This window comes from Podarcis raffonei, chromosome 10 (assembly GCF_027172205.1).
Source record: "Podarcis raffonei isolate rPodRaf1 chromosome 10, rPodRaf1.pri, whole genome shotgun sequence".
In the NCBI taxonomy this organism is placed as follows: Eukaryota; Metazoa; Chordata; class Lepidosauria; order Squamata; family Lacertidae; genus Podarcis; species Podarcis raffonei.
In genome coordinates, this window is record NC_070611.1 from 78,260,230 (window position 1) to 78,400,760 (window position 140,531).

The 140,531-nt window shown below is 51.6% G+C and overlaps 4 protein-coding genes across 7 annotated transcripts; 2 read left to right on the top strand and 2 right to left on the bottom strand.

The window, feature by feature from the left end:
• Nucleotides 1-13,251: 13,251 nt before the first annotated feature.
• Nucleotides 13,252-43,884, top strand: PRRT4 (proline rich transmembrane protein 4). The gene is made up of 4 exons (XM_053406476.1): nucleotides 13,252-13,479; nucleotides 30,242-30,969; nucleotides 33,588-33,686; nucleotides 41,481-43,884. The coding sequence occupies exons 1-4, from the start codon at nucleotides 13,253-13,255 to the stop codon at nucleotides 43,310-43,312; spliced, it is 2,886 nt and encodes a 961-aa protein (XP_053262451.1). The 5' UTR covers nucleotide 13,252; the 3' UTR covers nucleotides 43,313-43,884.
• Nucleotides 35,282-36,905, bottom strand: LOC128422454 (adenylate kinase 8-like). Its single transcript, XM_053406502.1, has one exon. It carries the CDS (start codon nucleotides 36,764-36,766, stop codon nucleotides 35,327-35,329), a length of 1,440 nt encoding a protein of 479 aa, XP_053262477.1. The 5' UTR covers nucleotides 36,767-36,905; the 3' UTR covers nucleotides 35,282-35,326.
• A 7,898-nt stretch (nucleotides 43,885-51,782) lies between the features above and the next one.
• LOC128422460 (uncharacterized) lies at nucleotides 51,783-61,154 on the top strand. Of its 3 annotated transcripts, none has more exons than XM_053406522.1 (4): nucleotides 51,783-52,250; nucleotides 56,237-56,406; nucleotides 59,081-59,677; nucleotides 60,611-61,154. In XM_053406522.1, the coding sequence occupies exons 3-4, from the start codon at nucleotides 59,140-59,142 to the stop codon at nucleotides 60,985-60,987; spliced, it is 915 nt and encodes a 304-aa protein (XP_053262497.1). In that variant the 5' UTR covers nucleotides 51,783-52,250; nucleotides 56,237-56,406; nucleotides 59,081-59,139; the 3' UTR covers nucleotides 60,988-61,154. The 3 variants fall into 3 exon arrangements, with proteins under 3 accessions (XP_053262497.1, XP_053262498.1, XP_053262499.1); XM_053406523.1 differs by lacking the exon at nucleotides 51,783-52,250 and adding an exon at nucleotides 54,750-54,902; XM_053406524.1 differs by lacking the exons at nucleotides 51,783-52,250; nucleotides 56,237-56,406 and adding an exon at nucleotides 57,605-58,103.
• Nucleotides 61,155-62,139: 985 nt separating this feature from the next.
• On the bottom strand, nucleotides 62,140-106,637 carry IMPDH1 (inosine monophosphate dehydrogenase 1). 2 transcript variants are annotated; one of them, XM_053406500.1, is made up of 15 exons: nucleotides 106,527-106,637; nucleotides 106,113-106,211; nucleotides 90,043-90,091; nucleotides 87,126-87,227; nucleotides 86,501-86,575; nucleotides 84,334-84,540; nucleotides 83,042-83,129; nucleotides 82,103-82,302; nucleotides 80,285-80,375; nucleotides 78,734-78,829; nucleotides 76,293-76,436; nucleotides 75,098-75,242; nucleotides 71,083-71,226; nucleotides 68,370-68,453; nucleotides 62,140-62,755 (listed from the first exon to the last, which is right to left on the bottom strand). In XM_053406500.1, the coding sequence occupies exons 1-15, from the start codon at nucleotides 106,547-106,549 to the stop codon at nucleotides 62,734-62,736; spliced, it is 1,569 nt and encodes a 522-aa protein (XP_053262475.1). In that variant the 5' UTR covers nucleotides 106,550-106,637; the 3' UTR covers nucleotides 62,140-62,733. The 2 variants fall into 2 exon arrangements, with proteins under 2 accessions (XP_053262475.1, XP_053262474.1); XM_053406499.1 differs by having other exon boundaries at nucleotides 78,734-78,837; nucleotides 80,284-80,375.
• Between the last annotated feature and the right edge of the window lie 33,894 nt (nucleotides 106,638-140,531).

The following is a 140,531-nucleotide window of genomic DNA, read 5'->3' on the forward strand; positions in this document are numbered from 1 at the left end:
CAGCCTAGCCTACCTTGCAGAGGGCAAAACAGAGACAGGCAATTGCTTTAAGCTTCCTGGAGGAAATGGAATGTGAGTAATAGTAGTAGTAAAAGGTAAAGGTACCCCTGCCCGTACGGGCCAGTCTTGACAGACTCTAGGGTTGTGCGCCCATCTCACTCAAGAGGCCGGGGGCCAGCGCTGTCCGGAGACACTTCCGGGTCACGTGGCCAGCGTGACATCGCTGCTCTGGCGAGCCAGAGCCGCACACGGAAACGCCGTTTACCTTCCCGCTGGTAAGCGGTCCCTATTTATCTACTTGCACCCGGGGGTGCTTTCGAACTGCTAGGTTGGCAGGCGCTGGGACCGAGCAACGGGAGCGCACCCCGCCGCGGGGATTCGAACCGCCGACCATGTGATCGGCAAGTCCTAGGAGCTGAGGTTTTACCCACAGCGCCACCCGCGTCCCAATAGTAGTAGTAGTAATTATTATTTATTTATTTATTTATTTATTTATTTATACCCTGCCCATTTGGTTGGGTTTCCCCAGCCACTCCAGGCAGCTTTCAATAGAACATTAAAAACAGAATAAAACTTCAAACATTAAAAACTTCCCTAGATGTTTGTATTTCTGAACCTCAAATTTTATTGTTATTCTTGTTTTTTATACTGCATTTTATGCTGCTTTTACAATTAAGTGTCTTAAATTTGTTGTTAGCCACACTGAGCCCAGTTTTTGAACCGAGAAGGGCGGGGTAGAAATAAAAAGTTATTTATTTATTTATTTATTTATTTATTTATTTATTATTACTATTACTATTATTATTATTAAACAGGGCTGCCTTCAGATGTCTTCCAAACATCATATAGTTGTTTATTCTTTTGACATCTGCTGGGAGGGCATTCTACAGGGCGGGCGCCACCACCGAGAAGGCCCTCTGCCTGGTTCCCTGTAGCCTCACTTCTCGCAATAAGGGAACCGCCAGAAGGCCCTCGGCGCTGGACCTCCGTGTCTGGGCAGAACGATGGGGGTGGAGACGCTCCTTTAGGTATACAGGACTGAAGCCATTTAGGGCTTTCAAGGTCAGCACCAACACTTTGAATTCTGCTTGGAAATGATTGCTGTATTTTTTGCTCTGTAAGACTCACTTTTTCCCTCCTAAAAAGTAAGGGGAAATGTGTGTGCATCTTATGGAGCGAATGCAGGCTGCGCAGCTATCCCAGAAGCCAGAACAGCAAGAGGCATCCCCCTTGCTGTTCTGGCTTCTGGGATTAAGAATATTTTTTTTTTCTTGTTTGCCTCCTCCAAAAACTAGGTGTGTCTTATGGTCTGGTGCGTCTTATAGAGCGAAAAATACGGTAATTCATGTTTGCACAATACCTGGAGCTGCGGCAGGGTAGAAATCTTGGGGAGGGGTGCATACAAAGGGGCTGGGGGGGAGCCTGGAAGTGGCAAAGGAACACCCATTGTGTTTCTGACAGAAGTAGGGAAGAGAGAAGAGGTGGAAGAGAGAGAACTCTCCCTGCCCTCTTTTCCCCCTTCTTCATCCCCCCCAAGTGTGGCTACTACCCACCATGGCTCTGACCTGGCAGCTGCTGGAAACCACACGAGGGAAGAGTTGCTCTTGTGCTCAGATCCTGACTACATTACCTCCAACATTCCTCTAGTGGAAATAGGGACATTCTGCTCTACATCAGTATCCCTGCTGGTTAGTTGCATTTATTGATTTGGGGTTTGCTTTTTCCCTCGGGCTTCCCTAAGTGCAATAACATCAACTTCATTGGACTGTGAAATATACTCGGAGTCGAAAGTGGATTTCATGCTCTTTGTTCAGCTCATAGTGGTGAGGAGGAATGGAAGTTCCCCCAGAATGTCTGCTTTATATATATTATTTACACAATGGGCCCCACGTGATTGGCTAATTCCGGGATTCTCCTGTAGGCCAATCAGGTTGCGGATTCACTTCCACCTGGAGCTGGATTGGGTGGCTCCAGTGGACCAATCAGACTGCTGCATTCTGGGTCCTATTGTTCTAGGACCAGTCAGACTGCTGCATTCTGGACCCTATTGCTCTAGGACCAATCAGACTGCTGCATTCTGAATCCTATTGTCCTAGGACCAATCAGACTGCTGCATTCTGGACCCTATTGCTCTAGGACCAATCAGACTGCTGCATTCTGAATCCTATTGTTCTAGGACCAATCAGACTGCTGCCTTTTGGATCCTATTCAACTCAGTACATAACAGACTAGCCATGTTGTGCGGATGCCTGATGATCGTCTTCCAAAGAAACTACTCTATTCTGAACTTAAAAATGGAAAGCGAAATATTGGTGGTCAACAAAGGAGGTTCAAAGACTCTCTCAAGGCAAATCTAAAAAAATGTAGTATGAACACTGACAACTGGGAAACAATGGCCTGCAAGCGCTCCAGTTGGAGAACAACCTTGACCAAAGGTGTCATGCACTTTGAAGACACTCAAACTCAGGACGCAAGGGAGAAATGTGCTAAGAGGAAGGCACACTTGGCAAATCCACACCGGAATCAACTCCCGCCCAGAAATCTATGTCCCCACTGTGGAAGGATGTGTGGATCCAGAACTGGCCTCCACAGTCACTTACGGACTCATTGTTAAAACTGTGTTTATGGAAGACAATCTTACTTGACTTCGAGTGATCGCCAAAGAAGAAGAAGACATAAGTTCAAAAATACCTCTGCAGTTCTCTGTGTTTCCTCTAATAACTTTGGCACTTGACCTGGAGAAAATGCTCAAGCCGTGATACTGATGGAGGAGAGAATGTCCCTATTTTCATCCGAGGAATGTTGGCGGGCTTGTGGGTTCGCCCCACGGGGCGCCTGCCTGGCCACTGTGGGAACAGGAGACTGGACTGGATGGGGCATTGGCCTGATTCTGCAGGCTCTCCCTTAGGTTCCAGCTACATCTCTGCTAGGAATGAAAGGAAGGCAGGGCAGGGGGGAGGAGAGGAAAGGAGAGGAGGGGTGAGCAGGCCTTCGCCCTCTGCTCTGGGGGGGCCAGATTTAATTAAAGCAGCAGGCCTTGGAAACTCGTCCCAGAATCTGCCATTATCTCCTCTGCTGGCTCCTTCCCTCCATGCTGGGTGAAATATACTCGGAGTTGAGAGTGGATTTCCTGCTCTTTGTTCAGCTCACAGTGGTGAGGAGGAATGGAAGTTCCCCCAGAATGTCTGCTTTATATACATTATTTACACAACGGTCCCCACGTGATTGGCTAATTCTGGGATTCTCCTGTAGGCCAATCAGGTTGCGGGTTCACTTCCACCTGGAGCTGGATTGGGTGGCTCCTGTGGACCAATCAGACTGCTGCATTCTGGACCCTATTGTTCTAGGACCAATCAGACTGCTGCATTCTGAATCCTATTGTTCTAGGACCAATCAGACTGCTGCATTCTGAATCCTATTGTTCTAGGACCAATCAGACTGCTGCATTCTGAACCCTATTGTTCTAAGACCAATCAGACTGCTGCATTCTGAATCCTATTGTTCTAGGACCAATCAGACTGCTGCATTCTGAATCCTATTGTTCTAGGACCAATCAGACTGCTGCATTCTGGACCCTATTGTTCTAGGACCAATCAGACTGCTGCATTCTGGACCCTATTGTTCTAGGACCAATCAGACTGCTGCATTCTGAATCCTATTGTTCTAGGACCAATCAGACTGCTGCATTCTGGACCCTATTGTTCTAGGACCAATCAGACTGCTGCATTCTGAATCCTATTGTTCTAGGACCAATCAGACTGCTGCATTCTGAATCCTATTGTTCTAGGACCAATCAGACTGCTGCATTCTGAATCCTATTGTTCTAGGACCAATCAGACTGCTGCATTCTGGACCCTATTGTTCTAGGACCAATCAGACTGCTGCATTCTGAATCCTATTGTTCTAGGACCAATCAGACTGCTGCATTCTGAACCCTATTGTTCTAAGACCAATCAGACTGCTGCATTCTGAATCCTATTGTTCTAGGACCAATCAGACTGCTGCATTCTGAATCCTATTGTTCTAGGACCAATCAGACTCCTGCATTCTGGACCCTATTGTTCTAGGACCAATCAGACTGCTGCATTCTGGACCCTATTGTTCTAGGACCAATCAGACTGCTGCATTCTGAATCCTATTGTTCTAGGACCAATCAGACTGCTGCATTCTGGACCCTATTGTTCTAGGACCAATCAGACTGCTGCATTCTGGACCCTATTGTTCTAAGACCAATCAGACTGCTGCATTCTGGACCCTATTGTTCTAGGACCAATCAGACTGCTGCATTCTGGACCCTATTGTTCTAGGACCAATCAGACTGCTGCATTCTGAATCCTATTGTTCTAGGACCAATCAGACTGCTGCATTCTGGACCCTATTGTTCTAGGACCAATCAGACTGCTGCATTCTGAATCCTATTGTTCTAGGACCAATCAGACTGCTGCATTCTGGACCCTATTGTTCTAGGACCAATCAGACTGCTGCATTCTGAATCCTATTGTTCTAGGACCAATCAGACTGCTGCATTCTGGACCCTATTGTTCTAGGACCAATCAGACTGCTGCATTCTGGACCCTATTGTTCTAGGACCAATCAGACTGCTGCATTCTGAATCCTATTGTTCTAGGACCAATCAGACCGCTGCATTCTGAATCCTATTGTTCTAGGACCAATCAGACTGCTGCCTTTTGGATCCTGTTCAACTCAGTACATAACACTGGGGTGGCTGAAGGAATCAGGGCAAGCACCAAATCCCAGGGACTCATCAAGCCATCTCAATTAGCAGGCAGAAGTTTATTGCAGCCCAGAAAGTGAGGGATGGTGGCAGCAGCAGCCCTGCTGAGCTCTTGTGGGTTTTTTTGGTGCCCCGCAAGAGCCAGCCCCGCAGGCAGCTGCTAAAGCCAGCATTGTGCCCTGATTCTGAGGTCTCCCACCTACTTTTCAAGTCTCTCAATTCAATTTTATCCATATGATCCCAAGCAAGCAAAAAAGAACCTCAGAAGGCAAACTCATGAAGACCCAACCCAGGCTGGCACGAGATGTTCCATTCACAAAAAGAAAGGATAAGATTCCAGTTGTTTCCTTATCTGGTCTGGAAACAAGAGCAAATACCAACAGTAGAAGAAAGGCAGCAGAAGGTAATGGAATATGCAGAAATCACCAAATTAACAGGGAAAATTAGACAACAGGACAAGGAAACATTTTAAAAAAAATGGAAAAAATTATGTCGTATATAGGAAAGATAAGAGGAAATAGTGAAACCAGTAGAATTGGAAATAAACCTCATAATGGGAAAGATTAAGAAAAGTGATGGATAATGAAAATAATAAGAAGCAAAATGTATAAGGAGATTAAATGAATACAGACAGACAACAAGAATTGTATAAACAGGAGGATTTATTTGTTTATGGATATACTATAGACAAATATGGAAAATGAATAACAGTATACAAAATGGATGAAAATAATGCGATAAAATTACCGGTATATGTGATATAAAAAAACCAGAAGAAGGAAGGAGGAAAGTCAGCGCTTAGGAGCAAGTATAAATGTAAAATGCAACACATTATGTGTATGTGGAGTATGTAACCGGAAAACTAATAAAGATTATTTGGGGGGGGGGGAGAAGAAGCAGCAAGGATGAGAAGCTGTTTATCTGGAGATTTGTGGTGCAGAGGGGGGAGAAAGGGGGGGAGAGGCGAGGGGCAAACATCTCTCCCGCTCCTGAAGGGAACATCCTGGTGGAGTCCCCCCACCCAAAGGAGCAAGTTGCCACCTGAGGCAAACCAGAAAACAGAAAACAAAAAAATTTACATCAGTATTTCTGTTTTGGTGTTCTTACTGGTGACAATCTCATCCTTTTATATTGCATCTTGCAAACAGTTTTTCCTGGCCTTGTTTACCATCTTTGCCTCCCACTTGCGATAAAGAGTTTTGCGCTGCCTGTGGACTGTTAACAAAAAAATAATAATAATGTTTTGTGTGTGGGAGTCTCGAGGGAAGGAGTAAACAGTTATTTGTCCTATTTTTTCTTCTTCTGGGTGTGCTGCATTCATCAGCCTTTCAAACAACTAACTGCCCCGGACCCAAAATGACATCTCTACTGCCGAAGATGCTTTTGTGATTCTGTTGCTAGATACTATTCTTGAAAGTTGAAATATACAGTGATTTCATGCTCTTTATTGCAGCTTGTAAAACAGTGATTGAGTTGCCCCCCAAACCTCAGGCTTTTATATACCGTACATTATTTCCACAGTGAGTCCCCTCGGATTGGCTGATTCTGCTTCCCTCCTGGAGACTGATTTGTCTTTTCCTGCAGGCCAATCAGTTGTTGCATAATAGGATCCTACCAGCCTATTAGGCTGATTAACTTCCTTCTGGAGTCTGCAAGCCAATCAGTTGTTGCATTCTAGGATCCTACTTGCCTATTGTTCTAGGATCCAAGCTTAGTACATAGCAAAAGTGAATCAAAATAAACCCCCCAAAATGGCACGTGCCCCCCCCCGTCAACGCCTGAGGAGAGTGCGTCAGCGAGGCTAATGGGCAGGGCGGCTTGACTCTGTGGCCAGGGCTGCCTCCTAGCAGTTTCATCTGGTCTTCCACCTTTTTAAATAATCATCATAATAATATTTTTATTAATTTTTCCATTTTAACAATCCAATCAAATCACATTAAATATTCCAAATTATACATATACATATCAAATAATCCAAATATTCTGCCGAATTATAATTTTGTTGTTGTTGTTGGGGCTTCCCATGCTTCGAGTTCAGGGGGGCTGTGATCATCGCATCTCTCGGCTGCTTTTGATAGTCATTTCTAATAGTTCCTTTATATCTTCCTGTTCTTTTCCTTCTTCCGCTGTCTCTAAGTTGTTTCCGCAGGCGAGTTGAAGTAAAATGCTATGTTTCTGTGTGGATTCATCTGGTTCGCCACCTTTGGCTGTTGCTGGACAGGAACAACCTGACCACGGTGGTCCAGCCATGTGGCAGGGAGTTCCATAGTTGAACTGAGCACAGAAGATGCAGCAGGAGGGCATTCTGGGGTGGCAGAGGGGACCTCCACATGGGCTCTTGTGGCAGCCCTCTGCCAGCTGCTCCCCCTTCTGCACAGCCAAAGGCAGTTCCTGCACCGGCCTCATTTGCCGGCTCTGCTAATTCCCCTTGGCAGCCCTGCAGAAGCCGCGCTGCACGCTCCCCGCTCTCTCCCCAGCCGCTCTCTTGGGCTGAGCTCACAGGGTTCTTCTCCAGCTCATCTGCAGCACAGCTAAGCAGCCCTTTCATGCCTGAGCCTCCATTGTCCTGCTGCCTCCAGCCTGTCTGCGGAGCAGGAAGTGATTTCAGGGCCTGGGATTTGCAGGCTGGGGGTGCCTTTGTTTCCTGAAACAGAATGCAAGCCTGCCGCTTGCTTGGCAGCCCTCACCCTCCCAGGAGGGAGCCACAAATGAATGCCCAGCAATGGACTCTGCTTCAGTAGCCACAGGACACAGGGAGGCCTCCGCCCCCCCCCAACTTGAGAATGTCAGAGGGTGCAAGGGGACGTGCGGAATTCCCTGCTGCAGGATCTGGCAGTAGCCGTAACAGTGGTTGTTTTTAATTCATTCATTCCTTCTCTTCTCTTTTTTCTCATTGTGGAACTCTCTCCTGGCAAACACCAGACTCTGCCCTGTTTAGTTTCAACATCCAGGGTTTGCAGACCCCAGAATGATCAAGGGGAAGGAGCGACGCTGCAATGAAGAAAGGTTGCAGAATTTGGGACGTTTTAGTTTCGAGAAAAGGCAAGCAAGAGGTGGAATGATAGATATTTATAAAATTATGAATGGCAAGGGGGAAAGTGGGTGGAGGAAAGGTTTTCCTCCCTCTCTCGCAACACGAGAAGTCAGGAACATCCAGTGACATAGAAGGTCTTAGTTTGAACCAGGCGCAGGGCCTCTACTGAATGCTAGGACTCAGCCACTGGATATAGGAAGACAGTGCCTCTGAGCACGAGCAGAGTGCACAGGCAGTGGCCGAGTCCCTGGAAGAGAACTCCTTCCACCTGGACTCTCTGGAGACTTTTCCAGGCTTGCCAAAAAAGCTCTTCATGCAGCCCCACTTGTCGTGGGGGTTAAAAGAGAACGATGTACACCACCTTGAGCTCTCTGGAGAAAAAGGCAGGATATAAAGGCAATTAAATTAAAATAAAATAAAATGAATGTCTGAGGCACAACGCATCCCGCTCCCGAAGGATGGCTGTGCAGCACCTCTCCATATTTCCCCCCACCTGCCTGGTACCCAGAGATCAGGCAGCCAGACCCAAAGCAGAGAGAGAACCGCCTGTAGCATGAAGCCCTGGCTCAGAGTGAGCCCTGTGCTAACGCAGGACCTCTGAATTTTCCTCCACCTCAGATTGCTCAGGGCTGGGTGGTGCGTTCTGGGGTACAAGCCTCTGCCCCTGCCCCAGGCCCCGCTCCGCACGCGTCTCCCTGGCAACGCTTGGCAGGGGAAAGCGCCTGGCAACAATTACATCACCTTCCTCCTCGTTCTCCTGCCTCCCTCCCGGCTCATTGGCTGCTGCTGCTGCTCCAGCAAGAGGCCGAGAAGGGATGCCTGCAAAGAGACCACTGAGCAGCTGCCTTTTAAGAACTCGAGCTGGCAGGATCAGGCCAGTGGCCATTACAAGCCAGCATCCTGTCCCCAAGGTGGCTGGAGAGGCAGCCCTGAAAAATCTCGGCACTGGGTGCAGCAGCTGCTGCTATTCAGCATGGAATGTGGGATTGTGTGGAGATGGAATAAGAGCAAAAGAATATGGGAAGAGGCCAATGGATCCCATCCAGGCCCCCATCCTGTCCTCACAGTGACAGATCAGATGCCCCACTGGGAAGCCCCAAAGCAGCAACTGGTGTTCAGAAGCATCGCAGCCTCAAATTGTGGAGTCAGGAGCCACGATAGCCCTGCCTTCCTCCTCCATGAGCCTATCCCTCTTTTAAAGCCGTCTGGGTGGGTCACCGTCACTGAGTCATGGGGAAGGGAGTTCCATAGGTTAACTCTGTGCTGTGAATAATTGAATCACAGAATTAATAGTAAAGTTGGAAGGGATCGTGCGCAGGGCCGGATTTAGGTCTGATGACACCCTAAGCTCCTGGACGTAATGGGGACCTTGATATGTCCAGCTGTCCTTTGTCCACAACAAATGGTCGCTTTCTGTGTTGAATACAGTGGTACCTCAGGTTACATACACTTCAGGTTACATACACTTCAGGTTACAGACTTCGCTAACCCAGAAATAGTGCTTCAGGTTAAGAACTTTGCTTCGGGATGAGAACAGAAATCATGCAGTGGCGGCGCGGCGGCAGCAGCAGGAGGCCCCATTAGCTAAAGTGGTGCTTCAGGTTAAGAACAGTTTCAGGTTAAGAATGGACCTCCAGAACGAATTAAGTACTTAACCCGAGGTACCACTGTATATGCTAGATGGTGATTTATGGATCTAATGGGTATCTAAAGCATTTGCAACCAGTCCATGCAGAATGTAGGTACTCTATATATAGAAATGAGCAAACCAGTGATATTTTAGGGAGTAGGCTAGCAGACGGGGGCCATGACTTACATCACAGGAGCCTACACAACACAAAACACGGTTGCTGTATGTAGGTTTTATTTTACCATGGTACCTCAGGTTAAGAACTTAATTTGTTCTGGAGATCCATTCTTAACCTGAAACTGTTCTTAACCTGAAGCACCACTTTAGCCAATGGGGCCTCCTGCTGCCGCCGCCGCACAATTTCTGTTCTCATCCTGAAGCAAAGTTCTTAACCTGAGGTACTATTTCTGGGTTAGCGGAGTCTGTAACCTGAAGCATCTGTAACCCGAGGTACCACTGTATTTGTTTTTTATCTTCTATTTTGGAAATGTACATCCAGTTTTTCCCCCTTTAAATTTTTTTGGGTGCCCCAAGAGAGTGGGGGCCTAAGCTAGAGCTTGTTTAGCTTATACGCAAATCCGGCACTGATGGTCAGGGTCAGCTAGATGGGTGAGGTATAAAATCATCATCACCATCATGTCGAACCCCCTGCAATCCAGGGACCTTTTGCCCAAAGACATGGGGCTCCAACTCCAGGGGTGATATGATAGCCATGTTCAAATATATAAAAGGATGTCACATAGAGGAGGGAGAAAGGTTGTTTTCTGCTGCTCCAGAGAAGCGGACACGGAGCAATGGATTCAAACTGCAGGAAAGAAGATTCCACCTAAACATTAGGAAGAACTTCCTGACAGTAAGAGCTGTTCAACACTGGAATTTGCTGCCAAGGAGTGTGGTGGAGTCTCCTTCTTTGGAGGTCTTTAAGCAGAGGCTTGGCAACCATATGTCAGGAGTGCTCTGATGGTGTTTCCTGCTTGGCAGGGGGTTGGACTCGATGGCCCTTGTGGTCTCTTATAACTCTATGATTCTATGATTCCATGATTCTAACTCACAACCCTGAGATTAAGCATTACACGCTCTGCAGACTGAGCTGTAGACTGACGGAGGATCTGTCCTGAATCTTCAGGCATTTGGCTTCCTTTGCCCAATGGGACTGGGGAGACCTCAGGGTGAGGTGGGTGCAGTGAAGCCACCCCCCCCCAGCCGCAGGAGGCAAGGCAAAAGCCCGGATGCCCAGGGGGTGGCAGGAGACTCCCCAACGCCTTCTGGGCTCTGGTGACATTTGGCTGCTCATTCCAGGGCTGCAGCCCCACTGGGAGATTCCCCGGCGCCAAGGGGCTCTTGCTCACGCTGGCAGCTGCCCTTCCCACCACAGCAGGTGCTGCTGCATGCCAGCCATGGGCGATGCCAGCTTCCCTGGGGGGGCAAACGAGTTTATCCAGGGACAGATTCCTCCCAGGAGAAGGAGGCGGCAGAGCTGGATCTTGAGAGTTCAGAGCGCGGCAGCCTGGCAAGGTCCCAATCTACAGCATCTCCAGGTAGGGCAATGGAAAGACCCCCTTGCGCCCCAGGGAGAGGCTGCCAGTCAGTGTTGGCAATATTGGTTTTTTTTATAAAGATATTTATTAAGTTTCCAATTTTATACAAACAAAAAGCAAAAAGCAAAAAAACACACATACAGTTCTCAATACTTAATTTTCAATGACATATTTCCCTGACCTCCTCAAAACTCCCCTTCTTGTATTCCATTTCAAATTATTTACTCAGCAAATCCTTATCTCAAAACATTACAGCTGAAAACCCCTTAATTTCAATCCAACATCATTCAACATTCTTTAATTTTACAATATTTCTGTAAATAGTCCTTGAATTTCTTCCAATCTTCTTCTGCCGACTCTTCTCCCTGGTCACGGATTCTGCCAGTCATTTCTGCCAATCCCATACAGTCGATCATCTTCATCTGCCATTCTTCCAGAGTGGGTAAATCTTGCGTCTTCCAATACTTTGCGATGAGTATTCTTGCTGCTGTTGTAGCATACATAAAGAAAGTTTTGTCCTTCTTTGGCACCAATTGGCCGACATGCCCAAGAGAAAGGCCTCTGGTTTCTTCAAGAAGGTATATTTAAATATCTTTTTCAATTCATTATATATCATTTCCCAGAAAGCCTTAATCCTAGGGCACGTCCACCAAAGGTGAAAGAATGTACCTTCGTTTTCCTTACATTTCCAACATTTATTATCGGGCAAATGATAGATTTTTGCCAGCTTGACTGGGGTCATGTACCACCTCAGTGTAGGCAATATTGAGCGAGATGGACCAAAGGTCTGGCTGAGTGGAAGGTGGCTGCCTGTGGTGTTTTTTTTTTTGGGGGGGGGCATAATTCAGGGGTGGAGCACCACCCAGTTCACAGGTTCATCTCCAAAGCCACAATGGCTGGGCAGGCCTCCCTGGTCAGAGGCAGACAAAATGCCCCCCCAAGCGTTTTGCACGTGCTCCAGTGTGGATGCCGCCTTGCCCATTCGTAGAACTGTACAGTTCGAAGGGACTCCCAAGGGTCATCTAGTCCTACCCTCTGGAGCAGCAGAATAAAAGATATCTAACAGCCCCTCAGAGCTCTCATAGCACATCTCAGTCTCCTCTTCCACAGGCTAAACATACACAGGTCCTTCAACCATTCTTCATCAGGCTTGGTTTTCAGACCCTTTAGCATCTTGGTTGCCCTCCTCTGCACACCTTCCAGCTTGTCAACATCCTTCTTAAATTGTGGCGCCCAGAACTGGAAACAGTATTCCAAGTGTGGTCTGCCCAAGGCAGAATAGAGTGGGTGGCGCTGTGGGTTAAACCACAGAGCCTAGGACTTGCCGATCAGAAGGTCGGCGGTTCGAATCCCCGCTATGGGGTGAGCTCCCGTTGCTCGGTCCCTGCTCCTGCCAACCTAGCAGTTTGAAAGCACCTCAAAGAGCAAGTAAATAAATAGGTACCGCTCTGGCGGTAAGGTAAACGGCGTTTCCGTGCGCTGCTGTGGTTCGCCAGAAGCGGCTTACTCATGCTGGCCACATGACCCAGAAGCTGCACTCCGGCTCCCTCGACCAATAAAGTGAGATGAGCGCCGCAACCCCAGAGTTGGCCACGACTGAACCTAATGGTCAGGGGTCCTTTTACCTTTTATGACTTCCCTTGATCTGGACACTAGACTTCTGTTGATGCAGCCTAGAATAGGCTTAGCTTTTTTTGCTGCTTCATCACACGGTTGGCTCACATTCAGCTTGTGCTCCACAGAGACCCCCAGATCCTTTTCACATGTACTGCTAGTAATCCAGGTGTCCCCCATCCTAATCTAATTTTTCCTAGAATCATAGACTTGTCCAGGCTTGCGCCCCGGGGAGGTCACTTCAGTGCTGCTAACACAGCGGCTTGACTTCACACCCGAGACAGACAAACGGCAACAAGAATGGTAGAGTTGGAAGGGACCCTGAAGGTCATCCAGCCCAACCCCCTACAATGCAGGAATCTCAACAAAAGCATCCCTGGCAGATGGCCACCCAACCTCTGCTTAAAAACCTCATGTAGAACCTTGGATTTCTTCCTACTGAAATCCATTTTGTGAGTTTTGGTCCAATCATATCCTCTGGAATCCTCACTCTGCCTTCTGCGGTAGCTCAGGTTGGTGGCCGCTGCTGCCATGGGCTGGTGGTCCTCTGTACATGCTCGGGCACCCTTTCTCCTTGAGTCCGAAGCCCTCTCCCCGGTCCTCGGGCCCCCAAACGGCCTCCGCCCTGGGAGGACTGGGCTGCCCGGCGAGCCTGCGGCTGCGGCGAGGGCGGGGATGAGCGTCGGCGCGCGCGCCAGTGGATGCGCACGGAATCCGGAGTGGCTCCGCCAGGGAGGGGGCGGCCCGGGCGCTCGCCTGCCTCCTCGGCGCGCTGCTGCTGCGCGCGTCCCTCCGACGGGCGGCAGAGAGGAGGAGCCGCGGCCGGCGCTGCTGCTGCTGCTGCTGCTCGTCGCCTCCGCCTCGTCGTGCGCGGCGCCAGCCGAGGAGCCCAGCCCGAGCCAGGCGGCTGCGGCAAGAGCGCGTCCAGGTGAGAGGCTCCGGCGCGGGGCGAGGAGCGGCCGGGGCCGGAAAGCCCCCCGACGGGCGGCCGCGGCGGGGCTGCGCGGCGAGCCAGAGGCGCCTTCCGTGGGGCGGGAGGGGGGCAGAGTTGGGTGCAGGCTGTGCCGGGGGCGGGCGGGGGGGGGGGGGAGGAGAGAAAGGCCGGCTCTGCTGCTGAAATGCAGGCTAGAAGGGGGGGGGCGCTGAGTTGCCCGCAGGCGCCCTCGCGGGAGGGGAGCGGGGGGCACCTCCATCCCTCCATCCCTCCTCCTGCTGAAGGGCAGGAGCCCTCCAGGATCGGGGCCCTGGGTTGGGGACAGGGCTCTCCGTCGCCCGCCCCCCTGCTCGCCTGCCCGGGACCGTCCGCGGGGCAAGGAAGCCGACGGGGCGGACTGGCCGGGGCTGATGTGCGCGCGGCTTTTACGCGCCCGCTCTCTCTCTCTCTGGGTCAGCTGCGCTCCGCGGAAGATGCGCGCGGTGTTGTGCTGGGGGGCTATTTTTCCAAGAGGCCCTCTCGCTCTCTCCCCCTCCCGTACCTGTGCCGAACGTTCAGACGAGACGGTGCAAGGGCAGTTTGGATTCTGACTGGGTTCGAGGCGGCCAGAGTAGCCTTACCCTCCCCTCTAATGACTCTGGTTGCGTTCTGAGAAGCGGGCGCTGCTCTTCTCTTGCATGCAGCTTGGCTGGCTGACTAGAGCCCTCCGGCTCACCGAGGTTCCGCAGGCGCCTTGCCCAGTGGTCTGGCCTTCTTTGGGGCACGTGTGGACGCCCTCAGCCCCCCCCCTTTCCCGGCATGTGGGTTGCTTTTAGGCTCTGAGGTCTCCTTCTCACCTCGCCTGGGACTAAAGAGTTACTGCGAGGCATTAAGGATGGCCGGACTCTGCCTCGCCAGTCGGAGGCAGCAACGCTTCTGAATGCCAGTGGCTGGAAACCGCAGGAGGGGAGATTAGCTCCTCTTGGGCCCCGATCCTGCTTGCTGGTTTCCCACAGGCAGGCTGGAGGAGATGAGCCCTTGGCCGGACCGGCAAGTTCTTCCCACGTTCTCCTTCTACACGCTGTGACAGAGAAGAAGGAGAGGAAGGGAGTGGGCTTCAGATCGGCCTTGGGGAGGGGGGCACCAGCTGTCCTCTGGGAGGAGCAGGGCGGCCTTTTCCATGGGGCAATTTGCACACCCACAAGCTCACATAGGGCAGAGGGAGAGGCTGTAGCAGAGCAGCCCAGAGACGGGCATTTAAAACGTGCAAAGATTCACTGGGGCCAAAAAACGCATCTGACAGCCACATGGCAGGGAGGTCTCTCCATTCAGCCTGCAGGTAAGGAAGACAGCTCCCTCCCATCTCTGGGGCAGAGGGACTTGGGGGCTGGTTTCCTTCTTACTTGAGCCACCTGCCACCTTTCTGCCTGGGTGTTCAAAGCTCTTGCAGGCAATTTGGAATCTGCAGCTAGCCCTGAATACAATCAGGGCCATTAACATGGATGGACTTAGTCATGCCCCTTGATTTCAATGGGTATACTCTGAGTAGGGCTTGGGGGCAGGTGCAACCCACAGTATTTGCGCAGACCTGGGGCCTGGGTCTCTTTGTGTGTGGTGGCTCCCAGTTTCTTTCCAGGCTCAACTCGGACCGCTGCTCCTTGTTGACCTTGAAATCCCTCCCCAGCCTAGGAGGGGGAGACCAGAGGGGCCCCCAAAGGGTCCCTGGGGTCCATGTCATGTGCTTGTCCACATTGCACCAGGATCCTGTCTCTGGCACTCCTGCCCTCTCTGAGGACAGAAGGCATTCTGCACATGCCCCGAAGTGCTCTCGGTGCTCTGACTTCTCCTGGCCCCATGTCTTACTCGGGAGAAGAGTTTCACCGCCATTTGCCCAAAACCAAATCTGAAAGGTGGACAGCTTTTCATACTTTCGGGACCCTGGAGCTGAAAGGAAGGTGCTTCTGGGCTCAGGTGGGCCTCTGTCCCCCCCCATCCTCACACGCCCTGCCTGGTGTGTTCGGTGAGAGCCAGCTCCCGCCTTGCCACATAAGATCTTAATGACAATCCTGCTGGATCAGGCCAGTGGCTCACCCAGTCCAGCATCCTGTTCTCACGGGTGCCTGTGGGAAACCAGCAAGCACGAGAACAGCTCTCCCTTCCTGCACATTCCAGCAACTGGGATTCAGAAGCACGGCTGACTCTGACTGTGGAGAGCAAAGCGTAGCCATCACAGAATTGTAGAATGGGAAGGGACTGCAAGGGTCATCTGGTCCAACCCCCCTGCAAAGCAGGACTCTTTTCCCCAATGTGGAACTCGAACCCACAACCCTGAAGAGTTTCATGCCCTAGCAACTGAGCTATGGGCAGGGGCGGAGCAAGGTGGGGGCGGACTGCCCCAGGTGTCATCGAGGGGGCTGACATTCAGCACATCACCCGCCCGCGACTCCTGCCTACCCTGATCCATCTGGCGGGAGCTGCGTCGTCCCCCCCCCCTTCCGCCTTCATTTATACAGCCCCGCGCTCCCGGGCTGGTGGAGGAGGCATGCAGGGAGAAGACGCGAAGGAGGCAGGCGAGCGAACAAGCAGAGGGGGAGGAAACTCTGGAGCAAAAAGCTGAACAACTTTGGCAAACCCTGGAATCCCCCCAAAAAAGCTCAGCGAAAAGATTTCAATGTGGGGGGTGGGTGCCGAGAAATTTTCTGCACCGGGTACCACCTGACCCTGCTACGCCACTGGCTATAAAGGTAAAGGGACCCCTGACCATTAGGTCCAGTCACAGACGACTCTGGGGTTGCGCGCTCATCTCGCTTTATAGGCCGAGGGAGCCAGCGTTTGTCCTCAGACAGCTTCCGGGTCATGTGGCCAGCAGGACTAAGCCGCTTCTGGCGAACCAGAGCAGCGCACGGAAATGCTGTTTACCTTCCCGCCGGAGTGGTACCTATTTATCTACTTGCACTTTGACGTGCTTTCGAACTGCTAGGTTGGCAGGAGCAGGGAACGAGCAACGGGAACTCACCCCATTGCAGGGATTTGAACCGCCGACCTTCTGATTGGCAAGTCCTAGGCTCTGTGGTTTAACCCACAGCGCCACCCGCGTCCTTAGCTATAGATGGCTATAGGTGAGCACAACAGCTAGCAGCTACCCAGAGCTCTCTCCTGCTCCATGAATTTGCTCACTCCTCTTTGAAAACCACCCTCCTTCTCCTCCTCCTGCTCACTTTCTGCCATGGTGACTGTTGTGGGTTGTGGGTGTGCAGAGCTGTCCATGTGCCTCTTGTCGGGGCTGTGTTGTTTGCCACCCACCCAGCCCCGTGACTCAGGCGGCTTGTTGTTGAGGGTTTGGCTGGGGCTGTTTTGCTGCGAGCTGCTTAGGGGGTGGGGAGTGGGGGGTGTCTCTGTGCTTACCCTGGGATTTAGGAGCCTTGCTGTCCCTGGGGCCAAGGCCGGCTCCGAGAGCCAGATGCCTCGGCAGGTCTGCTCCTGTCTCTCATATTTCCGCCCTCTCTCTCTGCAACCCCTCACCTCTTGCCTGGCCCCTCCGAAGAAGCAGAGGGTCCCCCCCCAGACAAGCGCAATGGGGAGTCGGGGCAGCCCACATGTGCTCTCCGTTCCACATGCACACATATGCACCCGGCAGAGGGCATGCATGTCATAAGAACATTAGGAGAGTCTCCTGGATCCGGCCGCATCTAGTCGAGCAAGAGAGGGGCTTTGGGTGCTGGCATTTGACTGCCTTCTGGGTGGCCCATCCTGGGTAAAAGGTAAAAAAGGTTAAGGACCCCTGGACAGTTAAGTCCAGTCAAAGGCAACTATGGGGTTGTGGCACTCATCTTGCTTTCAGGCCGAGGGAGCTGGCGTTTGTCCACAGACAGCTTTCTGGGTCTTGTGGCCAGCAGGACTAAGCTGCTTCTGGTGTAACAGAACACTGTGGCGGAAACCAGAGCGCATGGAAATGCCGTTTACCTTCCCGCTGGAGCGGTACCTATTTATCTACTTGTGCTGGCATGCTTTCAAAGTGCTAGGTTGGCAGGAGCTGGGACAGAGCAACGGGAGCTCACCCCGTCGTGTGGATTCGAACTGATTGGCAAGCCCAAGAGACTCAGTGGTTTAGACCACAGCACCACCCGTGTCCCATGCTGGGTGTACATTGCAGAGCAGTGAGGAACTCCTCTCTCCCGAGCCCCAGGTCAGTTCAATGAAATGGGACCGGAGGAAGCAGCTGCCTCAGACAGAGTCAGACCATCCTTATTTAATTTGTATGCTGCCCTTTGTCCAAAGAACCCAGGGCAGGTTCACAGAACGGAACTGCAACATACCTAATGAAAACCAGAACAAACCAATGCCCTCACCTCCCAAACTGGTCCATTGAGTTCTGGGTGACACTTCCATCAGCTCCTGATGGGGGCTCTCAGACAGGGGGCTTCCCTCAGCCCTGCCTGGTTTTGATAGGGAGTGAACTGGGGTTCTTCTGCGGGCAAACCAGAGGGGCCCTACCAGTCTGTGATTCTGTCCCAGGGCTCGGGGTGCCCCCTCTGAGCAGCACCCCCTCTCCCAGGACTCCTCCAGCCAGGGAAGGGGCTCAGTGGCAGGGTGCTCCAGGTTCAATTCCTGACATCTCCGGGTACGGCTGGAGGGACTCAGTGCAGACCAGCTTCCCACATTCCAAGCCTCACTCCAGGATGGGATTCCCTCGTTTCCTTTGAGAACGGCTCGCATGCAGCCCATCCGGGTGGAAATCGCCAGTTTTCCTGGCAAAACAGGGGGAGGAAGATGCCTCGCACCCAGTGCCGGATTTACGTATAAGCTAAATAAGCTCTAGCTGAGGGCACCGCTCTCTTGGGGGCCCGCAAAAAAATTAAAGGAAAAACAAACGGGATGTACATTTCCAAAATAGAAGATAAAAAACAAATAAAATAAAACCTACATTGTGTTGTGTAGGCTCCTATGATGTAAGTCATGGGCCCTGCCTGCTCACCTGCTCCCTAAAATATCACTGGTTTGCTCCTTTCTAGACATAGCGTGCCTACATTCTGCATGGACTTTGCATTCTGCATGAACTTTTCAACAATTGCTTTGATAAAATACATATTTTGTTATGTGCAAATGACTTTAGATACCTATTAGGTCCATAAATTACCATGTAGCACATATTCAACACAAAAAGAGTGACAATTTGTTGTGGTCAAAGGACAGCTGGACATATCAAGGGCCCCATGACCTTCAGGAGCTGAGGGCCTCATCAAACCTCATTCTGGCCCTGCTCGCACCCTTGCTTATTTCACAGAGTGGGGGACGTTCCCTCAGCCACGCTGGCACCCTTCCCCGTCAATGCTGCCAGGCACGTGAAGTTTGTACTCGAGGCAGCAGACGGGCCCCGACTGGGTGCAAAACGTACAAGTCGCAGCCTATTTATTTATATATCACATTTCACAGAAACGCATCTGTGCTCAAAGCTGTTCAGAAGCAGCCACCAGCTAGAGGCCTTTCTAAGCCTAGTTCGCATATGGATGGACCGAATGCATTTTCATTCCCTGATTTTTTTGCCTCTAAAGAGCTCAACGTGGCTTGCATGGGCCTCCCTTTTTTATCATCACAACAGCCCTGTGAGGTAGGCTGGGTTGAAAGAGGCAGTGACTGGCCCCCCAAGGCCCCCCAGCAAGCTTTGTGGCTGAGTGGGGAATCCTGGCCTCTCCCAGGTCCTAGTCTGACACTCTAACCATTACGCCACACTTCCCTTTCCTCCACTCTTTCCAGGCATGGCCTGCACTTTAAAGCTCCGTGTCCAAGCAACCCCTCTTTTTTTGCTGCAGAGCTTTCCCCATGAAAACACACTCTTTAGTGCTCAGTCGGAGCAAACATCAGTCTGTGGAAACCCTGAATTGCTGTTTGCTCCAGTTGAGCACTAAAGAGTGGAGGGGGGGTTGTGGGAAAAGCTCTGGAGCAAAGACGGAAATGCCTTCAAGTGCAGACTTGTGCCTGGAAAGAGTGGGGCAAAAAGGTATGTGATGATAAGCCCTGGCTGTCTGGTTCCTGACGTCTTTTGATTTCTGTATAGCTGCGACCATCCCTGGGCAGGTATAGCTGGCCTGAATCTCACGGAGTGTGGAGCTGTCCCAGCCCAGCAAAGTCACTGTTGTGGGCTAGGCTCCCATGGGACGCTGCATCCTGCTAGATGCTCGCAGGGTGTCCCAGCCACCCCGACCATCAGCTCCCCAGCTGGTTCCTGAGCCTTTGGAGAGCAGGAGCCATGAAGGAGGGGGCTTTCCTGCCCTGGCCGCTGGGCCACTGCAATGCCAACCTGGTGATGCATTGCGCTGGAGGCAAACCTGCTGTCCTGTTCTACAATAGCTTTGTAAAGAAGCATTTTGGTTTCCCTGCGAATGTCCAGGTCCTCAAACACTCTGCACTTCATTCGGGAGAAAGCCATACTCACAGAGCTCAGGACCCTTGTGGGAAGACAGGCGAACGAATGCCAGTGTACTGGAAGAAGCAAAGATCACCAGTGTTGAAGCAATGATTCTTCAACATCAACTTCGTTGGACTGGTCATGTTGGGCGGATGCCTGATGATCGTCTTCCAAAGCAACTACTCTCTTCCGAACTTAAAAATGGAAAGCGTAATGTTGGTGGTCAACAAGAGGTTTAAAGACTCTCTCACGGCAAATCTAAAAAAAGGTAGTATAAGCACTGACAACTGGGAAACACTGGCCTGCAAGTGCTCCAGTTGGAGAACAGCCTTGACCAAAGGTGTCATGGGCTTTGAAGACACTCGAACTCAGGACGCAAGGGAGAAATGTGCTAAGAGGAAGGCACGCTTGGCAAACCCTCACCGTGATCAACTCCCGCCAGGAAACCAATGTCCCCACTGTGGAAGGACGTGTGGATCCAGAACTGGCCTCCACAGTCACTTACGGACTCATTGTTAAAACCGTGTTTATGGAAGACACTCTTACTCAGCTACGAGGGATCGCAGAAGAAGAAGAAGAAGAAGAAGAAGAAGAAGAAGAAGAAGAAGAAGAAGAAGAAGAAGAAGAAGAAGAAGAAGAAGAAGAAGAAGAAGAAGAAGACGTCCCATTTTGGCAGCCCCCTGTGCCTCAAAGGTGTGGCTGGCGGGGGACTTGGGGTGCTCCAGGGAGAAGCCTTTCTGCCCTCCCCCTGGGTCAGCCATAGGTCATGGGCTCAGGCAAAGAATCCTGATTTCCCGGCTTCTCTGCATGCCAGAGATAAGAGGAGCCCTGCAAAGATCTACAAAGATCTGAAAGGGGCGTTGGCTCCCCCCGGGGGGCGGGCTCTTTGCCTCTCAGCGCCTCACAGCTTCTAATGGTCCCTGTTGATGTGTCAATCCTAGAAGCAGAGAATCCTCAAGCTGGGAGAAAACCCAAATGCCATCTAGTCCACCCCCACCCCCCGCAATACGAGTTTTCTAAGCATGGAGAAGAAATGTGCAAATGTTTAGTGAGCCTTTAGAGGGCTATTGGATCATTTCTTCATTGTTTAAAACACTTTATGGCCCGCCTGTCATCCATTTGGGTACCCAACTACCCACCCACGGATGGGGTGCAATGCGTAATCCTGCTAGCAAGAGCCCCCCTCGCTTTCGGCCGTAAGAACATGAGACGAGCCTCCTGGATCAGGCCCATGGCCCCTCCTTGGGAAGTCACTGCCCCTGATCAGGGCCGGATTTGATGCGGCCCTCAGCTACTGACGGTAATGGGGCCCTTGATATGTCCAGCTGTCCTTTGTCCACAACAAATTGTCACTGGTTTTTGTGTTGAATAGATGCTATATGGTCATTGATGGACCTAATACAGTGGTACCTCGGGTTAAGAACTTAATTCGTTCTGGAGGTCTGTTCTTAACCCGAAACTGCTCTTAACCTGAAGCACCACTTTAGCTAATGGGGCCTCCTGCTGCCGCCGCGCTGCCGCCGCGCGATTTCTGTTCTCATCCTGAAGCAAAGTTCTTAACCTGAAGCACTATTTCTGGGTTAGCGGAGTCTGTAACCTGAAGCGTCTGTAACCTGAAGCGTCTGTAACCCAAGATACCACTGTACATATCTCAAGCCATTTGCACATGTTGTCATGCAACCAGTCCATTTAGAATGTAGGCACCCTATATATAGAAAGGATCAAACCAGGGATATTTGAGGGAGCAGGCTAGCAGGCGGGGCCCATGACTTACATCAGAGGAGCCAACACAACACAAAACACGGTTGCTGTATGTAGGTTTTATTTTATTTGTTTTTTATCTTATATTTTGGAAATGTACATCCAGTTTTTTCCCTTTAAATCTTTTGGGGGCCCCCAAGAGAGAGGGGCCCTAAGCTAGAGCTTGTTTAGCTTATACGTAAATCTAGCACTTAAATCAGCATCTTAAAAAGCAGAGACAAAGCTTTGCCAACAAAGGTCCGTATAGTTAAAGCTCTGGTTTTCCCAGTAGTGATGTATGAAAGTGAGAGCTGGACCATAAAAAAGGCTGAACGCCGAAGAATTGATGCTTTTGAATTCTGGTGCTGGAGGAGACTCTTGAGAGTCCCATGGACTGCAAGAAGATCAAACCTCTCCATTCTGAAGGAAATCAGCCCTGAGTGCTCACTGGAAGGACAGATCCTGAAGCTGAGGCTCCAAGACTTTGGCCACCTCATGAGAAGAGAAGACTCCCTGGAAAAGACCCTGATGTTGGGAAAGATGGAGGGCGCAAGGAGAAGGGGACGACAGAGGACGAGATGGTGGGACAGTGTTCTCGAAGCTACCAGCATGAGTTTGACCAAACTGCGGGAGGCAGTGGAAGACAGGAGGGCCTGGCGTGCTCTGGTCCAGGGGGTCATGAAGAGGCGGACACGACTAAACGACTCAACAACAACAACTAATCCAGCACTGGCCCCCAATGATTCTGGGCCCCTTCTTGCACCTATGTGTGCCCCCGTACCCATAGCTTTGGGCTCATTCAGGCACCTGAGCAAAAAGCGCTGGGTTGCTATCTGGATGCCGGCTGACGGTGCGTCAAACAGGGGTTGCAGAATGGGTGCCATGGATTGGGAAGGGCGGGTCCTTGCAGTGCTTGCCAGACCCAGCACCGCAGCAGCCGTGTGTGTCCCCCTCCTCCCCAGCCCCCACCACGGCACGTCCAGACTGTGTCGTCCGCGTGAGGCCTCCACCCGCTCCACAAGGAACTGCTGCGCTCGGCAGAGGACTGTCAGCCCGATTGATGTCCTGCTTCTACACCTGTCGGCCGACCGGCCCCCTCGGGGAAGGGTGCCGTCGAGGTGCCAGCCTGCATTCGGCCCTGTCTCTTCACATCCCTGCCGAGCCGGTTTCAGGAAGGGCGTCGCGGCTGCGCTGATGCGACACTGCGGAAAGAGAGCTTGTCAGGGCACAAGTGCCCAGGGCTGAACTCTGCCGTGCTTCTTCAAAGAGGCAAGGATGGGCAGGTCAGCTGGCAGCAGAATACCCCATAGAGCCTCAGAAGAGACTGCTGGATCAGGCCATTAGTCCATCTAGTCCAGTATACCTAAAGGAGCGTCTCCATCCCTGTCGTTCAGCCTGGACACTGAGGTCCAGCTCCGAGGGCCTTCTGGAGGTTCCCTCACTGTGAGAAGAGCAGCTACAGGGAAACAGGCAGAGGGTCTTCTTGGTGGTGGCACCCACCCTGTGGAACACCCTCCCTTCTGATGCCATGGAGATAAAAAAAATCTACAGTCATACCTCTAGTTGCATTAGGTTCATGCTGCAGATTTTTGGGTTGCAAACCCGCCAAACCCAGAAATGTATACTTATGGGTTTCGCCATGTGTGCATGCACATAAGCATTCTGTGCACTTCACGCATGCTCAGGAGCGCTCTATTGCGTCATGCGCATGCACAGAAGCGACACTCTATTTACGGACTTTTCGGGGTGCAAATGGCACCCCGGAACAGTTCACGTCCATAGGTAGAGGTAGAGGTAAAGGTAAAGGTAAAGGGACCCCTGACCATTAGGTCCAGTTGTGGCCGACTCTGGGGTTGCGGCGCTCATCTTGCTTTACTGGCCGAGGGAGCTGGCGTACAGCTTCCGGGTCATGTGGCCAGCAGGACTAAGCCGCTTCTGGCGAACCAGAGCAGCGCACGGAAACGTCGTCTACCTTCCCGCTGGAGCGGTACCTATTTATCTACTTGCACTTTGACGTGCTTTCAAACTGCTAGGTTGGCAGGAGCAGGGACTGAGCAACGGGAGCTCACCCTGTTATGGGGATTCGAACCGCCGACCTTCCGATCGGCAAGTCCTAGGCTCTGTGGTTTAACCCACAGCGCCACTTGCGTCCCTATAAGTAGAGGTACCACTGTATATAACTTTTAAAAGACATCTGAAGGCAGCCCTGTGTTGGGAAGTGTTTAATGTTTGATGTTTTATTATAGAATCATAGAATCATAGAGTTGGAAGAGACCACAAGGGCCATCGAGTCCAACCCCCTGCCAAGCAGGAAACACCATCAGAGCACTCCTGACATATGGTTGTCAAGCCTCTGCTTAAAGACCTCCAAAGAAGGAGACTCCACCACACTCCTTGGCAGCAAATTCCACTGTCAAACAGCTCTTACTGTCAGGAAGTTCTTCCTAATGTTGAGGTGGAATCTTCTTTCTTGTAGTTTGGATCCATTGCTCCATGTCCGCTTCTCTGGAGCAGCAGAAAACAACCTTTCTCCCTCCTCTATGTGACATCCTTTTATATATTTGAAGATGGCTATCATATCACCCCTTAACCTCCTCTTCTCCAGGCTAAACATGCCCAGCTCCCTTAGCCGTTCCTCATAAGGCATCGTTTCCAGGCCTTTGACCATTTTGGTTGCCCTCCTCTGGACACGTTCCAGTTTGTCAGTGTCCTTCTTGAACTGTGGTGCCCAGAACTGGACACAGTACTCCAGGTGAAGTCTGACCAGAGCAGAATACAGTGGCACTATTACTTCCCTTGATCTAGATGCTATACTCCTATTGATGCAGCCCAGAATTGCATTGGCTTTTTTAGCTGCCGCGTCACACTGTTGGCTCATGTCAAGTTTGTGGTCAACCAAGACTCCTAGATCCTTTTCACATGTAGTGCTCTCAAGCCAGGTGTCACCCATCTTGTATTTGTGCCTCTCAGTGGGGTAGAAGTGGAAGGATCATTAAGCGCGAGTGATCATGCTCTTCTGAAGTTTACTATACAGCGGAAAGGAGCAGCCAATTATGTTTAGATATATGCTGTAAGCCACCCAGGGTGGCTAGGGAAACCCAGCCAGATGGGCAGGGTGTTGCTGCTGCTGCTGCTGCTGCTGTCGTTGTTGTTGAAAATCTGCAAACAGGATTCCAGCCCAAGAACCCTGTCCCCTCCTGTGGCAGTGGCAGACCTTGGGGTTTCAAACTGGTTGCTCTCCCTTAAGTCCACCTCTTTGTGGCTTCCAGCAACTGGCACTCAGAAGCCTCACTGCCTCTGAACACAGAGGCAGAGCCGAGCCATGGTGCCTGGGAGCCATCGATCGCCCTCTCCTCCTCCTCCTCCTCTTGCCCCCTTTGGGAGCAAGTTCCCTAGTTTCTTCCAAAGGCATGGCTTCTTCAATGAGAGGTTTAAAACTCTGTATCCACTTCCTCCTTCTTTTTTGGCAAAAACCCAGCTCTTTAAAGCAGAAGCGCAAAAATAAATAAATGGCAATTTGGTTTGCCCATGGATTGCCATTTGTTCCGATTCTGCTTTAAAGAGCAGGTTTCTGCAGGGAAGGCTCCAGAGAAAAGAAAGAGCACAGCGTTTTAAAGCTCTGGCTGTGCAGAAGGAAGGTAAGTGGGGATAAGTCCATAGTTGAGGAGCGTTCAGGACCATTGCTCAGGCTTTCAGGATTTTTAAACACCAGGTTCCCCTGGGGAAGAGAAAGAGCCCCTCTTTGGACGCAGGCGGCTCACTCTTCCTCCTTCAGTTAAGGCAGGGGTTGTGTGTCTGCCTGAAACCCAGGAGAGTCGCTGCCAGTCTGAGCAGGCAATACTGAACTAGATGGACCACTGGTCTGGGTTTTCCGGAGAGAAGCGAGGCAGTTTGGCCGGCCTCAGAGGAGCAGCCTGTGCAAGATGGGGCGAGACTTGGTGACTTTGCCTTGTCTTCCTGCTTCCCTCCCAGCGCACTCCAACCGCCAGCTCAGCTCAGTCTGGGTGACAGTGACGACCCGCCACACTCCCGCTCTCACCGGAGAGTGGCAGGAGGGCAGTTTCTTCTTGGCTGCGTGTGCTGTGCGCTCGTGCATGATCCCGTCTCGCTGGAGCGACCGCTCCTCACGTCCCTGCTCCAACTGGGACGCTGGAGCGGAAACCGTCACCTCCCGCGTCTCCTCGTCCTCTTGTCACATCGATTGCACGGGACGCTTCTCCCCGACTGAGCTCGGAGGGAGCTGGGCGCCTGGCGGGATCCGCTTTCTAACTTGGTCACCACGCTGTGTGGTGATGGGGGGCGGGGGTGCCGTGCGACCTGCCCCAGAAGCAAATGACACCACTCTGGCTTGTTGGAAACAGAAAGCTGCTTTACTCTGAGTTAGACTAAGGGAGCTCACCGTTCCCTAGCTCAGGGGTTCCCAGAGAGATAGGATTCCCTGGGAGGGGTTGGCAAGGGGTGGGGATGGGTGGGTGGGTGTCGAGGACCACCCGGCTTCATAAAGAGAGCGTCACAGGACCTGCAACCTTTGTTATTGGCACCACACTCCGACCAACCGAGATAACCGGGAAGTTCCGACCACTTTGCCTTTTGAATTAGGGCGAGATGTTTCAGGGCCAACTCTCTGGGGAGCATCACAACAGCAACAACCACAACAATTATTTATTATTTATACCCCGCCCATCTGGCTGGGCTTCCCCAGCCACTCTGGGCGGCTTTCAGCGGAATATTAAAATACAGTAATGCATCAAAGCTGAGGCTCCAATACTTTCGCCTCCTCAGGAGAAGAGAAGACTCCCTGGAAAAGACCCTGATGTTGGGAAAGATGGAGGGCACAAGGAGAAGGGGGCGACAGAGGACGAGATGGTGGGACAGTGTTCTCGAAGCTACCGGCATGAGTTTGACCAAACTGCGGGAGGCAGTGGAAGACAGGAGTGCCTGGTGTGCTCTGGTCCAGGGGGTCACGGAGAGACAGACAAGACTAAACGACTATACAACAACAACAGCAATGCCTCAAACATTAAAAGCTTCCCTAAACAGGGCTGCCTTCAGACCTCTTCTAAAAGTCTGGTAGTTGTTCTCTTTGACATCTGGTGGGAGGGCGTTCCACAGGGTGGGCGCCACCACCAAGAAGGCCCTCTACCTGGTTCTCTGTAACTTGGCTTCTCACAGTGAGGGAACCACCAGAAGGCCCTCGGAGCTGGACCTCAGTGTCCGGGCTGAATGATGGGGGTGGAGACGCTCCTTCAGGTCTACTGGGCTGAGGCCATTTAGGGCTTTAAAGGTCAGCACCAACACTTTGAATTGTGCTCGGAAACGTACTGGGAGCCAGTGTAGGTCTTTTGAAAAGGAGATGACCTCTTGACTCTCCATCTGGGATTTGTGAGCTGTGATCTCTGCATCGCAGGGGGGTTTGACTAGATAACACCCAGGGGTCCCTTCCATGATTCTATGGCCCGTGAGGAATGAATGCACAGGGAGGGGGGTCTGATATCATGTGTCCCTCTAGGACAGGGTTTGCCAAACCCAAGCCTCCTGCTGTTTTTCGGACTACAACTCCCCCCATCTCTAGCTAGCAGGGCCAGGAGCCGGGGTGATGGGAATTGCAGTCCAAAAGCAGCTGGAGACCCAATTTTCGGAAACACGGATCTGGGAGAAAAGCCCAGAAAGTGGGGGATTTTTACTCCTGCCCTCATGTGCATATCTGTGACAAGTGATGGCAGAGCTGCAGTTCCCAAAAGGGAAGCCATAGGGAATTCTGCCCAAAATTTTCCATAAGTTTACTGAGGGTCAAGGAGTCCTTTTCTGCAATAGCTGGGGGCGCCTAATGACCCTGTTTGTTTATTGCTTGCTCTTATCTCCCCACAACCCTTCCCTTAATTGCAGGCAAGTCTAGTCTGACCTCCTTCCAGATTTTGCTGGACTCGCTTTGCTTGCTAGGGATTATCTGGCCCAAGGACTGGGGGCGAAGGGGGATGGAGGGGGGGTTTGCTTTTCTCTCTGCTGTGGCCTCCAAGGGTGGCCAGGAGGGCAAATGGGGGAGCTGGCCAGGCATGGGCATGGAGAACCCCCAGATCATGCCGTAGAAACAGCCAAAGAGAGCGCAGGTAGAAGTGGAGAGGTGATAAGGATCAGACCGGACACCAGGGTCAGGGAGAGGGAGTTGTGGTGCTCTAGAGCAGGGGTCAGAAAACTTTTTCAGCAGGGGGCTGGTCCACTGTCCCTCAGACCTTGTCGGATTTTTTTTTGGGGGGGGGGGAGAGAACGAATTCCTATGCCCCACAAATAACACAGAGATGGATTTTAAATAAAAGGACACATTCTACTCATGTTAAAACACGCTGATTCCTGGACTGTCTGTGGGCTGGACTGAGAAGGCGATTGGGCAGGATCTGGCCCCCAGGCCTTAGTTTCCCCACCCCTGCTCTAGAGAGATTCCCCCTCCCGACTCTCCCCAGGAAGGATCACCTGGCACCTTCCTCAAACACCTTTAGGCACCTGGTGAAAACCTTCATCTCCAACGAGGCTGCTGGCTGATGGACATCTGGTGCCCTTTTAAATGTGCTGGGGGTGTAGGGGGGACTCTTGGTTTGCTTTTGTTTTTATTTCTATTATGAATTTTGCGGTTCATAGAATCATAGAATCATAGAGTTGGAAGAGACCACAAGGGCCATCGAGTCCAACCCCCTGCCAAGCAGGAAACACCATCAGAGCACTCCTGACATATGGTTGTCAAGCCTCTGCTTAAAGACCTCCAAAGAAGGAGACTCCACCACACTCCTTGGCAGCAAATTCCACTGTCAAACAGCTCTTACTGTCAGGAAGTTCTTCCTAATGTTTAGGTGGAATCTTCTTTCCTGCAGTTTGGCTCCATTGCTCCGTGTCCGCTTCTCTGGAGCAGCAGAAAACAACCTTTCTCCCTCCTCTATGTGACATCCTTTTATATATTTGAACATGGCTATCATATCACCCCTTAACCTCCTCTTCTCCAGGCTAAACATGCCCAGCTCCCTTAGCCGTTCCTCATAAGGCATCGTTTCCAGGCCTTTGACCATTTTGGTTGCCCTCCTCTGGACACGTTCCAGTTTGTCAGTGTCCTTCTTGAACTGTGGTGCCCAGAACTGGACACAGTACTCCAGGTGAGGTCTGACCAGAGCAGAATACAGTGGCACTATTACTTCCCTTGAAGTTTAGGGAAGTTTTTAATGTTTGACGTTTTATCGTGTTTTTAATACAGTGGTACCTTGGTTTAAGAACAGTCCTGTTTATGTACAATTCTGTTTACGAGCTCCGCAAAACTGGAAGTAGTGTCCCAGTTTGCAAACTTTACCTCGGTCTACAAACGGAATCCGAATGGTGGAAGGGCACTGGTGGCGGAAGGCATCATTAGGGAAAGTGCACCTCGGTTTAAGAACAGTTTTGGTTTAAGAATGGACTTCTGGAATGGATTGAGTTCATAAACCCAGGTACCAATGTACAGTGGCACCTTGGGTTACATACGCTTCAGGTTACAGACTTCACTAACCCAGAAATAGTACTTCAGGTTAAGAACTTTGCTTCAGGATGAGAACAGAAATCGTGCGGCAGCGGTGCAGCAGCGGGAGGCCCCATTAGCTAAAGTGGTGTTTCAGGTTAAGAACAGTTTCAGGTTAAGAACGGACCTCCAGAACAAATTAAGTACTTAACCCGAGGTACTACTGTATTCTGTTGGGAGCTACCCAGAGTGGCTGGGGAAACCCAGCCAGGTGGGCGGGGTATAAATACTATTATTATTATAATTATTATTATTAATAATAATAATAAATGATTTTATGTTGCAAACCACCCTGGAGCCTATGGATGGAGGGTAGTATTCAAAGTTAATTAATTAATCAATCATCATTGCGGAGCCCTGCAGCACCTCCCCCCCCGTCCCCCGCTCGCCTTGGCACCCGGGGCAAGCGAACTGGTTGTCAATGGTGGACTTTGGGGTTTCAGATTTCAGCAGCACGCTGCACAATGCCTCCAGCAACCCTTGCTTCGCCCTCTTAACTTGGTGCCTAGAGTGGGCAAAGCGGTTGCTGTCCCCTAACCATAGCTGTCAACGTTTTCCTTTTTTAAAGGGAAATTCCCTTATTCCGAATAAGATTCCTTGCAAGAAAAGGGAAAAGTTGACAGCTATGCCCCTAACCCCACCTCTGTGGCCAGTGGCGTAGCAAGGTCAGGTGGTACCCGGTGTGGAAAATTTCTTGTCTCCCCCATACACATTGAAATTTTTGTTTTATTTTTGCCTGCAAAAATGGTTTGATTTCATTTCATATTTTTGGGAGGGGAACCGGAGTTGTTGAGCTTTTTTTGCAGGGATCATGCACCTTGAGACGAGGAGTCTGCCGGCCACCCTACAAAGCCTTTTGCGCACACCAAAGCAGCCACAGTGTCTCTCCCAGACGTTAAATGCCACACAGCATTTCTTCACACACCTCAGAGGTGACACCCAGGGCAAACTGCACCCACCTTCCTCCACCCCGTCTGTGGCGGCCTGCTGTGATGCCAGCCTCGTTGGCCCATCGGCCAGATCCAGCCCCCTCTTTCGACGTCTTCCCTCCCTCTCCCCGTCCTGCTGACCCTCTTTCTCTCCTCTCTGTTCTCCAGGTTCCACCTGCAAGAGGCCGGCAGACAGAGCCTGCGACGGAGGCCAATGTGGAGGTTCCTGCTCCTCCTCTGCCTGCCCCCTCTGGGCTCCGGGACGCCTCCTGGCCCCCGCCAGCTGGCGGGGCTCAGCGACAACAACTCCAGCCATGGGCTCCGGGCCCCCGGCACGTCCCCCACCCCCCCACCGGTGACCCCCACCCTGCTGCCCACCCACAGCGAAGCCCCCGGCCTGTCCCTGAACCTGGGGCTCAACTTCAAGATCAAGGTGCGGGGCAAGGGCCGGGCAGGCGAGGGGCCGGCCAGCACGAAGCCCCCCGCCCAGCCAGCTGCCCCCACCCACTCCCAGGCGCCGGGCGCCAGTCGCTTCTGGGCAGAGGCCCTGGGGGGCTCCGGGTGGCAGGCTAGCATCCCTGCTGAGGAGCTCCCCCCTGGGCCGGGGGGGTGGGCCTGGGGTGGCCCCCTGGCACCTGCTGACCCCAACCTCCCGGGCCCCGGACCCACCCCTCATCACCCGCTGACGCTCTGGCCCAGGCTGACGGAGAAGGCTGCCCCCATAGGGGAAGACAGCAAGGAGCTGGAGTTCAAGATCGACATTGACCTGACGGCCGGGCTGGGCAAGGAGGGCGGCCTGGCGCCCAACAGCAGCAGCGGCGCTGCCAGGCGGTACCCGCTGCTCCCTGGGCTCCATGTCGGGATTTCGGAGATTGCCAGCAAACTGGGGGGGACGGGTGAGTATCTGTTGCACGGGGGGGGGAGGGAGACCAACAGTAGGGGGCACTGGAGCCCATGACTAGGAAGAGGTGCCTCCTCCTAGCTTCGCCCCATCTTCCTCCTCCCCGCTGAGTTCCTCCAGAGTTGAACTGTGGAACTCCCCGCTGCAGTGACGGCCAACCCATTTGGAAGGCTTTAAGAGAGGGTTGGAGAAATTCATGGGGCAAAAGAGGCTTGCAAGAGCTCTGCTCTGCCTCTCGGTCGCTCAGAGCTGGAGAGAGTTGCTGCTCTCCATTGGGAAATCTGGCCAGCCACTGGGAGAGCAGGTCTCTGGACTAGATGGGCCCTTGGCCTGATCCTGCAGGCTCTTCTTATGGGTGGCTGGTGCCCCTTGGGAGGGGTAGTAAGAATACTAGTAACAAGTATATTTCACAATTTTTAAACAGGAAATCTATGATTAATAATAATAATAATAATAATAATAATAATAATAATAATTGTATTTATACCCCGCCCTTCCCGGTTCAGAAAACCGGGCTCAGGGCGGCTAACAACAAATTTAAAACACTTAATTGATGCAACAAAAAACAGCATAAAATACAGTATAAGACCTGGATAACAATAAATTCAGAATTCAAAAATCAATTTAGGGGGGGAATCCATCCAATTAACATAAGATGATCACCAGGGCTAGCTGGCTAAATTAGTCCTCTTTGGGCCAGCGAGGAGACCAGGGGAGAATTAGCTGTGGGATCCCAGAGCGGGGGATCTTCATAAAAAGGGGAGGGGGAGGGAAGGAAGGGGAATAAAAGATCAGGCTAAATTCAAATTGAAAGCCAGGCGGAATAGCTCTGTCGTACAGGCCCTGCGGAAGGAAGTGAAATCCTGCAGGGCTCTGGTCTCATGGGACAGAGCATTCCACCAGGTTGGAGCCATCACTAAGAAGGTCCTGGTGGAGGATAATCTAACTTCCTTAGGGCCCAGGACCTCTAAACTATGATGGAGTCACAAATAGTACAATTCAAGCAATTGCATGCACCAAATTAAAACAAGTAGTCAAATGATATCACAGAAGCAAACAAGCCTTTCAATTGAAATTTCTGTTTAAAAATTGTGAAATATACTTGTTACTAATATTCTTATTAGCCGCGTATTAGCCCTGTGATTGTTTAGAGTTTGTCTGTTTTTGCAAGCCAGGGGATTTCCTTTGTTACACCTGGGGAGGGGGAGGGTGGGAGGCTGGGAGGCCAACAGTAGGGGGCACCAGAGCAGAGCCAAGCCATTATATCTTCCTCCTCCTCAGGCCATGCCACCCTCTGGACTGGCTGCCAAGGGGGCAGGGCAGGTGGGGGCTGGCTGGGTTCCAAGAGGGAGGTTGGCAGGACGGCTCCCCGGTTACTCTAATGGAGCAGCCTCCATTGAGTTGGCACAGAATGACGCTGAACCCTGGAAGATCCCAGGGAAACAAAAGCAGGGCAGATATCGACTGGCACCTTCCAGTGGTTTGCAGCAGCTGGTCTGCAGAAGCATCAAAGCCTCCAATTGAGGAGGGCACAGCTTGGCCATCCCGCCTAGGAGCCTTCGACAGCCGTTGGCCATGCCAGGCTCTATCTGAAGCCGCTGCTCCCTCTCCAGCTCGGCTGTGTGGCACAGCCATCTTTGCCCAGGCCTGCCGTGGCGCAGCGGGCAAGAAGCAAGACCTCTCTCGCAATGGAGCCAGGCAGAGTAGGGAAGCATCTCCTCCGTGGCCAGACAAAGGGGATTCCTTAGGGATTCTTCAGCCATGATTCCTGCATTGTAGCGGGTTGGACTAGATGAGTCTTGGGGGTCCCTTCCAACACCACACTTCTGTAATAAACAAAAATCTGGCCTTATGCCCTTATGGGGAACACAAGAGCCCGTATAGAGTCCTTTGTAGGTTCTCCATCGGTCAGAGAAAAGAACAGAGGCCAAGCAGAGAATATTGAGAAGCAAAGCAGCTCATAAGCCTGATCTTTATTGAACTGTTGCAACAGGGGGCTCCTCTTACACGCAGGAAAGGAGGAGAACCCAGAACAAAGGTGTGCCCCCCCTTATATAGCCATTTTAAATTGCCCACCCTGGATCCAAGACCACCCCCAGGAACATCATACCTACATCACAGAAAAGGTGGTCTACAACAGGAATCTGAGTGCATTGTTTACCTCCTGTCTGGCAGGTTACCTGTTCATGCTCACTTGATTGGATACCCTGGGGAGCCTGGCCAGTCTTTCGTAATGACAAATACTTAGTTTCTGAGCCAGGTCACAGGCTCACCCTATTCATACACAGACATACCCTTAAGACAGGATTTGTGAAGGAAAAGACAATGGGGAGGCTTTTCCATTTTCCTTCGACCTTGCAGAGAAATATTTGAGGTCAATTTGGGAGGGACAAAATGGTTTCAGGACTTTTTCTGTGGGGTTTCAGACATGTGGTTTATATATGCAGTTGTGAACATTTATCTTTTATATATAAGACCTTAAATTTTTTATTTCAGTTCTAATCTGCCTGGGAGGGTCTGGCATTGGTCTAGGTGCCTGATGGCCTCGTGGCGGGATGGAGAGAGGGGAGCAGTGCCCCCGAGCCCCTCTCAATTCTCCACTTCTCTCCTCAGGCCTATTTGGATCCACGCTGCCGCCTGAGCCTCCCGAGTGGAATGTCACAGGCAGCGCCGGGGAACAACCTGGGGGCTCCTACCCAACCCCAGAGCAAGGTGAGAGCGTCAGAGAGGCAGGCGAGGGAAGATGGGAGGGAGGGAGAGGTGGTCCCAAAATGCTCACCTGAGCTCCAGGCTCCAAAGGATGGAGGGGCTCGCAGGAGCTTGGCGATCCGTGGCCAGGATTGCTGCAGGACGAGGGCTGGCCCAGGGGTTAAGAACCTACGTAGAGCCTGCTGCTGCTGTTGTTGTTGTTTAGTCATTTAGTCGTGTCCGACTCTTCGTGACCCCCTGGACCAGAGCAAGCCAGGCCCTCCTGTCTTCCACTGCCTCCCGCAGTTTGGTCAAACTCATGCTGGTAGCTTCGAGAACACCATCCAACCATCTCGTCCTCTGCCGTCCCCTTCTCCCTGTGCCCTCCATCTTTCCCAACATCAGGGTCTTCTCCAGGGAGTCTTCTCTTCTCATGAGGTGGCCAAAGTACTGGAGCCTCAGCTTCACAATCTGTCCTTCCAGTGAGCACTCAGGGCTGATTTCACGTAGAGCCTGCTGGATGAGGCCAATGGCCCACCTAGTCCAGCATCCTTTTCCCATAGTGGATGAATTGTTGACTGTGGGAAACCCACCAGCAGGATCCGAGCATGAGAGCAACTCTCCCCTCCTGAAATGGTTTTCAGAAGCACTGCCCCCTCCGGCTGTGGAGAGCAGAGCAGAGCCAAAATCTGACTTACAGCCAGAATCTTTCTAATCCCCCTTTCAAGCCATCCAGTTTGGTGGCCATCGCTGCCTCCTGCTGGAGGGAGTTCCATAGTTTAACAGATGTGAACTTTTAGAGCAGATCACTACAAGACATGTCTCTGAAAAAATTTACACATCACTTGGGAGGATAGGCGAACTAATGCCAGTGAAGACAGGCAAACTAATACCAGTGTAGTGGAAGAAGCAAAGATCACCAGTGTTGAAGCAATGATTCTTCAACATCAACTTCACTGGACTAGTCAAGTTGTGCGGATGCCTGATGACTGTCTTCCAAAGCAACTGCTCTATTCCAGACTTAAAAATGGAAAGCGTAATGCTGGTGGTCAACAAAAGAGGTTTAAAGACTCAAGGCACATTTTAAAAAATGTGGTATACACACTGACAACTGGGAAACACTGGCCTGTGAGCGCTCCAGTTGGAGAACAGCCTTGGCCAAAGGTGTCGTTGGCTTTGAAGACACTCGAACTCAGGATGCAAGGGAGAAACGTGCTAAGAGGAAGGCACACTTGGCAAATCCACACCGTGATCAACTCCTGTCCAGAAACCAAGGTCCCCACTGTGGAAGGACGTGTGGGTCCAGAATTGGCCTCCACAGTCACTTAGGGACTCACTGTTAAAACTGTGTTTTTGGAAGACAATCTTACTTGGCTACGAGGGATTGCCAAAGAAGAAGAAGAAGAAGAACAGCAACAGCAACAGCAACAGCAACAGCAACAACAGCAACAGCAACAGCAACAGCAACAGCAACAGCAACAACACACTGGAGCCCAGGAAGCCACAGACGCATGTTTAAATGAAACATAAACACTTTCCAACTTGAAGCCAAAATACTTTTATTCTCTTAACTCTACCAATATCTATCTCTCCCCTTCTCCTCCACTGCCCTGCTGAGCCTCCCCAGCTGCTCTCTCCCATGGCGCAAGACTTGCTGGCATCGCTCACCTCCTCTGGACAGGCAGTGGCTTGACCAGGAAGCTCTCAATGTGCTCGAAAATGGTGTAGGGGTCCTGATCCGCGTTCAGGAAGATGGCTTCCTCGTAGTAGTCCTCCAGCTCGGTCACCTGCCGGTTGTAGATGTCTGCCTTCTTCTCCACCAGGCTGGGAGCGTCCCTGGGGTTCCGCCGCAGGCGCTGGTGCACGTCCTCGTCGGCCGGAGGCTTGAAGATGGTGTGGTACCTCTCCCCCGAGACGGGGTCGGTGGCCCGCTGGCAGATGCGCTGCAAGGCCACCTCGGTGGGCAGGTTGAGGAAGAAGACCCGGTTGGGCTCAAAACCCGTGTGCTTGAAGAGGTCCGCCTGGTCCACGTCGTGGGGGAAGCCGTGCAGCACCCAGCCCTTGGTCAGGCAGTCCTGCTCCGACAGCCGGTCCTTGAGGACGCTCAGAGCGATGCTGTCTCTGACGGGGTAGCCGCTCTCAAAGAAGGGCTTGATGAGCTCGCCCACCGCCGTCTTGGCCGCCACCTTCTCCCGCAGCAAGTCGCCAAAGAAGATGTTGACCAGCCCGTACTTCTGGGCCAGCAGAGCGGCCTGCAGGCTCTTGCCGCAGCCGGGTGGACCTAGGAGCAGCACTCGGGGGCTGAAGGGGGCGTCCGAGTGCGGGCGGCTCTGCACAAAATTCAGGACCTGGGCAAAGACGTCCACGCAGGGCTGGTCGGCGTTGATGGCCTTGTGGCACCCCTCGTACGCCTGGATGATGCCGGGCAGGTTGCGGTGGCTCTCCAGGAGGCGCCTGGCCGTGGCTGGTGCCGAAACGCCCTCCGGCCTCACCAGGCGCTTCTGGACGGCAAAGTCGACCGGCCAGTCAAAGGTGGTGTGGTAGACCTCCTGGGTGAGCGGGTCCAGCAGCTTGCCCAGGTTCCTCTCCATCAGAACGGTGTCCGGAGCGGAGAGGACCACCACGTGTCGGGGGGCGATGCCCGTGGACTGCAGCACCAGAGCCTGGCTCCTCGTCTCGGGGAAGCCGTCCAGCACCCAGCCCAGCTTGATGCAGTCCACGTCGTTCAAGCGCTCCTCCAGGAGGGCAGCCCACAGATCATTGGGGATCTGCTTCTTTTGATCCTGTAAGGCCATGGCCTCGCTGGATCTCTTGAGAAGCTTGCTGCGCATGAGGTCCTGGGGACAGAGGTAGGTGGCGCTCAGGTGCTTGCAGATCCAGCGGGAGATGGTCGTCTTCCCAGAGGCAGGAGGCCCCACGACGAAGATCTTGGGCACCTCGTCGTTGTCCCTCTTCAGGTGGGCGATCATGAAGTCGATGGGGTTCTCGGGCTGATACACCAGGAGGTCCTCCATTAGGTTCTGCATGAGCTGGAAGATGTTGTGTTTCTCGGCGTAGACGGCCATCGCCGGAGGGACTTGGTGGGGCTTGGTCGTGACGTCCATCTCTCCCTGTTGACGCCACTGGAGCAGAAAGCCAGGTTCTCAAGCAGGTGTTGTGTTCTGAGGTCGCCCAGCAGCGACTGGTGACATCACCATCCATAATAGCGGAACACGGAATGACGTACAGCCCTCGGAGGGCAAAGCCATCCTGAGCGCAGCCTGGCCACTGTTTTTATTGATTTGGACGAGTAGCAATTAAAGCTATGGTTTTCCCAGTAGTGATGTATGGAAGTGAGAGCTGGACCATAAGGAAGGCTGGTCGCCGAAAAATTGGTGCTTTTGAATTCTGGTGCTGGAGGAGACTCTTGAGAGTCCCATGGACTGCAAGAAGATCAAACCTCTCCATTCTTAAGGAAATCAGCCCTGAGTGCTCACTGGAAGGACTGATCCTGAAGCTGAGGCTCCAAGACTTTGGCCACCTCATGAGAAGAGAAGACTCCCTGGAAAAGACCCTGATGTTGGGAAAGATGGAGGGCACAAGGAGAAGGGGACGGCAGAGGACGAGATGGTGGGACAGTATTCTCGAAGCTACCAGCATGAGTTTGACCCAACTGCGGGAGGCAGTGGAAGACAGGAGGGCCTGGCATGCTCTGGTCCAGGGGGTCACGAAGAGTCGGACACGACTAAACGACTAAACAACAACAGAGTAGCAATTTATCATACTTGCTGAGCACAGATGCCTGTTTAGTTTTTAGTTGCTGATATTCCCTGAGTTGTTATCATTAAAAAGATTTTGTTAAAGTCTTTTCATAACACAGTAAGAGAAATTCCTCTAAGTAAAAACAAAAGGAAGGAGAGAAAGCGAAAACACCAAAGGAAAACCCCCAAAATAGCAGAAGACAAAAGAGAAGAGAAGAAAAATAAAAATGATTTTTCGTCTGTCAGTTACACAACAGAAATTGTTCAAGATATTCACTCTAGAATGGCACCCAACTGATCTACTTTCTAGTAGGCAATATTTACCCAAATGGATTGATTCATTTCCCTTTTTACACAAAAAGTCCAAAAGGGGTTCTGTTGTTGTTGTTGTTGTTGAATGCCAGCAATACAGTCATACCTCGGGTTACAGACGCTTCAGGTTACACGTTTTTGGGATACGGACGTGTCAAATCCCGGAAGAACGGGTTACTTCCAGGTTTCAGCACTCATGCATGCGCAGAAACACTAAATTGCACTTTGCGCATGTGCAGAAGCGGCGAATTGCAACCCGCGCGTGTGCAGACGCACCACTGCGGGTTATGGACACTGCAGGTTGCGAACATGCATTCCACACGGATCACTCCACTCTAGTTTTTCTCTCCAGTAACTTCACCAACCATTCCTCCATATTAAACAGTAATAAATATTTCCATCTTTGTCCACACAAGACTCTCTGCATTTCCATTTCCTGTTGTATTTGCCACAGTTTTCCATCTTGATTTTGGGAGGGAAAGGCTCTTCCGTTAATGCTTCTCCCATTCTGTTTCCAAGAAAAGCTCCAGAGCCTTGACAGCTTCCCTCACTAAATTCACTCCAAATTTTACACAGTCCTTTCTTTCCCAACTTTCTCTCTCTCTCTGCTGGCTCAGGGTGTCTTTTCATATAGCCATCCATGGAACACCTGTGTGAAGGACTTCTAAAAAAATAAGAAACCCGGGAGCTGTAGTTTGCTAAGGTTGCTGGGAGCTGGAAGTCCTGCAAGGGATGGACTACAGTTCCCAAGATTCTTGTGGGGAGGGGGGATGTGCTTTAAAGAGATGATATTTGTTGTTGGTCCAGGAAGAGCAGGAGCTCCGTGAGCATGACTGAGAACGGGCTGTTTGCTCTGGCTTCCTGTGTGCTTAGGAGAGGCCCGGGGCCTCTGCAAACAGCACCCGGCGGGGCCTCTGTTGCTCCAGGCGAGGCGTCCCACCTCCTGGCTGACCTCCCATCTCAGCTCCCTTGAAAAGGGCTGCATTGCAGGAGACTTTGTGCAAATATCAGAAGTATCCCAGGACCACTGATTCAGGGGGTCGACCCTGCCCTCTTCTGCCAGGTCGGTTGGGGTGGATTTACTCAGTCCGCAGAGGGGCTGGTTCTCCAGTCGTCCTTGCCCACCTGCAATAGGTTCCCCCCCCCCATGCTCTCCCCCCATGTTTCAGGCCAAATGGGAATCCTTTCTTCCTGTCTGAATTCCTTCTCAATAATCCTTCCCTTTGAGCCCTTAAAGGGTCTCTTCAAATGCAAATCTTCAAAACAAGGCATCAGTATGGAAGAAGCAAAGATCACCCGTGTCGAAGCGATGATTCTTCAACATCAACTTCGTTGGATTGGTCATTTTGTGCAGATGCCTGATGATCGTCTCCCAAAGCAACTGCTCTCTTCCGAACTTAAAAATTAAAAGCGTAATGCTGGTCAACAAAAGAGGTTTAAAGACTCTCTCAAGGCAAATCTAAAAAAATATATGTATAAACACTGACTGGCCTGCGAGCGCTCCAGTTGGAGAGCGGCCTTGACCAAAGGTGTCATGGGCTTTGAAGACACTCGAACTCAGGACGCGAGGGAGAAAGGTGCTAAGAGGAAGGCATGCTTGGCAAACCCTCACCATGATCAACTCCCACCCGGAAACCAATGTCCCCACTGTGGAAGGACATGAACTGGCCCCCATAGTCACTTAAGGACTCACTGTTAAGATAGGGTTACCAGACGTTCCCAGTTCCCGGGGACAATCGCCAGATTTGCAAATCTGTCCCCGGACAAATTCCATCCCCGGAATGTCCCCAGATTTGCAAATCTGTCCCCGGGAAACGTGGCAATGGCAGCCTCAGCAGCCTGGAACCAGCCTGGTAGCGCAGTTGGCACTGGCTGGCTCCAGGAGCTGCCCGCTGCCATGGTGCCCGCCATTTTTCCTCACCGAAAGTCCCCATATGATGTGTCTTGTGCGCAACACATCATATGGGGACTTCTGGCAAGGAAAAATGGTGGCCGCCACGGCAGTGAGCAGTGAGCAGCTCTTGAAGCCAGCCAGAGCTAACTGTGCTCCCAGTGAGAGCCAGTGTGGTGTAGTCGTTAAGAGCAGTAGTCACGTAATCTGGGGAACCGGGTTCGCGTCTCCGCTCCTCCACATGCAGCTGCTGGGTGACCTTGGGCCAGTCACACTTCTTTGAAGTCTCTCAGCCTCACTCACCTCACAGAGTGTTTGTTGTGGGGGAGGAAGGGAAAGGAGAATGTTAGCCGCTTTGAGACTCCTGAAGGGGAGTGAAAGGCGGGATATCAAATCCAAACTCTTCTTCTTCTTCTTCTACCGCCGCCGCTGCCGAAGGGGAACTGGGCACGTCCGGTGGTACAGATCTCCTGCCCCCTTCCCCTTTTGTTTTGACTGATCATAGGAGGCGCAGGAGGTGCAGCCAGCCGCCCGTTGCCCAGTTTTTTAAAAAAACTGCACATTTATGTTTCACAGGGGTGCGAAAGAAGGGCTTTGCACCTTGCCTGGCAGAGAGACCGCATGCCTTGCGCCCTTCCTGGGCAACGGGCGCCCGCCCACGCCTCCTGAGTCTCTCCCGATCTGTCAAAACAAAGGGGGCAGGGGGCAGATCATTGGGGAAAGCTTGGAATATGCCTGTGTGCTTGGGCCCAGGGTCTTTTGCCTCTCCATCCCCACTACTGACTCCCTGTTTCTACTCAGCTTCAAAAAAAAAAAAGTGTCCCCAGATTCATCATAACCATATGTTAAGAGCATGTTCATGGAAGACCATCTTCCTCGGCTACAAGGGATCACAGAAGAAGGAGAAGGAGAAGAAGAAGAGGAAGAAGAAGAGGAAGAGGAGGAAGAAGAAGAAGAAGAGGAAGAAGAAGAAGAGGCTGCCAACTGCCTCTGTGCCCTTGGAAAGAGAGGCATGAAAAGCAAGGAGGGGCAATATTTTTCAGAGGTGCGCAGGGAGGGAGTCCCAGAGAGCACAATCTTCCTCTTGGGCTTGGGCAGGCAGTTTTACACCTTCAGCACTTACCTGATTCTGTCTTATACATCTTAACAAGTCTACTTGGAGTTAGATACCATCTATGAATCATTTTCAGGTAGTTCTCCTTCAAAGAATAACATGCTGTAAATTTCAAGTCACTTTTCCAGAGTTTTCCCCAGATTGTACATTGTAGACAAAAGTTTTTATTTGTTTTGCAGAAGCTCTTTTTCAAATTGTAAGCTTTGGTCCAAAAAACCATTTTTCCTATCTATTTTAAACATTTCATGTAACTGGTGAGATTGTAACAAATCCATAACATGGCTCCTTACATTTTCCATTGATTTCAGTTTGGCTCCCACCCCCCCATAAAATGCAGCAATTACTTGTAAGTCGCCCACGGTCTATCCATATTAACTCTCTTAATAGTAATGGCCTCGATAGGAGATAGCCATAAAGGTCTTTTCCTTTCCAGCAGATCTTTATATTTCTCCCAAACTTTATACAGATTCTTCCTAATAATATGGATCATAAAACTTTTTATAAATTTTTGGCTTCCCATAACAAAGACATTCATGCCAGCCGAATTTAAAATCATTACCTTCTAAGTCCAGGATGTCTGCATTATCCAATATAATCCACTCTTTTAACTAACACAAACAGGCTGTCTCATAATACATTTGCAGGTCTGGCAGTTTCCTTCCATCCTTTGGGTGGGATCCACGATGGGGCTTTCAGGGACTCGCTCCCGGCGAACAAACCAACCTCTCAGTCCGCCTCCTTTTCTCCTTCTCCCCCCATAGGTTCCGAATCCAGCAGCCTCTCCGCATCTCCGGGCAGCGAAGGGGCTTTCGTGGCTCTGCCAGGCTGCCCACCTGACCTCCTGAATGACTGCGGTTCACCGCTGCCTGACCCTGGCTCACCCCCGGCCTCCTCGCTGCTCTCGCCGGCCCTGCCCCTCTTCGTGCCGCTGCATGCCGACTGGGACGTGGCCCTGGCAGAGTGGGGCCTGGCCTGGGAGGCTCATGTCTATGGGGCAGGCTCCCTCTTTGCCCTCCTGGCCCTCCTCTCCCTGCTGGGCCTGCTGGGCCTCCCTTGCCGCTGTCCTGCCGGCTGCAAGACCCTGGCGCTGCTGCAGCTGCTCCTGCTGGTGGCGGGCGGCGGGCGAGCCACCCTCCTCCTGGGCGATGCCTGTGGGCACCTCGAGCTGCTGCCCGCCTTTGCCCTGCGGCTGCTCCATGACCTGGCACTGCCCTGCCTGACCTCGGCCCTGGCCGCCACCCTGCTGCTGCTTTCGCGCCGCGCCCGCCTGGAGCACTCCTCGCCCTCCGGCCTGCGCCACCCCTGCCTGCTGGCCGCCCTGATCCTGCTGCACTTCTCAGTGGCCACGGGGGCCGTTCTGGCCACCGACCTCCTCCACCAGCTGCCCTTCCTGCTCCTGGCTTCGCGGGGCGCCTTCGCCCTCCTGGCTGCCCTGCTCTCCGTCTCCTTCCTCATCTTCCACTGCAGGGCGCGAGCCGACGCCGCACAGATCTACGACCTCAAGAGCGCCACGCAGCCAGCCTGCCGCTGCCCCTTCGCCGACACCCGCCAGTGGAGGCAGGCTGCCCACACCGCCCTCCCAGCCGCCTTCTTTGGGCTGCTGAGCGCCAGCCTGCACACCTACGCCATCCTGCATGCCCTGGGCTACGGCCTGCGCCCCCAGCTCTTTGGGCCCTGGCCCTGGTGGGGGCTGCAACTGGCCTGTCGCATCTGCGAGGCGGGCATGGGGCTGCCCTTGGCCTTCCTTGGGCTGTACGCCACCTTCTGCTCCTCTCCGGCCGGCGGGCTGCCCTGCTGCGCCCGCTGCTGCTGCCTCTCTGCGGACCCCACTGCTGCCAAGGCCCAGCTCCTGCCCAACAACTTCCAGTGGGCATTGTCGCAGCACGAGAAGCTGGTGGTCTGTGACACCATCGCCCGCAGCGAGTCCGACTACCTCCCGCTCTATGCCCTGCAGGCCGGGGAGGCCGATGACACCAAAGCCGTCTCCGTGCTCAGTGTGGCTGTGGAGGCTGGCGACCCCACGGCCGATTTCCAGCCCCCCTCGCCCATCGACCTCCGGCGCAGCATCGACGAAGCTCTGTGCAGCGAGGGGCTCTTCCTCCAGGACCGGGGCTCTCCCTACGCCCCCTCCAGCACCCTGTCGCTCAGTCTGGCCCGGGAGCGGTCTGCAGAGAGCGAGCTCTACCGCACAGCCTCCTGCCTGGAGCTGGTGCCTGCCCGGTCCTGGGGGGCCGGCGGGGAGGGGGCCAGCGGAGCCACCACCGCCGCCTCCTCGTCCCCGGAGCCTTGGGGGGGCGGCGAGGGCGGCAGCAGCACCTGCTCCACCTGCCCCTACAGACACTCCACGGACGACACCTCTCTCGTGCTCAGCTCCAGCCCCGGGAAAAGCCCCCCGCGGGTCTCGCCGGCCTGCGGGAGCCCCCCGCCTCCGGGCCGCCAGAGCTGGCCCCAGGCTCCTGTCTCCCAAGAATCCCTGGTGTCGTCGTCTTCGGGGCCCCGGGGGCCACACGCAGCCCTCCTGCAGGAGGAGTTCATGGACGTGTGCCGCCAAATCGATGCCCTCAGCGTCAGCAGCGACACCATAGACTTGTAGGTGTGCTGGGCGGAGGGAGGGGAGGCTGACCTTTGACCCCCCCAAAAAAGGCACGTGCAATTCTCAGCGGGAGCTGCAGTGGGGCAGGCGCCTTGCCACTCCCCCCCCCCAGTCGCCGATTTTGCATGGGTCAGGAATCGTGGTGCGGCTGAGCATGGGGGGGGGCTGCTCTTGTCTGCTCTGCTCCCCCCACCCCCAAGGGGAAGGAAAGACAAACGGACATCCCTGCTGGGGCACAGCCATATGCAATGCCCCCCCTGCCCCCAACCTGTGCCCTCCTCTGGTCTGCTGAGGCCTCAGTGTTAGAAAAGAGCCTGCCCCACACTCCCCCCTCTCCGGACTTCCTTTCCCATCCCCTAAGGGTGGGGGCTGCCCTCCAGCAAGAGTTTGTTCCCTTTAGTAGCGATGAAAGAGGATGTCTTGCCTTGTTCCGTGGTGTCGTCGTCGACTAAGAAGAAAAGGACGCAGGTGAGGACCACCCCCCCCCTCCTCACCAGGGCTGGGGGAGGGAGCAGGGGAAGCGAGAGAGAGAGTTTTAACCTTTATTTATCAATAAAAGAGTTTTATGGAGACACGTGTCTGGGTTTCCTCTTTGGGAAGCGCAATGGAGATTCACCTGCGAGTTCTGCGTTGCAAAGGGTTGGGATGGATGACCCTGTGGACTGTGGTTCTGTGCCGCCTGGTCCCCCACTGCTACCCCTCTTACAGCAAACAGAGGGAGCTGCCTTCTGCTGAGCCAGACCCATGGGCCTACCTAGGTTGGTTCTTCCCGCACTGACGGGCAGAGGCTGCCCTGCCTGGAGCCAGAGTCATACCTAGGCTCCCTTGCACCCTTGGGAAGCAGCTGTGTCATCACCTCCAGAGGCAGGAGAGACCATGGACCAGAAACCCCAAAAAGTTGGCTTTCTGTCCCCTTTGTTATGACTGCCCACACACTTCCGCCGCGCTTTCCTGCTTGTGTGGTGGCACCTCGACAAAACCACTTCTTACTGTTTGTAGCAGAGTTTTCCCCAGAGGCAGAGGACCAGACAGGAGTCATACTCAAATTCACAGTCAAGAGCTTCTTCATTGCTTGACTGGTTACACAAGCATTTCTCTACCTATTATATACAAGCTATTTACATTCCTTCTCTATCTCTCCAGCACGGTATACTCTCAGTCCAGTAATTAACAATCCTGACAAAACTCACAGTATCAGCAGCACACGTTGTCTTACTTCCAACCTTGTTGTCAGCATGCGTGCTGACTGTGTGTGTGTGTGTGTGTGTGTGTGTGTGTGTGTGTGCTTTCCTCTTGTGGAAATTGCAGCCTGCAACTTCCTTTATTTGCACCTCCGGTTGACACCAATCAAATCTCAAGTGCCACTACTACACACTAAAGAAAACTCTGGAACCCTCTTTAAAGCTTCCAGGAACTTCTATCTGTTTCTTAAAGAATGTTTTCACCACATATGTGACTTCTGCCATGGACATCAAGATGGGTTCTGCTCCTTCTCTTCTTCCTCCTCCTCCTCTGGTCCCTTGCTCTGCCAGCCGCTTTCCGTTCTGTCTCCCTTCCTGTTCCCTCCTCTTGCAAGTCCCTCCCCTCCCAACAACCTCTCCATTTTTCGTCTAATAATAATAATAATAATAATAATAATAATAATAATAATAATTTATTTCCCCCCCTCCATCTGGCTGGGTTTCTGCAGCCACTCTGGGCGGCTTCCAACAAAGACTAAAAATACATTAAAATGTCACACATTAAAAACTTCCCTAAACAGGGCTGCCTTCAGATGTCTTCTAAAAGTCTGGTAGTTGTTTTTCTCTTTGACATCTGGTGGGAGGGCATTAGACAGGGAAGGCGCCACCACCGAGAAGGCCCTCTGCCTGGTTCCCTGTGACTTGGCTTCTCACAGGGAGGGAACCGACAGAAGGCCCTCGGAGCTGGACCTCAGTGTCCAGCAGAACGATGAGGGTGGAGACGCTCCTTCAGGTATACAGGACTGAGGTTATTTAGGCCCCTACTGAGCACCACTGGGGAGGGGGCCCTGCAAGGCTGTTGTGACGGCCCACAGCAGTGACTGGATTACTCCTCAGAGGTGCCCAGAGGATCCTGCACACCTCTCCCGGCTGCCCAGGACAGCAGAGGAGCCGTCCAAGGAGCGCACAGATAGGCGGTCAGGCTCCTAGCCCCACCACAAAATATGCCACAGAGGAAAATAGGATGTGCATCTTTCAGGGATACGCTCCCGTGTGAGTCACATGACTTGCACAAGAGGGCGGTCCCCCGGATAGGGGCCACACTCTTATCACAGGAGCCAGGTGACTCGTGTAAGAGCACACTCCCCCCCAAAAATAACTGTCTTCTTTTGGGGTCGTGCTCTTGTGGGAGCATCCTGGGATTCAGCCGGAAGCCGGAATGGCTTCTGTAATTCTGGGATGTCCCGCTTGAAGCAGAACAGTTGAAGGGTACAGCCACCACGAGCCTGACTAGAGAGGTGCGGATTTCGCACATGCACCCTGCAGCTGTCCATGGAGACACAGGTCAATTGTTTGTCCAGGGCAGCTGTCTACCAGCTCCACCTGGTACGCAGGCGGAGACCCTCCCTGCCCGCGGACTGTCTCGCCAGAGTGGTGCATGCTCTGGTTATCTCCTGCTTGGACTACTGCAATGCGCTCTACATGGGGCTTTGAAGGTGACCCAGAAACTACAACTAATCCAGAATGCGGCAGCTAGAAAGGTGACTGGGAGCGGCCGCCGAGACCATATAACACTGGTTTTGAAAGACCTACATTGGCTCCCAGTACGTTTCCAGGCCAACACAATTCAAAGTGTTGGTGCTGACCTTGAAAGCCCTAAACTGCCTCGGTCCAGTAGCATCTGAAGGAGCGTCTCCACCCACATCGTTCTGCCCGGACACTGAGGTCCAGATCCGAGGGCCTTTTGGCGGTTCCCTCCCTGCGAGAAGTGAGGTTACAGGGAACCAGGCAGAGGGCCTTCTCAGTGGTGGAGTCCGCCCTGTGGAAAACCCTCCCATCGGATGTCAAAGAGAAAAACAATTACCAGACTTTTAAAAGACATCTGAAGGCAGCCCTGTTTAGGGAAACTTTTAATGTTTAATAGGTTATTGTATTTTAGTGTTTTGTTGGAAGCCACCCGGAGTGGCTGGGGAAACCCAGCCAGGTGGGTGGGGTATAAATAATATTATATTATTATTATTATTATTATTATTATTATTATTATTATTAGGGGACAACCTGATCAACCCCTAGTTATGCCTCTGCCAGGAGCCAACGAGAATTGAACCCACGACGTTTAGCACAGAACGCAGCCTCTCTGACGCCGTCTCTCTGCCACTGCTGCCTCCTCTGTGTGGAACCCGGAGGCATTGCAGAGGGAGGGTCTAGATGACCCCCCAGGTCCCTTCCAAGGCTGCTGCTCTCTGATTCTAAGGAAAGTGGTCCCCTCTGAGCTGTGGCTTCCCAGCTTGCCCTCCCCTTCCTGCAGTTCAGCTGTGCCAAACCCTGCTGGGGGTCCCTGCAAACAGACCCCCCTTCACTCCCCCTTGCCTGCCTCTCCTCCCTCCAGGGCACACATGGCTCCAGACAGTATGACTGACACCCATCGATCTCTCTCTGCACACCCAGCTTTTCTCTCTCTCTCCCTTTTCACAACATAAATTTTTATTAATTCTTCCAAGCCTTTTCACAGTAGTCTTCATCCCAAATAACTACATTGCTTCATAAACTGACCTCTGCAGTGCATTCTACCCAGTGGCGTAGCGTGGGGGGGTGCAGGGGGGGCCGGCCGCACCGGGCGCAACATCTGGGGGTTAGGGTTAGGGGGCACAAATTACTTGCCTTGCCCCGGGTGCTGACAACCCACGCTACGCCACTGATTCTACCCAAACCCTTTCTACCGCATTTTATCTTTATCCAGTGCAAAAGGTGTCTCCATTTACCGTTATCTTAACATTTTTCTTCCCCTGCCTTCATCATGAATCCTGTTCATGAAATTTCATTTGACTAGAGTGTTTTTTTCAAGCACTCCACAAAAGGCTTTCTTCTATCAAAGCGGCTCATTCTGATCTCTCCGTTTTGCTGCCAGCCTGCCATTTCTGCACAGTCCAGGGCACACACACGGCTCCAACTGGTGTGACTGGCGCCCATCGATCTCTCGCTGCTCACCCGGCTTTTCCACCCTGGGTCAGTCAGGCGCAGGAAAGGCCTCTTTTCTCCAGGCTGCAGAGAACTGGGTTGCTCCGCCTGCCTGCATCGCATGGCGAGTGAAATTGGGGCCGAGCCCTGTGGCCGCACCCTGACCCTGTGCCTGGATGGTTGGATAAGCTCAGTGCAGAGCTGAGCTCCTGCTGAAGAAGGGAGGGAGCGTGTGCAGAGGGCCTTTTGCAAGAAGAACGGAAGTTGCCTTTGTTGTTGTCTAGTTGTTTAGTCGTGTCCGACTCTTTGTGACCCCCTGGACCAGAGCACGCCAGGCACTCCTGTCTTCCACTGCCTCCCGCAGTTTGGTCAAACTCATGCTGGTAGCCTTGAGAACACTGTCCCACCATCTCGTCCTCTGTCGTCCCCTTCTCCTTGTGCCCTCCATCTTTCCCAACATCAGGGTCTTTCCCAGGGAGTCTTCTCTTCTCATGAGGAGGCCAAAGTATTGGAGCCTCAGCTTCAGGATCTGTCCCTCCAGTGAGCACTCAGGGCTGATTTCCTTCAGAATGGAGAGGTTGGATCTTCTTGCAGTCCATGGGACCCTCAAGAGTCTCCTCCAAAAGCATCAATTCTTTGCCAATGAGCCTTCTTTATGGTCCAGCTCTCACTTCCATACATCACTACTGGGAAAACCATAGCTTTTACTATACGGACCTTCGTTGGCAAGGTGATGTCTCTGCTTTTTAAGATGCTGTCTAGGTTTGTCATTGCTTTTCTCCCAAGAAGCAGGCGTCTTTTAATTTTGTGACTACTCATACTGGCTCAAATCACCTAGTTCAAGACTGCCTGCACTGACTGGCAGCAGCTCGCTTGGGTTTAACGAAGGGGAAACTCCTGGCCATGCCTGGAGGTGCTGGGAATTGAACCCAGGATCTTCTGCATGCAATGCTCTACCCACTGAGTGATGGATTCCCTGGCCTGCCAGTCAGAGCCATCTTTCCCATTGGGCTTATTGGCGCTTTGCGCTAGGGCACTGGCCTCTCAGGGGCGCCCCAGCCAGTGGGGGAGCTGCGCGGCTTTGCCGGCGGCCTCCCCTTTCCCTGCACGCCCGCCAGCTGTGCCCCGTCAACCATATGCGGATGATACGGATGATACCCAGCTCTACCTCTCTTTCAAATCAGAACCAGTGAAGGTGGTGCAGGACTTGCCCTCCCCGGAGCCCTTGGGCAGCCACGGAAGCGCTCCTGTCACACCACACTCACTGCTTGGTGCAAATGTTTTGGTTTTGGAGACAAGAGAGGACCATAAATCCCAGCTCCAAAGCCAGAGATGGCTTAAAGGAGGATTAGACACATTTCTGAAGGATAAAAGCTATTGAAGGCTTCTTCTTCTTCTTTGGCGATCCCTCGTAGCCGAGTAAGATTGTCTTCCATAAACACGGTCTTAACAATGAGTCCGTAAGTGATTGTGGAGGCCAGTTCTGGACCCACATGTCCTTCCACAGTGGGGACATTGGTTTCTGGGTGGGGAGTTGATCCTGGTGTGGATTTGCCAAACATGCCTTCCTCTTAGCACGAAACAAATTAAAAACATTCCTTCCAGTAGCACCTTAGAGACCAACTAAGTTTGCTACTGGTATGAGCTTTTGTGTGCATGCACACTTCTTCAGATACTGTGATACCTCAGGTTACAGACGCTTCAGGTTACAGACTCTTCAGGCTACAGACTCTGCTAACCCAGAAATAGTACTTCGGGTTAAGAACTTTGCTTCAGGATGAGAACATAAATCGTCCTCTGGGGGCGCGGCGACAGAGGGAGGACCCATTAGCTAAAGTGGTACCTCAGGTTAAGAACAGTTTCAGGTTAAGAATGGACCTCCAGAACAAATTAAGTTCTTAACCTGAGGTATCACTGTACTATGAAAGCTCATACCAATAACAAACTTAGTTGATCTCTAAAGTGTTACTGGAAGGATTTTTTTAATTTTGTTTTGACTAGGGCAGACCAACACAGCTACCCACCTGTAACTTCCTCTTAGCACATTTCTCCCTTTCATCCTGAGTTCGAGTGTCTTCAAAGCCCATGACACCTTTGGTCAAGGCTGTTCTCCAACTGGAGCACTTGCAGGCCAGTTCTTCCCAGTTGTCAGTGTTCATGCTACATTTTTAAAAATTTGCCTTGAGAGAGTCTTTAAACCTCGTTTGTTGACCACCAGCATTACGCTTTCCATTTTTAAGTCCAGAATAGAGTGGTTGCTTTGGCAGACAATCATCAGGCATCCGCACAAAATGGCCACAACATGAAGGCTCCAAGGCAGGATGATGAAGAAGAGGAGTTTGGATTTGATATCCCGCTTTATCGCTACCCTGAGGAGTCTCAAAGCGGCTCACATTCTCCTTTCCCTTCCTCCCCCACAACAAACACTCTGTGAGGTGAGTGGGGCTGAGAGACTTCAGAGAACTGTGACTGGCCCAAGGTCACCCAGCAGCTGCAGGTGGAGGAGCGGAGACGCGAACCCAGTTCCCCAGATTACGAGTCTATCGCTCTTAACCACCACACCACACTGGCTCGGCTCTGCCCTCCACAGTCAGAGGCAGTGATGCTTCTGAATGCCAGCAGCTGGACACTGCAGCAGGAGGGGAAATGCTATCGTGCTCAGATCCTGCTTGGAGGTTTCCCTTAGCTGGCATCTGCTTGGCCCCTGTGAGGAGGCTGGACAGGACAGGCCATGGGCATGATCCTGCAGGCTCTTTTGGGGTTCTTATTGTTTCCACACTACTGCCACCTATGGGCTTGTTAACGGAAAAATCTGAGGGCTCCCTTGGACAAAAAACAAGGACACCAGCCAGGAAGAGGAGAGCAAAAGAGCAGCCAGTCGGCTTGGTCTTGATTGAAGACTGTCGCCACAGGACTCCCACCTGCCACCAGGTGGAACAAGATGGAAGCCCAGAACAAGAGAGAACCCAAACTTTTATTAGCTGCTAATCCCCATGTTATTGGGGCGCGGGTGGTGCTGTGGGTTAAACCACAGAGCCTAGGACTTGCCAATCAGAAGGTCGACGGTTCGAATCCCCACGACAGGGTGAGCTCTCATTGCTCGGTCCCTGCTCCTTCCAACCTAGCAGTTCGAAAGCATGTCAAGTGCAAGTAGATAAATAAGTACCGCTCCATCGGAAAGGTAAACGGAGTTTCCGTGCTCTGCTCTGGTTCGCCAGAAGCGGCTTAGTCATGCTGGCCACATGACCTGGAAGCTGTATGCCGGCTCCCTCGGCCAGTAAAGTGAGATGAGCACTGCAACCCCAGAGTCGGCCACGACAGGACATAATGGTCAGGGGTCCTTTTACCTTTAACCCCCCCAAAAAAACTACATCACTCATACATCATGGTTACATCATGAAAGGGGAGGTCTGGTGGCAGTAATCTGAGCATCCTGGATCCTGCCCCATGGTTCTCCTTGCCCTCCACCAAACACCCATCAAGTGTCACAAAAGAGATCTTTACATTTCCTTGTTTCCTAGCCAAGTTAATCACACCCTTTTGTCTTCATCTGGGTTTGTTATTTCTGGCATGGCTACCTGTCTGGCACTCAGGTATCAGGATGCCAGGAATTATCCCTCAGGCAGAGGGGCTGCTGAGTAGCTGAGCTCACATGTCTATATGAATTTCTGAAGTTTTTCCAGTGAGCCAGTACAGAGATACATTTATCAGTGAATTCTTACATTTGGTATCGTGCAGCAGAGGCCCTTTGAATAGAGAGGAAGAAACTGTGCCCAAGTGTTTTGTGGGGACAAATCACAAAAATGATTGTGCTGGTTTTGGTAGAGGGCTGCATGTGCGTGATATCTGCTGGAGGGGCAACCCCCCCCCCAACAGGCTCGTTGGCTTTCTTGCCTCCTCCAGCTCCTCGCTCTTTAGGAAGATCCACATGAGGGGCGAAGGGGAAAAGATCTGCACCGGGATTTGCTGCCCCAGTGGATCCTGCCGCCTGTGGCCCGCACATTGCTTCATGGGTGGGCTACCCTAGGGCAGTGTTTGTTTTTGTCTGTTTGTTTATTAAATTTGCATACAGCCCTTCACCCATACATCTCAGGGCGGTTCATTGCATAACATTGCAATATATTTAAAAACAAAATACATAGTAAAAAATAAGAACAAAAGGAGCATTCCTGCCCGAATTCCTGACCTAAGCTGGCTCAGCTGGCTGCCTGCCCGCTAGCAGCTCCCGCGCCAAGAAAAAGGGGAAGAGGCGGCCGCTGCACCGGTTGAATTTCGGTCTGTGGCCGAACCGAGGTCGGAGGGGGGGGCCGCCCCGCGGCGAGGCGGAAGCTGCCCAGGCTGCTGCCCGAGCCTATTTCGGAGGCGCACGGAGCCCAGCCGGACCGAGGCGGGGAGGCGGCCGCTCGGCAGGGCGAGGCGAGCGGAGCTCCGGGCCGGAGGCGGCGGTGAGTCCGAGGCGGCCGGGGAAGGCGAGGGGTCGGCGGCGGAATCCCTGCGCGGCGCTCCGCTTCTCCTCTCCGCGCATTGCGCCCCTCTCCAAAGACGCGCGGCCCGTCCGAAGATTCCCTCCTTCCCCAGGGACAGGGGGGTTGTCTTCCCTCTTCCGAGTCTCGCTCCCCGTTGGCTCGAGACCCGCTGCTCCTTGCAGGGCACTCTGCACGCGCTCAGGGGCCCTCTGGAGCCGGGCGAAGAAAGGTGCGCGCCGAGGAGACGGCGCTGAGCCGGGCACCTCGCTCAGCCCTCCCCAGGCAGGACCAGCGGGACAGCCGCACCCCCGGGAGGCATGCGGATGTGAGGTGGTGAGAATTGTCGAGTTGGACATCTAGGGGTCATCTAGTCCAACCCGCTGCGATGGCCGCTCAGGCATCCCTGGCAGAGAAGCCCCGCAAGCTCTGCTCCGAGTTCCCCTCCCGGAGCCAGAGAACAGATGCGCTCGGCCGGTTGCAGCGCCATCCCCGGCAGGGGTGGAGGGGCTCGTACTTGGGGCGGGGTGGGGGGCAGGAGCCCGGCCAGCGCTGCAGGGCCACGCGGAAAGGGGGTCACCGGTGCTCAGGTGGCTCCGCGGAGGTGGCCGGCCGCTCTCCGCCAGGGCGCGCCTTGCGTAAAAGCAGGCGAGCGCGGCTCCTTCCACCCAGGGCTGCTTCTACCTGGGGGGAAGACGGCCCCACTTGGGGGACCTCAAATACCCTCCTCTCCCCAGTACCCCCAGAATGACTTCACTGACCCATAGCCGCCTCTTGGGTGCACCCAATTTCCCTAGAGCTGCTCGGAGGGGGGAGCTTAAGGGAGATTTTTTGGCGGGGGGGGGACGCGGTGCAGAGGCTCCTGGAGGAATGCTTAAGCGGCCCAGAGAGAGGGAAAGGAAGGCCCAGCTGTCTGGAGAGGGGCGCGATGGGGGCAGGGGGCTGGCTCCGTGTCACTGCAACAGTCTGCCCCCTCCCGCTCCCCCACTGTTTTTGCAGAGAGGAAGCTCAGAGCTCAAGCCCCCCCCCCCAGAGGAGCCCTACCTGCGGATCTCAGGTGTGTGTTGGGGTGGAGGAAGTGGGGCTGGCTGTGCTTACCTAGCGGTGCAAATTGGTTGTACTTAATTGGGGACAGACGGGGGGGGGGGTTTGCTGGCCTGGCATGCGCTATCTGGGGACCACAGAACTGCAGTTGGAAGGGAACCTCAAGAGTCATCTAGTCCAACCCTATGCAGTGCAGGAAGCACAGCTAAAGGATCCTGGACAGGTGGCCACCTGACCTTTGCTTAAAAACCTCCAGGGAGAGCCCACCACCTTCTGAGGGAGAGACTGCGCCACTGCAAGCCGCTCTCGCCATCAGGAGATTCTTGAGGCAGAATCTCCTTTCTTGTACTGTAATTTGAAGAACTGAAGGACGGTCTCAGAGCAAAGCATCTGCAGGAACTATCCTACTTAAAAATAACAGAGGTCACCTTTGGGACCTGAGCTGGGCTTATGCATTGATACGAGGCGTGTAGACATTGGAGAGAGGAGGAGGAGGAGGAGAATGGTTCTGCTCCTCCGGAATTGATAAACAGGGGAAAGGTCTCTAGGATGTCCTGATAGCTTCAGGAGCTTCATTTAGGGGAGAGAAAATACGGGTTATCTGAAGGCCTTTGTAGCACACATTCCACCAGCAAATCCACAGCAAACCCCCTTCTTAGAAGGACAGGCGACAGTCAAAACGGCAAGGCACTTGATCTGAAAGCTGAAGTCCTCACAGAATGCTGCAGCGCGATTGCTGACAAGAGCAAGGCCTTGTCAGCGTAGAATAATGGACTTGTAGAGTTGGAAGGGAGCAGGCTTCCTCAACCTCAGCCCTCCAGATGTTTTGAGACTACAGTTCCCGGCATCCCTGACCACTGGTCCTGCTAGCTAGGGATCATGGGAGTTGTAGGCCCCAAACATCTGGAGGCCCGAGGCTGAGGAAGTCTGATCTAGGCCAACCCTGCAGAGCAGGAATCTTTTGCCCAACGTGGGGATTGAACTCACGAAAGTCAGAGTCTCAAGCACAGGCGCTCAGAGATCTGCAGTGCGGTTTACTTACGAGATCACCTTGCCCCAGCTGTGCCCACTTGGCTGCTCTGATTGGAGGAATTGGCACTACTACAGGGGCCAAATGAGACCCGTTCCTTTGGAACTCCCTGCCTATTGATAGCAGGCAGGATCTTTCACTGTACAGTAGTACCTCGGTTTAAGAACAGTCCGGTTTAAGAATGATTCGGTTTACAAACTCCGCAAAACCGGATATAGTGTCTTGGTTTGAGAACTTTACCTTGGAATCCGAACAGTGGAAGGGCACTGGCAGCGGGAGGCCTCATTAGGGAAAGCACGCCTCGGTTGAAGAACGATTTTGGTTTAAGAATGGATTTCCGGAATGGATTAAGTTCATAAACCAGAGTACCCCTGTATTCTTTTAAGCACCTGCTAAAAACGTTCCTGTTTCAGCAAGCCTGACCCAGAAACTTAAAAGGCGATACCAATTTTAAGCTGTGTAAGTAGTTTAACCATGTGCTTTTCTCCTCGTTATCTTTTTGCATCCTGCCTAGAGGTTCTTACACAATCCAGTGAGGTATAAATCTCATGAAAGGAAAAGAAATGGAATGTGTCAAAGGGTGCCAACTGATGCCAGGCCTGGGTGATCCTGGGCTCGTCTGTGGCCAGTAGCTCCCCCCTCCCCATTCTCACTTCCTTCCCCCCTTGAGCAGGGCTTTGGCTCGGACAGGCGTCAGCTCCTGGCACCTCCAGGTCTGGCCTGACTCTGGAGAGGGAGGGGGGCACAGTGCCAGGGGGGTCTCCATAGCGACTGGGAGATTCCTCTGTGACCCAGACTCCGTGTGCCTTGATCCAGTCTGCTTCGCTCTTGCCAGCCCGGGGAGCGGCTGCGGCTGCTTCTTGGGGTACAAAGTGCTCTGTTGTGATGGATTGCCCTTGTGACAACCATGTGAGGTAGGCGGGGGGGGGGCAGGGGTGGTCACCAACTTGGATGGCTTTTAAAGAGGATCAGACAAATTCACGGAGGAGGAGGGGGCTATGGAGGGCTACCAGCCACAACGGCTTCCCGGTTGGAGGCAGCAATCGCAGGAAAGGAGAGGGGTCTTGTGTTCCGATCCTGCTAGCTGGTTTTGCACAGGTCAACCGTTGTGAGTACAGGATTCTGGGCTAGATTTGGCCTGATCCGGAAGGCTGCTCTGCCCTCCTGCTGGGGATTTCTGGCTCGTTGGACTCTCTGTATACAGCGGCCGCCCCTCAGATCTTCCCTTCCTCATTCTTGCCGTGGACTTTGCGCCCAGAGAGATAAACGTGTCCCACAGGTGCTTAACCCAATTTGAAACTGGCTGCTTCTTAGCACGTCAATCATGACTTTGTGTGTCATGACTCATAATGTTCTTCCTGATGTTTATAGAAACCCTATACGGCCTAGGACCCTCGTACCTATGGGACCCCTTCTCCTGGTATGTCCCACGGAGGACCTTATGGTCTCCAAACAAAAACATATTGAAGGTCCCAGGCCACAGGGAGGTTAGGCTGGCCTCAACTAGAGCCAGGGCCTTTTCGGCCGTGGCCCCGACCTGGTGGAACACTCTGTCACAAGAGACTAGGGCCCTGCGGGACTTGACATCTTTCCGCAGGGCCTGCAAGACGGAGCTGTTCCACCAGGCCTTTGGCCAAGGCACAGCCTGAACCCCTCCTTTGGCAATCCTCATAGAACTCTGGCCCAGTGGTTGCCATGAATTTGATTCTGATTTGATTTTAGAATGAATTGATTTTAGAATGCTGTGTTACTTTTATTGTTGGTAGCCGCTCTGAGCCCGGCTTCAGCTGGGATATAAATAAAATTATTATTATTATTATTATTATTATTATTATCAGGAAGAACATTATTTTCTTTTTTTCCTCTTTATGTTTTATTTATTCCAGATTTTAAAAATAAAAACCAGCTTAAAAACCATCCATACAAATTGGATTTCATAACAATCATTTTAAGTAATAGAAAATAATATGAAAATATTTACTGTAAATGTAAAGGCTGCTTTTAAAGTCAGAATACAAAACTACTTATCAGGAAGAACATTCTGAGTGGAAGAGGCTCCCTGAGAAGGTGACCAACTCTCCTTCCTCAGAGCTTTTTCAGCAGAGGCCAGATCTACCAGCGCTTATTCAGTTGAGATCCCTGCATCGCAGGGGAAAGACTAGATGGCCCTTGGGGTTCCCTTTGACTCCCTTCGACAATTCTGTGAGTGCCTTGCCTGGATGATCAATGTTTTTTCTCCTTTTTCCAGTTCACAATGCCTTATTTTTTGGGAGAAATGTGCAAGGACGACCGGACATACGAAGTGATCTTGGCCGGAATGCGCTTCCACCCAAACGGGGCGGCGAGATCCTTTCCTAGGGAGCGATAAAGAGGGCAGCCCTTCAAGGAGGAGTGAGCAATTAGAGCTTGCGAATGCCGGTAGGGGAGGAAAAAGCACAACGTTTCTATTTAGGGCTGCATGCTTCAATCAATCGGTTAATTAGTCTAATTAATCAACCGAACTTTGCTTGCAGATTAAAGCTCCCTGCCCGCTCCCTCTCCTGTGTGTGCATGGGGGGTAAGCAGAATTTGGGGTGCCCCATGATGCAGAGAAGGGGGGGAGAAAGTGGGGCCCAGGGAGACAGGGGGTGCTATTCTCTGCCTCTCTGCTCCTGTTGGCTCCCTGCCACCTCCTGCTTTCTGGAGAGATTTAGAGCATTAAGGTCAGGCAGGGGGCAGGGAGGGGGGTTAGTCCCAGTCCCTGTTCCCATGGAAACGCAGCGGATCAGGATGGGGGGTGGAGTGTCCTGTCCCCCCAGGAAGTTCCCCTAGGGGGCCTCTCTTCCCCATCCCTCCCCCTGCAATTGCGCACTTCCTGCAGTTCCAGAGAACCACCCGGGTGATCTTTGAGCTGAGCCCTTTTCCAATCCTCTTCTCGCCTCTGGAGTTTCCTTCGCTAGCTCTCTTGCTTCTTCTAGGAAAGGATTTCTTGTTTGTTGCCTTTCGGAATTGTGTTCCTCATAAAACAGCCTGAAGCATCTCTCTCTCTCTCTCTCTCTCTATATATATATATCTATCATCTATCTATCTATCTATCTATCATCTATCTATCTATCTATCTATCTGTCTATCTAGCTATCTATCATCTATCTATCTATATCATGTATATCTCTATCATCTATCTATATCACTATCATCTATCTATATCTATCTATCTTATCTATATCTATCGCTATCATCTATCTTTCTATCACTGTCATCTATAACCTATTTATCTATCTATCTATCTATCTATCTATCTATCTATCTATCTATCTATCTATATCACTATCACTATCTATCTATCTATCATCTATCTATCTATCTATCTATCTATCTATCTATCTATCTATCTATCTCTATCTATCTATCTATCTATCTATCTATCTATCTATCTCACTATCACTATCTATATCTATCTATCTATCTATCTATCTATCTATCTATCTATCTATCTATCTATCATCTGGTCAAATACAGACAGGATCATATATTATTGCATTGCATTTATATCCATGATTCTGCAACCTCCTCATTTAATCTCCACAACCCCCCTGTGTGGCAGGCCAGGCTGAGAGGCAGGGACTGGCTTGAGTGGGCATTTGAACCCTGGTCTCTCCCGGGTCCTAGACTGGCACTTGGAGACATCGGATGAAGCTGAAGGTTGGAAGATGCAGGACAGATCAAATGAAGGACCTGGTTAAACCGTGGAACTCCCTGCCACAGTAGGCAGTGATGGCCACCAACTTGGATGGCTTTAAAAGAGGTTTAGACAAGTTCATGGAGGAGGAGAGGACCGTGGATGACTTTGAGCCAGGATCTGTGCTCTGCCTCCACCGTCAGAGGCAGCAGGAGACCCCTGGAGGGAGAGGTATCTTGAGTTCGAATCCTGACTGCAGGTTTCCCACAGGCAACCATTGAGCGCCTATGAGAAGGGGAAGCTTGACTAGGTGGGACAAGGGCCTGATCCAGCACAGGCTCTCCTTGGGCTCTTCTATTCTTACAGATAATTACAATAAAAACATGGAGGCCCGTCCAAGATGTTGCCCCCAGTGGCGGGCGACGATGGTATAATCCTTGTCCAAAAATCTTCTCATGTGCTCCTTTGACATTTTCCTTTTTTAAATAAAAAATCTTTTTTATTCAGTTTTACACTGCACATTTAAATTCAAAATTAGACATCAGCAGCAGTATTTAGGATTCCCTGGTTTCCATTTTCAATCTTTTTCAACTGCCTCACATATTTTCTCTATTTTTCTTAAATAATCCATTTTTACCTTCGTTTTTAGTACATTACAAGCATCACTCAAATCCTGCCAAAGTTCCTCTCTTCCTGGTTTCTTATTTTCCAGGTCATTTTCGCCATTTTGGCGTAGTCCATCATGTTCGTGATTGTTTCTGGTTTATCTTCTTTCCATCTCTGGGCCAGTAGTATCCGCGCTGCTGTCGTCACATACATAAATAATAGCAATAATTAAACATACTTTTACATCTTATTCAAATTTTTGACTTCCATCAATCCTGTCTGAAAATTTTCCAGTCTAATCTCTCAGTATGCATTTCTTATCTTCCCTATTACATTTAAAACTCATAACCAATATCACTATCTTTTTCTACTTTGTAACACTTTGTATATTTCTCCTTACAAAACTTCTTGTAGTCCTACTAGCGTAATTTGTTGATTACAGTTGCTCTTCAAATAATTCATATACTTCTTCCAGTCTTCTGTAAATCTCTGGTCCCGCAGGTTTCGAATCCTTCCTCTCATTTTGTCTAATTCTGCATAGTCCATCATTTTCGTCTGCCATTCTTCTTTCATCGGAATTTCTTCTTGTTTCCATTTCTGGGCTAACAATACTCTTGCCGCAGTTGTTGCATAGAAAAACAATTTAACATCTTGCCTATTAATGTCCTGACCTATAATACCAAGTAAAAATGCTTCTGGTTTTTTTAAAAATGTGTATTTCAACATCTTTTTCATCTCATTATATATCATTTCCCAGAAGTTCTTTACTTTTTTACATTCCCACCACATATTATGAAATGTTCCTTCTGGCCCTTTGACATTTTCCAGGGCTGCCTGGCCTCCCGGGCGAAGTGCAGGCGGCAGACCTTGCAGGAGCGGCACCTGCGATGCCTCCCAAGGAAACCAAGGCCCCTCCTGGCATCAGACCCGAAGGCGCCGTGGCGGAGGACCCACCTGCGGGCAGCCCAGAAGCGAGCCAGGCCTCCCTGCCGCCTGGCACGGCCATGACGCCCATCTCGCGCACTGTCTGCCTATACCGGCCTGCGGGCACCTTTGCTGACTCGCAGCCCCTAGTCCTGCTGCTGCCCTGGTTTGGCGCCCGGCCCGGTGCCCTGGCCAAGTACCTCTCCCTCTACCTGGGCCGCGGCTGGGCTGTGCTGGTGGCCGAGAGCAGCCTGGGACATTTCCTGTGGCCACGGTGGGGCCTGGCGTACGCGGAGCAGCTCCTGGGGCTCCTGGGGGAGGGCAAGGCCCTGGGCACCCAGCCCCTCCTCATCCACGCCTTCTCCATCGGAGGGTACACCTTTGCCCAGATGATGGTGCACCTCGCCAGACACCCCGAGCGGCACGCCGGCATCGGAGAGCGCATCTGCGGCTGCGTCTACGACAGCCTGGTCGCAGGGAGCCTGGAGAATATGGCTCAGGGTGAGCAGCGGGCCTCCTGGGGTGGGGAGGAAGGGGCTGGCGGGACGGGTTGGCTCACCACGGGTCGTGCCCAAGGCGGCTCACAGCCGACATTCGAAACATCAAAGCGCAGAATTCGGAATACAGTGGCACCTTGGTCCTCAAACTTAATCTGTTCCGGAAGTCCGTTCTCCACCCCCATCGTTCTAAATGGACGCTGAGGTCCACCGCCGAGGCCTTCTGGCGGTTCCCTCCCTGCGAGAAGTGAGGTTACAGGGAACCAGGCAGAGGGCCTTCTTGGTGGTGGCGCCCGCCCTGTGGAACACCTTCCCTTCAGATGACAAGGCAATAAACAACTATTTCACTTTTAAAAGACACCTGAAGGCTGCCCTGTTTAGGGAAGTTTTTAACGTCTGACGCTGTATTGTTTTTGATATTTGGTTGGAAGCCGCCCGACAAGGGATGCGGGTGGTGCTGTGGTTAAACTACAGAGCCTAGGACTTGCCGATCAGAAGGTCGGCGGTTTGAATCCCCGCGACAGGGTGAGCTCCCGTTGCTCAGTCCCTGCTCCTGCCAACCTAGCAGTTTAAAAGCACGTCAAAGTGCAAGTAGATCAATAGGTACCACTCCGGCGGGAAGGTAAGTGGCGTTTCCGTGCGCTGCTCTGGTTCACCAGAAGCGGCTTAGTCATGCTGGCCATGTGACCCGGAAGCTGTACTGGTCGGCTGGTAAAGCGAGATGAGCGCCGCAACCCCAGAGTCGGCCACGACTGGACCTAAGGGTCAGGGGTCCCTTTACCTTTACCTGGAAGCCACCCAGAGCGGCCAGGGAGACCTGGTCAGATGGGCGGGGTATAAATAATAAATTAGTAGTAGTAGTATTCCTTCCTGCATCTCTGTCTCCTGTCCCCCCAAAAACCTAGGGTGCTTGAGCTGCCTTCTCTCCCCTCCCCAGGTGTGGCCAGGATGACCAGCTCCTCGGCGGCCGTCCGGCCTCTCCTCCGCGGAGGCGCCCTGCTGTACTTCCGCCTCTTCCGCCCGTGCACCGTGGCACACTACGAGGCTGCCCTGGGCGCCTTCCACCACCCGCCCCTCCGCTGCCCCGTGCTGGTCTTCTTCTGCCACAACGACCCGCTGAGCGACGCCCGCACCATGCAGCAGCTGCTGGGTGCCTGGCGGGCGCTGGGCCTCCGCGTCCAAGTGCAGGAGTGGCCAGTTTCTCGTCACGCACAACACCTCCGCCTCTACCCCCAGGAATACGCCTGGGCCCTGGGCACTTTCCTGCAACAGCTGGGCCTCCTGCCCGCCTCCGGACTCCAGGCGAAACTTTAGCGGGCAAGAAGGAACCAGAAATGAACGCTCAACAGAGGAGGAAGACATCGCCGCTGCCATCCCTGCGGCGGTCATGGAGGCGGAAGGCCCGTTTGCCAGAGCCGCTCCAGGAGGTTGAAACCGGGAGGGTGGCTGGACTTGGGGGTCCCAATGGAGCAACCCTCCCCCCCCAAAAAACTCACTTTGAGCGCTGCAGCCTGTTGCAACGGAAGGGCCCAGGAAATAGGTGCCATGGATGGGTGGCATAGAGCTGAATTGCTGTTCCCCCCGCCCTGTTAAGGTTGTGGGGTCTTCTAAACACGTCAGCAGCGGGGGCTGGGAAGCCCGGATTGCAATGGGGGGGAAGTGGGCAACGCAAAGTCTCTCCCCCCCCCAAAAATAAATCTGCCCTGCATCTTGAGTCATTGCGAGGGGCAAGCAGAGGGCACACCGCACACACTGGTTAGACCGAGGGACCCCCATCCTGGATGGCTTCTGAAAAGGGGGCTTGGACCGATCCATGGAGGAGAAGGATCTGCGGAACTTGCCGCTGCAGGAAGCCAGGACGGCTGCCAACCTGGATGGCTTCTGAATGCTGTAAATTATGGGAAGGGGGCGTTGCTCTTGTGCTCGGATCCGATGGTGGGCTCCGCCACCCCCAGGCTGACCACTGTGTGGACAGAAGGCAGGGCTACTCAGAAGCTCCTTGGGCCGGATCCAGCGAGGTTTTCCTTGCGTTCCTCACGCCAGACCATTAAACGACGCTCCGTAGCTTTATTATTCTTTAATAATACACAGTGACACAAGAGGAGACCTTGAGCATGCGCAAGAGTTACAGCCTTGAGGTGGGGGGGTGGAGGGAGGGAGGGGGCAACTCTGAAGGAGCCCCCAAGACCCAGCCGGGCTCTGGCCAGCAGCAGCAGCTGCCCCCCCCACCCCCAGCGGCCAAGAGGAGGGCGAGGGTCTGCTGCCCCTGTGGCTTGGCAGGAACGAGACCCAAACGGGGCAGGATGCGGCCCCATCGGCTTTAAGGGGGAGGCTGTGACCCCACCCCAACTGCCTCAGTCCCCCCCCAGTGCAGCTGCCCCCCCACTGCACAGACCTCCCGAGGGTCCTGAGATGAGATGGGGTGCAGAGTCCCCTGGGGACGTTTCCCTGGCTCTCCCCCTTCTGCCCCCCCCAAATTAGCATCAGTCGGGAAAGCGGGGGCCCCAGCAAGCCTGGCTGGGGAGGGGGCTGCAGCACCCTGCAGAGAGAGGAAGGGGGGCAGCCCCTCGGCCCCAACAGCCTCTGGGAATTTGGGGAGCCCCGTTTGGGGTGGGGCTTGGGGGAGGCGCCTGGTCCCAGAATCCTGGCTCCCACAGCAGGGGGCCTGGCCACTAGCCCCCCCTCCCCTCAACTGTGCCCTAGCGAGGGGGAGCGGGCATGGAGGGGGTGTCATGCCCCCCCCAAGACTTCCAGCAGAGATCTGTGAGGCTGCCAGCAGGTCCTGCCCCTGGGCGGGAAAGTCAGTCCCCCCCCCCTCCAGCGCTGGGGCAGAAAGAGAGAGATGGACAGAACGAGACAGAGAGAGAGAGGAGGAGGGTGGCACACGGCTCTGGCGCCAGCCAGGTGGTTCGTAGTGCAAGTCTTTGCCTGTCAGCGCGGCCCGAGAGGCCGGGGGGGGGTGGCCAGGTGAGCCCGCCCCTTCAGGTGCGGCGGCAGCGGGCGACGGGGGCCGGGACGGTGGGGGCCGCTCGCTGGGCGCCGCTGCTCCGGAATCCGTCCTCAGTACAGCCGCTTCTCGTAACTGCGGAGGGAGGGGAAAGGAGGAATCAGTAGCGTCGGAAGGGGGCCCTGCGGTCATCTAGCCCAACCCGCTGCGAGGCAGGTCCCGTTCTCTCTGACGCCCCCTGCAGGACAGGGCGGCAGCGCTTGGGCATCCAGATTCTGCCTGACTCCAAACTGGAGTTGGGGGTCGCTTGGAGAGCATGGCTTCTGAGCCAGAGTCGCCCCACATCCCACGCCCCTCCAGGCCCCTCGAGGTGGGGCAGGGGAGAAGGACCCCCAAGAGGGAACATGGAGACCGGCAGAGTCTGCTTATTCTCCTGAAGACCCCTCCCTCCCCCAAAAGCCCCTCCACCCCACTGGAAGTGGACCCCCCCCAAGCGGCCAAACGGAGGACCACTCATAGACTGAGGAGGCAGCAAGGCATGAAAGGAGCGTGAGAGGAGGAGGGAGGAGGAAGCCAGGCCATGCGGTGAGGGGAGGGGGGCGTGGGGGGGGAAGCTTGGGACCCAGGCAGGCAAGGGGGCCGGAAACCTCGGAGCCCCAGATGCCTCGGGGCCACAGAGCTGGAAGGGACCCAAGGGTCACCCAGTCCAACCCCCCGCAAGGCAGCTGTGGGGAGTGTGGAAGGGAACCCCCAGCTGAAGACGGGTGCCAACGGCCGGGCGCTGGGACTCCCCCCTTTCCCCACCCCGACGTCCCACCCCCATGGGCTCAGCTGCGCCCCTCTTTGCCACCAAGCGGCGCCAGGGGGCAGCCGAGGCCTCCGTGCGGCGCATGTGACCAGGACAGCACCTGCGCCCCCCACAGACCTTTGGGGAGCCAGCAGCGCACCCTCCTCTGGGTCGTCAAAGCACACCTGGGGCAGAGGGCAGGGCTGGCGGGCAGAGGGTGCCCATCCTAAAAGCAGACCCCACTCCCAGGTCTTGCTTTGCACATTCATGCTCACTGCAAAGTGGGGAATTTAGTCGTTCTTGCCATAGAGATGTAGCATTGCAGGGTTGGCAGGGACCCCCAGAGGCCATCTAGTCCAACCCCCTGCGACACAGGAGTCTCAGCTGAAGCGTCCGTGGCAGGGGGCCCCCCAGCTCTGCTCGGGGTTGCCTGAGGCTGACCGTGGGGTCTGGCCAGGGCAGGACCCTCGGACCACGTTGTTGGCCGAAGGTGGGACTCGGGTCAGGGCAAGAGAAGCCCAAAGGAATCCTCCTTCCTGCCCCACGGACTCTGCCCAAGGGCCCTGATTCCCTACAGCCCAGGGAGGTCAAGGGGGTGAGGGGCTCTGAGAGAGAAGGAAGATTTTCTGGGCCTGGGGTTGGTGTGGGGAGAGCAGGGAGGGAAGCTTGCAAAAGCGGTGGGGGAGGTGGGGGTGTTGAGAGGTCGTCCCCCCCCTCCCGGCCCACGGCTGTAACTATCCCCCCAGAAGTGCCCGGGGGAGAGCGGAGGGGGAGAATGCAGCAGCTGACCCACATCCAAGACAGGCGGGGTGGGGACGGACCTGCGGAACTCCCCGCCCCAGTTACTTACATGGCAGAAACGTAAAACTACAGGAAGGCGGCCATGGGCGTGGGCAGGAGAGAGAGAGAAGGTCACAAGGTCAACGTGTTCCTGCCCAGGACACACACAGGCGCACAGCCCCCTCCCCAAAAACACCAGCAGAGCTGCCGCCACCAAGCCTGGAGACCCACAGCTGCCCGCCACCGCCCCCCAGCACCTGCCAGGGGGGTCCCGCTCCCAAGCCAGCACTAGGCAAGAGCCCCCAGGCCCCTCTATGGCCCTAGCGAAGCTTTGGGCCCTCGCCTTCTGACCCACACGCAAAGGGGCCGCGGCCGAGAACAGGGGGGCAGGGGCCCAGGAGGCCACCCCCTGCCGACCGACACCCCCTAAGAGGGAGACGTGGTCTCGGCTGGAATCCCAGAATTCCCCTCTCGCCTCTCCAAAGCTGGAACAGTGCAAAGGTGAACTGCGGAACTCACTGCCACAGTGGTGACAAGCCACTTAAAAAGAGGATAAGACAAAATCAATGGCCCCCGGCCGCAATGACCAGGCTCTTGTCTCCCGTGTCAGAGTCAGCGATGTTCCTGAATGCCAACTGCTGGGAGAAACGAGGAGAGGAGACCATGGCTCTTGTGTTCGAATTCTGCTCGCTGGCTACCCACAAGGGGCACCTGGCTGGCCCCTGTGAGGGCAGGAGGCTGGACTAGATGGGCCCCCTTGGGCCTGATCCAGCCTCGTCTTTCAGAAGCCTTTGATTTCAGATCAAAATGGAAAGCCGAATTTTTTAGGGGGTGTGTGTTGAGGTGGAAGGGAAGGCGAGGGAAGCCTGGGGGTTTCTAACACTTTGCTACGTCCCCAGGGCCCCCCTGCCCAAGCAGGCACCCAATTTTGCGAGAGTAAAGGGGCCACGGGCATGATCCTGCGGGCTCTTCTGATCTTCTGAGTCCGGAGTCCAAACCATCCAGGTCACAGGAATCTGCTGCAAAGGCTGAAGTGCTGGACATTGTCCCCCCTTTCCCTGACACCCCCCCCACATGCCCCCCCAAAACCCTGCAGGGGAAGAGGCACCCCAGGAATACATAGAGCTGCACCCCGGGAAACGAGGGGCCAAAGCTCTGCCATCCCATCCCATGTGCATTTAACACGCACTGCACACGGTTCAAGGCAGGCAGGCTGAAATTGCGCATGTGAAATCCAAGCAAAGCAGAGCTCTTTTTTGGGGGGCCACTAGGTTCACTCGGGGTTTTCCCCCACCTGAAGCGTTTTTAAGCTCTCTGCCTTGTTTGGGGGGTGAGGGCATGGCCTGCTCAATGCGCCGGCCCTGGGGCGCTCGCAGGAACTCGAACCCAGAGCCACAGAAATCCCGCAGAGACTCGCACGAGCGCCCCTGGCCTCCCAGAACTGGCGCCCAAACACGGCAGAGCGTGCAAAAGCTCGTTCTGACTTAGGGTACCCGCCCTGCTTACCTGGCAAAGACCCCTTGGCGTGTGGGCTCTGGGAGGGCGGGGGTTTCTCTCTCTCTCGCCCCCACCCTGAAATTTTGGGGTACACATGGAACCCTAGAAGCTGAACCTCTCACATGAGATGTGGCCGTGCCGCACTTTAGAGAGCATGGAGCGTGGGGTGCCCGGCCTGGGATGCGCCAGGAGTGGGGCTGCTAACCATGAGGCTGCCCCACTCCAAGTCGGGTTCAGACCTTTGCCTCTCTCTGGCGAGGGGGCCACCAGCGGCAGGGCCCAGCAAAATGACCCCCAGCCCACCCTCGAAAAAAAGAGGGGTCTGCCGGCCAGACTCATGAAAAAGGGATGATTCGTTGCATGACTCTCTTTGTTCTGTCTTACGCAGGAAGGAAATGTGCTCTCCCACAGGGTTGCCGGCAAGGTCCGTGGGACTGGAAGAAGAGAGGGATGGGGGGGCTGGGGAACTGGGGGGGGGGTCCAAGGGGCAGGGGGAAGGTCGGCCACCACTTCCCCCATGATTCTGGCCTCGGTTGGCCCCCAAACTTCCCACCAGGACTAGAAACCTGAGAAGTCCCAAACCCAAAAGCCAATGCGTCCAGGGCTCTGCGAATTTCACCCCATTTAAAAAACAAGACTTGGGAGGTGCCCCCCCCAAAAAATTCCCAGCTCAGTCACTGTCCATATTAAACTGGTCCAGCCTTCTTGGGTTTGGGGGGCAAATAGCACAGCAGCAAGAGAACTCTTGCAGACACAGACAAAGACACAGATCAGGTCTTTTGGGGGGGTCCGGGGGTCCTTCCGCGATTGAGGGACCCAGCTATGCAGCTGGTTCCAGGAACCAGCACGAAAAAGGCTACTTTGGGGGTCTATGAGCAGGTGCCACCCTTATGCTACACCCCATGAAGCAAGCGGGTGCCTCACTTTCCTAGCCAGAGACCCCCCCCCAAAAGATGCCTCCTGTCCTCATCTCTGCAGTGGGAGTGGGGGGGGGGTGGAAAATGGGTTTGGCCTTGGCCCCAGATTTGCTCCTGTGCGGGCAGAGTTTGATCCCGGGGGACCCCCACACCTCCAAGGAACCAACCTGTCCCCAATCTTGTCGGAAGGTTCAGGGCAGATCGCAGAAAACCCTTCGCACACTGCAGAGCCGACCTGCGGAACTCCCTGCCACAGGAGACGGCGATGGCATTAAACTATTGGACAAACCCATATACGGATGAGAGGCAGCCCTGCTCCTGCGTCCCAGTTGCTGGAAACTGAAGGGGAAAGGGCTCTTGGGCTTGGATCCTGCTTGCCCAGGGAGAAAAGGATGCCCTCCTTGGGTTCTCTGGGCCGGCCTAGATGGGTGGTGGCGCCTGGCTCAGAGAAACGGCCGCAGGATGGCCCCCTGCGATTCTTGGGCAGAAGACCCTGTGGATCCATTCCAGCTCTACAATACAGTGGTCCCTTGGTTCTCAAACTTAATCTGTTCCAGAAGTCTGTTCCAAAAGCAAAGCGTTCCAAAAGCGAGGCATGCTTTCTCATAGAAAGTCATGCAAAACAGATTAATCCGTTCCAGACTTTTAAAAACAACCCCCCAAACAGCCATTCAACATGAATTTTACTATCTCCACCCGCATCGTTCTGCCTGGACACTGAGGTCCAGCTCTAAGGGCCGTCTGGCGGTTCCCTCCCTGCGCGAAGCCAAGTTACAGGGAACCAGGCAGAGGGCCTTCTCGGTGGTGGCACCCATCCTGTGGAACGCCCTCCCACCAGATGTCAAGGAAATAAACAACTATCTGACTTTTATAAGACATCTGAAGGCAGCCCTGTTGAGGGAAGTTTTTAATGTCTAATGTTTTATTGTGTTTTTAACACTCTGTTGGGAGTCGCCCAGAGTGGCTGGGGAGACCCAGCCAGATGGGCAGGGTATAAATAATAAATTATAATTATAATTATTATATCTAATGAGACCATTGATCAATAAAATGAAAGCAATAAACAATGTACTGCAGTCACACAATCAATCTGAACTGGGTTCCACGGAGTCGCAAAAACAAAACACAAAAGCCGCTGAAACAAAAACGCAAAATAAATAGCAAAAACAGACCTCAGCGTGGCACTCAAAACGGAGCACGTTTGGCTTCTGAAAAAGGTTCACAAACAGGAACACTGACTTCTGGGTTTGCAGCGTTTGGGTTCCAAGTTGTTTGACTACTAAGCCGTTTGAGAACCAAGGGACCACTGTATAGTTTGGAGCACATAAAGGATCTCCATTGGCTCCCAGTATGTTTCCAAGCACGATTCAAAGTGTGGGGGCTGACCTTGAAAGCCCTAGATGGTTTTGGCCCTGGACACCTGAAGGGCATCTAGTCCAATCCGCTGCAACGCAGGAAGAGGTTGGAGGGAGGAAATGACCCCCCCCAAAAGAACACCCACCTTCCGAGAAGCTGGGGGAGCAGCTGGCCTTTCTCCCTGAGGCCGCCCTCCAGGAAGCCAGGGCAGGCAGTGGGGTGGCCCCCTTCTCTCCCTACACAAGCCCTTGTAATGGGGTGGGGGGGCAGGAGAGTCCTTGGGGGGGTCTGTGCTCAGGCAGGAAGGAGGTTCAAGAGCAGGAATGGAGGCGAGGGCAGCACTGGGAAAGCAGAAAGGGGGGGCCCAGATGGTGATGGATTTTCAGGGGGGCGGAAGTGGGGGGTTACTCACGAGTGCAGGCCGTGGACGCCCCCCTCAATCTGGGCCGACATCGTCCGCTTCTCAAACTTCAGTTCACCGGAGTACATCATGGACCTGCGGAGGAGATGCAAGGCTAAGTGTCTGAGGCAGAAGGGGGGTCTCCAGGGGGCATCTAGTCCACCCCACCCCTGCTCAGGATTTGACTAGTGTCCCCGGCCAGACCCAGTGAAGAGGAGGCTGCCGCGCACCCCCCCAACCACTCCAGCTCAGTCCCTCTTCTACTGTCCAACAGCTCTAACCATTGGGCGGCACTTCCCCCACCAACAGGAAGCCACAGTCACTCCCTGGACCCACTGTGGCTAAACCACCCCGTCTTTAACCACGGAGGCAGAGCAGAGCCAGCTTGGCTAGAAGCCATCGATCACCCTTTCCTCCAGTGGCAGGGAGTTCCGCAGTTCCGCCACGCTTTGCGCGGAGAAGGGCCTTTTTTAGAAGCAGCTGTCATGCTCGCCTCTTGCTCGCTTTCCCTTCAAGCCAGGGTACCCGAAACTCGGATCTCCAGCGGTTGCTGGACTACGGCTCCCATCATCTCTAGGACCAGGGGCCAGGAATGCTGGGAACGGTGATCCCAAGACAATCTGGGAAACTCAAAAGAGAGAGCCTGGTCCATCTGTGACAGAGCGGCCGCCAGCCCTGGAGACTTTTGCAGAGCCCTCTCGCGTTCTGGCCCTTCTCCGAATGCATACTCAGAGGCTTTGTGTTCGAATCCTGCTGGCGGGTTTCCCCAGCATGCTGGACAAGACGGGCCTGACCCTGCAAAATCTCCAGCACCCAGGGGGCTCACTGGTGCAATTCTTAACAGAATCATAGAATCGCAGACAAAAGGGACCCGAGGGTCATCTGGTCGAACCCCCTTCAATGCGCGAATCTCAGCTAAAGTCTCCAGGACGGTTGTTCTCTTTTGGGCAGAGTTGGCTTAAGGCAGCCATAGGCAAACTCTGCCCCCCCCCCCGATGTTTTGGAACTACAACTCCCATCAGCTAACAGGACCAGTGGTCAGGGATGATGGGAATTGTAGTCTCAAAACATCTGGAGGGCCGGAGTTTGCCTAGGCCTGGCTTAAGGGATATTTTGTGGGATTTTTCGTCTCTTGGAAATCCGGTTGGAAGGAAGGAAGGAAGGGTAACCATCTATAAATAACCAAACCGAAATAGCTAGGAGTCGGGTGCGATTTTAAAAGGGAGAAAAACACAGAAGCGGCTCGTAAGCTGCCTCTCCAACGGATCACCATTTGACGTAGTTTCCTCTGACAGCTGGGTTGGCGTTGGCAGCTGAGAAAAAGCTGCCGTTTATTTCCCACCTTCCGCCCACCTTCTGCGCGGAAAGTAAAACAACGTTGCCAAAACGTTGTGAGATTTCAAGGGAAGGCTGCCAGCAGGCAGAAGGAGCTCTCCCTACGGCGCTTGAGCAGCCACCCCACAGCGAGGGGCCTGGCATCCCCCAGTCACCCTCCTGGTCAACCCTCCTGCAAGTTTCCCGTGCCAGAGTCAGGGAGAGGGGCCATCTCTCCCCTTACAGCGCAGAGCTAGACTGCGGAACTCCCTGCTGAAGAAGGCAGCGGCGGCAACCAACCTGGGTGGCTTTAAAAGAAGACTGGACTAATTTATGGGGTATGAAGGCGATCAGTGGCCGCTAGCGCATCCCCCCACTTCTGAAGGAGCGGCAACTGCAACGCAGGGGCCTGTGGGGAGACGCATCGGCGCCAGCCCCCCCAAAAGTCTGCGTCCCGCACAGTTGCGGATTTACGTATGAGCTAAACAAGCTCTAGCTTAGAGCCCCTCTCTCTTGGGGCCCCCCAAAAAAATCAAAGGAAAAACCCCCTGGATGTACATTTCCAAAATACAAGATAAAAAAGCTAATAAAATAAAATCTACATACAGCGACAGTGTTTTGTGTTGTGTAGGCTCCTATGATGTAAGTAATGGGCCTCGCCTGCTCCCTAAAATATCACTGGTTTGCTATTATTATTTCCCGTTATAGCAAGTTTCTAGGGACTAGATTATGAGTCTTTGCAAATTGTGCTTCTAAAGGATCTTTTGTCATTGCCAATGCCAATGCGTTTGCATTGTTAAGTTCGTTATGAATAAAAAATCATTTTAAGTTTGAGCTTAATAATCATTTCATGATTAATATACTTCTTCTTAATTGTCTTTCACTATTAATATACAATGGTGCCTCGGGATGCGAACGGGATCCTTTCTGGAGCCCCGTTTGCATCCTGAAGAGAACGTAAGATGCGACGGTGCGTCTGTGCGTGCGCAGATTTTGTTTTGCCGCTTCCGTGCCTGTGCGTAATGTCATTTTGAGCGTCTGCGCATGCGCGAGCGGCGAAACCCAGAAGTAACGCACTCTGTTACTTCCGGGTTGCCACAGAGCGCAACCCGAAAGTGCTCAACCTGAAGCACATTCAACCCGAGGTATGACTGTACTTCTTCTTAATTGTATTTCAGTTCAACAATTACTTTGATAAAATACCTATTTTGCGATGTGCCAGTGGCTTTGGATACCTACGAGGTCCATCAATGAACATACTGTATAGCATCTATTCGACACAGAAAACAGGGGCCATTTGGTGTGGACAAAGGACAGCTGGACATAGAAAGGGCCCCGTTGCCTTCAGGAGCTGAATCCGGCCCTTGTCCCACACCCCCCTGCGAGGAGAAAGGGCACCCCAGGGACTCACCGCAGGATCGAGAGGCTCTTTGCGCCAATGTCTTGGCAGCCGTGCTGGATGCCAGCGATCAGGTAGGGCACAAACTTCTGGATGGAACCCTTGTCCTGGATGGAGCCAGAGACGCCTTGCGCCACCTTGACCTTGTCTCCCTCGCTGAAAAGGCAGGAGGAGACGCTGTGTGGGTCACCTGTCCCCTTCTCCGGAGCCCCCAGTCACCCCTGGCCTCCGCCAAACTACATTTTCTCTTCCTATCCATCAAAACTTCTGATGGCTAATCTGAAAACCTGCTAACATACCAAACTCCTTTTTTATTTTAATTTTCAAAATTTCTGTACATACAAGGGGTGGAGCAGGAATCAAAAGGGAAAAAATGAGCTTGTCTGACATGCGATAGTCTTAGATTGGAATAATGATTACAATGCACATAATAAAAGTGTTGTAAGATCTAAGCTAAGTATATAAATATGAACATAAATATGGTAACATTACAGGGAATAAATGAAGAGAGAGAGAGAAAAGGAGAGGGGGAAGAAAGAGAAAGAAAAAAGAAAAAGAGAGAAAAGAGAGAAAAAGAAAAGAAGAAAAGAAAACAGCAAAACTGAAAAACTATTAAAGAATAAAAATACCTATCAATTGCTAAGTACAGTGGACACTATTGTTGTGAACATGCTCCGTGTGGGAGGCACGTTCACAACCCGCAGCACCGCGTCTGCGCATGTGCGGGCTGCAATTTGACACCTCTGTGCATGCAAAAAGCATGATTTAGCACTTCTGCGCATGCGCCGAAACCCGGAAGTGACCCGTTTCGGTACTTCCGGGTTCGGCACGGTGTGCAACCCGAAAACGCGCAACCTGAAGCGTCTGTAACCCGAGGTATAACTGTACAGTAGAGCCTCTACTTGGGCCTGATCCAAGTTGCGACCGCGGCAAACCCAGAAGTAAATACTGGGTTTGCTGCGATTTGTGCATGCACAGAAGTGCGCTGCTGCCGAATGCGCCTGCACACAACGGTGCTTCTGCCTTGACACAGATCGACTTACGGACAGAGCTCTGGAACGGATTATGTCCGTTAAGTAGAGGTTCCACTGTAGTGTTTAATTTATCCATAAGGACTTCTACTCCCGGCGGTGGGTTTTCCAAAGTTGACAACGCCCTTAGTTTGTACGTCTCTGATTAAATCCTTATTTCCGCCGTTGTCTCCTAAGATCTCTGAGCAGCCCTTCCAGGGCCAAAGTCGGGGGGGGGCACACTTGCCTTGTCCCCTTCTGTGTATCCCAGGGTTTAGCCAAATCCAAGCGTTGCGCAGGACGGAAACCCCAAAAACATCACAACGCCACGCTGGCGGCCATTATAGCTGCCCTGAGACCTCTGGGTATGGAGCAGTATTATTATTAATAATAATAATAATAAATAAATAACAACTTTTATTTGTACCCCGCCCTCCCTGGCCGAGATCAGGCTCAAGGCGGCTAACATCCAGTATTAACATTGATATAAAATCAAACAACAATTACCGTATTTTTCTCTCTATAACACGCAGATTTTTTTCTCCTAAAAAGTAAGGGGAAATGTCTGTGCGTGTTATTGAGCAAATGTGTGGTCCCTGGAGCCGACCCTCCCGAGCGCAGGGGCAAAAATCCAATCGCGCGCGTCAGGGAGGAGGGAGCTCCGTGAGAGAGGAAGCTCTTGCTTTCCTGCATTCTGCCTCAGGGTCTTACTGCCCACCCTCTTCTGTTTCGTTGCTGTTTGCCCAAACGGAACAAAGAGCAGGCAAATCCCCTGCCCTCCAGGCAAGCAGAGGGGAAAGGAAAGGATCGCGTCCTTCCTTCTAATTCCTCTCCGTGCTCCGGTGCTGCTGCTGCTGCGTCCAGGGAAGCATTCTAGGGACTCGCTGGCAGCCGGAAAACATGCAGGTGGAGAGAGAGAGAGAGAGAGAGAGAGAGAGAGAGAGAGAGAGAGAGCTGGCTTGGGTGTGGGTGTGGGTGTGGGGGGGAATCTTTTGCCTTCCTTTCCTCCCTCTCCTCCCTCCCGTTAAACCCCTCTCCTGCATTCTTAGCCAGCTGCTTCTCTGCACACCCCTCTCGTGCTCCTTGTCCCTTCTATGTTTTTCCTTCCCTCCCCACTTAAAACGTGGTTACAAAGCATGGATCCACATGGATCCTCAGGATCTTTGCATTGGGTCACCCCAAATTCACCATCAGATCACATAGCATGTCCATGGCTACAGCCTGCACCAAAAAAATCACGCACCCACTGTTGCCTGGGGCCACAATGGTGCAAAAACGTGGTTAAAAAGCACAGATCCACGTGGATCCTCAGGATCTTTGCATTGGGTCACCCCAAACTCGCCATCAGATCACATGTCTGTGGCCACAGCATGAAGCACAAAAATGATACATCCACTGTTTCATTTAGAATTCCCCCCCCCTTGTTTTCCTCCTCTAAAAACGATGTGCGTGTTATGGTCAGGTGCGTGTTATCGAGCGAAAAATACGGTAAATCACCTCTTAGAAATGAATCAGGACAGAATTAAAATCTGAATTCGATGGCTTTCCGCAGGATTTGGGTTGGGGAAAGTAACTGCTCATCAGGCCCAACTGTGTACGCTGATCTTATATGGGCCTGTGAGAACACTGGGAGGCCTCTTTTGTACTAATTCTTATACTAAAATTTGGGGACATAATTTATAATGAACTCAAAAATATCTTTAAATTCTCGTTTTAAAAAAACAAAACCTGAAGCCTTTGCGTTAGGCATGATGACCACTGATATACAAAAAAAGCTACAGAACCCTTTTTATGTGTGCACCCGCAGCGGCGAGGATTTTAATAGCAAAAGAACTGGGAAGGCGACTTAATCCTCACAAAAACGGACTGGCAAGCGAAGATGATAGAATATTTAGAACTTGCGAAGAGGACTGGGAGAATAAGAGGAAACTCTAACCAGAAAGCCAGTAAAAATTGGACAATATTCAAAGAATATCTTTAAAAGCACTGTGATAAGACAGATTTTGATAAGACAGAATCTTGAAGTTTAAGGAAATTATAAAAGCAAAAAAATATATATTGGTAAGTAACAGAAAAGAATAATAAATAATGAAGTGCGTATAGATTAGTAAGGTATAAAAAGTACGATGAGCTGAATTGGAATTCAAAGAGTATGTAATGTCAAATGATGTGATGTTAGTCAGTGTCTATGGTTTGTTTGTGTTCCTTTTGGTTTCGTTTACATTTTAAGTAAATTGTTTTGTAGTAAAGAATCTTTTCAAAAATTAAAAAATACAAATTTAAGGAATCATAACAAGCTTTGATTATCAATCTCTACATTAGTATAACTTTCTAAAGTCACTTGTAATAAGATGAAGAAGGTTTTAAAATGGGTTTTGTTAAGAAAAAAAGGACCTCATACGTTTCGGGCTTTATGGGAGCTGCAGTAAAAAAAATTAATCTGGAGGGACCCATTTTGGGGGAGGTTTCTCTGCTGCGACTCCCCTCGTCTGTAAAATTTTATTTTCAGTTTACGAAGCACTTCTATATCCTCCCACCAGGCTGACGAAGAATTTTACGAAACAGCAGTCAATATCCGGAATCACTGTTCAGCGTTGGACATCATATTTGCTGAATACACAAAGCTTCACAGCTTGTCTGTCATCGTAAAAAGTCTGGGACCTCGCTTCATTTAAAGATTTCCAGAGACTTTGAGACTAAAGATTTCATTTTAGACTTGTTATGGTTTGAAGGAACTCTATAAAAGATTGTTTATCGCATAGGGACATGGTCGTTGTGTTGCCTAGACATTGCTAGGCAATGAGGATGATATGCCTTTGATCAATTGTTATGTTGAAATTTTCAATCAAAATTATTCAAAAGAAAAAAGGATGTCAGTCCCCACCACACGCACCCCTTGCTCCGCCCCTGCCTGGAAGCCGTTGCCCCTTTGCATGCGCCCGCGTCTGGCCTGGGCAAAGCCAAGGAAGGAGTGCCCCCCCCGCCCGCCCCTTGTCCCAGGTGCCCCCGCTCCGTACCTGAAGTAGCGCTTCTGGCTGCTGCTGTTCTTCTCCATGGCGTCGAGGGAGCCCATCCCCCGGTACTTCTTCAGCCGGACCCCGTCCGAAAAGAAGTATTCGCCAGGGGCCTCCGTGGTGGCGGCCAGCAGGGAGCCCATCATCACTGAGGGGAGAGGGAGAAAGGGGGATCAGGGCCAGAGCGCATGGGGGGAGCCCAAGCGCAGGGCAGAGCTGGGGGACTCCAACCCGGACGGCTGGGAAAGAGGACTGGACAAACTGGTGGGCAGTGCTGTCCTAGGGCTGGAAGGTACCCCCGAGGGTCATCCAGTCTGACCCCCTTCGATGCAGGACTCCCAGCTAGTGCATCCAGGACAGATGGCCGCCCAACCTCTGCTCAAAAGCCTCCAGGGGAGATGGGAATGCAACAGGGACCAGGACTGGAATTGACGGAGCTGGGCACAGATCATAGCTGTCAACTTTTCCCTTTCCTTGAGAGGAATCCTATTCGGAATAAGGGAATTTCCCTTAAAAAATGGGGAAACGTTGACAACTATCGCACAGATTCAATGATATAGAACAAGGAAAGAACGACGGAATATTATGGGGATACGCAGTGGAGAGACTTTAACACGGACAGGAGAATTTACGAATTCCCAATCTGGAGGCCTGGGGGTAGGAATTGCTGGAGGCCAAGGAGACATTAAAGAAAAAACATGCCTGACATTTGCCAAGAATAAACCTAACTTGGGAACCCCTCTTGGATTTTCCGTGGGAAAAGGAAATGAATGCCTTTGAGACACCTGGATGTAAAAGAAAAATCAATTAACAGAAAGCAGAGAAGATGAATGTTGTCATAGACTGAATGTCTTAAACAACCAGCAGATGGAAAACCAGAAGTCCTCTTTTTAACGACTTCTTTTTCCTTTCCTTCTCTCCCTTTCCTGCTTCCTTCTCTTTCCCTTTCTTTTCTGTAGCTGTTTTTGCCTCTTTTTTCCATTTACATTAAGTTTTCTATTATGAATTGTTAAAAATAAAAAATCAACAGGCGTCAGCGACGGAGACAGAGCGAGGCGTCAACTCCTTCCCTGCTTAGCTGCTCAGCCAGAGGAGGAGGAGGCCGCCAGCATGCATTTTATTATTATTATTATTAATAATAATAATAATAATAATGTTATTAATGATGATGGTGATGGCAACAGGATTCCCAGCTCACCTGTCGAGGCTCCTAAAGAAAGAGCTTTGACCACGTGGCCCACGGTTTGGATCCCGCCGTCGGCAATGACCGGTACGCCGAACCTGCGGGCGTACTCGGCTACCTTATAGACCGCTGTCCCCTGGGGCCGGCCGCACGCCATCACTGGCCAGGAGAGAGAAAAGGAAGAGGGGCCGTCACTGCCAGGGGGCCAGCCTCCCAGAGAACCCCAAAATTCTGAGCTGCCAGGGTGCGTGGTTTAAATAGCAATTTCGTTTCTGAGACATGACACAAAAGGGAACAGGGCGTGGAGGGAGAAGGAAAGAAGCAAGCTCAGGTTACGCGGCAGAGATCGCGAAGGGAGAATTAGGAAGGGAAACATCTGAGACTCCCCAAATCCCAGGAGATTACTTGGCCTTACAAAGAGATACTTATATCACCATATTTTTCGCTCCATAAGGCGCACCGGACCATAGGGAGCACCTAGTTTTTAGAGGGGGAAATCAAGAAAAAAAAATCTTACTTCCGCCCCAGCACCAAAGAGCAGCGTACAAGCTGCGCGCAGCCTGTCCGCTTCTCCCAGAGCTGCTGGGGGAAGCCCGGGTTCCCCCCCCCCAGCCCCAAAGACCAAAGCCAGCAGGATCCCGCTCGCTGTCCTGGCTTCCTCTTTAGCTGTGCGCAACCTCTCCAGCCGGGAGAGGCTGTGTGGGGCTAAAGAAGCCATAGCCGCGTGCAGCCTCTCCTGCCAGAGGGGCTGCGTGCGGCTATCCCTGAAGCCTTCGGAGCGCAGCGCGAGTTCCCACTGCGCTCCGCAGGCTTCGGGTTCCTTTTGCTGAAGCCGGGAGAGTCTTGCTCTCCCGGTTCCAGCAAAAGGAACCTGAAGCCTGTGGAGCGCAGCCGGAACTCGCGCTGCGCTCCGAAGGCTTCAGGCGGCTATCCCTGAAGCCTGGAGAGCGAGAGGGGTCGGTGCGCACCGACCCCTCTCGCTCTCCAGGCTTCAGCGAAAGCAACGCGAAGCCTCCGGAGCGCGGAGGGAGCGCTCCCTCTGCGCTTTGGAGGCTTTGCGTTGCTATCGCTGAAGCCAAGGAGCCTGCATTCGCTCCATAGGACGCACACACATTTCCCCTCAATTTTTGGAGGGGAAAAAGTGTGTCCTATAGAGTGAAAAATACGGTATATATTGTATAACTTGGAAGGTATGGTAAAGAATGAAAAAATATGATTGGTCTAAGTATTACTTGAACCAAAAAGGTCAGGAGTTATTTTCTTTGAATAGAGGGCAGTACTGTGTTTTCCCCCCATGTTACCTGTATTCTCAATTTAGGGTTTTTCTTCTCTGGGAGATGCATTCTCTTTGACCTCTGAATGTGCTCAGAGGCAGCCTCTTTTCATTGCCTTACTCCTGGGAACAGAAATAGGTTCTGGGGCTTACGGGATGTAACGATGAAGAAAGGGGGCAGCTGGAGAAAAAACTGCTCATGTATGCTGCAACTGTGGCCAGGATCTTGCCAGCGCAAAGATGGAAGAGCGCTGAAATACCAACCAAAGAGGAACGGCAGGGGAAAGCGAAGGAATAATACGTGGAAATGGCAAAACGAATGGAAAGGCTTTGAGACAAAGACAACAGAGAGTTTAAGAAAGACTGGGAACCGTTTATGTCCTATCTGCAGAATCAACGTAAAGAAATGGACTCGCTTGCGGGGCTTGATTAAACACTTGCAATTAACAAAACAAATGCAGAAATAGAAACACCACGTTAAAATGATAGGAGAATAATAATTATTTCTTAAAAAATTAAAGAATAAGAAATAACCAATAAGGAGGGAGAGATAATATGCCCCAAAACCAGAAAAGGAAATCATGGTGGGGGTGTTTGGGGATCTATATTCTATTTTGGTTTTTTTGAAGCAATACTAAATAATAATAATAATAATAATAATAATAATAATAATAATAATAATAATAAAATTTATACCCCACCCATCTGGCTGAGTTTCCCTAGCCACTCTGGTCAGCTCCTAATTGAGTGTTAAAACAATACAGCATTAAATATTAATATTAAATATTAAAATGGTTGTGGTGATGACAAAATTGTAAGTATAGATAGATAGATAGATAGATAGATAGATAAGGAGATAGGTAGTATTTTTCGCTCTATAAGACGCACCAGCCCATAAGATGCACCTAGTTTCTGGAGGTGGAAAACCAGGGAAAAAATATTCTTAAACCCAGAAGCCAGAACAGCAACAGGGATGGCTGCGCAGCTGTTCTGGCTTCTGATATAGCTGGCAGCCTGCATTCGCTCCGTAAGACGCACACACATTTCCCCTTACTTTTTAGGAGGGAAAAAGTGCGTCTTATAGAGCGAAAAATACAGTATATATATTTTCAAAGGGCGCAGCGTTTGGGAGCTTCCCTCCCTCTCTCGGTAACCTTCGAACCCGCTCCCAGCCGGGGCTCACCTTCCTGTGTGATGCAGATGGAGCCACAGCCCATGCCCACCCGGAGGGCGTCCACGCCAGCGTCGATGAGGTTCTTGGCCTGCGCTGCTGTCACCACTGTGCATCCAATAGGGGAGAAAGCAAAGGCACCTGTGAAATACCTGGCCAGCCGGCCGGGGGGGGGGGAATTGGGCTAGATGGCCTTTGGGGGGTCCCTGTCCGGCTCTGCACTTGCATGTCTACTCAGAAGCGGCTGGGGCGTGGGAATTATCAACTTTTGGCCAACTCTATAAATTCACAAGGCTTGTTTTGCTCCTCTACTATTGAGGGGACGCGGGTGGCGCTGTGGGTTAAAGCCTCAGCGCCTAGGACTTGCCGATCGAAAGGTCGGCGGTTCGAATCCCCGCTGCGGGGTGCGCTCCTGTCGCTCGGTCCCAGCGCCTCCCAACCTAGCAGTTCGAAAGTACCCCCGGGTGCAAGTAGATAAATAGGGACCGCTTACCAGCGGGAAGGTAAACAGCGTTTCTGTGTGCTGCGCTGGCTCGCCAGAAGTGGCTTAGTCATGCTGGCCACGTGACCCGGAAGTGTCTCCGGACAGCGCTGGCCCCTGGCCTCTTGAGTGAGATGAGCGCACAACCCTAGAGTCTGGCAAGACTGGCTCGTATGGGCAGGGGTACCTTTACCTTTACCTTTATTGAGGGGACAATGCCCCCGTTCCCATTTTTAGCTATTGGTATTCTAGTGGCTCTCAGATTCCAATCGAACCAGAAACTGAAGAAAGAATGGGACTGTTTGGAAGAATATATGACGAAATGTCGTCCAGAAACCATAGTAACAATATGTGTTGACTGAAGTTTGTAAAGTTAAGGATAAAATATGGAAAGATGGTTAAGGGGGGATATGCAAACAATATTTATAATACCTTAGCTGAGCTAAGGTGGAGGGAAATCATAGGGGTAGGAATTAAGGTAAAAATATGTAATTAAAAAGAGATGCTTCTATTATATATTGTATAACTTGGAAGGTATGGCAAAGAATGAAAAAAATATAATGATTGGTCTAAGTAACCAAAAAGATCAGGAGTTATTTTCTTTGAATAGAGAGCAGCACTGTGGTTTCCCCCTCCATTTTACCTCTATTCTCAATTTTGGGTTTTTCTTCTCTGGGAGATGCATTGTCTTTTAAAACAAACACTGCTTTCTCCCATTTTTCTGTTAACGGCGAAGATTGGAAATAGAATAAAGTCTTACTGATTTTGAAAAAGAAAGAAAAAATATGTATAACCATAAAAAAATAAAAATAAAATTATTGTCCTTATTTTCAGAAGCAAACCCCACTGAAGTCCTTGGGGCTTACTCATGAGTAAACAGGGTCGCAGCTGAACCTCTCTGTTTTGTACCGATTTCCGCCTTACTTCCCCCGCCCCTCCAGAAATTTGACCAACAAGCAAAACAAAACAGGCTTCATGACCTCGGCTGAAGCTCCCCACCCAACCACCCCGGAGAGGGGGGAAGAACAATGTTCTTGGAGGGGGGGGTCGTGTCTCCCTGCCAAGGCCATCCAGATACTCACCATTGCCCCCAATGACCTGGAGATCCGGGTATTTGTGTTTGATGTAGTGGATCATGCCGATCTGATAGACGGAGTTTCCCTGAGATGAGTCCTTTTTTCGAGAAGAGAGGAGCCTGTTAACATTCCCGCATTGCAGGGGAGGTTGGTCTAGATGGCCTTTGGGGGTCCCTCCAAACTCCACCGTTCTAGGAGTCTACGAGGGTTCGAATCCCCACTGGGCCTCGGAGGCCAGGCACTGCCTTCCTCCGCCCAGGCTACCTGGCAGGGTTGTGGTGGGGGGTTGAAAGGGAGAAGGGCAGAACCAGGCCCACCCCCTCAAGCTCCGGGGAGGTGCATATAATTAACATTTCATAGGCTGCCACCAATTTGCAAAGGCAGCTACAGAAGTACCTTGATTCTCAAAATTACTGTATATACTTGAGTTACAGATTGGTAGCCGTGTTGGTCTGCCATAGTCAAAACAAAAAAATTTTTCTTTCCAGTAGCACCTTAAAGACCAACTAAGTTAGTTCTTGGTATGAGCTTTCGTGTGCATGCACACTTCTTCAGATACACTGAAACAGAAGTTGCCAGATCCTTCTATATAGTGAGAAGGTGGGGAGGGGTATTACTCAGAAGGGTGGTGGGAATGGGTGATTGGCAGATAGCTGTGATGAGCCTGTTGACGACTCTTAACGACTGCAATAGGTCTTACAGGAAAAAGCAAGGGGTGAGAAGGTGAAAAATGGCTTTGTCATGTATAATGAGATAAGAATCCAATGTCTTTGTTCAGACCAGGTCTCTCCATGGTTTTAAGTTTGGTAATGAGTTGTATATACTCGAGTATAAGCCAACTTTTTCAGCATTTTTTATGCTGAACCCCCCCCCTCGGCTTATACTTGAGTGAGGCGGGGGGCGGCGGAGGGACGAGTGGCGAGAAAGGAGCCCTTTCAAGCCGCTTCTTCCTCCTCCGCCACCTTTGCCGCCACCACCAGGTTTGTGGTGTGGTGAACTGGCTTATACTCGAGTCAATAATTTCCCCAGGTTTTTTGTGCTAAAATTAGGTGCCTCGGCTTATATTCGGGTCGGCTTATACTTGAGTATATACAGTAATACGTTCCGGAAGTCCGTTCCAAAACCAAGGCGTGCTTCCCTATAGGAAGCAATGCAAAACGGATTAATCTGTTCCAGACTTCTAGAAACAACCCCCAAAACAGCAGTTGAACATGAATTTTACTATGAAACGAGACCATCGATCCATAAAATGAAAGCAATAAACAATGTATTGCAGTCACACAATCAATCCGTCAGTAGCTGAACCGGGTTCCACACAGTCACAAAAACAAAACAAAAAGAGCCGCAAAGACAAAAACGCAAAATAAACAGCAAAAAGAGACAGACCTCAGCGTAACACTGAAAATGGAAATTATCTGAAGAAGTGTGCATGCACACGAAAGCTCATACCAATAACTAACTTAGTTGGTCTCTAAGGTGCTACTGGAAGGACTTTTCTAATTTTATTTTTTTAATTTTATTTTGTTTTGACTCAAAACGGAAATGCGGCACTCAAAACAGAGCACGTTTGGCTTCCAAATAAAGTTCGCAAACCGGAACACTGACGTCCGGGTTTGCAGCGTTTGGGTTCCAAGTTGTTTGAGTGCCAAGGCGTTTGAGAACCAAGGCGCCACTGTACCCGTTTTATTTTCCAGGTGCAAAACCGGGGTGCTGGCGGAGGGGGGAGCCGGCCCTTCCGAAAAAGCGCCTCTGCGAATTCAGCACAGAGGACCATCCTTGCCCCCGGAGCCACAGCCCCCCCGGCCAGACGAGGCGGGCACCCACCAGCACGACCACGTCGACGCCGGCCTGCATGAGGAGGTCCAGGCGGTACTTGTCGTCTTCCCGGGTGCCAATGGCCGCCCCGCACAGCAGCTGCTTCCGGGAGTCCTTGGAGGCCAGAGGGTAGTCGCGGTTCTTCTTCAGGTCCGTGCGGGCGATGATGGCCACCAGCTCGTCCACGTCGTTCACGATGGGCAACTTCCCTGCGCGGAGGAGGGCAGAGGGAGGCAGGGCGGCTGAGAGCCTGGCGGCCGGATCGGGCCCAAGGGGGCCCAAAACCGCCCGGCACCCAGAAAAAGAGGGAACATTTTATCACATGTGGTGGGAATGTAAAAAAGTGAAATGCTTCTGGGAGATGATATATAATGAGTTGAAAAAAATGTTGAAATATACATTTATAAAGAAGCATTTTTATTGGGCGTTGTGGGGAGTGACATAAATAGAAATGAATGTAAGCTCTTTTTATATGCAGCAAGAATATTATTGGCCCAAAAATGGAAGCAAGAAGAGTTACCGACGATAGAAGAATGGAGGATGAAGTTCATGGACTATGCAGAATTAGATAAACTAACAGGAAGGTTAAAACGGTGGATCATCAGAGGTGCTGATGGAAGTCCAAAAAGATTGTATAAGTGATAAGTTTCGTGGTACATTTAAAATTTATATGTTAAAATCGATAAAAAATATTATATAAAAAAAACTGCCCAGCACCCTGCTCTGGCAGTGGCCAACCAGGGGGGAGAACCGCAAGTGGGGCCTGACTCTGGCTCCCCACCGCCTGGTACCCAGAGGTAGACTGCCCCAGGGGGTGGAGGTTCTGCTCTAGTTCCTGCAGCGGAACCGGCCCAGATTACCGGCTCCGACTGAGGAGGGCAGAGCAAAGCCAGCCTTAGAGGTCCAAGGGGGAGAAAGGGTTACCCCACCCTCGCACCCCCCGCGTACCTTTTTTGCTCCTCTGAAGGATCTCGTTGGCTTCTTTCAGCGTGACTCCGGCGGGGGCCACCACCAAGTCATTGCGCTTCGTCATGACCTTTGTGGGGGGCAGGAAAGGGGGCAGACTGGGGTGAACTGGCCCCAGGCACACACACACACAGCCAGTTTGGCCACCCCAGGAAAACTGGGACCAGGCATTTTGGGGCCGCCTCTAGACCTCCTGGACGTGGGTGGCGCTGTGGTCTAAACCACTGAGCCACTTGCCGATCAGAAGGTTGGCGGTTCAAATCCCCGCGACGGGATGAGCTCCCATTGCCTGGTCCCTGCTCCTACCAACCTAGCAGTTCGAAAGCATGTCAAAGTGATCATGCCTGACCTTCCTCTCAAGGCCTCTTGGCTGGTGGCCCTCACGGCCTCAAGTGGGAGAGAATTCCACAGTTGGACTATGTGCCGTGCCTCCATTCCAGGAGAAACTTCCCTATGCATCTCCCAACACACTGCAACTAATCCAGAATGTGGCAGCCAGACTGGGGACTGGGAGCGTTCGCCGGGACCACATAACACCCGTCCTGAAAGACCTACATTGGCTCCCAGTACGTTTCCGAGCTCAATTCAAAGTGTTGGTGCTGACCTTTCAAGAGCTAAACTTGGCCCAGTATCCCTGAAGGAGCATCTCCACCCCCATCATTCAGCCCGGACACTGAGGTCCAGCTCCGAGGGCCTTCTGGTGGTTCCCTCACTGTGAGACATGAAACTACAGGGAACCAGGCAGAGGGCCTTCTCGGTGGTGGCGCCCGCCCTGTGGAACGCCCTCCCACCAGATGTCAAGGAAATAAACAGCTATCTGACTATTAGAAGACATCTGAAGGCATTCCTGTTTAGGGAAGTTTTTAATGCCTGATGTTTTATTGTGTTTTAATATTTTGCTGGAAGCCGCCCAGAGTGGCGAGTCAGATAGGTGAGGTATAAATAATAAATTATTATTCTAATATTATTCTTATGATGAAGAAGGACTTTCTTTGTCTGTCCTGAATCTTCTCAGAGGATGGAGGAAGGCACAAGGGGTGGCATTTGAATTGGGCAGGAGACGGGAGACCATCCCACGAATTCGAGGCGGACGTGAACGGCAGTGGCAGAAATTCAAGAGAGAGCCTTTTTTCGGCAGCTGTGCCCTCTTTCCCCCAGACCCACATTGCAGAGGGTTGGACTGGATGACCCCTGGGGTTCCCTCCCAGCTCCATGCCCGTTCCTTCCCTTTCGTCTTGGCTGCTGCCAAGGGAGGCGGGCACCCCGGGTCCTACCTCGCTGAGCGCGATGCCGTAATCCTTCTCGGAAAGGAAGTCGATGTCCCGGGAGGTGACGATGCCCACCAGTTTGCTGCCCATCTTCCCCGTCTCGGTGACTGGGATGCCCGAGAAGCCGTGCCGGATCTTGGCCTCAAAGACGTCGCCCACCGTGTGCGCAGGGCTCAGCACCACCGGGTCCGTGATGAAGCCCTGCTCAAATTTCTGCAGAGAGAGGAGAGAATAATTGGGTGCCCTCTTCCCACCTTGGATCCAATCTATGCTTCCAGGTGCCCTAAGAAAGCTGCAGAGATAGCGCAGGATAGTGCGCACCCCGGAAATGATCTCTTTCAGCTTCTGACTTCTGGAAGAAGGTCCAGGGTTATAAAGACTAGGACTGGCGCCTGAGAAACAGTTTCTATCCAAATGCGGTTTTGGTTTTAAACGCAGTGTAAGGTAGTCTTTAGACGCGGGTGGTGCTGTGGGTTAAGTGTGGTGTAGTGGTTAAGAGCGGTAGTCACATAATCTGGGGAACCGGGTTCGTGTCTCCGCTCCTCCACATGCAGCTGCTGGGTGACCTTGGGCCAGTCACACTTCTTTGAAGTCTCTCAGCCCCACTCACCTCACAGAGAGCTTGTTGTGGGGGAGGAAGGGAAAGGAGATTGTTAGCCGCTTTGAGACTCCTGAAGGGGAGTGAAAGGCGGGATATCAAATCCAAACTCTTCTCTTCTTCTTCTTCTTAAACCACAGAGCCTAGGACTTGCCAATTGGAATGCAATGATGGGGTGAGCTCCCGTTGTTCGGTCCCTGCTCCTGCCAACCTAGCAGTTTGAAAGCACGTCAAAGTGCAAGTAGATCAATAGGTACCACTCCGGCAGGAAGGTAAACAGCGTTTCCGTGTGCTGCTCTGGTTCGCCAGAAGCGGCTTAGTCATGCTGGCCACATGACCCGGAAACTGTCTGCAGACAAACGCTGGCTCCCTCAGCCTATAGAGCGAGATGAGTGCACAACCCCAGAGTCGGTCACGACTGGACCTAATGGTCAGGGGTCCCTTTACCTTTACCTATCAGAGTTTTTAGGGGGCTAATCAGGCTGGGATAGCAGGCTTGTTGGTTTTGAATGTCTTATGTAGATTTTGTTGTTCTGTATGGGACAATGACAATAAAGATTATCGCATCGTATCGTAAACCTTGCCAATCCCTGCGCCAGGAGAATCCAAGGCCAGGGGCACACACACACCAGGATAAACTGGGGTGGCACCAGGAAACACCTGCAAGCCCAGCCTGCCTTCCTCCAGGCTGCGTGTCTCACACACAGTTCACACCCTCCATAAATGTGTCCAACCCTCTTTTAAAGCCATCCTTCAGCGGGGAGTTCCGCAGTTCAACTCTGCTCCGCAAAAAAGGGTTTTATTTTACCTGCCCTGAACCTTCCAGCATTCAGTTCCATTGGAGGCCCACGAATTCTGGTATTTTAAGAGAGTGACTAGGATTTTACTAGCCCAGAAATGGGAGGATGGCAAGATGCCAGCAAAAGAAGAATGGCAAGCGGAACTTATGTACTGCGCCGAAATGGCCAAGCTGACGGGAAAACTCAAAGACAAGGACAATAAAGACTTTTTAGAAGACTGGGAACCGTTTGCGATGTTCTTACAGGAATACTGTAAAGAAACGGACTCACTAGCGGGGTTTGAGTAAACACTTACAATTAAGGGGGGAAGTGTGTAAGTCAAGGAGCAACGATTGGGAAAGCAACAAAACGTAAGATGTAATTTGGAAAGATATAGTATAAAAATGGTAAGAATAGAAGAATATTTAGTTGGAAGATTTTTAAAATCAAGGTAAACAAAATAAGCAGAAGGGGCAAATATTTAAGAGAAGGTTGCTGGAAGTCAAGGGGGGGGAAAGGGATTTGGATTTATGAATTTTTAAATTGTGTTTATGATGATTGTGTTGCATATAAAATTATAAAACCTAATTTTGAAAAAGGAGAGCGAGAAAAACTTCCCCCTGCTGTCCACTTCCTCCCTGCCAGCCATCATCTTACAAACCCTTCCTTCCTTTTTCGGCCAGCCAGGGGGGAGGAGTGGTCCTTCTCCCCCCCCCGACTACCCTGGGGTCGGCCTCGCGGCTCTGCCCCCACCCCAATACGGAGCCCTTCGCCAACCCCAAATCCGGGCGCTCACCTTGACTTTCCGGACCTCGTTGGCCTGGAATTCCGGGGTGCAGTTGTGATGGATAATCCCTATGCCGCCCATGAGCTGCGGGGGGAGACAAGGGGGGCGGGGGGGGGCAAAGTCACAGGGGCTGCATCCTCCCTGGTCCCAGCTCCCCAGATTCCCCACCCCACTACTAAACTCTGGGTGCTGTTTTCTCCCCACACTGAGCCCCCTTTTAACCATGGAAAGGGCGTCATACCAGTAAATCTGTGCGTCTGTGCAAATGCCCCCAGGCAAAGTCTGTTTCGGGGGGCCTAATCCAGGCCACCGGTTGGTCTAATCCAGCCCCCCCCCCCCGTGGCAGTTTATTTCCTGGGGTAAAATCCTAAAATAAACCTCACCAACTTAAAAAAAAGCTCAACAACCAACTGTGGGGTAAAATCCTTCAAAGGTCACCAATTTCAATCCTTTGTTTGGCCCTTCACTTCATCAAATCTGGCCCTCTTTGGAAAAAGTTTGGACCCCACTGCCCCAGACCCACGGGCAAAACTGCCTCCCCGGGGCTCTTGCTGGGGGGAAGACGTGGAAACAGAGTGGGGGGACCACCCCCACCCCCTGGGAGGCCCTGCCCCCTCTCGGGGCGGCCACTCACCGCCATCGCAATGGCCATGTCTGACTCGGTCACCGTGTCCATCGGGGAAGAGATGAGAGGCGTCTTGAGGGTGATCTTGCGGGTCAAGGCTGACGTCAGGTCCTGCGGAGGAGGGAGGGGGGTGGAGGGATGGAAGAGACCGCAAGGCTCCTCCGGCCCAACCCCCAGGGCGCCCCCAAACCCCCAAGAGACATAAGAGGGCCAGGTGACACTCGGCACCAGAGGTTCTCCAAGTGGGCACTCTCGCCCCCCGGAAGGCAGCGCAAGAACCTTGGCGGGGGGTGACAAGAGGCATGGGGGCGGCAGGGAGGTGCAGGGGGTGTTAACGATGATGATGATGATGATGATGATAATAATAATAATAATAATAATAATAATAATAATAATAATAATAATTATTATTTGTACCCCGCCCATCTGGCTGGGTTTCCCCAGCCACCCTGGACGGCTTCCAACAAAGATTAAAAATACATCAAAATGTCACACATTAAAAACTTCCCTGAAGTTTTCGATGACTCTCTTGACTTTGAAAAACCGATATCCCTGGATAAAGTTCATTCATTCTGTCAAATTCATTGCGCTAAATAGTTTCCATTGGGCTTTGAATAAAGGGGAAACTCATTTTTTATTTTCTTTTTATTGTGTGGCTACTCTCCTTAGTAGGTCGTGCAAACCGCTGTTCTGAATAATGCTTTTTGCATGCGCAGGGGATGAGTTTATGGGCAGGCATGGCCAAACTTGGCCCTCCAGATGTTTGAGGACTACAACTCCCATCATCCCTAGCGAACAGAACCAGTGGTCAGGGATGATGGGAATTGTAGTCCCAAAACATCTGGAGGGCCGAGTTTGGCCATGCGGGGGGGCAGGCACAAAAAAACCTATGGCGATCACTGATCTACCTTAATAGGGACATTTATAACCATCCCTGGAAATCGAGTATGCACTCTAAAGGAAACATTGTGGTGAAATTTGACTCACTAGCCGGTCTTGATCAAACCCTTAACAACTAGCAAAATGAGTATAGAAAATATAACAATGATGTTAAAATAAGAAGACAATAATAATTATTAAAGATTTTAAAAGTCGGAATAATAAAACAAGCTGGACAAATCAACATGCAAAAACCCAGAAGAGGAAGTTGAGGGAAGTCGTGGGCGGGAGGGAATGGGGACGGGACATGGGAATTGTGTTTTTCTGTTACGTGATATGATACAGTGATGATAAAATTATGTAAAACTTAATAAAAATTATTTTAAAAAATAATAATAAAGGAAAGAGGGAGACATGGCCACAGGCCATCCATGCTGGATGTATGTCTCACTGTGTTTTTACGTTTTGTTGGAAGCCCCCCAGTCAGTTTTTGAAGCAGAGCTGGGATGGCTTGAGGCTGTGATTTCTGTACTGCGGGGGGCTGGACTGGATGGCCCTGGGGGGGTCCCTATGGCTCCATGAACCCCCCACCGCAAAGAATCCTTCCCCCCCCTTTTAAATGCTTTATTGTTCACAATTACGCCTTTACGTTATTCATTGTGATCAACATGTTCCTATTCATGTTCCCGTCCCGTCCAATTTCCCCCCCATATTAAAAACTTCCCTGTTCAGTAAGACTATTCCTATTTATTTTCCTTAACGTCGTATAGTATCTTCCAAAGTTATTCCAAGGCGGCAGCCGTCTTGAGATTGCTGCTTTTGAAATATTCCTGGAAGAATTCCCAGCTGGAGACGTCTCTCGTTTCGTCCCTTGCAAAGAATCCTAGTTTCCCCGGGGCCATTGGGAACTGTAGCACCGCAAGGGGCAGGCTCCGCCCCCAGTGTTTCTTGCCTCGGCCGGCCGCCTGACCTTCACCGTCCCGGCCGGCCGATTAGGCGCCGACTCCATTTGGCCTAACTAGCCTTGACGAGCTTATCTCCGCAGGGCCGGCAGGCTCCCCCCGCCCCACATGGTCTGTGCCACGCCAGCGCTCCCCAAACCAGTGCCCCCTCCCAGATGTTTTAAGGGCCCAGCCCTGGGCAGCACAGCAGGAGGTCAGGTGGGGAGAGGCTGGTGGGGTCCCCAAGAGACAAGGCAAACCCTGCAGGGGCCAGGTGAGCCCCCCCCCTTTTAGGGTGTATTTGAAGCCTGTTGCTGCTTTTTTTAAGAAAAAGAAAGTTTGCCTATTTATATAAAAAAACCATATACCGTTGTATCACAGAATGTACAACAATACCATGTTTTTATTATTTTTATCGTGTTTTTAATTTTTTTATTGTCTTTTAAATATTTTTATCAAGTTTTTAATATTTTTATCGTGTTTTTAATATTCTGTTGGGAGCCGCCCAGAGTGGCTGGGGAAACCCAGCCAGATGGGCAGGGTATAAATAATAAATTATTATTATTATTATATATATATATATATATATATATAAAACCACAAAAGAGCCATTTGACTCTCCTTCCTTGGAGGTTTTCCAGCAGAGCTTGGATGGGCATCTTTTGTCAGGGATGCTTTAGTGAAGATTCCTGCACTGGAGGGGGTTGGGCTGGATGACCCCTGGAGGGCCCTGTCCAACTCTATGATTCCATGAAAACCATATAGTAAAATCACAAAACTATTGCAAACGAGTGAAGAACAAAATAATTCCCAACACCTACACCAGGGGCTCATTTCTTTGGGAAGGAAGGGAAAGGTTAGGGGGTGCCATGACCCACATGGGAAGAGGGGTGGCTGGGGACTTTAGAGGGGGGAGTAAATGGCTTGTATATTGGTGCTGCTCTGCAGCTCAAAAGGGGGTGGTCTTGGGTGGCGGGCTGGGGAAACCCTGCCCCCCCCAGCACCCACCAAGGGGAGAGGGGAGCAGCCGAAAGACTCAGCCCCCGGGAACCCTCAGGCAGCCCCACCCGACAAACGGCGCTGGCCCGTGGGGAACTCGCACTCACCACCTCGTCCGCCGTGAAGTCGATGAAGCCTGGGAGGATCAGGAAGTCACTGAGGAGAAAGGAACGGACTGTGGTTAGCGGCAATTCGTGCATGACGGCGGGTTGGAATGCATGACCTCCGGGGGCCCCATCCAGCTCTACCAATCTTTCCCCTTTTTTGCTAAATGATTTTGATTTATTTTCAATTCCAGTGGACGCTCGGGCTGCAAACGTGATCCGTGCGGGCGGCACATTCACAACCCGCAGCGTTCAGAACCCGTGACCCACGCGTCTGTGCATGCGTGGGTTGCGATCGGCGCTTCTGCACATGTGCAAAGCGTGATTTAGCGCTTCTGTGCATGCGCAGAAACCCGGAAGTGACCATTCCAGTGCTTCCAGGTTCGGCGCGGTGTGCAACCTGAAATTGCGCAACCCGAAGCGTCTGTAACCCGAGGTATGACTGTACAAAAATCCAATATGCGCCATATTATATTAATAGCAAATAGAAATACCAATTCAAACACAAATCAATTACATAGCCAATTATAAATTTTGTGTGGCTTCCTATGTGCGGGCCTTCAAGGTCTGATTCTCTTTAATTCTGCCTCCAGACTGTTGCTCAAACCAAATACAAATGCAAGATGAATGTACTCCCATAAATGCTATCTCTATTCAATCCTGGTAATAAGTAATATGGCATGTTTTAGGTAAAGGTAAAGGGACCCCTGACCATTAGGTCCAGTCGTGGCCGTCTCTGGGGTTGCGGCGCTCATCTCGCTTTATTGGCCGAGGGAGCCGGCGTACAGCTTCCGGGTCATGTGGCCAGCATGACTAAGCCGCTTCTGGCGAACCAGAGCAGCGCACGGAAACGCCGTTCACCTTCCTGCCGGAGTGGTACCTATTTATCTACTTGCACTTTGACGTGCTTTCGAACTGCTAGGTTGGCAAGAGCAGGGACCGAGCAGCGGGAGCTCACCCCGTTGTGGGAATTCGAACCGCCGACCTTCTGATCGGCAAGTCCTAGGCTCTGTGGTTTAACCCACAGCACTACCCGTGTCCCAATTATGGTACATCATAATTGGGACGCAGTGGTACCTCAGGTTACAGACGCTTCAGGTTACAGACTCCACTAACCCAGAAATAGTGCTTCAGGTTTGCTTCAGGATGAGGACAGAAATCGTGCTCCGGGGGCGCGGCAGCAGCAGGAGGCCCCATTAGCTAAAGTGGTGCTTCAGGTTAAGAACAGTTTCAGGTTAAGAACGGACCTCCGAAACGAATTAAGTACGTAACCCGAGGTACCACTGTATTATGGTATAAAAGCTAAAAACAGAAAGAAAAACAGAAAGAAAATGGGGTAATAATGAACTAAGAAGGAAACAGTTTACCAAAAGCGAAAAGAGAACCGTGCTGAGGATGAAGGAAGTCAATTGGCAGAAAAGAAGAATTGAAATTATTTATCTACCTATATACACATACATTGTTGACTATTTGATCTGTCTAAGTTTCCGTATGTCATTATGTTTTATTTGTATTCATTTGTTTTTTTATTGTTTTTGATTATGTATTGCTACTTTTATGTTTAGTTTTATGACGCTGTGTTTATGTGTTGTAAAATAAACTTAATAATAATAATAAAAGTCATAAGAACATGGGGAGCACCCTTTTCTCATAGTGACCCACCAGAGGCCGGTCATGAGAACCCCGCAAGCGGGATCCGAGTGCGAGAGCCTTCGAGAGCCTCCTCTGCTGTTGAATGCTTCTTTTTGATGTAGGTTGCCTCTTTTAAAGTTATGTTTTATTATCACATTTTCGTATTGCATTAGATTGTTATAAGATGTACATTTTTTGCTTCTTCAGCTTGTAAACCGCCTTGAGTATTGTTAAGACAGAAAGACGGTATACAAATTAAAAACGGTGACGATGATGTTGAGCCTCTGCCCCCACCCCCCCAAAAAACAAAAGGGTCTGGAGGCGCCCCACAGCAACCGCTGCAAAGCCATTCATGGGCAGCCGGCGTGAGTAATGGGGCTTAGAGAGGGAGGCCCAGGGCAGCCAGCCCTATTTTGGCTGGGGGAGGGAGGGTCAGAGGAACAGGAGGCTGAAAGCTGGAGCACAGGAGCTCCACGCCCCCCCCCCAGCACTGTCCACGTTTTCTGCCCCCCGACGGACAGAATTCAACCAAGGCCAGACCAGGGTTGCGGTGTTAGAAACTCAGATGATAGCAGTAGTAGTAGTATTAATAATAATAAATTATTTTTATACCCCACCCATCTGGCCGGGTTTCCCCAGCTTCCAGCAGAATATTAAAATACAATGATTCATCAAACATTAAAAGCTTCCCTAAACAGAGCTGCCTTCAGATGTCTTCTGAAAGTCCGATGGTAGTTTATTTCCTTGACATCTGACAGGAGGGTGTTCCACAGGGAGGGCGCCACCACCGAGAAGGCCCTCTGCCTGGTTCCCTGTAACTTGGCTTCTCGCAGGGAGGGAACCGCCAGAAGGCCCTCAGAGCTGGACTTCAGTGTCCAGGCAGAGCAATGGGGGTGGAGATGCTCCTTCAGGTCTACTGGGCCTTTGACGCCGTTTAGGGCTTTCAAGGTCAGCACCAACACTTTGAATTGTGCTCGGAAACGTCCTGGGAGCCAATGGAGGTCTTTCAAGATGTTGGTGAATCATTGCTTCAACTCTGGTGATCTTTGCTTCTTCCAGTACACTGGCATTAGTTCACCTGTCTACCCAAGTGATGTGCTAAAATTTTCGGAGACCTCGTTGACGGAATCTTTCGAGGAGTTGGATGTTGACAAGCTGGAAGGTGTGCAGAGGAGGGCGACCAAGATGGTCAAGGGTCTGGACCCAAAGCCTGATGAGGAACGGTTGAAGGAGCTGGGTAGGTTTAGCCTGGAGAAGAGGAGACTGAGAGGAGATAGGAGAGCCATCTTCAAATATCTCAAGGGCTGCCCCATGGCAGAGGGAACAAGCTTGTTTTCTCCTGCTCTGGAGGGCAAGACTCAAACCTATGGTTTCAAGAACTTTCTGACGGTAAGAGCCGTTTGAAGGGACTTCCTCGGGAGGTGGAGAGCTCTCCTTCCTTGGAGGCTGGGTGGTGATTTGTCAGGGAATCTTTAGCTGCGATTCCTGCATTGGAGGGGGTGGGACTAGATGGCCCCTGGAGGTCCCTTCCAGCCCTTCACTTCTATGAATGATATCAAAAACAAGCACATTTTGAAGCACGAGGAGCACATTATGCCGCCCACTCGCTTGAGGGGAAGCAGAGCAAAGGCCAAAGACCCCCCTGGACTGGGAAGGGAATTTGGTGGCAATGGAGAGATCAGAGATCCCTTACGCAGCAGCTCCGCTCTCGGCCTCCGCGCAGAGAAGCCCAGACGGCTCCCTTTGCGATTCCCATCCGGAAATGTCTGCCCACATGCATAATTGATATTTGCAACCGCAAGACCCATCAAAAAAACCCTCGGTCAGCCATCCAGAGGGAGCTCAGCCACTCCCAGGCAGGAGCAAAAAAGGAAATTAATTGCATTCGGAAAGCATCCAAACTGCCACACGCCTTTGCGTAAAAATTAAAGGGGGGTGGGAGATGAGGCTTCTCCAAAAACTGAGAAAAATGCTTCACAGGAATAAAAAAAAATTAAAAGGGGTGGGCTGCTAAAATACTTGCTGTAGTCAGACCTTCACATGAGACCAACTCTCTTGCCAGGAGGCAGAAAGGGACCTAACCCAGCAAACACTTACACACCCCTCTGTACCCTGAAAGGTCCACAAAGTGTCTGTTGCTCTTTGCCACTTGCCCTGCCCAGCTCCCCGTTAAAATTGGGGTGTCCTGCATATTTTATGTCCCATAAACAGTAGGCCTCTTGCAGCGACCCCACTCTAAGGAAGGCATACAATGGCACAGTCCCGTGATTTGACCCCGGAGCTAACATCGAACAGCTGCCAATCGGTACAATCTGGGCCAAACCCGGACAAGACCGTCTCCGAATGCAGCAGAACGGAGCCTCCTGGGGTCCCTCAGCCATGCGCTGGGTGGTCTTGGGGACCCTGCAACCAGTGCCACAACTAATCACCTCCAGAATTCACGGCTCTTTGGCACCGACAGCTGCGGTGGCCCTGAACAGGACCCAGACCCAAAAGGGACAGGATTCTGTGTACATCCTTCCTCTGATCAATACGGATCAATTGACAGCGGCTTCATGCGCAATCGTTTGTGGAGGGCAGAGAGAAGATTCAGAAGCACGGCTTCCTCTGACCGTGGAGGAAGAGCGAGCCATTGAGAGGCCTCTCCTCTGCCGTGAATTTGTCCAATCCTCTTTTAAATCGCACTTTGCGCATGCGCAGAAGCACTAAATCGCAACCTGCGCGTTCGCAGATGCGGCACTGCGGGTGGCAAACGTGCCTCCCACACGGATCACATTTGCAACCTGAGCGTCCACTGTATTATTCATAATAATGTATTTCCTACACCCCGCCCATCTGACTGCAATGCCCCAGCCACTCTGGGCAGCTTCCGACCAAAATACAGAGGGAAGGGGGGTGGGGAACCATCAAGCATTAAAGGAATGATGGTTTGAGGGGGACAGGGGGCAGGCAGGGGTGGGGGACTCCCTGGTCCTGAATGGGGTAACTGTGGCCCTGAAGGAACAGGTGCGCAGCCTGGGAGTCATTTTGGACTCACAGCTGTCCATGGAGGCGCAGGTCCATTCTGTGTCCAGGGCAGCTGTCTAACAGCTCCATCTGGTACGCAGGATGAGACCCTCCCTGCCCGCAGACTGTCTCGCCAGAGTGGTGCGTGCTCTGGTTATCTCTCGCTTGGACTACTGCAATGCGCTCTATGTGGGGCTACCTTTGAAGGTGACCCGAAAACCACAACTAATCCAGAATGCGGCAGCCAGACTGGTGACTGGGAGCGGCTGCCAAGACCACATAACACCGGTCTTGAAAGACCTACATTGGCTCCCAGTACGTTTCCGAGCACAATTCAAAGTGTTGGTGCCTTTAAAGCCCTAAACAGCCTCAGCCCAGTAGACCTGAAGGAGCATCTCCACCCCATCATTCTACTCGGACACTGAGGTCCAGCACCGAGGGCCTTCTGGCGGTTCCCTCCCTGCGAGAAGCAAAGCTACAGGGAACCAGGCAGAGGGCCTTCTCGGTGGTGGCACCTGCCCTGTGAAACACCCCCTCCTCAGATGTCAAGGAAATAAACAACTATCTGACTTTTAGAAGACATCTGAAGGCGGCCCTCTTTAGTGAAGTTTTAAATGTCTAATGTTTTCTTGTGTTTTTAATATTTCGTTGGAAGCTGCCCAAAGTGGCTGAGGAAACCTAGTCAGATGGGTCAGGTATAAATAAGAAATTATTATTATTATTTTATGATAAGGATGAGGATGATGATGATGATGTACTTTCTTTCTTTGTCCTGAATCTTCTCAGAGGATGGAGGAAGGCACAAGGGGTGGCATTTGAATTGGGTGTAGAACCGGAGGCGGGAGACCACCCCACGAATTCAAGGCGGACGTGAATGGCAGTGGCAGAAATCCAAGAGAGATCCTTTTTTTGGCAGCGGCGGTATCTGCCAAGATGAAAAGCCGTTTCTTCAATTATTAGCGTCAAAGGATGACAACGTTTTCTTAAACCACGCGCTTACTCATTCACTGCTCCTCGTTCCACGCCCACCAGATTTGCACAGTTTGGGGGGAAACAAGAGAGATGAGAGTGACTAGTGGGGTGCCACAGGGTTCTGTCTTGGGCCCGGTCTTATTCAACATCTTTATCAACGACTTGGATGATGGACTCAAGGGCATCCTGATCAAATTTGCAGATGACACCAAACTGGGAGGGGTGGCTAACACCCCAGAGGACAGGATCACACTTCAAAACGACCTTGACAGATTAGAGAACTGGGCCAAAACAAACAAGATGAATTTTAACAGGGAGAAATGTAAAGTATTGCACTTGGGCAAAAAAAATGAGAGGCACAAATACAAGATGGGTGACACCTGGCTTGAGAGCACTACATGTGAAAAGGATCTAGGAGTCTTGGTTGACCACAAACTTGACATGAGCCAACAGTGTGACGCGGCAGCTAAAAAAGCCAATGCAATTCTGGGCTGCATCAATAGGAGTATAGCATCTAGATCAAGGGAAGTAATAGTGCCACTGTATTCTGCTCTGGTCAGACCTCACCTGGAGTACTGTGTCCAGTTCTGGGCACCACAGTTCAAGAAGGACACTGACAAACTGGAACGTGTCCAGAGGAGGGCAACCAAAATGGTCAAAGGCCTGGAAACGATGCCTTATGAGGAACGGCTAAGGGAGCTGGGCATGTTTAGCCTGGAGAAGAGGAGGTTAAGGGGTGATATGATAGCCATGTTCAAATATATAAAAGGATGTCACATAGAGGAGGGAGAAAGGTTGTTTTCTGCTGCTCCAGAGAAGCGGACACGGAGCAATGGATCCAAACTACAAGAAAGAAGATTCCACCTAAACATTAGGAAGAACTTCCTGACAGTAAGAGCTGTTCGACAGTGGAATTTGCTGCCAAGGAGTGTGGTGGAGTCTCCTTCTTTGGAGGTCTTTAAGCAGAGGCTTGACAACCATATGTCAGGAGTGCTCTGATGGTGTTTCCTGCTTGGCAGGGGGTTGGACTCGATGGCCCTTGTGGGCTCTTCCAACTCTATGATTCTATGATTCTATGAGAGATGCTCTCTGCGAAGCCCCAGGCTGCATCCCTCGTCCTATCCTTGGCTTCAAGGAAAAGGCAGCGCTATTCTCTGCAAGGATAACCAGAAGGATCTTCCCATTCTTCCTTCCCTTCCTCTGATCTCCTTAAATTTCTGTGGTTTTGCTTCCCTTGCACCCAGAGCTGAGGGCAGGAAGAAAGATCTCCACTACAAGGACCCGGAACAATCTGACACCCTGTCAAATTCAGATAATAATAATAATAATAATAATAATAATAATAATAATAATATAAAACTAAAATTTATTTATACCCCGCCTTCCCCAGCCAAGGCCAGGCTCAGGGCGGCTAACAACCAAGAATAAAAACAAGTTGAATGAATACAACTTAAAAACAAAGCACAACCTTCCCAAGCCACAGTGCGCCCGCAAAATGGGGAAAGGGTGCTGTTCAGAAATAAAGGGCCGGACAGCTGGGAAACCTCTCCATGGACGGGAATCTCCAAAGCGCCTCTCTGCCAGGGCGAGAAACTCAAGATATATGCTAGCATTCGATTGACATTGGAGAGAGACTGAGTTGAGAAATAAGACCAAGGGTACATATTGATATAGGAATGTATTAGATAAAATGTAAAGAAATACACAATAAGAAGAGTACATTCATTTGTAAAAAAGGAATATACAAAGGGATAGACAGGAAGTCCAAAGTGTTGGTACAGATATGAGTTTGGAATAGTTTTTTGTCCTTGTTTCTTTTCTTTAGGTATATAAACTTTGTATATAAACTTTGTATATATGCTGAAAATTATATTATAATAAGCCTTGTGATGTAATATGATCATGATTACCGATGTAACATTAGAACGTTAATGAATAAATAAAACTCAAAAAAAGGAAAGGGGAAAAAAGAAACTCAGATGTATAAACTAATTGCCAAATGGCAGCTTAAACCAAGGTTACGGTCACCACAATGGAACGTCTGGGCACCATTTTCCCCCCGTAGTGAGAGTTACAATTTTTACTACTACTACTACTATTATTTTCATTTCTAGAGCACTTTCTCTTTTAAAGAAAAAAACCTCAAAGCTGCTTATGAACACATTAAGACGTCAAATAAAACTACCCCGTACAAAACAAATTCAAGCCTCAGGGGAAATATTTCAGAGCCTTCTCTAAGTGACTACAAATGAGTTTACAGTGGTACCTCGGGTTAAGTACTTAATTAGTTCCGGAGGTCCGTTCTTAACCTGAAACTGTTCTTAACCTGTAGCACCACTTTAGCTAATGGGGCCACAGGATTTCTGTCCTCATCCTGAAGCAAAGTTCTTAACCTGAGGTACTATTTCTGGGTTAGCGGAGTCTGTAACCTGAAGCGAATGTAACCCGAGGTACCACTGTATAGAACCTGGATGGGGAATGGTCTGAAAAAGTTCGGGCACCAATGATTGAAACAATGGAAGTCCTCCCGAAATGAGGAGAGAACGAAGGAACACAAACTCCGGCAAAACAAATTCAAATTAATAGGGCAGATTGGGGGAGGAGAAACGATGCCTTATGAGGAACGGCTAAGGGAGCTGGGCATGTTTAGCCTGGAGAAGAGGAGGTCAAGGGGTGATATGATAGCCATGTTCCAATATATAAAAGGATGTCATATAAAGGAGGAAGAAAGGTTGTTTTCTGCTGCTCCAGAGAAGCGGACACGGAGCAATGGATCCAAACTACAAGAAAGAAGATTCCACCTAAACATTAGGAAGAACTTCCTGACAGTAAGAGCTGTTTGACAGTGGAATTTGCTGCCAAGGAGTGTGGTGGAGTCTCCTTCTTTGGAGGTCTTTAAGCAGAGGCTTGACAACCATATGTCAGGAGTGCTCTGATGGTGTTTCCTGCTTGGCAGGGGGTTGGACTCGATGGCCCTTGTGGTCTCTTCCAACTCTATGATTCTATGAGTTACGAGAAGCATGAAAACCAACATTAATACATTATTTTTAAATACAGAAGTGTGGCAAGGGGGGGGGCAAAGGAAGCAGGGGGAGACGGCAGAAAAGGGGAATGAATTCTTTGCGTTGTTCTTCACTGCAGAAGATTCTGGACAGGCGTCTGTGCCCAAAGCAGTTTTGAGGTGTGTCGTGGTGGTTATTTTTCATTTTTATTTTTTAAAGAGGGGCATCTGAAGAATTAAGTCAAGCAGGAATGACAAGAGACGAAGGTCTAGGGCCAAGTGACGAGCGAAGGACAAGTTGTCGGGTCCAGATGGAAGACGTCCAGTTCTAACAGAAATGTGAAAATGCTGATCTTCTAATAAAAAGGGGCAGCTTGTTGCTAAAAATCAATTTCCCTCCTGAAGGGCTGGAAGGCGGCCCGTTTTTAAATGGAGGAATTAGGAGGGAATTACAGACCCACGAGCCCACCAGCTCTCTCTGGCAACTTTGCAGGCAGCATTGTTAAAATCCGAATAACGGGACATACGGAAGAACAAGCCTGGGCAAAAAAACCAGCAGGGCTTTTGCAGCAGGAAATCTTCCTTCGCCGTGTCCTGAGCATCGGCAACCAGGGAGAGATGGGAGATAATCTGGTATAAACATTGCATGCAAGTAGCCGGTCCTCCTGAGCCCGATTACTTGGACATTAAGCCCCGCTGTGCTTCCAGCTAAGTGTGCACAGGATCATGACCTTGCAGCACAATCCAAAGTGTGTTTACTCGGAAGGAAGCTGCGTCCAGTTAAGCAGCACTTACTCCTCAGGAATCATCCTGGGGATTAGAGCCTCCTGTTTTCCAAAAACCTCTAAATTATCCCAGGGGATGAGGAGGGGCCCTCCGTATAGGGAAGCCTCTGGCTATAGGAAAGAAAAACCAGGAACTCAAAGATACTCGGCCCATTCTTGCAGCAGAGGGGAGCCAGGGCTGGGGTCTTCCAGGGCCCGGTACTTTTAAACTACCGTGTTTTCGCTCTATAAGACACACCAGACCACAAGACGCACCTAGTTTTTGGAGGAGGAAAACAAGGGAAAAAATATTCTGAGTCTCAGAAGCCAGAACAGCAAGAGGGATCGGTGTGCAGTGAAAGCAGCAATCCCTCTTGCTGTTCTGGCTTCTGGGATAGCTGCGCAGCCTGCATTCGCTCTATAAGATGCACACACACATTTCCCCTTACATTTTAGGAGGGGAAAAGTGAGTCTTATAGATCAAAAAATACGGTACTCAAGCTATCTTGGGTGAACAGTGAGGTAGGTAAGCTTGCGTCAGGTGATTCAAGAGTTCCAGAAGAATCGCTTCAAACTGGCTGAACAAGCAACAATACATCAAACAAAGATCAGTATCTGCAAGATGATGAAGGGCCTGATGAGGAGCGGTTGATGGAGGTGGGGATGCATAACCAGGAAAAGAGGAGACTGAGAGGAGATATTTATTTATTTATTTATTTATTTATTTATTTATTTATTTATTTATTTATTTATTCCCCGCCCATCTGGCTGGGTTTCCCCAGCCACTCTGGGCGGCTTCCAACAGAACACTAAAATACAATAACCTATTAAACATTAAAAGCTTCCCTGAACATGGCTGCCTTCAGATGTCTTCTAAAAGTTTGGTAGTTATTTTTCTCTTTGACACCCGATGGGAGGGCGTTCCACTGGGCGGGTGCCACCACCGAGAAGGCCCTCTGCCTGGTTCCCTGTAACTTGGCTTCTCGTAGCGAGGGAACCTCCAGAAGGCCCTCGGAGCTGGACCTCAGTGTCCGGGCAGAACGATGGGAGTGGAGATGCTCCTTCAGGTCTACTGGGCCGAGGCCGTTTAGGGCTTTAAAGGTCAACACCAACACTTTGAATTGTGCTCGGAAACGTACTGGGAGCCAATGCAGATCTCTCAGGTCCAGTGTTATATGGTCTCGGCAGCTGCTCCCAGTCACCAGTCTGGCTGCCGCGTTCTGGATTATTTGCAGTTTCCGGGTCACCTTCAAAGGTAGCCCCACATACAGTGCATTGCAGTAGTCCAAGCAGGAGATAACTAGAGCATGCACCACTCTGGAGAGACAGTCCGCGGGCAGGGAGGGTCTCATCCTGCGTACCAGATGGAGCTGATAAATACATCAATACATCAAACAGAGATCAGTGTCTGCAAGATGATGAAGGGCCTGATGAGGAGCGGTCGAAGGATCTGGGGATGCATAGCCAGCAAAACAGGAGATTTGAGAGCCATCTTCAAATATCTAAAGGGCTGTCACATGGAAGGTGGGGCAAGAGTGTTTTCTCCCGCTCTGGAGGGTAGGACTCAAAGCAATGGATTCGAGTTGCAAGAAAGGAGATTCCAACTGAATATTTTTCGGGCAGTTCTGAGCTGTCCGACAGGATTTCTCAGAAGTACGGCCGTGATTCTGTACAAGGGGAGAACAGAACCAGGGTGCAGAACACGAACCCAGAGCCTCGCCTTCCCTTTTGACTCAGGAAGCTTCCTCCTTGACCTCCGGCCCATGAACCTCGTCCGGCGGAAGGAGCACAGGCAATCTCAAGGCATTTCTTGCCGCATAGCGCGGTGATGGCCATGGGACATAGATTGTTTTTAAAAGGGGGTGAAGATGAAATTCAAAGGGTTGGAGAAGAGGTCTATCCACGGCAGCTGGCCATGAAAGCGAAACGGAGCCTCCACAGTCAGCTGCAGTCTACCTCTGAATACCAGGGTAGCAATATCGGGAGACGGTTGCTGAACGCTCCTGCTCTGATCCTGGCTAACAACCTGTGCAAGGAGAATATTTGCTGCAAGTTTTGCTTACATGCATTCTCTGTGTGTGGCCTTTTCACTGCGAATTCAAAAGAAGGGAGGGGGGGGACCAGAAAGCGAGCAGAATACTTTCGAGCCTCAACAAAAATATTTAAAAAAATTAAAATGTGGAGGCAACGCGGGGTGGGGGAGGATGACCGTGGTAATCTGATTAATGGATCATCTTCCATCATATGAGGAGAAGCTTAAACTGTTGGGCTTTTATGTATTGGTGGGCGGGGTAAGCAGAGGAACTCTCAACTGTGCCAGAGCAAGAATGCAATTTATAGGAGTGCACAGAGCAGAGCTAAACTACGAGATTCGGTCCCAGCTTGGATCAGACAATTCCAAAAGCTTCTGGTCATGAAGGCTGAGCTCTCCCCTCCCTCTCTGGTCCCTCAGGATCGAGAAGATGCACAGCAAAGCATGGAGGCAGCAGGATTTTATGCAACGGCTCACTAAGAAGTCACACCATCCATCATGGCCTGCTTGTGGGTTTTCTATGCGGGGGTTCGGTTTGGCTGCTGCTTCTGCCCTGTAGACCTGAAGGAGCGTCTCCACCCCCATTGCTCTGCCTGGACACTGAAGTCCAGCTCTGAGGGCTTTCTGGCGGTTCCCTCTCTGTGAGAAGCAAGCTTACAGGGAAGCAGGCAGAGGGCCTTCTCGGTGGTGGCGCCCGCCATGTGAAACACCCTCCCATCAGATGTCAAGGAAATGAACACCTACACAACTTATACATCCGAAGACAGCCCTGTATTGGGAAGTTTTTAATGGCTGATGTTTTATTGTGTTTTTATATATATTAATAACCGCCCAGAGTGGCTGGGGCAACGCAGTCAGATGGGCAGGGTATTATTATTATTACAATTACAATTATTATTATTATTATTATTATTATTATTATTATTATTATTATTATTATTAGATGCTAGACTACGTGGGCCCCTAATTGGCCTCATCCAGCTAAGGGGCTTCTTATGTTCTCAAGGAAAAGGAGAACCAACAGGGTTCTAGGATAGTTCTGTAGGTTAGAGCGTGGCGCTGATAACTGCCTAGAGACATTGCCTTGCTGACAAAGGTCTGTATAGTTGAAGCTCTGGTTTTCCCAGTAGTGATGTGTGGAGGTGAGAGCTGGACCATCAAGAAGGCTGATCACCAAAGAAGGGATGCTTTTGAATTCTGGTGCTGGAGGAGAGCAGAGTTCTATTCCAAACTTTAAAATGGAAAGCGTAATGCTTGTGGTCAACAAAAGAGTGTCTCAAGGCAAATCTAAAAAAATGTAGTATAAACACTGGCAACTGGCCTGCGAGCACTCCAGTTGGAGAACAACGTTTACCAAAGGTGTCATGGGCTTTGAAGACACTCGAACTCAGGACATAAGGGAGAAACGTGCCAAGAGGAAGGCACGCTTGGCAAATCCACACCGTGATCAACTCCCGCCCGGAAACCAATGTCCCCCACCATGGAAGGACGTGTGGATCCAGAATTGGCCTCCACAGTCACCTACAGACTCATTTTTAAAACCGTGTTTATGGAAGACAATCTTACTCGGCTACGAGGGATTGCCGAAGAAGACGCTGGAAGAGACTCCTGAGAGTCCCATGGACTGCAAGAAGATCAAACGGATCCATTCTTAAGGAAATCAGCCCTGAGTGCTCACTGGAAGGACAGATCCTGAAGCTGAGGCTCCAAGACTTTGGCCACCTCATGAGAAGATAAGACTCCCTGGAAAAGACCCTGATGTTGGGAAAGATGGAGGGCACAAGGAGAAGGGGACGACAGAGGGCGAGATGGTTGGGCAGTGTTCTCGAAGCTACCAGCATGAGTTTGACCAAACTGCGGGAGGCAGTGGAAGACAGGAGTGCCTGGCATGCTCTGGTCCAGAGGGTCATGAAGAGGCGGACACGACTAAATGACTAAACAACAACGAGACCATTGATCCCTAAAACGAAAGCAATAAACAATGTACTGCAGTCACACAATCAATCTGAACTGGGTTCCACAGAGTCGCAAAAACAAAATGAAAAAGCAGCTTAAACAAAAACGCAAAATAAAGAGCAAAAACAGACAGACCTCAGCGTGGCACTCAAAACGGAGGACATTCGGCTTCCAAAAAAGGTTTGCAAACCGGAACACTGACTTTCGGGTTTGCAGCGTTCAGGTTCCAAGTTGTTTGACTACCAAGCCGTTCAAGAACCAAGGGACCACTGTATAGCTGGGACCACATAAAGGATCTTCATTGGCTAGATCAGGTTTCCCGAACTTGGGTCGCCAGGTGCTTTTAGACTACAATTCCTGGGTTCTGTTAGCTGGGAATGCTGGGAGCTGTAGACCAACAACTGCTGGAAAAGACGCAAGTTTAGGACTCAATGATCTTTGGGGTCCCTTCTGACTCTTCAATTCTATTAATCTACATAAATGCAACATTTGGGAGATATCTGCTAAAGCTCCTACTCTTCAGATAAGAAGGACAAGAACTTAGAGAGAAGCTGCTGGATCAGGCCAGAGGCCCACTAAGTCCAGCATCCTGTTCTCACAGTGGCTAACCAGATGCAAGCAGGATCGCAGCGCCAGAGCATCGCTCCAGGCCTGAGATTTTCAGCAACTGGGACGCAGAGTCGTCCGGGCTGGGGGCGTCTGAGAGCCACCCCCTTGAGAATTACTTCCCTGGACCAGAAATGGCCTGCTTGGAACTCACAGCCGCAGGATGTGGTCATGAACACTGGCACAACTTGCTCTTCTTAAAATAAAATGAAATGAGTACCCTAGGGGAAAGGGAAAGTCCATTCTTGGTTGTGAGCCCATCGCTGGCAGAAATGCAGCCTCCGCTATCTGAGTGACGGAAAACGCCAGGCAGCAATGGAGCGTTCGGGGCCTGGGAGGCGGCTGGATTGCAGCAAAACCGAGGCTCCCAAAAGCCAGGCTGGATACAGTATTAAGGGCACAGGAATCTTTCTTTCCCTGCCATTGAACCCAAAATGCAGACTCAAACCTGAAAGCTGAAATTCTTATTAATAGATCGCCTTTCCCCACCCAGGCCGGGACTCAAAGCAGCTACTACAACTTAAAACGGCACAGGTAAAACCCAAAAAGCTAAAGGCGCGTCAAAGGTGAACGATTTAAAATGCAATGAAATGTAGAATTAAAACCACAGATCTGTTTTAAATGCAGGTGATGAAAACAGTGCCGGACTATCAGAAACCCTTTTCTTTCCAAACAAAACAAAACGCAGTCAGTTCCCAAAGGCCAGTTGGAAAATCTTCACCGGCCAGCGGAAGGACAGAAAGGAGGGAGCCAGTCTGGCTTCCCTCAGCAGGGAGTTCCAAAGTTTCCTGGGAGAAGCCACCACCGAGAAGGCCCTCTCCTGCGTCCCCACCCAGCGGGATTATGAGTGGGGTGGGACCGAGAGAAGGGCCCCCCTGAAGCTCTCGGAGCCTGGCAGGTTCGCCTGGGAGAAGACGGTGGTTCAGACAGCCCAGGCCTGACAGTATCGGGCTCTGGAGGTTGTAACCCGAAATTTGGATAGGAGAACCCCTTTCCACTCAAATTCACTCCAAGACGCATGGGTGAAGATGCACCCAGCCAGAACCAGGAAGAGGAGGCTGCCCATTTGGGAATACTTTTGCCCTCTACCCGTCTCCCCGCCAACCCCAAAGGCTCAGCAAATTCCTCCTCCCAGGTTCCTCAATTAAGAGTTGACGAGGAGGTTTTGCGCAACAAACCTGCTTCCCCCGAAGATTCGCTCTTTTTGCAAAAAAGGAAAGCGATAAGAAAAAAAACTTTGGAAAGGCAGGGAGGGATAACGCTTGCGTTGTCGCAACACCGAGTAATCTCCCCACAAACGGACTGGAACGAAAATGCATTGAACGGGCAACACTGCCTAATTTCCCTGCACCCAAATCAGAACAAACAGCGGCGTCCCCTGGAAGAGCAGAGAGTGACCAGCAGCCCATTTCACAGATTCTCGTGCAGGAAAAGCAAGGCAGGCCCTGTTGGCAATTGCAGAGGTCCACAGGCCGGACTGTTCAGCAGAGCCAACCAAGGGGTCCCCCAGGTCGCTGCCACGTTTCAAAGAGGTAATAAATGAGAAGGACATTTCTGCCATGTGCCACCTGCTCTTTGCAGGGCCTGGCCAGAGATTCTGACCCAGAGATTCAGGTTGGGCACTAGGTTGGGGTTGACTGCTGGGGGGCGGGTAGAGGGACTCATCAGATGGCATGGGGCAGGGTCTCCTTGGGGACAAGAGGACGACCCCCGCCATCAATGCAGGGGCCAGCCAGGCATTCTGTGGGAGGGGGCTCCTTGCCATGGGGCGATGCCAGCCGTCTCCATCTTCCCCTGGCGCTTGGGCAGGTGGCACGGAGACGCCCTTCCTAGCCGGGGACCCTTTTCCTGGGGGTGCCATCTCCTGGGGGGCCCCAGGCAGGGTGCGTGCGGGCAGTGGCATAGCGTGGGTTGTCAGCACCCGGGGCAAGGCAAGTAATTTGCGCCCCCTAACCCAGTAGGGGCAGAGAGCTGTGAGTGCGAGCGCGCCCCCCCCCCGATGTTGCGCCCGGCCCCCCCTGCACCCCCAAGCTACGTCACTGCGTGCGGGGGACCCAGCTGGGAGCCACGTGGGGAGGAGGCCCGCCCCCTGGCCCCCCCTTACTTGTAGGTGAGTCCGTCGGCGATGGCGAAGAGCTGCTGCGCCGTCAGGCCGTCCTCGGGGACGTAGCCGGTGCCGCCGCTGATCAGGTAGTCGGCCATGCTGCGGAGGCAAGGGAGAGAGGAGAGAGACCGTCAGCGCTCTGCACATGCTCGGGGGCCGCCTGTCCAGCCAAGCGGGCGCGGGCCGGAGCAGGAGCCGCGGGGGCCAGGCGGCGGGGCTGGCCCTGCCTGGCGCACGGACTAGGGCGCACGGCCCCTGCCCGGGGAGTTGGGTGGTGCTCGGGCACCCGGGGCGCCCAGGGGCCGCCGATGCCACCAGCAGCAGCAGCAGCCGCCGCCGCCCCGGCCCGGCCCGCTTCCTGCCTCGCCTCCTCCCCGGCCGTGCGCTCCCCCTGGCGCGGCCCGGCGCGCCTACCTGAGCGGCTCGCCTTCGCCCATGGCGCCGCCGCCGCCGCAGCCGCCGGGCCGGGCTCGCCTCCGCCGCCGCTTCCTCGTCGTCGCCGTCCGGCGGGCGAGCAGGCAGGCGGGCGGGCGGGCGGGCGGCTTCCTCGGTCCGCCGTTGGCTGCGCTCGGCGCCCGCCCCGCGCTCTCTGCGCCACCGCGCAGCGGAGCCACCAAGCGGCGCCCAAGAGGAAGAGGAGGGCGGAGCGCGGGGCCAGGACGGCCTGGGAGGGCGGCTCCTGCCTCCGGCGAAGGAGGGAGGGAAGGAGAAGGAAAAGGAAGGAGGATGGGGAGGAAGGGAGGAAGGAAGGAGGATGGGGAGGAGAGAAAGAGGAAAAGGAAGAAGGATGGATGGAAAAGGAAGGAAGGAAGGAGAAAGGAAAGGGAAAGGGAGGGAGGAAAGAAGGAAGTAAGGAAGGAGGAGATGCAAGGAGGGTGGGAAGGAAAGAAAAGGGGGGAGGAAAAAGAAGGGAGGAAGAAGTAAGGAGGATGGGGAGGGAGGAAAAGTAAAGAAGGAGAAGGGAGGGAGGGGGAGAAGGAATGAAGATGGGAAGGAAGGAAGGAAAAGGAAGGAGAGAAAGAGGAAAAGGAGAAGGATGGAAGGAAAAGGAAGGAAGGAACGAAGGAAGGAGAAGGAGGAAGGAAGGAAGGAAGGAAGGAAGGAAGGAGGAAGGAGAAGGAAGGAGAAGGCAGGGGGTTCCTGCTTCCTGGTGCCCAAGGAGGCCTCAGAAGGAACCCCCACCCATCCTCCGGCCACAATTGTGCTCCCCCTCCCCCAAAGAGGAAGCGCAGGTTTTGGGTCAGGCAGGCGCCGCTCTTTGGGCAAAAGCAGACAGGCTGACAAGCAAAGGAAAGCTCTTTGGCATCCAAATGTGGGGAGCCAGCAAAGGGCTCAAGGGTCTGAGAACCCAGGTCGGAACGTCGGAGCGACGCTGGTTTTAACTGGAGTCAATGGGCAGGCAGCTGCCCAGTGAATCCTAGGATTGGGGAGCTGGAAGGGACCGTGCGGATCATCTAGTCCAGGGATCAGCAGACTTTTTCAGCAGGGGGCCAGTCCACTGTCCCTCAGACCTTGTGGGGGGCCGGACTATATTTTTTGGGGGGGAAGAGAGAACGAATTCCTATACCCCACAAATAACCCAGAGAGGCATTTTAAATATAAGGACACATTCTACTCATGTAAAAACACGCTGATTCCTGGACCATCCGCGGGCCGGATTGAGAAGGCGATTGGGCTGGATCCGGCCCTGGGCCTTAGGTTGCCTATCCCTGATCTAGTCCAAGGCAGGAGTCTTTTGTCCAACGCGGGACTCAAACCCAGGAGCCATCTTACAGAATCCTAGGATAGGGTTACCAGACGTCCCCGGTTTCTGGGGACAGTTCCCAGATTCACCAATCTGTCCCCGGACAAAATCTGTCCCCGGATTTATGCCTGGGGACTTCCGGTGGGCAACATGGTGGGCGCAATGGCAGTGAGTAGCACTGGAGGTCCCGGCCACATCAAAGTTCCAGCCAGCCAATCCGCTGGCTGGGGGGGGCTATTTAAACTGAGGCGCAAGCCAGAGAGCTTCGTTCTGGCTCACTTCCTTGATCAACGCTCACCCCGAACTTGCGCAGAGCCTGTGGCGCTCCAACGGGCTCTGAGCCACTCGGCTGCCTTGTTATGTACTGAAGTTCTCACCCTGGGCCAGCGGGGGATACTGTAGACAGTTCAGGTCCACATATGCAAATAAGGGATCGAAAGTGCCGTTCAGTGATTGGATAGTTACAGAAATTTGTTACAGTTACGTTGTAGTGGAGCTCTATGTAAGCAGGCTGGCTGAACCCTTCAGTTCAGTTCTGTTCTGGCCTGTGAATGAACAAGAGCTGTTTGAAGAATCGCTGTGTCGTCTGATATGTTCACCCTCAACTTAACATGCCTTGTGTGTGTGTTTTAATGCGTGTTTTCCCAAGACCAGCGAGCGCCTCTATTCAATCTCTCTCCACACACAACCTGCCACCTTTTTTTTTATATTTGCATTTGTGTGTTTGTAGATGGGCTTCTCCGCCTGCCTTGTGTTGAGGTGTGCGCTCCACAACTTTGGGGATTCCCCCCCCCCTAAAAAAAATAGGTCAAGAACTTTGGACAACCCTTTTCTAAAACAATAAAGCATGGAATTCAGAGGGAAAAAGGAAAGAGAAAAAGAAAGTGTCCCCGGATTCCTTGAAAAAAATCTGGTAACCATATCCTAGGACTCAGCCTTGCATATTTTAATCTTTGGAATGTTTTAAATAGTTGGGTTTTTATATTAAAAAAAACCCCCTTCTGCTGATAATTTTATTGCTTTATTCATTTGGAAAAGCGCTTTGAGGTTGTTGGGCCTTTTTAAAAACAAGTGGGATGTAAATCTTAAGGATCAAATAAATCAATAATCAAGTTTAGAAATGCTTTTTAAATTTAAAAAAAAAAACACACTGTTGTTAGGCAGTGCTACAATTTGCATTTTGGGGCAATTGATCACTCCTCCCCGCTTTGTGGACAGCTTGATGAAGTGAGCTGTATCTTCAGCCGTGATAAAAGGGTTTCAGCTGCTGGAAATACTCTTTGTTGTTTTGCTGCAATGGATTTGCATGGCTCCCCCCCCCCCCCGCCCAATCTGATAATAGGGTTGACCTTCATTCCCCAGAAGCCATGACAACTGCCAGGAGAGTCTCTTTAATATTATTGAGAAGCGACATGGTAAAGGTAAAGGGACCCCTGACCATTAGGTCCAGTAGTGGCCGATTCTGGGGTTGCGGCGCTCATCTCGCTTTATTGGCCAAGGCAGCCGGCGTACAGCTTCCGGGTCATGTGGCCAGCAGGACTAAGCCGCTTCTGGTGAACCAGAGCAGCGCACGGAAACGCCATTTACCTTCCCACCAGAGCGGTACCTATTGATCTACTTGCACTGGTGTGCTTTCGAACTGCTAGGTGGGCAGGAGCTGGGACTGAGCAATGGGAGCTACCCCGTCGGGGGGATTTGAACCGCCGACCTTCCGATCGGCAAGCCCTTGGCTCTGTGGTTTAACCCACAGTGCCACCCGCGTCCCAAGCGACATGGTAGCCATCACCTAATATCGGGTGGAGGCCGGTGCAAACTTGTTCTCTCCTGCTGCGGAGGGGAGGACTCGAACCCATGGCTCAAGTTACAAGAAAGGAGATTCCCACTAAATCCAGGATTGGGCTGGATGACCCTTGGGTGTCCCTTCCAACTCTACAATTTTATGGTTCCATGAGGGTTTTTGTGATTATTATTATTATGCTTTCCTGTGCTCAAGTCATGCGCTTGTGGAGAGGCCAGGATCTCCGCGCAGTAAATTTGCCTAATTGACCACGAGGTGCTGAATTATTCCAGCCTCTCTTCCTCTGCAGCTAAATTCCTTCCTCACATGATTTCAGAACTTGCCGCCATTCAAGAATCCCTTTAATTTCATTTACGGACGTCAGAAGAGCCCCGGGCTGGATCCTGCCAGTGGCCCCTCTTGTGCAACATCCTGTTCTCAAAGTCCCCAAGCAGATGCCCATTCTGGGAGACCCACAAGCAGGATCCGGGCCGCCCTTTGCAAAGGGCCATGGCTCAGGGAGAGGACACCTGCCCCGCATGCAGAAGGGCCCCAGGTGCAATCCCCAGCGGCAGGGGATCTCCAGGCAGGGCTCGGGAAAAATCCCTGCTTGGAAAATCCACTGCCAGTCAGAGTAAGCACTACTGAACTGGATGGATCAATTTATTACTCGTTTACTACTCATTATACACCTCTTGTCTTTAAGGTGGAGCCGGGGTGGGGACGGGGACGCAGGCGGCTTCTGAAAACAATAATAAAAGTATCCGTAAGAAACGTTAGCAGTAGTTATTTTAAAACTTTTCAAAAGTGGAACAAATAATAGGCTAAAAGTAGATTAAACCACAGACGCGGGTGGCGCTGTGGGTTAAACCACAGAGCCTAGGGCTTGCCGATCAGAAGGTCGGCGGTTCGAATCCCCGCAACGGGGTGAGCTCCCGTTGCTCTGTCCCAGCTCCTGCCAACCTAGCAGTTCGAAAGCACAAAATGCAAGTAGATAAATAGGCACTGCTCTGGCGGGAAGGTGAACGGCGTTTCCGTGCGCTGCTCTGGTTCGCCAGAAGCGGCTTAGTCATGCTGGCCACATGACCCGGAAGCTGTATGCCAGCTCCCTCGGCCAGTAAAGCGAGATGAGCACCACAACCCCAGAGTCGGCCATGACTGGACCTAATGGTCAGGGGTCCCTTTACCTTTACCTTTAGATTAAACCACATATTGAGTTTCTAAACATCTGGGCGGGCTTGTCTAAACAAGAGTGCTTTCAGCAGGTGCCAAAAGGCGAACGATGCTTGATCTCAATAGGCGAGGAGTTCCAAAGGGGAGGCGAATGAGTTCTTACAAATGCGGATGGGGGATTATGGGTCACCTGTAGCAATGCCAGTTCCACCAATTCTAGCAGCCGCGTGGGCACATCTGGGGCAGCAAATTGGCAGCCCATCTGAGCAGCCCAGGTGTTCTGTGCTGGCAAGGCCTTGCCTGTCAGCACTTTTGCTGCAGCATCCTGCACTCACTGCAGCCAAACACGATGGCCTGGTAGCAGAAGGCAGCTCTGCTCCTGTGGTCAAGGAAACCACCCTGAGCCTGACTGCAAAGCAAGGAGCAGAGGAAGCCACGGGGGACAGAGAAAAACCTTGGGACTCGGACCTTGAACCCGTGACTCAAGCCACCTCTTCCCCTGACTCCTTTCCAGCCGTATGAAAATATCAGAGGAAGTGAAATCAATCCGGCGAGCAAATTCTGCCCGTGTGGTTTGCATTTAATTTCCATTTCAAACTCTTGCAAACCACGATGGCTCTTTTTCGGAGAAGCTTCCTGGGCTGCCCTGACCTTCCCGACCAAACTGCCATCACACACTTCTTCCTTTTTTTCCAGCCAGGAAAAGCTGGTCAGGTCCAAAGCACAAGGTTTTTCTTGGCTTGCAAACAGGAGTTTCATTTATGTCCCCCAAGGAGAGTCCCGAGTTCGAGGGAGAAGTCGAGGCAGGCAGATTGCGTGCCTGGTGCTCAGGCCAGCCGCTCCTGGGCTCAGCACCCCTTGTCAAAGGGGCTTGATCCTGCAAGGGGAGGCGCTGCTTCTTAACGCAGCCACAACTTTCAATGTGTGCACCCTGGCTGCGTGTACTCAGCACTGACACCAATGCACTCTGCGCATCCTCAGAGGCCGTTCTCTTTCTTTCCTTCTTGGGGTGAGCCCTGGTGCTAAAAGCCGCTTTTGGAGTGGAACTGATACTCAAAGGGAAGCCCTAGAGACACTCCTCTTTCCTGAGGGGTTTGTTGGCTGGGAATCTGAGATTTGGCCTCCCTGCCTAAGGCTGATGTGCTCTGCCGTCCCCCCAAGAGCAAAGGCACCAGGAGTCCATTCGCCAGTTCAGCAGAACCGCATCCAACTACATTTTGGGGTTCATGAGTCACTGGCCAAAGGGCGGCAGCGGAATTGATACAGAGGGAGAGCGATTTGGGCTCCTTTTGCTCCAGGGCCTTACCTCGACTTCTGTCTTGAACACCTGGCTCTGCTTGGGGGACATTATTATTATTATTATTATTATTATTATTATTATTATTATTATTATTTATACTCTCATCTGACTGGGTTTTCCCAGCCACTCTGGATGGCTTCCAACAGAACATTAAAAACAAAATTTCAAACATTAAAAACTTCCCTAAACAGGGCTGCCTTCAGATGTCTTCTGAAAGTCATGATTCTAGATTCAGGTAGGTAGCCGTGTTGGTCTGACGCAGTTGAAATAAATTTAAGAAATTGTCTGGTAGCACCTTAGAGACCAACTAAGTTTGTTCTGGGTATATATAAGCTTTCGTGTGCATGTATCTGAAGAAGACAATTTTTTTATTTGTTTCTAAAAGTCAGGTAGTTGTTTATTTCCTTGATATCTGGTGGGAGGGCGTTCCCCAGGGTGGGCGCCACCACTGAGAAGGCCCTCTGCCTGGTTCCCTGTAACCTCACTTCTCGCAGGGAAGGAACTGCCAGAAGGCCCTCGGCGCTGGACCTCAGTGTCTGGGATGGATGATGGAGGTGGAGACATTCCTTCAGGGATACTGTTTGCAAGCCAAGAAAAATCTTTCTGCCATCATAGAATCATGACATACCCCAAGGGTCACCTAGTCCAGCCCCCTGCAATGCAGGAATCTCAGCTCCAGGATCCAACCTCTGCTTAAAAACCTCCAAGGAAGGAGCGTCCACCACCTTCGAAGGGAGTCCATTCTACTGTCAAACAGCTCTCGCCAGCAGAAAGTTCTTCCTCAGGGTTGGTTGGAATCTCGTTCCTCATTTGGATCTGTTGGTTTGGGTCCTCCCCTCCACAGCATCAGAGAACAAGCTTGCTCCATCTTCCGTGGGGCAGCCCCACAAATATTTGAAGAAGGCCGTCATATCACTTTATCAGACTCCTCTTTTCCAAGCTAAACATACTCAACTCCTTCAACCGTTCCTCATCAGGCTTGGTTTCCAGACCCTTGATCCTCTTGGTCACCCTCCTCTGTACACCTTCCAGCTTGTCAACGTCCTCCTTAAATTGGGGAGCCCCAAACTGGAAACAGTATTCCCAGTATGGTCTGAATAGAGTGGGACTGTGACTTCCCTAGGGATGCGGGTGCCACTGTGGTTAAAACCACTGAGCCTCTTGGGCTTGCAAATCAGAAGGTTGGCAGTTTAAATCCCCGCGACGGGGTGAGCTCCTGTTGCTCTGTCCCAGCTCCTGCCAACCTAGCATTTCAAAAGCACGCCCGTGCAAGTAGATAAATAGGTACCGCTCTGGCAGGAAGGTGAACGGCGTTTCCGTGCACTCTGGTTTCCACCACAGTGTTCTGTTGTGCTAGAAGCAGTTTAGTCCTGTCTGTGGACAAACGCCAGCTCCCTCGGCCTGAAAGCAAGATGAGCGCCGCAAACCCATAGTCGCTTTTGGCTGGACTTAACCGTCCACGGGTCCTTTGCCTTTTTACCTATAAAGGTAAAAGGTAAAGAGACCCCTGACCATTAGGTCCAGTCGTGGCCGACTCTGGGGTTGTGGCGCTCATCTCGCTTTATTGGCCGAGGGAGCCAGTGTACAGCTTCCGGGTCATGTGGCCAGCATGACTAAGCCGCTTCTGGTGAACCAGAGCAGCGCACGGAAATGCCGTTTACCTTCCTGCCGGAGCGGTACCTATATATCTACTTGCACTTGATGTGCTTTCGAACTGCTGGGTTGGCAGGAGCAGGGACCGAGCAACGGGAGCTCACCCCGTCGTAGGGCTTCGAACTGCTGACCTTCTGATCAGCAAGCCCTAGGCTCTGTGGTTTAACCCACAGCGCCACCCGCGTCCCCTTTTTTACCTATAGCCAGGGTTTATTTTAGGGGGGCAGGCTTTATTGTACGGGCAGAACCGAGTTACCTGCGATGCAGTTGGTCAATTCGTTAAGTACTTTTTTATTTATTTACTTGATTGGGGGCAACTGCCCTCCTGCATTCCCCTGCCTTCACCCATAGTGCCCAGACCTGGATACAGGAGTCTTTGTGAAGTCTGACCAGGGCAGAATCATAGAATCATAGAGTTGGAAGAGACCACAAGGGCCATCGAGTCCAACCCCCTGCCAAGCAGGAAACACCATCAGAGCACTCCTGACATATGGTTGTCAAGCCTCTGCTTAAAGACCTCCAAAGAAGGAGACTCCACCACACTCCTTGGCAGCAAATTCCACTGTCAAACAGCTCTTACTGTCAGGAAGTTCTTCCTAATGTTTAGGTGGAATCTTCTTTCCTGCAGTTTGGATCCATTGCTCCGTGTCCGCTTCTCTGGAGCAGCAGAAAACAACCTTTCTCCCTCCTCTATGTGACATCCTTTTATATATTTGAACATGGCTATCATATCACCCCTTAACCTCCTCTTCTCCAGGCTAAACATGCCCAGCTCCCTTAGCCGTTCCTCATAAGGCATCGTTTCCAGGCCTTTGACCATTTTGGTTGCCCTCCTCTGGACACGTTCCAGTTTGTCAGTGTCCTTCTTGAACTGTGGCGCCCAGAACTGGACACAGTACTCCAGGTGAGGTCTGACCAGAGCAGAATACAGTGGCACTATTACTTCCCTTGATCTAGATGCTATACTCCTATTGATGCATGGAGGGGTACTGTGTCTTTCCTGGAAGAATTGCATCTGGCAGGATGTTTAGGATGGCCGTCCCTGTGCAGACACTGGGTTAAAAACAGCAGTGCATGCCCCTCCCGGCCTGTTTGCTCAGGGTCTCCTGCAATGTTGATTAACAGCTTCCTCCTTCCAATGTCTCCCCTCCTTATTGCTGCAGCCATATCAATGGGCAACCTCAGAATTGTACCTCATTTACAGGACAGTTCCTGCTCCAAAGAGAGGGCTTTCATTGCGGGGTTTTCTCTCATTTTTGTCCTTAGCAGAAAACTAAAAACATAGCAGGTTTGTAGGCAGCATACATGAACCTTCTGACAGTACCTGCCTGGTTTCCATAGGCAGGGAGTTCCAAAGGGTACACAAAAGGTTTGCGCTCTTACAAATGCGGAGCAGGGTTTTGTGTGACCCCTGTAAGAGGGCCAGTTCTGCAGATGGTCCAGCGGACTCTGGTGGGCTAAACTGGCCCCGAGTTGTTAAGGACTTCATATACCAAGAGTAATTAACACCTTGGAGTTGGCACGGTAGCAGCTCTGCAGCCTCTGAAGTGAGCAGCTGGCACCTGAAGACTTGAAGAGGCAAGAAGCTGCCCCTCACAGCTCCTTGGGTGCTGTGTGCCCGTTCTCCCTGCCCCAGGAATGCCAACCATGCCGGGACCCTAAAGTCCGTAGCAGGGCAAGCGAAAGAGGACGCCACTGCTGCCCTCCAATGGCCAGACAGGGAACCTCAGGCCCACTTGCACTGAGTCCCACCAGCAGGTTTCCCCAGTGCAATTGCCCAGTCACTGGAGAGGGAAATTATTATTATTATTATTATTATTATTATTATTATTATTATTATTATTATTTATATCCCGTCCATCTGGTTGGGTTTCCCCAGCCACTCTGGGCAGCTTCCAACAGAATATTAAAATACAATCGTCTATTAAACATTAAAAGCTTCCCTAAACAGGGCTGCCTTCAGGTGTCTTCTGAATGTCAGGTAGTTGTTGTTCTCTTTGGCATCTGGTGGGAGGGCGTTCCACAGGGGGGTGCCACCACCGAGAAGACCTTCTGCCTGGTTCCCTGTAGCTTTGCTTCTCGCAGGGAGGGAACTGCCAGAAGGCCCTCGGAGCTGGACCCCGGTGTCCTGGCAGAACGATGGAGGTGGAGACGCTCCTTCCGGAATACAGCGGGAAGGGACCCAAGGATCATCTGGCCTTGGCCAGGGCGGGTGGGGTGTAAATTATTAAGACTTGTCTCTGCAGGGCTGCTGTTTCAGAAGGGGATGCTGGAGGCTTTTAAGCAGAGGTTGGGTAGCCATCTCCCAGGAATGCTTTGGTTGTGATCTCGGCATTGCCGGGGGTTGGACTACATGACCCTCAGGGGTCCCACCCAACTCTACAGTTTTATGGTTCTTTACCATCTTATCTTGGCTGGCAGCCTGAAATAAGCAGGGCATGGAAAGGTGGAGAAATGTTCTCTGTTTGATTTCCACAGAGCAAGCTGCTGTTTTTTTCTGGGCTAAAAAGTTCCTTTAAAGGGGGGAAGAGGGATGGGGGAAGAGTTTGCAAAGCTTCGCTGGCCATTTTTAATGGTTTCCTCATTGATATCCTCCAGCTTTGCTCTGGGCCCCTCCCTTTATTGAAGCTCTTGTGGTGACTCCATTTTGACCCACAGTTTAAGTGTGCAGAGTGGGGGGGCTGCTCCCCCAATGGTAAATCTTTTCTAATGTTTCCTTTTAATGAGGTTCATCCCGACTTTTAAACTGGAGAATTGTATTCATGGCTGCCAGTTCCCTCCTCCCAGGGCGCTGCCTTGCTGCTACTTCCCTTATGTTTATTATCGTGCTGTGAGCTGGTTTTAATTCCTTGTTCTTAGATGCCTTGAAACACTTGTAAAAGACGGGATTGGGTAAATCCTGGAATGAATGAATGAAAGACCCAAGCCAGGGTTGAATTTTTGCTTCTTTTGTTTCCCAATTTAAAGTGAAGCTGTGTGTCCATCCCCCCAGCTTGCACCCCAACAAAAAGACTACATTGAGGATTTCTCTCTCTCTCAGAGGAGTTCACCATCACCCTGTTGTGCCTCTGTGTGCATCCCCAACCTGGACGTGGCTTCTTCAGATAACTGCCTCTGCATGGGGAGTGATGGGCCGAATGAGCCAGTTTCACCCTCTCCAGGGAAACAGCAGAATCATCTGCATCAAGCGCAGCCTGGGGGGGGGACAGGCTGGGGAGGCCAGCCCAGAACGGTGAATCATGCAGAGACAGAGCAGGCAGCCTCCTCTGAGGACCCTGGGATCTTTTGTTGAATCCGTTCTCTGGCAAGATGCTTGCTGGGCAGAGATCCCTGCTCCAGGGGGCAGCACTTCGCCTGCAGAAACGCATCCTTTCCGTTTGCAGAGGCGCTGCCTGTCTTTGAGTCTTTGGCAGGAAGAACAGCAAAGCCGTCTCTCTTGGGACAGCGCAATTTATTGCGGCATCAACTTTCCTGGACTCTCATCTCTCCCCTTCGTTGAATGTATCCTGGGAGTCAGGATCCAGCTTCACCAGAAGACGCGCACTGCCTGAGGTTCTTTCCTTTGTTCTCTGTGTAGGGCTGCCCTCACACCTCACTGCAGCCAGTGCAGGATGCTGCAGCCCGATTGCTGACAGCAGTGAGGTCTCGTCAGGCTGTAACACCTGCGCTCAGAGATCTGCACTGGCTGCTGATTTGCTACCGGGCCAAGGTTAGTATACAAAGCCCCTGGGACCAGTTTGCCTACGAGATCGCCTCACCCCGCATGTGTCCACTTCACCTCTTCAATCTTCAAGAATTATGGGAACCGGATCCCCGTCCTCTTGCCAGGCGGGTCTTGAAAGGTCCAGGAGAGCCAGGGGGAAAGGCAGCCAGCCTCTCAGGCCCTGGGTCCAGGCTCGCAGGCGGTAGAATCTGGTTGTGGGCCGCTTCCCATTAGGCACCACTTCCCATTAGGTGCAAATCCCTGGCTGCACTTTTTAGGAGGAAGGAAAGAGGGTGAGTCCACCTGCCCAGGTCACACCTTCTGGGTGGGACACGTGAGAAGAGTTCGCTTCTTGACCTGCCCATCCGGTCATCACAGTGGCCAAATACCTCCAGGGATCAAGATAGACTGGCCCTGGAAGTTCCATAAGAACACAAGGAAAACCCTGCCGGATCAGGCCCATCTAGTCCAGCATCCTGTTCCCACAGTGGCAAGCCAGGCACCCATTATGGGAAGCCCAGAAGCAGGATTTGAGCACAAGAGTAACTCACACACACACACACCTGTCGTTTCCAGCAACTGGCATTCAGAAACATCGCTTTCTCCTGCTGGAGAGGCCCGGCCCAGCCGCGATGGCCAGGATCCACGGACCAGGTGGCCAACGCCTTATCTATGCCCCCACCCACAGGCTGCCGTTCCTCCCAAAGTACCAATGAGGTGCCGTTCAGGGTCGACCTGCGCATGGCACAAACCACATGCACAGTTAACCTGTGGAACTCCCTCCCACCGGAGTCAGGGACTGCCACCAACTTGGGTGGCTTCAAAGGAGGGTTGTACAAATTCAGGGAGGAGGAGGAGAGAGGCTATCGATGGCTCCTAGACATGTTGGCTCTGCTCTGCTTCCGCAGTCGGACTGAGCAGTGCTACTGAATGTCAGAGCTGGCAGGAGAGGAGAGTCTTGCTCTCGGTGGAGTACAGGGTCAGGTTCAAGGTGCTGGTTTTAACCTTTAAAGCCCTATATGGCCTAGGACCCTCGTACCTACAGGACCGCCTCTCCTGGTATGTCCCACGGAGGACCTTACAGTCTTCAAACAAAAACATCTTGGAGGTCCCAGGCTACAGAGAGGTCAGGCTGGCCTCAACCAGAGCCAGGGCCTTTTCGGCCATGGCCCCAACTTGGTGGAACGCTCTGTCACAAGAGACTAGGGCCCTCTGGCACTTGACATCTTTCCACAGGGCCTGCAAGACGGAGCTGTTCCACCAGGCCTTTGGTCCGGGCACAGCCTGACTCCCTCCTTTGGCAATCTTCACAGAACTTTAGCCTAATGGTTGCCATCAATTTGATTTGAATTAATTTTATAATGTAATGATTTTAGAATGCTGTATTATTTTACTGTTGTTAGCCGCTCTGAGCCCGGCTTCAGCTGGGGAGGGCGGGATATAAATAAATTATTATTATTATTATTATTATTATTATTATTATTATTATTATGCTCAAATCTTGCATACAGGTTTCCCAGGGTGCTGGGCTAGATGAGAGCCCTTTGGCCTGATCAGCTTCTCCAGCCCTCCTCTCACACTGCAGGAGCAGAAAGAGAGTTTCCCTGTTCCGGCTCCCCTGCCAGCCTGCGCCCGCGGCTGAGGCTTGTGTACAGCTGCAGGCAGGCAGCTCCCCAGTGCCCAGAGCAGCCTGGCACAGTTAATTATGCCCCAGGAGAGGCAGGCAGGAAAACAGCCCCATGGCAGCTAGCCTTGTTTTCGTGCCGGAGAAGGAAGCCTCTCTGACGGCAGCAGAGGCGGGTGAGCCTGCCAGCCAGCTAGCCGGCCCCCGTTCCCAGACATGCGCTTGAGAAGAGGCTGCTGGATCACCTAGGGGCCAACCAGATGCCCATGACGGAAAACCTGCAAGCAGGATCCGACCACAAGAGCCACACTCTCCCCTCTTGTGGTTTCCAACAACTGGCGTTCAGAAGCTCCGATGCCTCTGACCTTAGAGGTCAGAGCAGAGCCATTCTGACCAGGAGCCACTGGCATCCCTCCCCTCCGTGAATGGGCCTAATCCTGTTTTATAGCCATCCCAATTGGGAATCATTGCTGCCTCCTGGGGGAGCCAATCTATGTGCCCATTACCACAAGGCCTCCTCTCTCAGATGCTTCATTGATTTCGTTTGCCAAATACCGTATTTTTCGCTCCATAAGACGCACTTTTTTCTTCCTAAAAAGTAAGGGGGAATGTCTGTGCGTCTTATGGAGTGAATGCGTGGTCCCTGGAGCCGAATTGCCCAGGGGCGAAAAGCAGGGAAGTGGGTGTTGAAACAAAGCCTCTGATCATTTGCCCATCAGGGAGAGAGATAAGGGAAGCTAGAGATAAAGGAGGCTGCCTGGGAGGGGGGAGGTAAAGACAGTAAACTTGCAAGGAGAGGAGAGAGGAAGACTAAAGCAATGAGGAGAGAAATTAGAAGAAAAGGAGGAGCAAAAAACTGCTCCAGCTAAGGAAAAAACACTAAGCCAAACAAGAGGGAAGGGAGTGTTGAAAGGAAACAGCTGATCGGTGGGATCAGGAGGGAGATAAGGGACACTAGCGGAGACTGCCTGGGAGGGGGGAGGTAAAAGCCCATGGATCCGCAGGATTTTTGCACTAGGTCACCCCAAATTCACCATCAGATCACATAGCATGTCCATGGTTTCAGCCTGCACCCAAAAAAATCACGCACCTGCTGTTGCGTGGGGCCGCAATGGCACAAAAACATGGTTACAAAGCACGGATCCACATGGATCCTCAGGATTTTTGCATTGGGTCACCCCAAATTCACCATCAGATCATATGCCTTTGGTCACAGCATGAACCACAAAAATCATACATCCACTGTTTCGTTCAGAATATATTTTTTCCTTGTTTTCCTCCTCTAAAAACTAGGTGCGTCTTATGGTCAGGTGTGTCTTATGGAACGAAAAATACGGTATTTGCCAAATGTGTGTGCAGTGGACACACTGTTATTTAACACTAGGTGGTGTTTGGGATTATTGCTTTTGACTGACAACTGACAGGCAGTGAGCGGCATTTGATAGTTTCTGAGCTTGCCCACCTTACCCGAAAACCGGACCAAATCTAGTCCAAACTGTTCAAATTCTGAGACGGGTATCAGATGCAAAATGGAGAAATGTGAAATGTGGGCAAATCTTCAAGGTGCTTCTGTTCTATCTGCACACAGCTCACAGAATCGCAGAGGGAGCCCCAGGGGTCATCTAGTCCAACCCCTGCAATGCCGGGACCGCAGCTAAGCTCTTGGTGACCTATTACTATGGAGGCAACCTGGCTGGTCATCCCACGAGTTCCCTCCTTTGACCTGATCTCTGTGGGGCAGGCCGGATAACTCCCTGTGGGGCCCCAAGTCCTGACGGGACACCACTTTGGGGGGCAAACTGCTTGGGATCTGAAGGGATTGGAAGCTGTCTGGTCCAAATTGGGAGATGGGAGGCGAGACGCTCCCTGATCTCCAAAGACCACCCTATTCTTTTTTTATTACTATTAGCACAAAACATTAAAAAAACAGAAAAAGGAAAATGGAAAAACAAAAAGAAAAAGTAATCTTACAATAAATGTTCTTGGACTGATATAGATCTTATCTTATATATAGTGAAATTATTTAGAAATCTAAGATTTATATACTAATGTAGTTATACAATAAGGTAAAGGTAAAGGGACCCCTGACCGTTAGGTCCAGTCACGGATGACTCTGGGGTTGCGGCGCCTATCTCGCTTTATTGGCCGAGGGAGCCGGTGTACAGCTTCCGGGTCATGTGGCCAGCAGGACTAAGCCGCTTCTGGCGAACCAGAGCAGCGCACGGAAACGCTGTTTACCTTCCTGCCGGAGTGGTACCTATTTATCTACTTGCACTTTGACGTGCTTTCGAACTGCTAGGTTGGCAGGAGCAGGGACCGAGCAATGGGAGCTCACCCCGTCACGGGGATTCGAACCGCCGACCTTCTGATTGGCAAGTCCTAGGCTCTGTGGTTTAACCCACAGCGCCACCCGCGTCCCATTCTTTTTTTATTACTATTAGCAAAATAACATACAGGAAAAAACAAACAGAAAAAGCATACGTAAAAAGGAAAATGGAAAAAGAAAAGAAAAAGTAATCTCACAATAAATGTTCTTGGACTGATATAGATCTTATCCTATATATAGTGAAATTACAGTGGTACCTCGGGTTACATACGCTTCAGGTTACAGACCCCGCTAACCCAGAAATATTACCTTGGGTTAAGAACTTTGCTTCAGGTTGAGAACAGGAATCGTGCTCCGGCGGCATGGCAGCAGCAGGAGGCCCCATTAGCTAAAGTGGTGCTTCAGGTTAAGAACACTTTCAGGTTAAGAACGGACCTCCGGAACAAATTAAGTTCTTAACCCGAGGTACCGCTGTATTTAGAAATCTAAGATTTATATACTAATGTAGTTATACAATACAATACAGTATCTTAAAAAGAGAGAAATTTGTTCACAAGATCAAGGGAGTGAATCGGACGTTGCCACGTCCTTCTGGAGTGAGACCAAAAGCCTTGACTCTCGTGTCCTGGAGTAACCGGGATTGGTGATCACTTTCCCAAGCCAGCCCAAGACAGGCAGTCTATGGGCAGGAAACAGAAGCCCTCCAAGCAGCCCAGGGGTCTGGGGGCATGGGAAGAGGGAGGCGCCCCACCTTTGCCCAGGGGAGCAGCAGCTGGGGCCGCCCCGGATATGCCTCTTCCCTGCTGTCTCTGCTCAGCCCATCGCAGCCAGGCCACAATTAGCAGCATTTGCTGCCTGGGAGATTAAGGTCTCCAACGTCACTCCTCTATCCTGCGGCAGAAATAGCCAGGAGCAGCTTTGCGGGGCAAGGGTGCGCCAGAAAAAGGTAGGCAGCGTTTCCGGAGGGGTCCGCAGAAGCCAATGCCCTGCCCTGCTTCTCTTAATGTGTGTGGAAAGCAGAGCCAGAAGAAGCATGTGTTTGTGTGCGTTGGGAAGTCCATGTGCACCTCACAGTCTTCCACTGGGCAGTAGACATTCTCTGTCTGCCTCCCCACTTAACGCAGCTATAGGCTCCTGTTGATCTACTCAGAAACAGGCCTTGTTAGCATTCCAGCGTCTGACATCGAGGAACTGGACCTCACCGATTTGCGCGGCTCCAAATAAATTCCGGGCTTTTTACAAAGTTACTGAAGTGCAGTGTGCATTCGACACCTCAAGTGTCCCCAAAAGGGTTTCTTTTGGGACAAGGAAATTCTTGCTTAGAATGGTTCTGGGGCTGGGCATGTCGCCAGACCTCATGGAGAATAGATAATCCTTCCAGGCGCTGGTGGACTCCATCCCTTGGTCACCCTCCTAGTTTTCCATTGTCAAAGGCAGGAGGGTCTGCTGGAGAGCCCCCCCCCCTGCCTTTCTCTCAAAAAAAAACCCCAGTTCAGTCCTGCAAAGAACTTGAGGAAGAGCTGTTTGCTGCTATCTGAGGATTGCTGTGTATATTGGAGGCTATGTCAGGACTGAACCACCCTGTGATCTTTAGATGAAAATAAATAATAATAATAATAATAATAATAATAATAATAATAATAATGCAGAAGGTCGCAGGTTCAGTTCTCCATGGCAGGGCTAGGAGCAGACACCCCCCCTGCCTGAAGCCCTGGAGCGCATGCTGTGTTCCTACACAGGGGCCCAATCCACTTGTCTGCCCTCGATGGGTCAAGCCCAAGGCCAGCCCAGCTGAGCCTCTTTCCTCCTCAGCCACCTTTCGACAGACAATAGCTGAGGACCTCAGAGCGCTGTAGACGGCCGGAGTCGATTCTCCTGCTCCCATCCTGCTGTTCTCTGTGCTTTGTGGGGCTCAGGAACCCCGAAAAGCAGGTTTGACCAGGCAGGGCAGCTGGAAGAGCAGCCCCCTCTTTCAAGGGGGGAGAGGGTCTCTGGGTGGCTCCTCCCCATGACGCCCACACTCTGCCTCCGCAGTGAAGAGGCAGCAATGATCCCGAATAACAGGAAATGGCAGAATAGTGCTTTTGTGCTCAGGTTCCGATTGCAGGTTTCCCAGTAGAGACATCTGGCTGGCTACTGCCAGGCTCTTCTCATGGCCCGACGCTCTGCAGCAGTGGCGGTATGGGGACAGACTGGGTCTCACGCATCCCTTTCGGGTCCTCCTGAGCTCTGGAAAGCCCCTGGGCACCCATCATTCAGGCAGCTCAGCTGGACTTGACCCAAGGGGGCTCCCTGCCTTCCACGAGTTTCAGACGTAGGTTTTCAGCCCTTCTGATTCGGCACACAAGTGCCGCCAGCAAAACCCATCCAGACCCGGGTGAAATGGCCCTGGGCCAACGCCGGCCCCCTCCCCACCCCCGGCAGATGCTGCGCAGATCAGATGAGCACCTGCCAAATTCATATTAAGCCTTTAAAAGTCATTACGTAAGAGCTCAGACACTTTAGGCCAGAGGCAGATAACTAGCCCCCGAGCAGGCGTCCGAAAAGAGCTCACGCCCCGAGGTCACCCAGGGTCCCTGCTGAGCAGATGGAGACTCAAGCGCCACTTGCGGGAAATTTAAATCATAATCGTCACCCACCCAGCTTAGGCAGCCTTCGGATTCGCCATGGAGCCTCAGCTCCGGAGCAGCAGCCCCCAGCCCTTTTGGGGTCATTCCCAGTTCCTGGCTGAGGAGCTTGGGCCCCCACCCTCCTAAGGGGATCCTCACCTCTGGAAAGGGGCTGAGATTCTTCCTGCAGCCCAGGCCTCTACACCTTCTCCCTTTGGTGCCACCACACTATCTATGCCAGCGCTCTCTTAAGCCACAGCCTAGGACCCTCGTACCTACGGGACCTCCTCTCCCGGTCTGCCCCACGGAGGACCTTAAGGTCCATAAATAGCAACACCCCAGAGGTCCCGGGCCCTAAGGAAGTCAGATTAGCCTCAACCAGAGCCAGGGCCTTTTCAGTGATGGCTCCGGCTTGGTGGAACGCTCTCTCTCATGAGACCAGGGCCCTGCGGGATCTGATTTCTTTCCTCAGGGCCTGTAAGACACAGTTGTTCCGCCTGGCCTTTGGCTTGGAATCAACTTGATCCCCTTCCCCTCTTTCCTTTTTCCTTTCTCCTCCTGTGATGAGGCTGCATTTTAATGTTTTAATGTCGTATTTTAATCTTGTTTTTACATTGTATTGTTTTTATTATTGCTTGTTAGCCGTGCTGAGCCCAGCCTTGGCTGGGGAGGGCGGGGAATAAATAAAATTATTATTATTATTATTATTATTATTATTATTATTATTATTATTATTATTAGCCTCCTGGTGAACCAGCTGGCCTTTCAGTAAACGGGTTGGATCAGTGATTTGCTCCTTGGCATCATCACAACTGGAGACCAGTTTACCTGTGAGGTGACCTTACCCCTCAAGCGCCCTCTCGACCTCTTCTGGACAAGGCCTCTCTCCTGTCAGCAACCTGTTTTTTTATTGTTTGAATCCTGTTATAGTTTAATTGCATCTACAGTGGTACCTCGGTTTAAGAACAGTCCTGTTTACGAATGATTCGGTTCATGAACTCCACAAAACCGGAAGTAGTGTCCCAGTCTGAGAACTTTACCTTGGTCTACAAACGGAATCCGAATGGTGGAAGGGCACCGACGGCGAGAGGTCTATTAGGCAAAGCGCGCCTCGGTTTAAGAATGGTTTTGGTTTAAGAACGGACTTCCAGAACTGATTGAGTTTGTAAACCGAGATACTACTGTATTTCAAATTATGATTTTAGTCTTCCCCATTTGATCTGTGTTGTTTTGATTTCTAATAATAATAATAATAAATTTTATTTATACCCCGCCCTCCCCGGCCAGAGCTGGGCTCAGGGTGGCTAACACCAATAAAATCACAGTAAAAACATAATAGGAGAGAAAGAAAAACCAAGTTAAAATGCAATTAAAAATGCAGCCTCATTTTAAAAGTAGCCCATAGATCAAAACCCTAAGGGAAGGGAAACATAAGGGTCAGACTGAGTCCAAACCAAAGGCCTGGCGGAACAGCTCTGTCTTGCAGGCCCTGCGGAAAGATGTCAAGTCCCGCAGGGCCCTGGTCTCTTGGGACAGAGCCTTCCACCACGTCGGGGCCAGTACTGAAAAGGCCCTGGCCCTAGTGGAGACCAATCTAATCACCTTGCGACTTGGGACCTCCAAAGTGTTGTCATTTGTGGACCTTAAGGTCCTCTGTGGGGCATACCAGGAGAGGCGGTCCCGTAGGGACGAGGGTCCTAGGCCGAATTTGTGCAGGCCGCCTTTGTTCCTGGTCTGGGGAAAACACAGGATATCGATAAACATTATTTTTATTGCTATTGCCCAGATGTGCTCACAGGGACCAGCACACACTCCACGCCACATGCAGAGCTTTCCCTTCCATGATGATTCCTGTTTCAGCCGGACCCCCCCCCCCCCCGTGTAGCTGCTGCAGATAGCTCACCTTCTGTTGGGAATAACAGTGGCCTACCTTGCAGTGCTGGGACGCGGGTGGGGCTGTGGTCTAAACCACTGAGCCTCTTGGACTTGCTGATCGGAAGGTCAGCAGTTCAAATCCCCGCGACGGGGTGAGCTCCCGTTGCTCGGTCCTTGCTCCTGCCAACCTAGCAGTTCAAAAGCACGTCAAAGTGCAAGTAGATAAATAGGTACCGCTCCGGCGGGAAGGTAAATGGCGTTTCCGTGCGCTGCTCTGGTTTGCCAGAAGCGGCTTAGTCATGCTGGCCACATGACCTGGAAGCTGTACGCTGGCCAGTAAAGTGAGATGAGTGCCGCAACCCCAGAGTCGGTCACGACTGGACCTAATGGTCAGGGGTCCCTTTACCTTTACCTCGCAGGGCTAGCTCTGAGTGCTTGTGCCAGTCCACAAGAAGGGTTCTGCTGGGTCAGGCCACAGGTCAGCTGCTTACCAGGTCATTTCAACGGGGCTAAAGCACAATGAAGACTTTCCCCTGCAGTTGCGTCCCAGGTGAATCAGGGGACAAGAAATGGGGCAGCCTTCAAAGCCTGCATGTCTATGAGCCTACAGGGCTGGCTGTGCAAGCGAGAAGCAGGGACCAGGGGCCGTCACAAGGATACTGGGCAGGGGCCCTGGAGGTCAGTGGTCCCTTTCCTTTGCACTGGGATGGACCCGGGTTCAAGCCCTAATAGTGCTGCTGTCTCCAGGCAGGGCTGGTTACGGCCCCCTGCCTGAAATTCTAGACAGCTGCTGCCGACAGTGAGTGGAGAAGAGCCTTTCTCAACTTTGGGTCCCCAGATGTTCTGGCACCCCTGACCACAGCCCATGCTGGGGTGATGGGATTTGTAGTCCTGCAACATCTAGGGACCATGAGAGGCAGATGCCGAAAATACTGAGCTGGGTGGGCAGAGCTCTGCCTTTGTGCAAGGCAGGGGGGAGCCTCAGGATCCTGCCCAGGGTTCTGGGTGCCCCCAGGTCACCTCTTGACTTGGCTTGGCGGTGGAGGGGGTGTGTTGCAAATGTCTTCAAGGCCTCCTGGAGGTCTTGGGGCATCCAGGAGGATTCCAGGGACATTTTGGGAGGCAGTGGCAGATTCCAGGTCTGCAGCAGCATCTACCGGTACTCTGTTTCTTTTGGAACCAAAGACACTGAAAGCTCTCTAAGCCCAGGGATTTGTTTTGAGAGTCAGGACCGAAGGGAGCTCCCACTTGGGGTTGGGCCTGGAGAAGGGAAGGTGTAGAGGTGAGACTGAAGGATGGAGCAAACTTGTTTTCTTCTGCTCCAGATGGAAGGATCTGAACCAGTGGATTCAAAGGACAGGAAATGTGATTCCGACTCAACATATGGAACAGACTTTCCAATGCTAAGAGCTGTTTGGCAGTGGAACGGTCTCCCTCCGGAGGCTGTGGGCTCTCCTTCCTTGGAGGTTTTTAAGCAGAGGTCGGGTGGCCATCTGTCATGGATGATCTAGTTGAGACTCCTGCATTGCAGGGGGTTGGACTAGATGACCCAAGAGGGTCCCTTTCAGCACCCACGCACCAAACTTTATTCATTTCAGCTGGTTAACGTAGGGAGGCAGAAGAGCCAGCTTGTTGCTACTGCTGTTATTGTTGATGTTATTAATTCAGTTCCTTACATTCCCTTCCCCAGGATGTCCCAGGGTAGCTAAACTCAAAAATTACAGTATTAACGTCAATTAAAACCAATGTACAGCCCCTAAATATATACCCCCTGTGGCACAGTCAAATGGTTTTGAGCCACTGGAAGTCAGAAACCCTTGCTGATCTGCTTTGGGTCACCAGTCGATCCCCGCCTAACCTCTGCTACTCAAGGCTGTGGGGACAGTCAGGAACCTCCGAGGAGCAGAGAAGCCCCGGGCTGGGAGCGTCTCTTCTGGCACGGCAAGCGCAGCGACGGGGGGTGGGGGTGGCTGGTGCTCTCCAAGGGCAACCCGGAGCCAGTCGCCCCCACTCGCCAGTCGAGCCCACCTCGCGGGGTAAAACCGGGATGAGCCCGCGTGTGGACGCGCACCTGGCGCCCAGGTGCAGAATAAGCAAGTGCGCAGCCCGTCTGAGTTCCGCCCGCCAAACTAAAACGATCCTTTTGCCAAGAACCGAAGTTCAGAAGCACCGCGATTGGTTCCGGAGTTAGTCAACCCGAGTTAGTGGGGAGCGACCCTTTGGAAACCAGGCGTGGGGAAGGAGAGACTAGCTCTCACCCCGACCCCCCCCCTCGGGGCTTCCCCGAATCCGGCGCCGCTCACCTCTCGGGCTCGTAACCGGCCTGCAGGAGACGAGCGTTGTACCTCTGCGCCGCCGTCTCGTGTCCCGCGTAGATGGGGGCGCAGCCGTTGGCCGGCCCGCCGGGGCGCCGCGTCCTCTGGCCGGGGGCCGCGGGCTCGCGCAGCGGCCCCACGATGCGGCTGTAGTCGTAGTGGGGCGCCCCCGACGCCTCTTCGCCCGCCTCGACGCCGCACAGCGCCGCCTGCCCGTCCATGACGAGCAGCCTCGACGGGGCGCACGGACACTGTCCGAGCCGCTTCCCCGGAGCGGATGGCCTTCGACGGCGCGCTTGCGGGCGGCTGTCCCCGGCAAGGCGCTCCCGGCTCCTGCGCGCCCGTCCTCTGCCGCCGCCGCCGCTGCCCTGCCCGCGCTGCCTCCACCCCCGCCGGGCAGAAGCGGCCGAGGCTCCGTGCCAGCAGCCGTGCCCGGAGGCGCGCGCGCCGAGGAGCGGAGGACGCCCTCCCGTGGACACAGGCGCTCTCCGGGGGGCCTCGAGGGACGCCCCTGGGGAGCCCTTCCGAGGCAGGGCGCCCTGGAGACCCCGCCTCGCCCCGCTCAGCCAGGTCCCTCCAACCCCGCACCCTCTCCTGTTCCTCTGGCAAAGCGGAGGTGCCTCTGCACATGGGCAGAGGGCGATTTCTGTCCCGGCGAGTTTAGGGTCAGCCAGGGGGCAGGGAAGGTTTTTGAGCAGATCTTTAGCTGAGATTCCTGCATTGCGGGGGCGGGGGGGGGGTTGGACTAGATGACCCCTGGAGGTGCCCTTCCAACTCTGCCATTCTATGCATGTGCATGCCCACTTTTCTCTTTAGAAATTGGGTGGTGGTCTGGACAGGCAGAGCTGCTGGTTTCCTTGGCTGGGGACCCCGGCCTGGAATTGGGGGGCGCAGGGAAGGCGCTTGGGTGGGCAATGTACCAACACGGTTTTTGGGTTTTGCTGTGATGCTGCCATCACCCATCTTCCTTCAAACACACACACACACACACACACACACACACACACACACACACACACTGCTTCTAGGGTGGCTGGTATTGATATTTGATGAATTATTGTATTTTAATATTTTGCTGGAAGCTGCCCAGAGTGGCTGGGGAAACCCTGCCAGACGGGTGGGGTATAAATTGTTGTTGTACCAATTGCCACATGCAGCTTTTGTGCAATTTTGTGCACAAATGCCCCAAGATGGTCGCACCTAAACACATACCTAAACAGTACACCACAAAGTTAACTATGGAGAGGGAACCTCTGAGCATACCCTGAGTGGTTTTCACTCACCTCGCAGCTCACCCTGCCCCTGGGTTAAGGGGGAAGGGGCTTCCCGGTCCTGATCCCACGCTGCAGCACTGGGTTTCCTTTGGCCTGCGCCAGAGATCCAAAGGCCACCGATGTAGCCCAGTCCCCAGCTGGCAAAGAGGGAGGAAGGGAGGGCGTCTCTGTGCCAGTGCCTCTGCCCGCCCCACCCCTCTAACATTCTCTGCCAGGTCATGATGAACCACAACGAAGGGGCCTTTCAGGACACCGGGCTCACAGTGACCCACGCCAAGAAGTCCAGCCATTGCACGCTGCATGGCAAAGGGCCCTCGCGTCCAACAACGAGCACCACCAATCCCCAGTCGCAAGAAGGGAACTCCGAGGGTCATCTAGTCCAACCCCCTGCAGTGCAGGGATCTCAGCTAAAGCACCCCGGACAGATGGCCATCCAGCCTTTGCTTAAATACCTCCGAGGAAGGAGAGTCCACCACCTCTTGTGGGAGTCTGTTCCACTGGCAAACAGCTCCTGCTGCCAGAAAGTTCTTCCTGATGTTTAATCGGAATCTCCTTCCTTGTAACTTGAAGCCACGGGTTCGAGTCCTAACCCTCCGGAGCAGGAGGAAAACAAGCTTGCTCCATCCTCCGTGGGATAGCCCTCTAGATCAGGGTTTCCCAACCTTGGGGCTCCAGCTGTTTCTGGACTACAATTCCCATCATCCCTGACCACTGATCCTGCTAGTTAGGGATGATGGGAGTTGTAGTCCAAAAACAGCTGGAGAGCCAAGGTTGGGAAACACCGCTCTAGATGACCCTCTACAAGTTGATGATTCTAGATCCCCTGCGTTCTAGATCCATGGCTCTGCCAGCTGCCTCTCCAGACTCCTGGACCCTCAGCATGTGGTGCAGGCCCAGGCAGGCAGCCCCTTCTAGTGCCCGTGAAAGCGCCCAGGGAGGGAGGCTCAACCACAGCCAAGTCCAAGGAGCATGCGAGTGCACCTCTCCTGACCTTCCTCCTTCCACGTGGACCATCCCAGGAGTCACTGAGTGCTAATATTGACTTTCCCTGCTTGGCCTGCAGCCGCCTGGGCTCCCAAGCTGTGACCTGTCATGTGCCGGCGAAGAGACAGCAAGCTTGCCAAGGCAATTCCTCTGTCCAGGCAATGGCTTTGGCCGACTTGAGAAGCACCAGGATGAGCCAGCGCCAGATCTGGCTTGGGAGAGCGGCTGGTGGTTGGTGGGCAGAAAGGCTCACCCTGAGATCCCGTGGTGAAGGGTGGTATTATAATAATAATAATAATAATAATAATAATAATAATAATAATAATAATAATAGTGGTGGTAGCATTGTTCCCAGTGCTTACTTATTAAATTATTAAATTTGTATACTGCCCTATGCCCGCAGGTCTCAGGGCGGTTCACAAGATAAAATCACAAGATAAAACATCAAATTCTTCTTCTTTTTCTTTGGCGATCCCTCGTAGCCGAGGAAGATTGTCTTCCATAAACACGGTTTGAACAATGAGTCCCTAAGTGACTGTGGAGGCCAATTCTGGATCCACACATCCTTCCACAGTGGGGACATTGGTTTCCGGGCAGGAGTTGATCACAGTGTGGATTTGCGAAGCGTGCCTTCCTCTTAGCACGTTTCTCCCTTGTGTTCTGAGTTCGAGTGTCTTCAAAGCCCATGACACCTTTGGGAAAGGCTGTTCTCCAATCGGAGGGCTTGCAGGCTGGTGTTTCCCAATTGTTGGTGTTTATACTACATTTTTAAAGATTTGCCTTGAGAGAGCCTTTAAACCTCTTTTGCTGACCGCCAGCATGACGCTTTCCATTTTAATAAAAATAAAAACAACCCAATAATCAGATCCACAATGAAGTGAAGAGACCCTCAGGCATATAAAGCAGAGAGGAGCCCAGTTTGCCTCTGAAGGATGAGGAGACAGCTTCAGAAGAGGCCCACCAAGGTGATTATGCCATCCTCGGAGCCACACAAGCAGGTGTTTTGGAAATATTTCGGTATGCCCCTCAAAGCATTGTAAAAATAAGTTTGCAGCATCATTTCCCTGAGAGGTTTCCTGTGCATTTAACAGCTGCATGGTAGCAGGCAGTCAAGAGGACCACTATTTCCCAACCCCAAGAAAAATGGAAATGTGGTGATCTTTCATCACCACATCTCCATTTTTTCTTCTTCTGCAACAGGTTTTTTTCTGACATTGCTGTCAGCTTTGAGGTGAGATTTGACCGTTGGATTTTAAATCCAGACTCCGATACTTATTTTATCTTCAGTTATTCAGAATCTCTGGGGACGGGAAGGTGCAAACTATTTTTAATATTGTGCTTTAATGTCATAGCTCGCCCTGGGACCTTAGGCCGAAGGGCTGGTGAGAAATAAATTTTATATACTGTATTTGTGGGTCTGGGTGTGAATACTGCATTGCAGGGGCTTGGACCAGATGACACCCCCCCCCCGGGGTCCCTTCTAACTCTACAGTTTTATGTCTCTAGGAATAAAGTGACCAAGTACATACAAATCTCCTGGGATTGCAAAACGCATCCAGAATTCATCCCAGTCTGGGGTGCTTGTAACAGGGTGCTCAGTAGTTAGTTGCAGCAGAGCTGATCAAAATAAAAATTGCTGGGTTTTAAAGTGCTGTGGGCTTTTATCCCAGGCCCAGATGCGCAGGGCTTCGTTTTGCCAGTTGCAGCCAGCATTGCAGGCCAAAGGGACCATAAGACAAGCCCCGCAAGATCCAGCCCATGGCCTTTCCAGTTCTGTCCACTGGGCCAACCAGAAGCCCCAATGGGAAACCCGAAGGCAGGATCCGAGTGCAAGAGCCAACTCTCCTCTCCTGCAGTTTCCAGCAGCCAGAAGCAGGGCTGCCTTCATCCTGGCTCGGAGCCATCCATAGCCTCCTCCTCCCCAAATCCTCTTTCGAAGCCGTCCCATTTGGTGGGATGCCTGAACCGACAGATGATGCCTGAACTGAGCAGCTTCATTTTCTGTATGACACAACAGCTGCCAGAATATTGCTAGCCAGTGGCGTAGCGTGGGTTGTCAGCACCCGGGGCAAGGCAAGTAATTTGCGCCCCCTAACCCGTGGATTTGCGCCCCCTAACCCGTGGATTTGCGCCCCCTAACCCGTGGATTTGCCCTAACCCCAGATGTTGTGCCCGGTGCGGCCGGCCCCCCCTGCACCCCCCACGCTACGCCACTGTTGCTAGCAAAGAATGGGAAGAAACAAGATTTACCAACTGATGAAGATGAAGATAATGGACTATATGGAACTTGCCGAAGTGACCGGGAGACTCCGAGACCAGAGAGAAGAGACGGTGGAAGAAGATTAAGGAATATTTGAAAAAAATATGTTAATATTTAAATCTTAGAATAGCTTTGGAAGTGGATATAGGCTGTAGGGTTAGAAGTAGAAGATAGTGTATTTTAAAATAGTATTATTTGTAAGCGATAAAATGTGATATTAATTTAAGTGTGATTTAAAAAAAGATGGTTAGAAACGATGATATAGGTAAACTGCTAAAGATGAAGTAAAATGAAAATCAGATAGGTGGAACTTGGGGAAGCCCGCCTAACAATGTTTAGAAAAATAAGGATAAGACAAGAATCTGTTTGAATTGTTTGTTTTTCTGTTTGTGTTCTTTATTTGTGTTATAAAATGAATATTTACTTTTTTGGGGGGGAAATAATAATGAACTGAGCAGCTTCAGGGAGAGCCGTGTTGTTTGGGATCCTTGAGCCAAGTGTCTCCCAAGAGAGGTGAAAAAGCAACAGCAGAAGACCAGCCCCAGATGGGGCCGCAGGATCCTGCCAGCCTCACGGAAAACCCATCCAGATCCTCTCCGCGAATTATTACTGTTGCTGTTCGTATTCATTGTGGCAGAGTAACACAGCCCAAGTGAAAAAGGCTGGTTACAAACCGACGTTTGGAGAGATGGGGAAATAGCAGAGAGAGGGGACACCTTGGAGGCAGCAGGGCGAGGGGAGGAACCCCAGGATGAATCGTAGAATCGGAAGGGACCCCGAGGTTCATCTAGTCCAACCCCCTGCCAAGCAGGAATCTCAACTCGAGCAACCGTGAGTGTGAGCAACTGTGGCCACTTGGATTTAGGCTTCGTTGCAGCCTAGCTATGTTGCGTGGTGGGTGCGGGGGGCACAAGGGAAGGGGGTGGGCTGCCCTTCCTTGGGGGCTTTTAAGCAGAGGTTGGGTGGCCATCTGTCCGGGTTCCTGCTGTGGTTCCTGCATTGCAGGGGGGTTGAGCTAGATGTCCCCCTGGGGTCCCTACAGCTCTGTGCTTCTGAGAAATGCAAGCAGGTCTCCTTTCCCATTAGCAGTTTATATATTAAGCCTGAATCATAACTGGTTCCCAGGGGCCATTGCCCATTGTGCAATGTGGCCCTCAGTTCCATGGACAGCCATCACCTGCTTTGTGTTTCTTTTTAAACAAAATTTTATTGATTTTCCATCATTCTCAATCCAATATAATTAATAACAACAAAACCCAGATACAAGATTCCCTTTCGTCCTTGCACCTCCCTCTGCTCTTCCATGGGTTCCATATTTAACATTTCCTGCTGCATATTTTATGCCCTCCGTTTATCCCATTTAACATTTACAGTGGTACCTCGGGTTACATACGCTTCAGGTTACATACGCTTCAGGTTACAGACTTCGCTCACCCAGAAATATTACCTCGGGTTAAGAACTTTGATTCAGGATGAGGACAGAAATCGTGCTCCAGCGGCGCAGCAGCAGCAGCAGGAGGCCCCATTAGCTAAAGTGGTGCTTCAGGTTAAGAACAGTTTCAGGTTAAGAACAGACCTCCGGAACGAATTAAGTACTTAACCCAAGGTACCACTATACCTTAAGTCTCTTTTAGCTCACAAGTGTTACTGAAGTCCGGTTAAAGAGCTCAGCTGTTTACAGTGGTCTTCCAAGTACGATATAAATTTCTCCCAGTCTTTATTAAAACCTGGTCTTCCTGATTTCTTATTTTTTCACTCATTTTCGCCATCTCAACACAGTCCATCAGTTTAACTTGCCATTCCTTGCCATTGGGACTTTTTCGTCTTTCCATCTCTGGGCCACAAGCATTCTGGTAGCTGTCATTGCATATATATTAATCCTGAATCGTAATTGGCTCCCACTGGACATTGGCCATTATGCGGTTGCCCCTGGCAATGTGGCGGTCAGTTCCACGGACAGCCATCACCTGCTTTGTGTTTCAGACCACTCTTTTCACCCTGGCTTTTGCAAACTGGGTGGTTCTCAGTATTGCATGCAGCCCACGATGCATATAACCAAGGGTTTTTAAGTTGCATTGCTGCTCTTAGTATTGTTCTGCAACATGTTCTATGGCAGGGGTCAGCAAACCTTTTCAGCAGGGGGCCGCTCCACTGTCCCTCAGACCTTGTGGGGGGCTGGATTATATTTCTTGGGGGCGGGGGAATGAACAAATTCCTATGCCCCACTAATAACCCAGTGATGCATTTTAAATAAAAGTGCACATTCTACTCATGTAAAAACACCAGGCAGGCCCCACAAATAACCCAGAGATGCATTTTAAATAAAAGGACACATTCTACTCATGTAAAAACATGCTGATTCCCGGACTGTCCATGGGCCGGATTGAGAAGGCGATTGGGCTGGATCTGGCCCCCGGGCCTTACCCATGTTCTAAGGGCATCTGAACACTTTTGTTCCACACTTGCAAATTTTAAGCTGCTTATATATGGTCATTTTAAAAAATCAGCTGCGATTCCTGCCTTGGGTCCCTTCCAACTCTAGAGTTTTATGGTTCTAAATTTCATCCCATGAAGAAGAGGAGCATTTGACATGTGTGCAGGGAGATGAGGCACTGCTATAAAACGCCCAGAGATGAGGGCGTTTCTTTCCTTCCAGCGCAAAGCAGCCTCTCAAACTGAACGGGACACAGCTTCCGTTCTTGAGAGGATTAAATCGTAATCCCTTCAATTACCTCCTTATTTTATTCCTGACATTTTTATTCCACCTGGCCTCCAAGGAGCTCCCTGGCCGGCGTGTCCTCACATTCACGACAACCCTGCGAGGTGGGTGAGAAGGCAGAGAGGACCTGGCGGTGGAAGCATTTGATAGGCAATGCAATAAGTGTTCCAGAACTCGTGCACATCCATTGAAGATTCGGGACAGATTAAAAATAAAGCACTTTTTCACACAGCACAGAGTTAAACTCTGGAACTCCCTTCCACTTGAAGCAGCGATGGCCACCAACCTGGGTGGCTTTAAAAGATGATGGAAAAAATCATGGAGGGCTTTCCGTGGCTACTAGTCAGGATGCCTATGGCCTGTCTCTGCTGGAAACCGCAGGAAGGGAGAACTAATAATAATAATAATAATAATAATAATAATAATAATAATATTTATACCCCGCCCATCTGGCTGGGCCTCCCCAGCCACTCTGGGCGGCTTCCAAAAAAATATTAAAATACTATAATACATCAAACATTAAAAACTTCCCTGAACAGGGCTGCCTTCAGATGTCTTCTAAAAGTCTGGTAGTTGTTTTTCTCTTTGGCATCTGGTGGGAGGGCGTTCCACAGGGTGGGTGCCACTACCAAGAAGGCCCCCTGCCTGGTTCCCTGTAACTTGGCTTCTCGCAGCGAGGAAACTGCGCTTCTCGCAGCGAGGAAACCTCGGAGCTGGACCTCAGTGTCCGGGCTGAACGATCGGGGTCGAGACGCTCCTTCAGATATACTGGACCAAGGCCTCTTGCGCTCAAATCCTGATTTCTGGTTTCCCATAATGGCCAGTGTGAAGAAGCGGGTGCTGGACTAAATGGACCCCTTTGGTTTGATCCAGCAGGCTCTGCTTCCATTTCTCCGTTCCAGTTAAGCCCCTGCGGAGACCTTGTCGCTGCCTTCCTCGCCTGCCTTCCCCCTGAGCCCCAGCACCTAGTAACGGCCTGAGCCCAGAGGAGTGCTGCTGCTGCCGCTGTTCTGCTGCTGCGTCCTCCGATCTGGGATTAGAGAGAAGCGCCAGCGCTGAGCCAGCAGAGGGCTGGCAGGCCAAGCCTCTTAGCAGCCGCAATCTGGGCTCAGCCCCTGCTGCCACTTGCAGGCCAAGAACACTGGCGGGGGGGGGGGGGATTCAGTAATATCGGAAGGAGTGCCAGTTCTCGATGACTCTGTCCGCAGAGATCCCAGGTCAACTGGTGCCCCTGCAGTTATGACGGAGGGGAGGGGGGACCTGGGTGTCTTGTAGCTGCAGAGATGTCTTGTTCCGCTGGAGCACCTGCCAGACCCTGGACCACCTTCGAGTAATAATAATAATAATAATAATAATAATAATAATAATAATAATAATAATTTGCCATCTGCTGACTACTACACGGTTAATGTCTAGGCACCAGTTAAAAGCACGTGTCTTTTTGCAAACATTTGGCAGCTCTTGATCAGTATTTCGTTCATGTTTTCAGCCTATTTATTTAACCCTTGGTAGACTTGGCTCTGGGCTTGGCTTGGTTCTATGTCCAGCTGTTTGTTTTGGTGGATTGCGCTGTTTCACCTTCCTCCCAGGAGAGCCTGGGTGGGGTCAAAAGGCAGGATATTGATCTGTTTTGTGTGTGCGCAGTCCAGATTTACATATAATCTAAACAAGCTATAGCTTAGGGCCCCAGTCTTTTGGTGGGGGGGGGCAGGAAACTGTATTAATTGTATTTCAGTTCAACAATTACTTTGATAAAATACATATTTTGTGATGTGCAAATGGCTTGAGATACCTATTAGGTCCACCAATTGCCTAATAATAATAATAATAATAATAATAATAATAATAATAATAATAATAATTTTATTTATACCCCACTCTTCCTGGCCACAGCCAGGCTCAGGGTGGCTAACACCAGTAAAATTACAATAAAGACATAATGGGGGGGACCAATTTAAAATACAGGTTTAAATACAATTTAAAAAGCAGTCTAGTTTTAATAATAGCCCAAGGATCAAAAGCATAAGGGGAGGGAAACATAAGGGTCAGACTGAGTCCAAACGAAAGGCCAGGCGGAACAGCTCTGTCTTGCAGGCCCTGCGGAAAGATGTCAAGTCCCGCAGGGCCCTAATCTCTTGTGACAGAGTGTTCCACCAAGTCGGGTCCAGTACTGAAAAGGCCCTGGCCCTAGTTGAGACCAATCTAACCACCTTGCGACCTGGGACCTCCAAAGTGTTGTTATTTGTGGACCTTAAGGTCCTCCGTGGGGCATTCCAGGAGAGGCAGTCCTGTAGGTCCATTCAAGACAAAAAAGAGCGACCATTTGTTGTTGACAAAGGACAGCTGGACATATAAAGGGCCCCATTACCTTCAGGAGGTTAGGGACTCATCAAACCGAAATCCGGCTCTGTGTGCATGAGCAGAATGGAGTGGCTGGGACCTGAGATTGAGAGTCTCCTGCTCTACTGACTCAACTATCGCGGCGGCAGCAGCCAACCAGTTGTTCTGCCCGTAACGGGATTCACTGCGTGCTGTGTGATCTTTAGCTGAATTTTTACAGATGGTTTCAGAACTTCTTACCTAGCAGTTCCTTTCGCAGTCTCCCCAGTTCCAGACCAGTTCAGAACTTTGGTGAGCAGCTGCCCTCGTGTGGCTTTGGGTGGCGCTGCAGCTGCTCAGCCCCCAGCGCTCCTCCTCATCGCACGAAGCAGAACAAGCAACAACCCTCGATATACGATATACAATTTCTTTATTGTCATTGTCCCATACAGAACAATGAAATTGAAGATCTACATAAAACATTCAAAAAACCCTTAAAACTCTGAAACCCCATTTTAAAATACAATATACTACAGAGAAAGGGACAGGGGTGGCGCTGTGGGTTAAACCACAGAGCCTAGGACTTGCCGATCAGAAGGTCGGCGGTTCGAAGCCCTACAACGGGGTGAGCTCCCGTTGCTCGGTCCCTGCTCCTGCCAACGTAGCAGTTTGAAAGCACGTCAGAGTGCAAGTAGATAAATAGGTACCACTCCGGCAGGAAGGTAAATGGCGTTTCCGTGCACTGCTCTGGTTCGGCAGAAGCGGCTTAGTCATGCTGGCCACATAACCTGGAAGCTGTACGCCGGCTCCCTCTGCCTATAGAGCAAGATGAGCATCGCAACCCCAGAGTCGGTCACGACTGGACCTAACCGTCAGGGGCCCCTTTACCCTTTACCTTTATACTATAGAGACTCCTTTTGCTGCGTTTAGAACCAGAATTGCATTTGGATAGAAACTGTTTCTCAGGCGCCAGTCCTAGTCTTTATAACCCTGGACCTTCTTCCAGAAGTCAGAAGCTGAAAGAGATCATTTCCGGGGTGCGCACTATCCTGTGCTATCTCTGCAGCTTTCTTGTGGCACCTGGAAGCATAGATTTGATCCAAGGTGGAAAGAGTGCAACCTCCATGTTCTGCAAGCAAGACATGGGCAAGTGCAATGCCACTCTGCACAAATGAGATTCCCAGTAACCAGAGGCATGCAGCCGGGGGCGTAGGAAAGGGGGGCGGGGGGTGTCGACCCAGGTACCATCATGGAGGGGGGTGACAAATTATTAAGGAATATAATAATAATTAAAATTTATTATTTGTACCCTGCCCATCTGGCTGGGTTTCCCCAGCCACTCTGGGCGGCTTCCAACAAAACATTAAAATACAATAATCCGTCAAACATTAAAGGGCTGCCTTCAGATGTCTTCTAAAAGTCTTGTAGTTGTTTATCTCTTTGACATCTGATGGGAGGGCGTTCCACAGGGCGGGCGCCACCACTGAGAAGGCCCTCTGCCTGGTTCCATGTAACCTCACTTCTCGCAGGGAGGGAACTGCCAGAAGGCCCTCGGAGCTGGACCTCAGTGTCTGGGCTGGACGATGGGGGTGGAGACGCTCCTTCAGGTCTATTGGACCGAGGCTGTTTAGGGCTTTAAAGGTCAGCACCAACACTTTGAATTATGCTTGGAAACGTACTGGGAGCCAATGTAGGTCTTTCAAGACCGGTGTTATGTGGTCTCAGCGGCCGCTCCCAGTCCCCAGTATAGCTGACACATTCTGGATTAATTGCAGTTTCCAGGTCACCTTCAAAGGAAGCCCCACGTAGAGTGCATGGCAGTAGTCCAAGCGGGAGATAACTATAGAAAGCACCACTCTGGAGAGACAGTCCGTGGGCAGGGAGGGTCTCAGCCTGTGTACCAGATGGTTGGCAGACAGCTGCCCTGGACACAGAATTGACCTGCACCTCCAAGGATAGCTGTGAGTCCAAAATGACTCCCAGGCTGCGCTCCTGGTCCTTCAGAGGCACAGTTACTCCATTCAGGACCAATTACTGCCCTACTAGGGAGGATCATAAAAAACTTTTTTTACAAAAAAAGCCTGCTCCAAAGGTCTTATCTTACTACATTAGGGGTTATGTAGCTATATATGGAATTTCATGCATATCAGTTAATATCTTGACCCTTCTCCATGAAAATAGCTGTTTACTTGGCCATTTTCCTTATGTCGTGAAGGCTGAAATTTCAATTCAGTGGAGCAGGGTCAAGATATTCACTGATATGCATGAAATTTCAGATATAGCTATATAATCCCTAGTTTAGTAAGATAAGACCTTTGGAGCAGGCATTTATTTATTTATTTGTTTGTTTGTTTGTTTGTTTGTTTATTTGTTTGTTTGTTTATTTATTTAAGAAAAGTTTTTTATGAACTGCCCTACTGCCCTACCCTCCGCTGGGCTTTCTGAGTCCTGGAAAGTCAGCCTATGTGAAGAAAATGAGACTAGGCCAAGTAGATTAGATAATACAGAGCATGGTGAAATCACAATAAATAAAACGTCCCCTTCAAGGTTCAAGCACTACTACAGGTTCCACATAATATCTGTACTGCATTGTTTACTGTGACAGCACCTGACCTTTGGAACTCCCCGCCTATTGCAACGAAGCACGTGCCTTTGCTAGACTCTTTTCAGGCACCCACTAAAAGCATTCTTGTTTAGGCAAGCATACCTAGATGCTTAGGAAGTTGAAGTAATTTTAATCTTAATATTTTAGCTTTTGTCTGTT

What these genes read in the sequence shown, in the direction of transcription:
- PRRT4 (XM_053406476.1), top strand. Translation starts at nt 13,253, where the DNA reads ATGCGCACGGAATCCGGAGTGGCTCCGCCAGGGAGGGGGCGGCCCGGG. An exon ending in TGCGGCAAGAGCGCGTCCAG is followed by an intron (nt 13,480 to 30,241) that starts GTGAGAGGCTCC and finishes TCTGTTCTCCAG; the next exon opens with GTTCCACCTGCAAGAGGCCG. An exon ending in CAGCAAACTGGGGGGGACGG is followed by an intron (nt 30,970 to 33,587) that starts GTGAGTATCTGT and finishes TTCTCTCCTCAG; the next exon opens with GCCTATTTGGATCCACGCTG.
- LOC128422460 (XM_053406522.1), top strand. Translation starts at nt 59,140, where the DNA reads ATGCCTCCCAAGGAAACCAAGGCCCCTCCTGGCATCAGACCCGAAGGC. An exon ending in CCTGGAGAATATGGCTCAGG is followed by an intron (nt 59,678 to 60,610) that starts GTGAGCAGCGGG and finishes TCCCCTCCCCAG; the next exon opens with GTGTGGCCAGGATGACCAGC.
- IMPDH1 (XM_053406499.1), bottom strand. Translation starts at nt 106,549, where the DNA reads ATGGGCGAAGGCGAGCCGCTCAG. An exon ending in GCCGACGGACTCACCTACAA is followed by an intron (nt 90,092 to 106,112) that starts GTAAGGGGGGGC and finishes CTTTCTCCTCAG; the next exon opens with TGACTTCCTGATCCTCCCAG. An exon ending in CAGGTCATTGGGGGCAATGG is followed by an intron (nt 78,838 to 80,283) that starts TGAGTATCTGGA and finishes CTCCCCTATTGG; the next exon opens with ATGCACAGTGGTGACAGCAG.
- LOC128422454 (XM_053406502.1), bottom strand. Translation starts at nt 36,766, where the DNA reads ATGGACGTCACGACCAAGCCCCACCAAGTCCCTCCGGCGATGGCCGTC.